This window comes from Monodelphis domestica, chromosome 1, assembly GCF_027887165.1.
Source record: "Monodelphis domestica isolate mMonDom1 chromosome 1, mMonDom1.pri, whole genome shotgun sequence".
Lineage (NCBI taxonomy): Eukaryota > Metazoa > Chordata > Mammalia > Didelphimorphia > Didelphidae > Monodelphis > Monodelphis domestica.
This window is the reverse complement of record NC_077227.1, coordinates 31391107-31526755: the sequence shown is the minus strand read 5'-3', so window position 1 is coordinate 31526755 and position 135649 is coordinate 31391107. Positions and strand designations below refer to the sequence as shown.

General features: G+C 40.7%; 2 protein-coding genes and 1 long non-coding RNA gene across 4 annotated transcripts; 2 read left to right on the top strand and 1 right to left on the bottom strand.

The window, feature by feature from the left end:
* The first annotated feature begins 37044 nt into the window (after window positions 1–37044).
* LOC103095893 (uncharacterized) lies at window positions 37045–54046 on the top strand. Of its 2 annotated transcripts, none has more exons than XR_001627082.2 (3): window positions 37045–39970; window positions 43746–43844; window positions 52579–52903. It is a non-coding gene; the product is annotated as an uncharacterized LOC103095893 (long non-coding RNA). The 2 variants fall into 2 exon arrangements; XR_008911669.1 differs by lacking the exon at window positions 52579–52903 and adding an exon at window positions 53759–54046 and having other exon boundaries at window positions 37046–39970.
* Window positions 54047–67274: 13228 nt separating this feature from the next.
* FAM241B (family with sequence similarity 241 member B) lies at window positions 67275–73845 on the bottom strand. The gene is made up of 3 exons (XM_007477955.3): window positions 73566–73845; window positions 71680–71793; window positions 67275–68789 (listed from the first exon to the last, which is right to left on the bottom strand). Exons 2-3 carry the CDS (start codon window positions 71770–71772, stop codon window positions 68520–68522), a joined length of 363 nt encoding a protein of 120 aa, XP_007478017.1. The 5' UTR covers window positions 71773–71793; window positions 73566–73845; the 3' UTR covers window positions 67275–68519.
* A 44088-nt stretch (window positions 73846–117933) lies between these two features.
* NEUROG3 (neurogenin 3) lies at window positions 117934–119423 on the top strand. The gene has a single exon (XM_001374485.3). It carries the CDS (start codon window positions 117934–117936, stop codon window positions 118594–118596), a length of 663 nt encoding a protein of 220 aa, XP_001374522.2. The 3' UTR covers window positions 118597–119423.
* Window positions 119424–135649: the final 16226 nt, after the last annotated feature.

Genomic DNA, 135649 nt, shown 5'->3' with positions numbered 1-135649 from the left:
GGTCCTTGGCCTTGTGGAGCGGACATTCTCCTGGGGAACACAACATACCAACCAGCCAATAAATCATGAGATCATTTGAGGAGATGGTGAGAGGACTAAAAACAAGGGAGATGAGTCTCCTTCTCTCTCTGGAATTCAGTTTCTCATGTGTAAAGTCAGAATTTATCATCTATAAGTTTTCTTTCCTAAATTTAGCTCCTAAATTCTATTAGTGTAAAGGCCACCATCTCTCCCCTGGAGAAATAAGCTTCTCATGGCTTTTCTGATTTTATTTTTGTATCCTCGGGACAGTTTCTGGAACAAAGTAGGCGCTTTACAATGCATATTTTTAGACCTCTTGCTTTCTGTCTTAGAGCAGTTACTAAATATTGATTCTAAGACAGAAGAGTGGTAAGGGTTGGGCAATGAGGGATAAGTGACTTGACCAGGGTCACACAGCTAGGAAGCATCTGAGGTCAGATTTGAACCCAGGCCCTCTCAACTCCAAGCCTTGTGCTCTATCCACTGTGTTACCTGGCTGACTCTCAAAATGCATCTTGATATGGACCAAACTGAATTTCGAGAATTCCCAGGGAAGGCAGGCCAGCTCCGCAGAAGAGATGAAAGCAATGAGACCCCAACAGCTGGTGCTCCCATTTTCCATGACAGCTTCCCACATAGAACTCGGGTTTGTTTTGAAGAATTCCATGGTTGACCCTCAGCTGTCTTTTCAAAGCTTTCCTCTGCAGGATTCCTGTTTGCCCTGGAGAGTCTCTCCTTCCCCCTGGGCTGCTTGGGTTTCTCCTAGCAACCAGCTGCCCCTCCACTCACCAGGACTCCAGACTGGGACAAGGGAAGAATGCAGCTCGAATTCCAGAAGAGACGGCGCTCTCCTTTGGCTTGGCCATACGTTGACTCTGGCAAGCTGGATCTGAGATCGCCGTGTGGATCCGGGCAGGAGGAGCAGTTCCTCTCCCAAACGAAAATTCTTCTACTTATTATGAACTGATTCGGTCCAGGAACTGGGCTGGGGAACGGTGGGCCATTGCCTCAGGCCATCACTGAGACTCTGAGGTCTCAGAGGTGGGGGCAGGAGAGGTCCCAGGACAGAGAGCAGCTTCAGACCCCCTAGCCGGAGGGATACTCATCACTTCTAGCCATTCCCTCACCACCTGCCAGAGGCAATATGGTGTAACAGAGAAAGGACTGGACATAAAGTCAGGAAAACCTGAGTTCGAATCTGAATCAGGCACTAGATGTGTGACTCTGGCTGGGCAAGTCACAATTTCTCCAAGACTTTCCTTATTTACAAAGAGGAAAAAAAATATATGACATCTACCTCAATGGGTTGTAGGGATGACCAAACGATAGGATATGTTTTTATTTTTATTTCAAGCCCATAAAATTCAAATAAATCTGAGAATGTAATTAATAATGATAAGACTTGGGGACAGCTGAGTAGCTCAGTGGATGGAGAACCAGGCCTAGAGACAGGAGGTCCTCAGTTCAAATCTGACCTCAGACACTTCCCAGCTGTGTGACCCTGGGCAAGTCACTTAACCTCCGCCTTAAAAAAATAGTGATAAGACTTATGTTAGTATTTGCATAGTACTTTATGATTTGCAAAAAGCTTCACAAATGTTATCCTCAAAATAATCCTAAATTGTAAAACCCAGTGGAATTGCTTGTTGGCTACAGGAGGAGGGTAGGAAGAGGGGAAGGAAAGAACATGATTCATGTAACCATGGAAAATATTCTAAATTAATTAAATAAATAAACTTTAAAAATAAAAATGATAACAATCCCATGAGCTTGGTATTAATATTATCCCCATTTCATAGATGAAGAAATGGAGGCAAGTCAGAGGTTAAGTAACTTGCCTAGGATCACACAGCTAGTAAATATCTGGATTTGAACTCAGTGCTTCCAGATTTCACTTACTATATGTAAAAAACTAGGAAAATTCTGATTCAAGAAAAAAAAGCTAGTCACTTCCTTCAAGAAACTTACATTCCACACTACTACGAGTTTAGTAACTCCATCAAAAAAAAGGAAATCAACTTATATTCTATTATCACCAATTCTTAGTGAAGCCATAATTTTCTAGATAATCGCTAGCTATCATTTTAATAATACAATCCAGTTTTTTTGCATTGTAATTACAGTAGAATTGGTTTCCTTTGTAATATTCTATTTTATTTTATGCATTTGGAGTTGTTCATCTGAGAAGGGGAGTCCAAGGCTTTTGCCAGATAACTGAAAGGTTCCAGGACATAAAAAAAAGTCAAGAATTTCTGTCCTAGAATTTTTCCAGGAATTGAGGTAAAGTTCACTGGCCTATTGTTATCTGATTCACTTCCTTTTTTCAAGACATTTGGCCTTCTTTGAATTGGATCTTTCTAAGACCGCCAATAGTAGCTCAGTCATCCTCTCTGCTTGTTCTTTCAATGCTCCAGTATGTATGTAGTTCACTGCCCTGGCAACTGGAGTTCAATCAGGACAGGGACAAGGTCTCTTACTACTTCCCTGCTCCTTGTGGATACCAGCTCTGTAATGAGTATTCAGGATCTGCCTTGCCCAAGCCACAGACCATACTCTATACAGAAAGAACAGAGGCAATATTGAGCAGCTCTACCTCCATTGTGAGCTATCATAATCCCATCTACTCCAACACAGTTCAGTGCCTTCTTTAATCTTCACCCCAATATGCCTTTTAAAAATACCTTTTTTGTTACCCTTAGCTTTCCTTCCAGGTCCAACTCATTCTGAACATTCTGGTAAAATCCAACCATGTTTTTTACTGTTCTGCCATTATCCCACCCTTGTTTGTTTCCTATATGTGTCTTTTATATTTTTTATTTTATTTTTATATATATATTTTATTGAATTCCATCAGTTCTTTCCCTAAAAGTGGATCGGATTTTCTGTAATGAGTCCCTGGGACTTCTCTTGGATCATTGTATTACTAAGAATAGCTAAGTCACTCATAGCTGATCATCGTACAATATTACTGTTCCTCTGATTCTGCTCGATTTACTTTGAATTAGTTTGTGTAACTCTTTCTAGGTTTTTCTGTAATCATCCTATTTCTTGTAGCACAATAGTATTCCATTACAATCATATACTACAACTTGTTCAGCTATTCTCCAATGGATGGATGTCACCCCAATTTGACACAAAAAGAGCTGCTATAAATATTTTTGCGCGAATAGATCTATTCTGGGATACAGACCTAGTCATGGTATTGATGGATCAAAGGGTATGCACAGTTTTAAAGTCTTTTAGACATATTTCCAAATGGCTCTCCAGAATGGTTAGATTAGTTCACAATTCCATCATCTGTATATGTCTTTTTTAAAAAATCCAAGTTGATTAGTAAGTTCTCTATGCATTCACATCAATATCTTTATGTAAATACCACCATCTCTGGGTGTCCTCTCAAGACTCCCTCAGCCTATACTCACACATTTAGATTTAAGTAACAATAATGCAGCTAAGCCATCTTCTCAGATTTCTGGTGGTAACCTTGAGGGGATGGGATTCTAATTACTGCCACTTACTTGCCCCTACAATGCGCTCCCCATTGTCAATCAACCAGTCCATATTTTGCTTTCACAACAGGGATTAACTGAAGAAATTATGGCAAAAATAGATTTGTTAATACATTTTCCAATTGCAAGATTGGAATTCACCTCCCTTTGTTTTAATTTAATCAATCAGGGACCTGGAGGTCCTTTGAGATTTTCAAGGATACAAACATCCACAGTGAAAGGAAATTGAAACCAAAGAGACAGGAAATTGATCCCACAATCACTGCCCTCCCCCCGAGGTGGTGCCAAGCAAATTAAGGAACTATGATTGGTTCCTGAGACATGATGTGGAAGAGCTAATGGGTGGAGAATACACCTTATAAAGATGAAACCAACAGTCTAGAAGTCATTCAGATTGAGATTTGGATTCTGGTGGAGGCTCTGAAGGGACATTTTCTCTCTCTGGCCCTGGTGCTGGTGGCTATTGCTGAAGGGACTCTCTGACTCTGGCGCCGGTGACCCTGACTGAAGAGACATTGCTCTGGTGACTCTTGCTGAAGAGACTCCCATGGATTTCTAGCTGGAGATTGGACCTAAAGATTGGACCCTGTCGGTGGTGATCTGGATTCCATCAGAACAGCACTTAGGGTGGTAGGCTAGGCACCTCCCTACCTCTTTCCTACATTTCCCTCTCATAACTATCTCTATTTTGAGGTAATAAAGCTACTAAAGCTACTAACAGCCTCATAATTTAATTTTTCAACTATCATTAATTTAATATTAATTATTACAATTTGGCAACCTTTTAACTATTACACAATTAACAAGCATTCATTTTCTCTCCCTCCCATTTCCTTCCCAATTGAAGAGTAAAAAAAGGAAAAATAAAACCCTCACAACAAATATGAAATGTAAAATGAAAGAAATTGCCAAAAAATGTGTCTTATTTTGCCTTTTAAGTCCATCAGCCCATGTTCAAGAGTTGGGTACCATGTTTCATCTTTAGTAGCAAGAATACTTGATAAAATATAATCTCCCCAATCCTGTGGGGCACACTTTCCTTTGGTCTCCATGGAGACTGGGTTCAGGCTAACATGTAGAGAGGATGGTTGGAAAAGGGGTACCTCCCAGCTCCTGACTCCGAAAGTCCTTCTCTCCCATTGCATACTTCTCTATTTAGTTCTGAGGATGGATGGCTTCTAGAGTCCATAACCAGTGATTTTGTCCATCAGTAGGAAACTCAGCCCCCCCTTCACTACTGCTCTCCTTGGGTGACTTTCCACATCCACCAGTAAGCATTTCTACTTTCATTGGTAGCTACTACTCTGGCAGCCACTGCTATAAATACTATCTTAGTTGGACTCTGCTACTGAATTTGGCCACTGGTGAGATTTCTGGCAGAATTTGCAAACTCATACAGTTTCCCAGGCACTCCTACCTTGGAATACCCATTCATCTAAGATTAGAAAGTAATACACACAAAGAGAGGTGCCACATACTCACAGACACATAGTGGCTAGATGGGTGGATCCCCCATCTAGCATTTCCAAGCAATCTCCCTTACTTAAAGCTACTAAAGAAAAAAATTGAGAGACCGATAGGTCTAGCACTTTGTATGCACACTCATTTCTGGCTCCCTATTCCTGATTCATCAGTTCTTCTAGTTCTGGTGACCAATTAGAAGATTTTTCATCATTATGGAGTAGCAACAAACCATCTCCTCAAGTCTCCATGTGTAGTTGGATTAGAATATGATAGAGAATATCTCAGCACACTTCAGGAACTGCTCTAACAGGGACCAGTAGTCTATTTCATTTATTTTTTTATATTTTTAAATAAACATTTTTCCCATGGTTACATGAATCATGTTGTCTCCCTCCCCTCTTCCCTTCCTTCTTCCAGAATTGACAAGCAATTCCACTGGGTTATACATGTATTATCACTCAAAACATATTTCCATATTATTCATTTTTATAAGAGAATAATCTTTTAAAACCAAAACCCCAAATCACATACCCAAATAAACAAGTGATAAATCATGCTTTCGTCTTCATTTCTACTCCAATACTTCTTTCTCTAGAGATGGATAGCATTCTTTCTCCTAAGTCTCTCAGAATTGTCCCATTTTTTAAACACAATTAAACAACAAAATGATCGTTTTATCCTTTAAAAGATAGACAAACCACAAAGGGAAAATTTGTGATAGAGGAGGAAAAAAATCTGGACATAGTAGGATGTATGGCTTAGTTTGGGGAGAGCAGCTTTCAAAAGGTTCAGAAAAAATGTAAACATGAATCATAGACTTAAATTGCACCAGGGCGAGTTAGTCTAGGAAGGATGGCAGCTCCCAAGAATTCCATTCAGAAGGCACAAAGAGAAACTATTTTGATAAGGAGAAAAATAGGGAGTTATCTAAATGAAATAGGCTAGAACTAAGTCAAATTTATAAGAAATCAAGTCATTCCTCAGTTGGTAAGTGGTCAAGGGACATGAATAGGCAATTTTCAGATGAAGCAATCAAAACTATCAATAATCATATAAAAATGTTCTAAATGCCTCTTGATTAGAGAAATGTACATTAAAACAATCCTGATTAAAACAAACCTTATACCTAGTAGACTGGCCACTATGACAGCAAAGGAAAATAAATGTTGGAGGGGATGTGGCAAAATTGAGACACTAATGCATATTGCAGGTGGAGTTGTGAATTGGTCCAACCATTCAGGAAGGCAATTTGGAATTATGTCTAAAAGAACTTTGAAAGAATTCATGCCCTTTGATCCAGCCATACCACTACTAGGTTTGTATCCTGAAGAGAAAAATAAATGGGGATGGACCTATTTGTACAAAAATATTTATAGCTGCACTTTTTGTGGTGGCAAAGATTTAGAAAATGAGGGGTTGTCCCTTGATTGGGAAATGGTTGAACAAATTGTAATCTATGATGGTGATGGAATACTACTATTGTGCTATAAGGAATGATGAACGGGTTGATTTCTTTAAGAACTGGAAAGACCTCCATGAACTGAAGCAGAGTGAAATAAGCAGAACCCAGAGAACATTATACACAGTAACTGAAACACTGTGGAACGATCAAATGTGATAGACTTTGCTACTAATAGCAATGTAATGATCGTGGGCAATTCTGAGAGACTTATGAGAAAGAATGCTATCCACCTCTGGAGAAAGAAGTAGAAATGCAGAAAAAAACATATGATTTATCACTCGTTTATTTGGGTACATATTATTTGGCATTTGGGTTTTAAAAGATTATTCTCTTACTAAAAAATGAATAATATGGAAATATGTTTTGAGTGATAATACATGTATAACCCAGTAGAATAGCTTGTCAACTCCAGGAGGGGGGGAGGGAAGAGGGGAGAGAGACAAAATGAATTGTGTAACTTTGGAAAACTCATGTACAAATTTGTTATTGGAATAAAATAAAGATACATTTTTTCCTTTAAAACTCTTACCTTACATCTTGGAATCAATACTATGTATTGATTGCTAGGCAGAAGAGCCGTAAGGGCTAGGCAATAGGCCCTACTGCCTATTGCCTAACCTTAACCCTATTGAATAGGGGTTAAATGACTTGCCCAGGGTCACACATCTAGGAAGGGTCCAAGGTCAGATTTGAATCTAGGACCTCCTGTCTATTGACTTGACTCTCAATCCACTAAGTCACCTAGCTGCTCCAGATAAAAATGCATTTTAAAATTTCTTCATGATCCCTTTTATGAGGGTTTTTTTTTTTTGGCAAAGACACTAGTGTGGTTTGCCATGTCCTTCTTCAGCTCACTTTACAGATGAGGAAACTGAGGCAAACAGGATTAAGTAACTTGCCAAGGGTCATCTAGCTAGTAGGTTGCTGAGACAATATTTGAACTCAGGTCCTCCTGACTCCAGTTCAGGCACTCTATCCACTGCATCACCCAGCTCCCCCCAAATTGCTTCTATGTTATTATTATAAGTCATAGATATATACTCAGAAATAATGTGATAACTTAAATATATTTTAAGTGGAATGTAGTATAGAATTATAAAATACATCATATAATATCTATTCACTTCTTTCAAATTTGTGGTCATTTGGACTATGGTTGGCCTTAAATTTATCTTTGCTCAGCCAATTCTTTCCTCTGTGGGAGCACCAGTTCAGGGTGTAAATAAGAATGAACAGAACCAATCAAAGGCTTCCAAGCTATCTAAGTACAGCCATTTACTTTCAAACAATTGACAAGTTAATTAAAAATCTTTTTTCCTGCTTATTAAAACTGGCTCACTAGGGACATCTCCTAGTCAATACATTGCTGTCCAATATCGACTAAGTAAATATTTGTTAAATGGCTCCTATTGACCAAGCATTATGTTGAACTCGGAGAAGTACATCCGTAAAGTTTAGAAGAAGATCAGAACTTCATGGAATTTGTAGTCTTGAGGGGGAATCGACTTATTTCTACGAAATAACATATCCATGCATTTTCCCCTCCAGGTGTGATTTATCAATGTGGGGAAATCCCAGTGTGGAAATTCTTCCTACTGTTATAGCTGTCTGTAATTTATATTCTTAGAGAGTTTCCCAGAATACTGAGAGATAAGGGACTCATTCATAAACCCAGGGCTGGCCCCTATCTGCAGTATCATATCACCTCAATGGAGGAAGATGGCTGGGGAGGGTGGGAAGAGAATCCTGGTTGGAATAGCAGGTGATTTGTGCTTTGAAAGGATCGACAGGAATTCCGAGCTAACCATCAGGGCATGGCTTGCTGTCTAATATTTCTTTCCTCATCAATCAGTCAAAAAGCATTTATTAAGTTGAGATGGGGAAAGAGTGGGACCTTCCTTGGAGCAGGGCAGGGATAAAGATGGCGGTCCCTGGTCCTGGGGAGTGCAGAGCCAAGCAGCCTAGCCCCTCTCAAGAGGTGGATCAGTGAGAAGAGGGTGTACTTCAGGCAGGAGGGATAGAGCCAGCACAAATGCACAGAAATGAGAGATGAGGGCCAGGTGTGAAGAGAAAGCCAGCTTGGCTGGATCACAGAATGTAAGAAGGGAAGTAATAGGCAGCAAGACTAGAAAGCGAGGGTGGATCCAGTTTGTAAAAGGTTTTAAAAGCCAACCAGGGGAATTGATGTTCTGACCTAGAGACAATAGAGAGCCACTGGAGTTTATGGAGTATGGGGTGGGGGGAACTTAATGAACATCACTTTGGCAGCTGTTTGCAAGATGGACTGAAGTGAGGAGAGACATAGTCAGGGAGACCAAATGGAAGGCAATAGTCTAGGCAAGAGGTCATGAGGGGCTGAAGCAGGGTGATGGATGGATCAGTAGAGAGAATGTAATGATGTGAGCGATGCTGTGCATGTAGAAACAGGAAGATTCCACAACAGCCTGAAGATGGGGTGTGAGGGAGGATGAGGAGGGTGACATAAGCCTGGGCTTGTGAACCTTGGACAGAAATAGGGCTGCTTGGAAGAGGGGGAAGTTCAGTGTGAAAGGTAATGAGTTCTATTTTGAACATGCTGAATTGATTTTCTCTCATTTACCCATTTGAAATCTTCTACAAGCAGTTGGGGATCCAAAAATGAAACTCAAGGGAAAGATTGGGGCTGGATATATAGATCTAAAAGTCAACTGCATAGAGATGATAATTAAATGTAGGGAAGGTGATGAGGTGTGTGTGAGAGAGAGACAGACAGATCCAGAGACTATGAAAGACAGAAAGACAGAGACAGGCAAAGCGATGGAGAGAGAGGAGGAGGGAGAAAGAAGACGGGCCACAGTTGAGGCTTGGTTTGGAATATCTATAGTTCGGAGCTATGAGGTAGATGATGAGTCAACAAGAAGACTGAGAAGGAACAGAGAGACAGGAGGAGAAGCAGGAGAGAGCAGTGCCACAAAAGCCCAGTCTTCAAGAGGAGTCAATGTGGTCCAATGCAGCAGGGAGGTCAAGAAGGATGAGAACTGAAAAAAATGATATGGTTGGTGATTGTGAGGTCATTGATAACTCAGTTGAGTGATGAGGTCAGAATCCGAATTGCAAAGGGTTTTGAGAAGTGAGTAAAAGTGGAAGAAGTAAAGGCAACAAGCTTTTTTTCTGGGATTTTGACTGAGAAAGGATAGAATGGTAACTTGAGAGTATGTTGGCCTTTTTTTTTTTTGAGGATAGGGAAGACTTGAGAATGTTTAAAGGCAAGGTGGGAAGAACCAAAGGATAGGGAAAGGTTGAAGATTAGAGAATGAGGAGAATTTAAGGATGGATTTTCTGGAAAAGACCAGAGGGGATGAGATCAAGGACACATAGAGAAGAGGTCTTGGTGAAGGGAAAAAACACCTCATTATCAGAGACCAGGCTACACGAAGAGAGGTAAATTGGGGAAGGGGAGAATAGAGTAATATCAAGGGGTAATGAAATGAAGAAAAGGGTAAAAGAGGGCACCTACAACAAATCCCTCATTTTTTTCATTAAAGGAAGAAATAAGATCCTCATCTGAGAGAGTAGGGGAGAGAAGGTATAGGAGACTTGAAGATAGAAGAGAAAATTCGAAAAAGCTTTGGGAGGGCCACAAGGAACCAGAGAGAAATTAAAGGATTGTCTTGCTGCAATGAGAGCCCAGGCAAAGTTGGATAACACAAATTAATGGGAGATCTAGCCAATAAGGATTGTGCCACTTCCTGAGACATGACTAGGAGGAGAGGAAGCTGATGATGGAAGTCATCCAGGAATGGAGTTTGTCAAGTGATGAGTGACAATAGGACAATATGTCAAGGAACTTGAAAGAAGAGATTGCTGTGGAGGTGAATTGGTTACTTATTGAAATTAGGAAGGAAGGAAAGTGAAGTCAAAGCAGGAAAGGTCTGAGGGGTGGAAAGAATGGAGGCTGCAATGGAAGAAAAAAAATGGGTTTAGAAGGGGTGATTCAAGGGAGAGATGGAATGATTGGAGGCTTTGATTAGATACAGAAATGTCAGAATTTGGACTCCCAGATAGCAGAGAGTAATGAGAAGGACTGAAATTGCCTCCACCTGCTCCTCACCAAGTCCATGGACTCAATAAAAGGAGCAAAATCAAACCTGTATGAAAACTATTCTACAAGCTATGCCTACATAGCTTCTCCCATGTCCAGGTCACCCATAGGCAGTCTATAGGTACACTCCAAATTCAGGAGTTAATAAAGAAATTATTTCAAGTGCCTAGACAGCCTCACATCAGTTGATTCCGTTGAATAAGCAAATGTCACACTCCTGCTCAGTAAACTCCATTAGCTCCCCATTACTTCTACAATCAAATACAAACTTTTCCACTTAGCACTGGAAGCTCTTAACTACCTGGTCTCATCCTACCTTTGCAGCCTCTTTATATACTACTCCTTTTTTGCACCTTATGGTCCAATCAAACTAGCCTTATTGTTCTCCCTTCCACACTAGATTTCATCTCTACTCTCCATGCCTCTGCTTCTTAGAATCCATAGTTTCCTTCTGGCTCAGCTCAGTTACCTTCTCCTACTTGAACCTCTCCTTATCCCCTTCCCCTCTCCAGCAGCTAGTGCTTTCCCCACTAAATTACTTTGTATTTATTTGTGTATTTTTTACATCTTGGTACATCAGTTAAATACTCCTTATCTTACTGCTTACTCCTTTGCTCTGACCATACCTCTGGACCCTCCTGTTTCCATGGTTTGTCTCATAGCACCTGATCCAACCCAGAGCCATAGATAACTCCCCATCCATTGTTTTATTCATCATGGGGAAATGACCAGAACAAATTCTGTCCCTTTCAATTACCATCTTGCCAGTCTTTTGCCTTCTCCCTCTTCCTTTCCTTGGTTCCTTCATCATTTGAGTATGTCTCTGTAGCCTCTACCCAGTTTGTACACTTACTCTTCTCCTCCTCCTTCTAACTCCTTGTCTCCCCAGTATCCTCCAGCAGAAGGGTCCTAAGTCCATACCACCTGAGGATAGGTTGAAAGAACTGGGCATGTTTAACCAGAAGAGAAGATTCAGGAGGACCAAGAGAGCTGTTGTCAGTACTTGAAGGGCTGTCAGCTAGCAGAGGGATGGGCTTATTCTTCTTGGTCCCAGAGGACAGCACTAAGAATAATTGGAAGGGATGAGGGGATTTACAGAGAGACTTAATGCCCAGAACTTCATAATTAGAGATGTCCAAAAGTGGAATCAGTTCCTGGGGAGGTAGTGATTCCCTTTCCCTGGAGGTCTTCAAGTGGAGGCCAGATAACCATTTGTCAGTTATGTTATAGTGAAGACTCTTGAGGTATGTAATGGACTAGCTGGCTCAGGTGTGTGGGAAAGCTTTGAATGCCAGGAAAGGAAGCCACCAAAGATTGTTGACTAGAAGACCAATGGAAAATTGGTCTGTAAATGGTCTGAAGGATGGATGATTTGGGGAAGAGAGTGAAGGGAGGAAAATTCTTCAATATGACTATTGCAATAATTCAAGTGAGTATCAGGGGGAGACTATACTTAGATGACAATCATGGGAAGAGATGATGGAAATGAAAGATGGGGCAAGGAAGAGGAAGACTCTATCCATTGTAGTGTGCAGTAAAACAACTATATGAGAATAGGGAGAGGAAAATATGAGAATAACATGGATAGTCCAACCATGGGAGCTTGGGATAGGGTCACAGAAAAAATTGTGAAAGAAAGAAGGAAAAACTGTTGGAGGGCTCAGTTTAGGACATGTCGAGTTCAAGCTTCCAATGGAACATCCAGGTGGAAATATCCTGTAGACAACTGGAAGGAAAGGGTTTTCTCTTTGTGAGTCTTAAAGCTCCATTAACGGTATCTGTAGTCTCCATTAAAGATATAATTGAAACAGGGTTTACATTTATTTAAAGTACACTAGAATTTGCACTGACCTTCCCTTCATTTCATTGGCTTTCTTGGGATTGGACTGGATCGAGGAGTGGTACATCCTTCCTAGGATTCTCCACAGTACTCCACTCTCCCTATTAGATGTGGAGGCCCCTAGGACACTCCAAGACCCCTGGGTATTGTTCACACTTCTAAGAGGACTTCCCTCTAAAGCCACCGTCTGGACCAAGCAGACATATTTGGTTCTGGGAGCCTCCCGGGCTTCCCTACATTCTGCTGGCTCTTTTTAAACTCCAGGATCCCAGTCCTCTAGCCAAGAGAGGCAGCTGGGTGAGCTTTTTAAGTGGCTTGCTGGGAATTTAATGGCTGTGCAACATAGACATCTATGAGGGGCAGGGAGTCAAAACATCAAGTGCCCCCTTCAGGTGTGAGTTCCTCCATTCCCTGCCCAGAGCATGGGCCCAAGATATGCTCTCTGGAGCCTGCTGCATCTCTGGAAGGTTTGCCTTCCACCTCTTTCCTCCCTGGCTTACTGTTCCCCTACTTGTCCACACATCCTTTCCTCCCTGGTGATCAGGTTGACTATGAACCTCCTCCCTTGACTGAAAAGCCCCCCTGTTCTCCTCCATCTCCACCCCAGGAAACTCCCCAGCAACTTCTTTCCAACCGAGACTTATCTCCATCTGAACTCCCCACTCCTGCCTGCACAGGGGCCCTGAGCTGAACCTATAGGAACCCTTGGGCTGCATCCCAGTCTCACATACTGGCTTGGAAATGGGAGTGAAGATCTGGAGTTTGTCCTCCCCATCTTCTGGAGCCAGTCAGTCATTCAGTTATTCAACAAATATGAGTGTGGCATATTAGAGAGTCAGAGGACTGAGGTTTGAGTCAGGGCTTTACCATGTATTTGCTGTGTGACCTTGGGCAAGTGCATTCAATTCTCTGGGCTTCAGATTCCTCCTATGTACAGTGGAGTAAGTTGAACCAGTAGTGAATCCTTTGAAGCCCATGCACAATGCACTCTGCTTTCAGATGAGACAGATGGAAAGACAACCAAGATACAGTCTCCATCGCCCCAATGAGTTTACAATCTAGTGGGGAGTATGATTGCATAGATAAATATGATACAAGGCAGAAAAAAATACATAAGTTCTAGGAGATCACAGGGTTTATAGGATATATAGATAAATAGGATTATAGATATATAGGATATAGATATGGATAGATAGGATCACAGATTTAAAGCAAGAAGAGGCTTAGAGATTAGCAAGTCTAACACACTTGATGGCTAAATAAGGGAAACTGAGAGATTCAATGACTTGTCCAGAGTCATACATAAAGAGCCTGTGAAGGATCCAAATGCTGATTTTCTCACTCCCTAAAATGTATGTAACCTGGCATTGTTCTAGGGGTGCTATGAAAAATGATTTAGATTGAAGAGAAGCTGGAGATGAAGAGCCATGATTAGGGAGCCATTGCCAGAGGACCCTGAACAAGGGTGGGGGAAGTGGAAATAGAGAATAGGAGGTAGATGGAAAAGGTATAAAGGTGGGTAGTTCAGATGTATTTATAGCCAGTGGTATATTTTATGGAACTGATTCCAAAAAGCATAAGCAAAGGAAGGAAAGCCAGTTGTAGAATGGTTTCATCAGGGCAGGCTTCATGAAAGAAGTGGGACATGGATGAGCTTTAAAGGATATGGAGGATCCCAGTTGGTGAAAAGAAGCCCTTGTTGAATTCCCCACTCCCTACTAATGAGCTTTGGTGCTGAAGAATTAATCATTAATAAGAACTCTCAAAGGAGGGGGGCAGGAATAAGTATCCTTATCCAATCATTGATATCGAACAATAAATAGGATGGCATTCCCCCATGTAAATAAATCAAAAGACCTGGCAAGCACAGGGAGCTTGAGGTCCAAACCCCATCATGAAGGATAGGAAATGGCAGGAGAGTAGGGAGCCAAAACAACTCAGAGCATTAGCAGTGGACAAGAGGGCTCACAAGATATGGTCAACTTGGTCTCAGGCAGCATCTCTGCCTAACTTGGCCCAGGCATTGGCTGACATGATACAGAGCTGACGCTAATATTCTAAGACTTGGACTCGGGTTTCAATTCACTAGGTCAACGCTGCAGTTGGGATGGGATCCGAGATCTGGGCTCCAGAGAAGTTTTTCCTGGAAGACCGTTCCCACTCACAAAGTTTTTACTACCCAAGATCCTCCCTGGGTTTTTTTTTTAAATAAGTTTTTACTGATGTCTTCTGTTTCTTACATCATTCGAGGTTTTTCCCAGTGTCCCTCCCTTCCCTCTTCCAAAGATTCATCCTATAGAATAAATAGCAATTTTTTAGAAAGGAAAAAAAATTCAGCATAACTGATCAATACATTAAAAAGGTCTAAAACTACATAGTAGTGTACAATACCTGTTAACCTCCCACCTCCTTGAAGGAGTAGATTGGTAGCATGCTCTCATATCTTTTCATTCTAGTCCTGTTGGATCTTTAGAATTTTGTCACATTTCATTTGATTTTTTGGTATGTGGTTGTTCTTTTCATTTACATTGTAGTTACTGTGTATATTGCTTTTTTGGCTCTGCCTTCTTTATTGATCATTAATGCATACAGATTTTTTTCAGACTTCTCTGTATTCATCACACATATCATTTCTTACAGCCCATTAAACTCCATTAAATGAATGTGCCATAATTTGTTTAGCCTTTCCCCAACTGATGGGCATCTACTTTGTTTCCAGTTCTTAATTTATCACCAAAAGTGCTGCTATAAACATTTTGGTGTACATGAAGAGTTTTCTTACCAATGGCTTCCCTTGGGTACAAACCAAGTAATGGAGTCTCTGGCTCAAAAGGTATGGATATTTTAGTCACTTTATTTGCATAATTTGCAAATTGCTTTCTAAAATGGTTGTACTATTTTATAGCTCCACCAATAATGTATAGTTATGCCCATCATTCCATAACCTCTTCAATTTTGACTATTACCACTTTTTTCATCTTTTTTTGGCCAATTTTCAGTGTCTGAGTTGAAACTTCATGATTGTTTTGATTTGAATTCCTCTTATCATTAGTGAATTGGAATATTCTTTCATGTGGTTATAAATAATTTGGTAAGAAATAATAAATAATCTGAGAAATGCTATTCATATTCTTTGACCATTTTTCTATTAGGGGAATAGCTATTAACATATATGTTTTTATATATACATACACACGCCTGTGTGCATTTATGGTTTATATATCTTGGATAGCAAACCTTTATCAGAAAAATTTGATACAAAGATCTTTTTCCCCACTTGACCACTTCCCCTTTCTTAGGTTCATTAATGTTGTTTGTATAGAGTCTCTTCATTATCAAATAATAAGCATCTATTTTATCTTTTATAATTGTCTCTGTGTCTTGGTGGATTGAGGATATATCTCCTGCCCCTGTTTGTGAGCGGTAGAGGACCTATTTCTTTTCTAAGTTTTTTAGAACATGATCTTTCATATTAGGGTCCCGTATTCATTTAGAATGTATTGTAAAGAATGTTATGCATAAACTGTTAGATTAATCCAAATTTCTGCTAGACTTCTTTCCAGTCTTCCCAGCAGTTCTTATCAAATTAGGGGGGGTTATCTAGGTAATTTACATTATCTACTTTATCTAAAACTGGGTTATTGAGTTCTATTGTTTAATAAATTCCCTTATCTGCCCCAGTGATCTATCACTCTATTTTCATTTTTGCCAAAGCAGATGGTTTACTTATATAGTCTGAGATCTGAAAGTACTATCCTCTTCCTCTCTCCTTTTTCCTATTATTTCCCTTGAACTTCTAGATCTTTTGCCTTTTCAAGTGAATTTTTATCTCATTTTATCAAATGCTATAAATTATTCCCCTTGGCAATTTGAGTAATATAATATTAAAGTGTGATGTAATTTGGGGAGTGATGTCCTTTTTAATGCATTGGCAGTGGCATAGTCTAGTCATGAGCAGTGGATATTCCACCTACTTAAGCTGGTCTTTATAGCTTTAAGAAATGGTATTGGCTCCAAAGTAGAAGTAGAAGAGCAGTAAGGACTAAACAATTGGGGCTAAGTGACTTGCTAGGGGTCCTAAACAAGGAAGTGCCTGAATCTAGATTTTAACTCAGAACCTATTATCTCTAGGTCTAGCTCTCTACCCACTAAGCCACCTAGCTGCCCCTAAGGAACATTTGTCATTGAATCTACCCAAGTCTTTTGTATGCTTTGGTAGGTCAATATCCAGATATTTTATGCATTTTGTAGTTATTTGGAATGAGATTTTTCTTTCTGTTATTGCGTCTCATGTTTTGTTATTATATAGAAATGCCATTTATTTGGGGGAGTTTATTTTGTAATTTGCAGCTTTGCTAAAACTGTTGTCTCATTTAGTATCTTTTCTGATTTCTGGGATTTTCCAAGTCATCAAATCATCAGCAAATAAGGATTATTTTATCTCTACTTATTTTTAGGATTTTCATTTCTCTTGTTTTATTACTGTTGCTAGCATTTCCACAACTGGAAACAGGAGTGTACTTTCTTTCTTCATTTCCATATTTATTATTTTTAAAAGTCCTGTAATTCCATTGCACATAGTGCTTATTTTAGGTTTTAGAAAGATGCTTTACATATTTTAAAAGCCCCCTTTGACTTATGAGAAAGAATGCTATCCACATCCAGAGAAAGAACTGGGGGAGCAGAAACACAGAAGAAAAACAGCAGCTTGATCACATGGGTCAATAGGGATATGATTGGGGATAGAGGATCTAAACAATCACCCTAGGTCAAATATTAATAATATGGAAATAGGTCTTGATCAATGACACATGTAAAACCCAGTGGATTTGCATGTTGGCTATGGGAGGGAGGGTAGGAGGAGGGGAGGGAAAGAACATGAATCATGTAACCATGGAAAAATGTTCTTAATTAATCAATAAAATTAAATTTAAATAAACAAATAAACAAACAAATAAATGAATAAGTAAAAGACCCCTTTGTGCCTATAGTTTGTAGGGTTTTTAGACCAAAAGAGCTATACTTTATCAAAGACTTTTCTATATCCATTGAGATGACCATGTAGTTTGGGATGTTTTAGGTTTTAATAAGATTAATTGTTGATTATTTTCCTAATATTGAACCAGATTTGAATTCCTGATATAAATCCTACATGGACATAATAAAAGATTTTTAAAAATAAATTGCTGTAATCTTTTTTACTACAAGAGTTTTGTCTTTGAGCCAACATTTTGAAGGACTTATAATAAAAATGCTATTCACCCTCAGAGAGATAAATAATGCACTCTGAATACAGATTGAAGCATACTGTTTTTTTACTTTATTTTCATGTGGTTTTTCTTTTGGACTGTTTTTTCTTTCACAACATGATTTTATAGAAATGTGTTTTCCATGGCTGCAGTTGTATAAAGTATATCAAAATTATTTGCCAGCTTAGGGAGGGATAAGAGAAGGGAGAAGTAAGGGAAAGGAAGGAAAGAGAGAATTTAGAACTCAAAATTTTTTAAATGTTAAAAATTATTTTTCATGTAATTGGAAAACGTATCAAAATAAATTTGAGTCAATGTCTATTAATGATATTGACCCATGGTTTTCTTTCTGTCTTTTATCTCCCCCAGGCTTAGGCATTAGGATTAGATTTTGCCTCATAAAAGAATTCTGATGACGTGCTTTCTATCTCTATGCTTACTAATTATTCATTAAAAGTCTATTAGAATTCTCTTGTGAATCCATGAAATCCAAAAGTTTTTATTCTTTGGTAGTTCCTTTACATCTGAATCTATTTCCTTTTCTGAGACTGAGTTATTTAAGATCTCTAACTTGTCTTTTGATAACATAAAATTATTTCTAAGGTATTATATTTATATTTTAAAGGTATTTTTTATGGTTCCCAGTCTTGTTATCATATAAATGTTCTGATTATTCCTTTTATTTCTTCCAGTTTTGCTGTGATATTTTTCTTATTCATTTTTTATTTTGTTAACTTGGTTTTCTTCTCCTTTTAATCATATTAACAAAGGGTTTATCAAGGTTATTGGCTTTTTAAAAGAACTAACTTTTAGTCTTATTTGTCATTTATTTTTATTTTTTGTTTCCAATTTATCTATTCCTTTTCAAAATTTAATATCTCTTCCTGTGTGCTCATTCTGAGTTTGTTAACTTTCTAATTTCAAAAATGCATAGCTAGTTCATTAATTATTTTTCTCTATTTTGTTACTTTATGTCTATACGGTTATGATTTTTTTTTTTGGTCTGAGGGCTGCTTTAGCTATATCCCAAAAATTTTGGTATGTTGTTTCATCATTATCTTTTTCATATAGTTATTGGTTGATTTTTTTCTTTTACTAACTCATCATTTAGCATTTCATTTTTAAGTCTCCATTTGAATCTATATCTTTTGTTTGTGGTCCCTGAACCAATCACTATTTTTATTGCATTGTGATCTAGAAAGAATGTATTAACTATATGTGAATCTTTATAATTGTTTGCAATATCTCTGTGCCCTAGAACATGGTCAATTCTTGTAAAAGTTTCAAATGATGCTGAGAAATGTGTATGTTCTTCTGCTGTCCCATTTAATAGATGCCATGAGTCTTTTAGCTCAATTTCCCTAGGAATTTGTACAGTTCTATATTTTCCTTCTTATTTATCTTTCTGTTAAGCTTATCCAAAACTGAGGAAGGGGATATTGAAATTTTTTGTCACTTCCATGTTACCATCTATGTCTTCTTGTAGCTCAGATGTTTCCTTTATGAATCTGTATGCTAAGGCATTTGGTGTTTATAAGATTATTAGTGATATTGGTTTGTTGTCTATGGCTCCTTTCAGTACAAAATAGTTCCCTTGTTTGTCCATTTTTATTTTTTGTATGTTTGGTTTTTCTTTGTCAGATGGCATGACAAAATAATGCGTGGGTTTTTTAAATCACCCCATGCATAGCAAAGGCCCTCCCTTGTTAATACCTTTAATCTCCACTTTAAATGCTTCAGGAGTTTGTGATTTTGGAATTCCCTCCATCCATGTAGATTGGGACTCTCTGTAACTCTTAGCACTCTAACCCTAAACTTGTTGGATCACACCTCATCCCAGCAATAAAAAATGTTGGACCATGTACCCCATTGTGTTCATTTACTTATTTGTAAAATAGATTCATGAACTACCATGCAAATGATTATGTATAAATTACTATACGAATGAAATTGAGACCCAGACAAGGTACAGTATAAGGTATAAGGTACAGTATACGTATATAAGTATAAGTACAGTATAAGGTATAAGTATATAAGTATAAGTATAAGTATATAAGGTATAAGTATATAAGTATAAGTATAGTATAAGTACAGTATAAGGTATAAGGTATAAGGTACAGTATAAGGTATAGTGATATAGCTAGTAAGTGACAAAGGTAGGATCTGAACATCTCCTGACCCACTAGCCCTTATTTCTTGATTTTTATGTTTGCTTATTTTACTGTCTATAAGGAAGTCAGCTCTGGTCATCAGATATTAAAGCTGAGATGTTCCCTAACAAGAGTTAATTCTCCTTTCATTCGTAATGTCACCCTGATGTCATTACCACTTCCAGAGACTAAAAATGTGAGAGCAGAAAGGCAGGGCTTGCTGCCAGAGCCCCTACAAGGCACCAATCTCTCTCCCTCTCTGAGACTGTCTCTGCTATATGAGCAAGGAAAACCCAAGCCTGGGCTGGTGGCTCTAGAATTAACGTGTTTCCCATAGGGACAACAAGATCTTAGAGGCAAAGTGATATGTGGGAAAGTGGTGCTGGATTTGGAGTCAGATGATCTGGGTTCAAATCATCAGTCTGTCACTTAATTTATTAATCCAAAAGCATTTATTAATGGAGCAGCTAGGTGATGAAATGGTTAGAGCACTTATCTTGGAGTCAGAAAGACCTGAGTTCAAATCCATATTTAGATACTAACTATATAATCTTCGGGCCACCTAAGCTCTATTTACTCAGTTCCTTATCTTTAAAATGTGTTAATAATTACAGTTACCTCCTGGAGTTGTTGTCAGTATCAAATAACATAATAACTGTAAAGTGCTTGGCACACAGTAAGACCTATATACATGTTAGCATTTGTTAGCTATTATTATTACTTACTTGTAGGATGCTGTGCTAAGCCCTAAGGCTACAAAGAAACCTTAAAATCCTTACTATTTTGTGACTTTGAAGTAATCTCTGTAGACCTCAGTTTCTTCATTTGTGAAATTAGAGAGTTGAAGTTAAATGACTTCTTAGGCTATTTCTAAGGCTATATTTAGTAACTGCTAACCCTCCTATGGAAGAACAGTGTAACTCTAAGAAACATGATTCGAACCTGTGTCTCTGGAATCCAATTTCCACCTTCTTTTCACTACATACATCATGAGTCCCTCAGCATAGTTGTCCCAAATAAATAACATATAATAATATATTATTATAATAACATATAATAAATAATATCTAATAAATAAATATCTAGGTGGCTTTCCCTGTGTGTCTTGCTTGTATTATGTGTGTCCCTGGGGAAAGTTTCTTATGTTGGGCTGTGGTCTTAGATACAGATACAGATACAGATACAGATACAGATACAGATACAGATACAGATACAGATACAGATACAGATACAGATACAGATACAGATACAGATACAGATACAGATACAGATAGATACAGATGCAGATGCAGATACAGATACAGATACAGATACAGATACAGATACAGATACAGATAGATACAGATACAGATACAGATACAGATACAGATAGATACAGATACAGATACAGATAGATACAGATACAGATACAGATACAGATACAGATACAGATACAGATACAGATACAGATACAGATACAGATACAGATACAGATACAGATACAGATACAGATACAGATACAGATACAGATACAGATACAGATACAGGTCAGTAATAGGGGAATCCTTAACAATATCTTCTGGGTCCCTTCCCCCTTATTGAAGCAGGTCCAGACTAGCAAGATGCTGCCACCTCAGACAGCTCTCAGAGGGGTAAGGAAGGGGCTTGGCCATCTGGAGAAGGCATCTTCACAGTCTGGACCCATCATGGATGCATTCCTCTGAGCCTCTGATTCCTCATCGTTCCAAAGGAGGGAACTTCTTTCCCTGATCTTCCCTCCCTTCTCCCAGACTCAATTAGATTATAGCTATAAAGCCCCTCTGAGCTAAGTACTCTGTAAATACAAGGTGTTATTATTAGATCCAGAGAGGGGAAACTGGAAGAAGACAATGCTGAGACAGGGGAATGGGCTCAAGGGGTCTGTGCCGCCTCAACCAAACAAGATTCCTTTATAGCCCAGATGCCATTAGTCAAAACCAATCCCTCTGCCGGCTCCTCAGAATTATGATCAACTGGAGAGAGAAAGGCTGGCCAGGTTTTGAGCTTGTTGAGTGTTTTGTACCATTCATCAAGCACTTGTGGCTGGAGGAAGCCCAGGAGACATTCCTCTGGGTCTTTTATCCCCTCCAGCTCTTGTGAATTTAAGAGTTGGAAATTTTCTCGGGTCCAAATCACTTCTATTTAATTCATGCAAATCTGTGTTATAATAACTGGTAATTCTATGGCTCCTCAAGGTTTACAAAGGGCTGCCACCAGGATAGTGCCAATGTTAGGATCTTCAATGATCTGGGACAATTCTTAGAGATTGATAGCATCCATCGCCAAAGAAAGAACTGTTGGGGTCAGGTGCGGATCACAACAGTCTCTCTTTCACACTAGTTTATTTATGGTTATATTCTGAGGTTGGGTTTTAGATGAGGATTCTCTTACAACAATGACCAATATGGAAGTATGTTTTATATGATAATATGTGTACAACCCAGATCAAATTGCTTATCATCTCTGAGAGGGGGGAGGAAGGGAGGGGCAGAGAGAGGGAGACAATTCAGATCTTATAATTTTGGAAAATGAAGGTTGAAAATTGTTATTACATGTAATTGAGAAAATACAATATCTTTGAATAAGTGGATGAATACAAGTTTTAAAAAATTACAATCCTCATTTTACAGATGAAGAAGTTGAGACCCTCTGATATGCTCAAGTTCACAATGTCAAAAAGTGTCAGAAATGAGATTTGAACCAGCATTTCTTTTTTTCCTTTTTTTAACCCCCTACTTTCCACTTTAGAATCAATACTGTGTATTGGTTCCAAGGCAGAAGAGTGGTAAGGGCTAGGCAATGGGGTTAAGTGACTTGCCCAGGGTCACACAGCTGGGAAGTGTCTGAGGCCAGATTTGAACCTAGGACCTCCCATCTCTAGTCTCTCAATCCACTTAGCTACCCAGCTGCCCAGTGAACCAGTGTTTCTTAAATCCAACCCAAATACTCTATTCTCTATATACCCCATGGGTACCTCAGCATTGCTGTCCCAGTAAATATTCTACTTGCCAATGCCTTGAAAACTTTGGATTGTTCTCAGGGATGATAGCTAATACCCCCCATTAGGGGTATTAGAGGTTCAGAACTGTGGGATCTAAACTCAGATATTCTGATTGATGATTCAGAGATATTTCCATTATCTCACAAAGAGGATAAAGTGGGTGATGAAAGCAGCAGAGGTCTGCTCTCTTCAATGCTTGTTTCATTTTGGTTTTTGTCCTCATTGGAGGAATCATTCAGTCTACAAACATTTTATTATAGAACACAAGAGATCTGGGGGAGGGGAAACTCAAGAATATGTTGTTCCTTTCTACCTAGCTGCCTTGCCCTCTCCAGGGAAGTGTTCCTGCATTCCTGCAACCTCAGTCACAAAGGGGTATGGAAGGGGCATGGCCAGCTAGAGTAGGGGTTTTCATAGTCTGGACACATCTGTATCTATTTCTCTGAGACTGATTTCTCATTGTTCCAAAGGAGGTAACTTCTTTTTTTTTCTCCTAACTCATTTAAGGGAAAACTCCCCAGGACACCCATATAGGACAGCTGCACCCTTCTGCACTAAAGTCTCTTTGGGTCAATGATCAATTCACCCAGAATCACAAATTTTCAGAATTAAAAGGAACCATAGCGGTTCTCTAGCTCAAACCAGAACCCAGAATAGAATCCCTTCTACAGCAAATGCTCATGTCATTTTTGCGTGAAGGTCTCAAATAAGCAGGAACCCGCCCTCCTCCATGACATCCCATTACCCTTTGGGCTAGTGTTCATTCAAGGGGCCGGTACTGGAATTCACCAGTCTCTGCCTCTCCTTCCCTTTGATTACCCCAACTAAATACTGCCTCCATCTTCCAAAACAGTGGTGTGATTAGTCACTATCCAAGTTCCCTAATCCCTGAGATTCTGCTCCATTCTTCAGATTATCATACAGGTAGGCTTCCTTAGCAAATCATTACAAGATCCAGAAGTTAGCGCTGGAAGGGGCCTCAGAGATCCTTTAGTCTGACTGACATTTGACAGATGAGGTAGGAGATGACTTACTTAACATCACACAGGGAAGCAAAATACAATGCCAAGATCTGAACCCAGGTCTTCTCCCTCCAAACCCAGGCTCTTTTCATGACATCATGCCGTCTTCCCTTTGAGAAATCAAATAAACTACCAAAGGAATCATAGAGGACTCTCGTGTTTCCCTAAGCCTTTGATAATTGCTGTGGGCTTTGGCTCAGGCTGATCTGTTTCCTCCCTCTGAGACACAAACTCTAGAAACCATCCAGCCCCATGAACTATTTGAAGATCTGGGTCAGGGGATCCCCTGCTGGTCAAGTACAATTTACAGCTCAATCTCAATTCATTCTACAAACTTAAGAGGCAACTTCTGTAGATTGTAGATTAAGAGTCAGAAAAACCCGAGTTTAAATACAATATCACATGCTTCTTAGTGGTGTGGTGCTGAGTAGGTCACTCAACCTCTGTCTGCCTTGGTTTCCCCATCTGTAAATTTAGGATAATAATAGCACCTCCCTACCAAAGTTGTTGCAAGGATCAAGTAGATGTTTATAAAGCACTTTGAAAACACAACGTAAATGCTAGCTATTATCAGTAGTAAATATTTATCTGATAGCTTTACCTAGTTACTGCCAAGACAAGTGCCCCACCTTCCCTGGTCAAGGCTCAACCATCAGAACCAACCTCTCCACCACAGACACATGTGCTGGTTAATAACTGGTGGAGTCAGCAACACCACTAGTCATATCACATTTGAACGCTCCAATACCATCCCAGAAAAATGGGGGAAACCTTAGAACATATAGTTCCACATTGGAACTATAGCCAGAGCTATGTGCTGATTGCCATGTCATCCTAGACTTCCCCTACACTGGGCAGGGATGGGGAAAGGTGATACCAAGATGAGGCAGAACCAAAACATGAGATGATGGAAAAAGCACCAAGTGTCTCAACAGCCAACCTGGGTTCTACCCTTGCTCTGCTACTGACTGCCCAGAAAAAAGGAGAGACAGACAGACAGACAAACAGACAGAGAGAGAGTGAGAGAGAGGCCGACAGATAGACAGTGAGAGAGAGACAGAGACAGAGAGAGACAGAGATAGAGAGACAGAGAGAGATAGAGACAGAGACAGAGATAGAGACAGAGAGAGACAGAGATAGAGAGACAGAGAGATAGAGACAGAGAGAGAGACAGAGAGAGACAGAGAGATAGAGACAGAGATAGAGACAGAGAGAGACAGAGAGATAGAGACAGAGACAGAGATAGAGACAGAGACAGAGAGAGACAGAGATAGAGAGACAGAGAGATAGAGACAGAGATAGAGACAGAGAGAGAGACAGAGAGATAGAGATAGAGACAGAGAGAGACAGAGATAGAGAGACAGAGAGATAGAGACAGAGACAGAGAGAAAGAGACAAAGAGAGAGGCAGAGACATACAGACAGACAGACAGATGGGGGGGAGGGGTAAAGCATTAGGAAGTAGAGGCCTTGGAAAAGGGAGGGAGAAGAGGGAATTGCTAGTGGTGCCTATCTCTCTGCTCCCAACAGCTCTAGGGCGCAGACAACTGGAGATATCAAACTGGGAGGCAGAGGATGAGGAGAGGCCCTAACCCTGATTCCCAGATGGGAGACAGGAAGGTGATAAAGGCCGATAGGATGACTGAAAGGCAGGGAATCTGAATGAGGGAGGAGGAGGGGCCCCAAGGTCTGGTCACACATTAAAAATAACTCCTGTCTATTGTTTGCTACAGTGACTGTATTTTTCAGTATTTCTCTCTTGAGAGATTGCCTAAGTAAAGAATTGGCCAAGCCAGAAGACTGCCTGGAAGTTTTAAGGATGCAATTGTTTTTATGATGAAAATTAAATTTGCCAAAAGAAAATGTTTTTAAGTAAAAAAAAAAAAAACAATCCAGCTGAGGCCAGTGGGTTGTTTCTTCTTCTCTGTACCCCATGTGCCTTGTACATAGCAGGCAATTAATAAATGTTTGTTGATTGCGTGTCCCTATGCCTTATATGATCTGTGCTCACCTATGCCACTCTAGCCCATAACCTTGGGTCAATAAAGAACAGGGGGCCTAGAGCTAACAGGGTCTTCTGAGTCATCTAGAACAACCCTGCATCTTACAAAAGAGAAGTCCAAAACCCAGCTACAGAAGGTAACTTGCACAAATCCAGATAAGACCATATAATCATAGGACTAGAGGCTGATCCTTTCATTTTACAGATGGGTAAATTGAGGCCAAGGGAAGTTAAATTACTTGCCAAAGGTCAGGTGATAATCCTCAGAGGGGTAAGTAAATTCACCACCACCCCATCCCACGCTAATCTTGGGACCTCCTTTCGTCTATAAAATGAAGAGATTGACCAAATTGCCCTCTAGCTCTAGACCCATAACCCTAAAACTATATCACATCCCAGGTCTCTCATAGCTCCACATCCCCCCATCTATTATCTCTTTTGATCTGCAGAACAAGCCTTCAAGGGATCTGGGGAGGTCTAAGTAGTCCCAGTTGAGAGATGCGGTAACTAGGGCCCACCCTAAGAACCACTGGGCCTTTCCTTCTGCCCTTCTGCTGGCCCCTCCTCTCTGGTTGCCTCCATCTGTAGAAGCTCCTTGAGAGCAATGACCACTTCACTTGTGAATTTGTACATCTAGCGCTCAGAACAGGAATTAGTACATGGTAAGCCCTTTAAAATTTTTTTTCCTTCCTTTCTGTCTTAGAACCAGAACTGTGTATTGGTTCCAAGGCAGAAGAGTGGTAAGGGCTAGGCAGTGGGGCTAAGTGACTTGCCCAGGATCACACAGCTGGGAAGTGGCTGAGGCCAGATTTGAACTCAGGATTTCCCTTCACTAGGCCTGGCTCTTTAGCCACTGAGCCACACAGCTGCCCACTACGGTAAGTGCTTAATCAATGTTCATTTGTTCATTCATTCCTGAATCCCAAGTTCTACACTCCTCCCACTAAAACACGCAAAACCACAAGTCGACCTGGGGTTCTGGGATGGGGATCAGGCCAGAAAAGACCACCCTGGCTGGGATGCAAGACACTTGTTGTCTAGCACATCCTCCCCTTACCCACAGCTCATTCCCCCCAGACCCCACTGAGTGGAAATAATCTTCCCTTGGCTGAACTCCCCCAGAACCCACTCCTTCTTCCCCTGCATGGGTCGCTGTCTGCCGATCTGCTTACCCAACCGACCCTTCTTCTAACAACCCTGGCAGTCTTCCCCCCACCTCGGTACCCAGGGGAGAACAGCTTAGTGGTCAGAGCATCAGGTTTACAATACCTAGCTTCCAGGCAACCACAACTATGTATTCCTGGCAGGAAGACTTTGGCTCCATCCTTCCTCCTTCCCACCAGACAGATGGAGTCTATTCTTCATGGGGATATGCCAAAGGTTGAGCTGGGAATTGGGGTCTCTCCAAGTCTTTGCCTTGGATCAAACTGGATCCAGGACTCTGGATCTAAGGGTCCTTGCTGCTCTCTCTGGAATAAAATGGGGAAATAGAGAACCCAGATTTTGATTGGGTCATCTGGGGCACAATTTCATCCATAAAATTCACTTCAATCCAACAAACATTTATTAGGCATCTACTGTGGAATAAAACAAGTCCGTGCCCTCAAGGCACTCATCAGTTATTGAATCATTGCAAGGCAGCAAGGTGACTCGGTGGAGAGACATTCAGGCTCATAGATAGAAGGTCCTGGGTTCCAATCTGGCCTCAGACACTTCCTATATGTGCAACTTAACCCCCATTGCCTAACCCTTACCACTCTTCTGCTTTGGAACCGATACACGAATATTGATTCGAAGATGGAAAGTAGAGGTTCAAAAAAGCAAAAGGGATGTTCAGAAGCAGATCAACCCCTTCCTCTCTTGCAACAAGGACAAAGGTAAGCAAATCAATGAACACATCTAATAACATAGACCACATTCCACAGCCATCGTCCCCCAACTCTTTACTGAGAGGTTTAGTTCATAGTTTCTTCTCCAACATCAAGATTCATCATGAAAACCAATCAGAATTTGGCTCTCCAAAGGATTAGAAATGCTTTCCATTTACTCCCTGTATTTCTGTGCCCCTCATTCAAATCCTGTCTTAAAATAATGATACCTCCTCCAAGGAGCTCGTCTAGATCTTCTCTAAGTTGATCTTGATCTCAGACCTCACAGAGGACCTTTATTTTGGCCCTGTCTAGTAAAATATCATGTTAGATTGTAGAATATTATTATTGTTGTGTCTTCCCCTTCTTTTGGACTTCAGCTGGGTTTGTGTTGCCACTTAACAGAACCAAGAAGAAAAAATAGACACCACAATCACAACAATGGAAACCAAGAGAAATCTAAAATGGAATGGAATTCTGGGTAATTTGCTCCTTTTATTTTTATTGTCTTTGTAGCCATAGTACCTGACACAGAGGCTTTCAGTAAAGGTTTGGTGATGGGTTGTTTGGTTGATTGAACAAGCTTAGCCACAGAGAGAAGATGGAAAAGTGCCAGAGAGAGGGGGAAGATTATGGGTACAGACTGTTGGATAGCCAATCAGACAAGATCAATATGTCAGTTGGTATTGATGAGTTTGGGGTTACTTCTCATTTTTAATATTAAAAGAGAGGACTTGCTCAGGAAAGAAGGAGGATATTTAGAAATGAACATAATATAAGAAACAAAAGCCAATGATAAAACTTTAAAAAATAAATATAGTGAATGCTTAAGATGATGGGTTGCCGGTTTGATGTAGTAGCTCAGGAATTGACTTGGGAGTCATAAGATCTGAGTTCAAATCCTGATCATTTGATCACTTTTTCCCCTCTGGGTTTCATTCTCTGGAGCTACCTCATGAGATCATTGAAAATAGTGCTTTGTACACTTTGAAGCTCTATAGAAATGAGAGCCATCACAGTCATCCTCAGGGAATGTGTTGTTAAATTAGCCCTCTCTGTCTGTGTCTCTGGGGTGAGGGGTACAGCCACAGCTCTGAGGTAGAGGAGCCTAACCCCCCCCCAGCCTGGGAGTACTGAAGCTAGGAGCCCGTGGCCTGACCTCCCCAGGCAGGAAATGGCCTTGAGCCCAGCCCCTCTCCCACGGCACCAGGGAGGCCAGCGCTTCCTGAGTTCTTCAGGATGCCGATACTCTCTGCCAGGCATATCATTTTCCCAGCATCTGAGTAGGTTGGGCGGCTAACTTGGGGCTAAGTCTGCCATTCCTAAGCCTGATTGCAGCCCAGTGGGAGTAGCCAATCATCCCCTGCTCCTGAGGCATCTTCATTTCCCATGTTCCCCATCCATACACTCACATACCTATCCATGCTCATACATACACACACATACATACTCACTCACACATGCTAGGGTCTCCTTTGGGCCATGACTCACCTTGGGATGGAGGAGGAATTGGCAAAGGGAGGCTGGATTCTGAGCCCACAGAGCCCCTAAAGGGATTGTCTTTTGTTGTCTTCTACATTGTGCTCAGAACCTTTGCTCAGAAAGACATAATAGGGTACACCCTCTCTGGCTTGAGAGTCAGTGTAGTGGATGAAAACTTGGATTTGGAATCATAGGGCCTTGGTTCAAAATTCAGCTTGGCAACTTACTGTGGGACCTTGGATGAGTTCCTTCCCCTCTCTGGGCCTCAGTTCCCTCTTCTGAAAAATATGAGAATGGCTGGTATCTATTAGCTTTCTAGCCCTTTGATCCTTTAAGAATTTACTACCAATGACAGCTAGGTGGCTCTGTGAATAGAGAGGTGGGTCTAGAGATGAAAGGTCCCAGGTTCAAATGTGATCCCAGATACTTCCTATCTGTGTAATCTGGGGAAATCTCTCTCTCTCTCTCTCTCTCTCTCTCTCTCTCTCTCTCTCTCTCTCTCTCTCTCTCTCTCTCAATTTCATTTTTATTGTCATGCAAAACATACTTCCATATGGGTCATTGTTATAAGAGCAAACTCATACATAACCAAAACCCCAAAAGAAAAATATAAATACACTGATGAAAATACACTGGTGAAAAACGACTCTAAGAGTTCTTTCTCTGGAGGTGGAGAGCATTCCCTGTCATAAGTCCTTCAGGATTGTCCCAGATCTATGCATTGCTGAGAGTAGCCAAGTTTTCACAGATAGGCATCATCCAATATGGCTGTTTCTGTATACAGTGTTCTCCTGGTTCTGCTTATTTCACTCTGCATCAGTTTATGGAGGTCTTTCCAGGTTTTTCTGAAATCATCCAGTTCATCACTTCTTATAGCACAGTGATACTCCATCACCAACATATACCACTTTTTGTTCAGCCATTCTCCAAATGATGGACATCCCCGTAATTTACAATTCTTTGCCACCACAAAGAGTGTGGCTATAAGTATTTTTGTACAACCAAGTCCTTTTCCCCTTTATCTTTTAATCTCTTTGGATTATAGTCCTAGTAGTGATATTAGGTGACCAAAGGGTTTGCACAGTTTTATAGCCCTTTGGGCATAGTTCCAAATTGCCCTCTGGAATGGTCAGATCAGTGGGGAAGTCATTTAACCCCCATTGCCTAGCCCTTACCGCTCTTCTGCCTTGGCACCAATACAGAATACTGATTCTAAGTTGGAAGGTAAGGGCTTAAAAAAAAGACCACTCCCACAGCAACAGAATCCTCTTGGCCCTTGCTAAAACTTGAGACTATACAAAGGAGTCAAGTTCTCCCTCCTCAAGGATGTGTCTTTCTATGTAGCCTAACCTCTGAGTATGCCCAACATATATAACCAAAGGGGACTTGGGAAGGTACCTCTCCAGCCTCCAAATGTCTCACTCACACATCTGCCTATCCCTGTCCCTCACAGTTTCCATCATTAGCTGGTTGGTTGGATTGACCAAAGTTCTGTCCACACTGTCATGTTGTCTAGTTTCAAGGACCCTGAATTTGGATTCACAAGAAGCAGGTTTGAATTCAACCTCTGCTATGGATCAGCAGAAAACCTGTACTCACTTCAGGATCCTTATCCTAAGATAAGGGTTGTAGACAAGATGATTCCAAGTCCCATCAAAGCTCTGAATCCTATGAATATTCTTTTAAAATCATGAGGAGAGAAGGTACTGGCATGAAAGGTCTGTGATTTTTACAGTGGAAGGTATTCCCGGTGAGGGATCTTCTTCCAACACAGATCTCAGATCCTCTATGACTTAGTAGATAAGGCACACAGGAGTTAAGTGACTTGGTCAAGGGCATGCAGATATTGAGGGTCAAATTCAGGATTTAAACCCTGATCTTATACAATTCAAACCTGTCATACTACTCACTCCATAATTGTAAGGGGAAATTTTAGGGTTGTGACTTAATCTAAATTTAATTGGTTGCCAGGGAAGGAATCCCAAATAAAATATCCAAGTCAGTTTGGAAATTTTATGGTGGTTTAATTAATATAGAGGGAAAAAATTAAGGAGAAGAGAAAGGGAAAGGGTATAGGATTTCTCCTGCCTGGCCTGTGCCAAGGGGAGTTCAAAGACCTCCTCCATGAGGTCTTTTCAGAAGATTAGAGGCTTTCATAAGAGTATAGTGTTTTGGAAGGTAAAGGAGAAAAGAATCAGCCAAAACTCCGAGAGAACTCAGAGAAGACACCTCACCTGAACTAGGTTACTAAGCTTCCCCAGTAGTGTATCAAGGATTCTCATCGCCAAACTGGGACAATAGCTGCCACCACGCCAAGATGCCAAGACGCTCAGCACACTGCCACCAGAACCACCTCTCTGTGAAAATATCCCAGAGAGAGGAAGTGATGCCAAATATATAGACTGTTTTTACATCACTTTCCTGCGTCTTACATGTACCAATGGTAGCTTAAACTTGACTTAGGACAGCCCAGGGGTCTGTCAGTTGTTTCTGATTTGTCATTTGCTAGCACATGTCTATCATAGGCCATCCTTCTCAATACTTAATCCTTAAGTAAGGGTGTAGACATTTCTGTTTTGTTAGACTAAGCAGGGTGTAGTAAATCTAAAATTCACATCATATCACCTCTAGCAGAGGGTTAACAACAGGAATATTTTAAAAGGTAGTTGAGTAGCTAAGAGATAAGAAGACCTAAGTTAAAATCTAGCCTCAGATACTTTCTAATTGTGTTGCCTTTGGTGGGTCATTTCACTGCTGTCTGCCTCAGTTTCCTCAATTGTAAAATGGGGATAAAAATAGAATAATAATACCACTAAGAGTAGTTGCGAGGATCAAATAAGACAATATTTCTAAAGGACTTAGCACAATGCCAAGGCACATTGTAGGTACTTAATAAATGCTTGTTCCTTTTCCCCCTTAATAGATTCTCTCCCTCCCTTTAAATTCCTGGATAACTAAAAGGAAAAAGGACAATGAACTAAAGAAACAATTTCAGAGGAGAAAGAGCTCCCAGGTAGCCTATTCCACTGTGATTTCATTGCAATAAGAGATTTTCTTAAATGGACAGTTTTCATAAATAAATTCTACCTACCGTGCACATTGACATTTGCTCTACTGTCTCAGAGAAAAAGAGGGGGAATTTTTTTTAAACCCTTACTTTCTATCCCGGAAACAACTCTAAGAGAGGAGGGCAAGAGCTAGGCAAATAGGGTTAATGACTTGCCCAAGGTCATATAAGAGGTTAAGATTTATAGTAGTTATGTATAAATTAGGTGGGATTTTAAAAGTTTTCAAAGAATTTTGCATACATTATCTCATTCAGGTCTCACAACCCTGAGCAGTAATTATTATTATTATTATTATTATTATTATTATTATTATTATTATTATAAGGAAACTGAAGCAAGCAGAGATGGAGTGACTTATCCAGATTCACACAGCCAGCAGGTATTTGAGGAAGGATTTCAACACTGGTCTTTCTGACTCTCAGCCCAATGCCCTGAGTACTGGAAGCCACGTCTTTCTGACTCAGAGATTGCTTTCCTGTCCCCTAAACCGTGTGGCCTCTCTAGGTTTCTCTCCATCCACTTATCCCTCCCAACATCCTTCGGTAGCTCTATGGTTGTGTTGGTTAAAGTTAAAACTTCCCCTTTGGACAGATCTCATGGCTAGGAAGTTTTTCTCTACTTCAATTTGCCTCTATGGGACTTCCATTCATTGTCCCTAGTTCTGCCCTCTGGGGCCAAGCAGAAAAAGACTATTCCTCTCTCCACATGAAAATCTGTCAAATTCGTTATCATGTCCTGTCCCAGGCTTCTGTTTTCAGGGCTAAAAATACCCAGTTCCTTCAGCCTACCCTCATAAGGCTTGGCCTGGGGGCTCTTCACCATCAGTCACCTTTGGACCCTCTTGAAGCAACCAGTGTCCTTCCTAAAATGGAAAAGGATGGCCAGGCCACGTCCTCTTTAGATAAAGAGGCCATCGGAACATCCTGTTTGTATCCCAACTCTAAAATAAGTCCAGTGAGTCTCCCTTTCGTGATTTCTCTTTTCATTTTTTTTCCATGCAGGCTTGATCAGAACCTGAAGCCTGGCACCAGTGACGTCAAGAACCAACATACCATCATCCCACACACTATCTGACTTCCTGTTCCAAGGAAAAGGACAGCAATTGCATCTATTTCCTTCAGCTGTCCATGTTCCCCCAACTCATGGGGAAGGGAGGTAAAATGGTGGACCTGGAGGGAAGAGACCTTGAAGGAGTCACAGGAAGCCCATCTGCCCTTGGATATTGGTGTGTCCCAGCCCCTGGATGGTAAAGACTAAAATTGGCTCAAGGAAAAGCCAGCCAACCAAGATGAAAGGCATTTTCCCTGATTTGGAGGAAACCCCACAATGGGTTATCTCATCCCCCAGGGGATTGTGGGAACTCCAGATGTGAGGAAGTGGGGTTGGCCAGTCAGCTGAGTCTCTCTGGCTGCAAAAATCTGGGGGTTTTATCCCCTGTGAGCTCATCAGCTGATGAAAGGAGGCATGCTGTGTAAGTACCTCGATAGCGAATTGCCTGAGGAGCATAGCGGCATGAGGTCTGTCTTCAGCTCCCACCTCTGATACTTCCTAGCTGGGTGACCGATGGAAGGTCATTTGAACTTTCTGAGCCTCGGTTTCTCTCTCTGTAAATTGAAATTGAAGACCCTCACACCCCCTAGCCACCTCCTTCATGGGACAATGCCTGCAAGCATTTAAGCACTCCAGAAATATGAGCTATAATTATTACTGCCAGCCCAGGGAGAGGAAGCAGTGAGTGAAGCTTCAAGGCCAGCTTCTCCCCCAAGCCAACGCCAAAGAAAAGAACAAAAAGCAGAGGCCTCAATGTCAACACAAGCCACCACTGGGTCAGGTGTCTAAGGAGGCCCAGAGTAGGGATTAGGGCATGGGGTGACACAGGAATCTCTTCCACTACCCCCATTCCTCTAAAGCAGCTGTGTAAATGAGCATCTACTAGTGTGGGGGATCCAAGAACTGAAAGGAATTAAGCCAAACCAGCAAAAATCCACTAAGAAGGTTGAAAATGATGTCCCAAGCTCCTCCTCATTTGGAATCTCCATGTGCCAGTGGGCCCCAAATTGCCTGGGTCCCTAGTTAGTGTGGGCGAGGCAGGAGCGATTAGGGTCAAGCTATAGGATGTGACATAGGTTTTAGACCGAAAAGAAGGTTGGACAGTGAATCTAATCTAACTTATCCATTTTACAGATGGAATAGCTGAGATCTCAGAGTTGAAGTAACTTACTTAAGAACACACAAGTCATGAGCCTTAATTTGAACCCAGTTCCACTTACTCCAGGTCTAACATATTTCATATTATTCCAAGTTCTCATATTTATGAAATATCTTGGGATCATTGAGCAACCCTAGAATGGAGCTTAGAGGCCCTGGGGACCAGCCACCTCATTTTTAAAATGAGGAATCTGAGGTCCATAGAGGTTGTAGTGACTTGGACCATGGTCACTCAAGTAGTATGCATCAGAGGTGAGGATTTGAACCCAGGTCTTCTGACTCAAAATCCAATACACTTTCCATTAAACCATACTGCCTCCCATTCATCTATGAGATAAATCCCAGATCTGGGTAGTATTTAGCAATGAACTTGGTAGAGCAAATGCTTTGTAACCATTGCTTTCAGCTTGAGCCCACTCTGCCCAAAACGGCACAGAGGTCAATGTGTCCCTGGTTGGAAAGGATGTATTTGTATTTGTTTGCTATAGCTTTTCGGTAAACTTCTTTTTGCTAAAGCTAATTGATATTAATTGGTTAAATGATACTAGTGAGCTAGTCACAATGTAAATCAATAGTATAATGGAAATACTAACTGAAACTGGCAACTGAAATCGAGGAAAATATGACAAAATGGAGGCTTGTGATGTCAGAAATCATTAGAGAGCCCGTAGAACTCTGAGGGGAAGATGCCATTTTTTATATGGGAAGCTGACTTGCCAGTGGCAGTGGGAAGTGGGCTAAGGACCTCCAAGAGCAGATGAAGGCTATATCCCAGGCATAAGAGTTACCAGATCATAGGCAAGGAGGACTCCAGTTTTGCCATAGCACAGAAAGCTTGAAGGGGAGCAACGTGCTTTAGGAATATCACTTTGGCAGTTGTGTGGAAGATGTATTGGAGAGGGAAGAAGGGTAAATCTAGAGAGCCTGGTCTCAATAAAGGAAGGGAATTCCATCCACCAATGCCACTTGTCAGCTTTTCTGAAATTTAGAATATAGGGAGCTGCCTAGAGCACTGATAGGGTAAGTGACTTGCTTCCATTAACACTTCCCACAGTGTTTCTTTCAAGCCTTTCCATTCCTCTTCAAATTTCCCATGGCTCCATGTCAGACCTGGAAAGACTCTGAGCAAGTGTTTTTATTTATTTATTTATTTTTAAACCCTTACCTTCCATCTTGGAGTCAATACTGTGCATTGGCTCCAAGGCAGAAGAGTGGTAAGGGCTAGGCAATGGGGGTCAAGTGACTTGCCCAGGGTCACACAGCTAGGAAGTGGCTGAGGTCAGATTTGAACCTAGGACCTCCCTTCTCTAGGCCTGGCTCTCAATCCACTGAGCCACCCAGTTGCCCCCTGAGCAAGTGTTTTTAGAGAAGAACTTGAATCCAGGTTTTCCTAGTTTTGAGGCCAGATCTTGGTCATCTATACTTCAGTTTGTAAACCCATAGAAAGATCTTAATAAATGTTTGTAGATTGATTGAGCCATTTACCTGTTGTCTCTCATTCTGGACACATAACTCACCCAAATCCTCTTCCAACATATTTGTCCCTGATGCCAGCTTTTACACCATTCCTAAAAATACAGCATTGTTAGTAATGTGCCTCATTCAGCCAGGTGGCATAATGGATAGAGTGGGGGCCATGAGTCAGGAAGACCTGAGTTCAAATGTGGCCTCAAATACTTACTAACAGTATGACACTAGGCAAGTCACTTAATTCAGTTTGCCTCAGTTTCCTTATTTATAAAAGGAGCTAGAGAAGGAGATGGGAGACCACTCCAGTATCTTTCCCAAGAAAACTCCCAGTTGGGTCACAAAGAATCAGATGCAACTGAAAATGAATGAAAATAATATGCTTCAGCCTGCTCACCCCCACCAAACTCCTTTCTGTTACCCTTTGGCTCACCTGCAGTGTTGAGTCTTCTGAGATCACATTGTTCCATGATTCATAGGTATATAGCCTCACTAGGAAAGTATGTGTTTGAAAGATGGGCTTTTGTGTCGGGGAGCAGCTTGGAATCACTCAGGTTCCTTAAATCTATCCAGCCCACTGTCCTCCTTCTGTTCGAATCTGTGTCCTGCTAATTATACATAGATTATGCCTAGTCAAGATCAACAGACTGAAGGATTAACTCAATGCATTGCCCATTCAACTTCCTCTTTCATTATGGATAACACATGTTTTTCATCCACTTGTTTTTTCTTGTGTGGATGGCTAGATTAAGCTCTTTCTACTGCTTGAGTCTCATTGAGGGGGGCCTATAATGTCCTTTGGTTCAATGCATTCAGTTCAAAATATCCTTCAAACCAGATAGCTGAAAGACCTCACCTTCTACAAGCAATCTATCTTCCTTTTAACCTCTGCATAGAAAACCCTTCAAAAGTTTTCTGATAGATTGCTTCCCTTGTCATAGAAGAAAGATACCCAAGGTTTGACTGATAGCAACCACCTGAGACATAAGCAGAGAGAAGGAGACCAAAGTGCTGTGGTGGTCAAAGCACCAAATTTTGAGACAGAGAACCTGGATTCAAATTCTACCTCTACCTGATCACCTATGTGACCTACTACTACTACTCCAAGCCTCAGTTTCCTCATCTGAATTGAATACAATGATCTCTGATCCCAATTCCAAATCATTGATCCTATAACTGTGAAAGTTCCTTCCAATTTTAAATCAATGCTCCTACGTTTGTTTAACTGAGGAATGTCACACATGGTAGAATCCAAATGCAAAAGGTTGTTTAGGGAAGAGGGGCTTTCCTGGTCCCATAAATCACAACAATATGGTTATCTGGATTCTCCCTAATTCTATTACTCAAAGGGGCACAGGATTTGTGGTCCCTAGAAATCTCTTTCCCCCACAATATAAAGGAGACCTGATATTAATCTGACACCAACAGTCTGAAAACCATGTGAGAAGTAGTCAGAAGGAAGCTTACCTTTGGTCCTCTATAAAACAAGAAGCTCAGACAAGATGATTCCTAAGGCTTAAATTTTATGATGGGAGGATTGGGGAAGAGTTGATCAGGTCACCCTTGATCATTCCATTCCCTGTTCTCAGCACAATTGAAAAATGTCAAAAATTAACAGAGATGATCAAGTTTAAACATATTAAATGGGATGCAAACAGATGCCCATGTCTTGTCAGCCATTATGAAGTGGAAAGTATTCCCCGTCAGATTTGGGGGCATTGCTCTGATCCGGCCCCAGGTGGCCTTGATGAAATCACTTAGGTGGTTCTGGAAGCCACAAGGGGTCGGAATAATTTCATGAAGTGTGAGCCCTGGCAGCTTGATAAAGAGCTAGTTATGGAGAAAGAAGCCAGCTCCTAAGAGATGATCCCCGCCTTTACCTCTCAGTGATTTCCACCAAAAGATCAGTAACAGCAATATTATAGAATGATCAATTGTGATAGACTCAGCTACTCTCAGCAATACAATGATCCAGGATAATTCTGGGGGACTTATGGCCAAGAATGCTATTTACCTCCAGGGAAAGGACTGCTAGATTTGGAATGTAGATGAAAGCATATGATTTTCCACTTGTTTTTTGTTTGTTTGTTTTGGGGTTTCGGTTTTATATGATTATTCATTTATAAAAATAGTTTGCCAGCTTCATGAGGGAGAAGGGAAGGGATGGAGGAAGATAAGTTCAAGCATATAACTTTGGAAAATTTATGTGGAAGTTTGTTATTAAATGTAATTGGTTAAAAAAATAAAAATAAGAACAGTTAACAGACCCAGAGACTTCAGAGGGGCAATGGAGGTGACTCCATGGAATAGAACCCCTGGAAACAGAGAAGAAATCTAACTGCAGATCCAAGACAGAATTAGTTTCAGAACTCAGGAGTTGATCTTCAAAGACGAGTGCATCCAAGGAGACCAAATGAGCAATCTGCCCAGAAGAAACTCTGCATCTTAAGGGGAGCAGCATGAGGACACCATGGGAAGAGGCAGGTAGGATAGAGCATGGAGCCTAGGATTAAGACTACCTGAGTTCAAATCCAGCCTCACACCCTTACTGGCCATATGGCCTTGGGCAAGTCACTTACCTTCTATTTGCCTCAGTTTCCTCATCTGTAAAATGACCATCAGAGTAGCATCTACCTCTTAATGTTGTTATAAGGATCAAAAGGGATGATAACACATTCTGATCTTGGAAGGCCCCTTGGTCTTCATGATTGATCCATTATGAAGAGGAAAGGAGAAACATGGATATAAGTTGCTTTTGCCATGTTCATTCCCTATTTATGTGCCTCACCATCAGATTACCTGAAGTATGTGCCCATTCTTCTCACTAAAACTGTGGGTAATTGTAGGCCTTATAAGGGGAATGTATTCTAGCTACTGCTTTTACCATGCCTTTTGCTTTGAGCTAATCATGTCCACTGGCTGATTGTTAAAGGTCGATGCATCAGAGTGGGCTCTTGAGGCACGGTTTTAGAAGTGCTGCAGACCCACAGAGTACCAGAGGTGGGTGTCCTCTAGGATTGAAAGAGGACGCTCTCTTCTCTCCTCTCCTGCCCCAGTGTTCTTTGTCTCAGCTTCTCTCTCAGCTCTGACATGCATACTCTCTCTTTCTCCTATCTCCCAACCCCCCATTGTCTCTTCCCTCTCTAGGACCCTCCCCTACCACCCACATCTTCAGTGGAACACATGTTGCCATCCTCATAAACACACTCTGATCTTGGAAGGCCCCCCTGGTCTTCATGATTGATCCATTATGAAGAGGAAAGGAGAAACACAGATCTTTCATTAATCCCCTGCTTTAATTAATTATTATATTGGCTTTCAACTTGGGTGGGGGAGAGGGCATCCCTTAAAACAGGGTGTTTTTTTTTAATTTTTAAAAACCTACCACATTCTCTCTTCCACAAAATATGAGGCACCTCTTTTAGGGCTTTGGGGGTTATTTATTGCAGGGGAGAGAAATATAATGGGGAGGGGGAGAGACTTAGGGGACAACTTTTACATTTCAATGGGATGCTGAAGGCATAGGATATGCTGACAAAGCATGCTGTGTGGCTTTTCTTCAGCCAGGACGGCATTATTTTTCCAAGATCATCATTTTAGGGTACTGAAAGACACCCCAGAAATTGTTTAGCCACTTCTCTGAATCCTCTTTTGCAAAGTAGGAAATCAAGACCCATACAGGTCCCCCAATTATTTGGGGGGGGCAAAGTCACGATTCAGACCTAGCTCCCTCAATGCCCAATCCAACACTTTCCTCTGGATGCTGAAGAGCATATTCTTTTTCAGACACAGGCTAATACTGGCTGAGGTCCTGTCTGTACTCTACATAATCCACAGAGACCTTCCTTAAAGGCACATCTGACCACATCACTCCCCACCTCAGCAAACTAGTGGCTCTTTCCTGCCTCTATGACAAGACAGAAACTCCTCTGTCCATCCTTGGAAAACTCTTCACCACCTGGTCCCAACCTAGCTTTCCAACTTCACTGATACTACTTCTCCTCGGTGGATGACTCTATGACTCAGCCAAACTGTCCTTCTCTTTATTCTTTGAACATGGTGAGCCATCCTTTTATCTTTGCACCAGATCATCTCCATATCCATCTCAGAAGCACCTCATAGAATCCCTTTCTTCCTTTAAAACATCGTTCAAGGGGGCAGCTGGGTGGCTCAGTGGATTGAGATCCAGGCCTAGAGATGGGAGGTCCTAGGTTCAAATCTGGCCTCAGACACTTCCTAGCTGTGTGACCCTGGGCAAGTCACTTGACCCCCATTGCCTAGCCCTTACCACTCTTCTGCCTTGGAACCAATACACAGTATTGACTCCAAGATGGAAGGTAAGGGTTTAAAAAAAAAAACATCGTTCAAGCACCAATTTCTATATAAAGCCTTTCCTGGACCCTGCTCCCTCTTAAACTACCTTGTATTTAACTGCTTTGTATTTATTTGTATTTATTCTGGATCTACTTCTAGAGATGTTTGTCTTTCTCCTTTGTATGTAACTCCTTGGGAGTAGAGATGATTTCCTTCTTTGTCTTTGATGGATTGTTTCTGAGGTTCCTTTCAGTTTTGAGATTCTTTGATTCTGTAAAAATCATATTTGATCCCGATCTCCTCCTCTGCTTCCCTCATTCTTCCTTTTCTTAAGTCCTTTCTCTCTCGATAGATTCAAATATTAATCCTGAAAAAAGCCTGGCCCCTCCATAATCCCTTGAAAAAATGTGTTTGTATAGGAGGGAAAAGTATGTCCCATGTCATCATGGTGTCATAATAGGAAGCACTATCTCTGAAATCAAAGGAACGGGGATTCATATGTCATCTCCAGTGCTTACTACCTCCATGACTTTAAACAATCATTTGACCTTGTTGGATCTCAGATTTTTCACCTGTAAAATAAGAGTATTAGGCTAGAGAGCATCTGGGATCACACCTATAACTGTGATTTTGCATTACGGCAAGAAGCCAAAATCTAAATCTACACCGTAGATGGGGGAAGGGTGAGGAATGGGGGACTGAGAGGAGGGCAATAGGGTATGGGCATCTGCCTGAGATCTCAGTCTGTGTTTTTATGTTTTGGTGTGACAGACACCTCAGCCATGCTGATTCAGAACTTGTCCCTCTAGCCATAAAGTAAGGGAGAAAAAGTTACCAAGGGGACATTATGTAAATAAAATGCTTTCCCATCCTTAGCGACCCTGTCTAGGAGTCCCCCAATTGAGGCAGAGGGGCAGTTTCCAAGCTTAACTAGTGTATGGAAGGACCATTTGTGCTGGGAGGAATTTCTGGAAAGAGGAAAGATGAGGAAGGAGGGGGAGTGAGGGGAGCAGCCCCACAAATCACTTTCAATGAGGTGAGAGTCGCCAAGGCAACCTGCCTAGTGCTGGAAAACACCACGGGGCCAAGAGATGCACCATTGCCATGGAAACCTCATCCTAGGAGCCCATAGGGAATTGTCCCTATTTGCTGTAGCAGCTGAGATAGTAGGGGGAGGTCCAGAACTTGAGGGTATAACAGGGGCTGTTATGGCAGGGAGGGAAGAGAAAGGGATAGACAAAGAACAGAAGAGAAGAGAGAAGGAGAGGGAGAGGCAAGGAAAGAGGGAGGAGGAAAAGAGAGAAAGGTATGGGGAGGAAAGGGGAAAAGAAGAGAAGTAAAAAGAGAGAATTCTAGAACAGGATGAGATTAGAGATTAGAACAGGTGGAAGAGAGGGAGGAAGAGAGATGTAAAGATAGGGAAAGGATGTACCAGAAGAAAGGAAGATAGAAGGGGAAAAAGAGGGAAGGATAGAGGGAGGGTAAGTAGTGGGAAGAGAGAAGGAAAATGGAGACAGGAAAGAGAGAGAAGAGTCTTATGTAGAAGAAATGGCAAAAAGGAAAGAAAAAACAGAGGAGGAAGGAGATAGAGCAAGTCAAAGAAGGAGAAATGATAGAGGAGAGAAGTAGAATAGGAAAGGAAAGGGGACAGACTGGAGTCTGATATTGGAGAACTGAGAGAAGGAAAGCAAGAAGACACAAAGGAATAGAGAGAGATGGAGGCAGACAGAAATGGAGAGGAAAGAGAAAGGGAGAGAGGTAAAGAGCAACGAATGTCTCAGATGACAGCAGGAGGGAGGAGAGAGAGAGGAAGAAATGGAAGCAAAGGCTCCCAGAAAAGGAGGAAGATGGGCTGAAAGATGCCAAGGGGAGAAAGATAGAAGCAAAAGGGGGCTCCTGGAAGTAGAAGAGTCTTATTCACATGGAAATTCATTTCTCTGGGTCTCTGCCAGTGTAGGAAGCTTGGGGCAAAACCACAGATACCAAAAATAGAAATATACTTAGAAGTCCCAGGATAAATTGGGGTGACCTGAAGGGCCCATTGGAGCAGGAGCACCCCATGCTCACTCCTTGAGTATTACCAATATTGCTTGTGCAATCCCTGGTAAACCAAACCTCCTGGGGGGTGGAGGGGTAGCAGCAGCTGATCTAGAAACTGATTCAGAGGGGGCTTGGGCCAGATGGAGCCCCATTCAGGGGAGGACGACTCTCAGGCCCCAAAGCACCCCTCCCCCACCTGAGCCCAGGGTCCCTAAAGACTTCCAGATCCCCATCTTCCTCCAGCATGCTATCTTTTCCTCCAGAGGCGCTGGAGCCCAGCGCCACCTGCTGGCCAACATTGGGAGCTGAGCACCAAGGTTAATGGTACTGGGGCATCTTTGGTTAATTTTGGTCAATGACCTTTTTCTAGTCAAATTCTGATTTTGAAGTGTTGGAAACTGGCCTATTTACCCAATTAATTCATTCTTCAAACATTTTTCCTACCTCTGCCCTGTGGGTTTCCTATGTGGCCAAGCAGGCATTTATGAATCACCTATTATGTGCCAGACAGTGCTGATCAATGGAAACACACACACACACACACACACACACACACACACACACACACACACAGAAAAGCAAAACAGTGTCTTGTCCTCATGGAGTAATTCCATCAGAGAAAATATATAGTACATAAATAGGTATATTTTTAAAATATATAGAAAGCAGATAAAATGTAATCTTGGCATGGAAGACATTAGGTCAAACCTAACCTGTTGTTTGTGAACTTGTTGTTCTAAAATATTTTGAAAACTCTATTTCAATATTCCCATTTTTTCCTCAGATAATGCCCTCATCAGCTGACCCCTGGACTACTGCAATAGCTGCTGGTGGGTCCAACCACCTCAAATCTCTTTCCACTTCAACAGATTTTTCATTTAGCCACCAAAGAGTTTTTTCCAAAGCACAGATGTTTTATGTTCTCAATAACTCCAGTGGCTCCCTATTGCCTCCAGAAGCACATATAAAATATTCTGGTTGGCATTCAAAGCCTTTCATAATTTGGGACCCTCCTAACTTTCCAGTCTTCTTATAACTTATTCCCCAATACCTGGTCTTCAATCCAGTGACACTGGCTTCCTGACTATTCCAGAAACAAGACCTTCTATATGGGCTTTTTATTGGACTGTCCTCCCATGCCTGGAATTCTCTCCTTCCTCAACTCTGACTCCTGACCTCCATGGCTTCCATTAAACCCTGTCTAAAATCCCACCTTCGCAGAAGCCTTTTCCCAATGATGCTTAATTCCAGTGCCTTCCTTCTTTTGATTATTTCCTATTTATCCTGTATATAACTTACTTTGTATATAATTGTTTATATGTCATCTTCCTCATTTGATTGGAAGCTCCTTGAGAGCAGGGACTATCTTTGCCTCCTTTTTATCCCTAGCATTTAGCACAGTTCCTGAAACACTAAATAAATGTTGATAGATTGATTCATTCATTCATTAATCCTATGTGTTTTCTTTCTGCATTAACAGCATCATTCAGAGAAGATGTCCAGAAGAGGTTCATAGGATTTTCTGGACTGCCATGGGGTCCACAATTCCATAAAGGTTAAGAACTCCATCACTAAAAAAGTTAAGTTGTAGGGAGGGAATGGAAGCAGGAAAGGCTGGGCAGGAAAAAAACATTTAAGCAGAGGTTTTTAAGGAAAGTAAGGACTCCCAGAGGCAGAGATGGAGAGGGAGAACATCACAGGCATGGGAAATAGCCAGTACAAAGGCAAGGAGGTAGGCAGTGGCTTCTAAGGTCCCTACTAATTCTAATCCTTTGATCATGTTAATCACCTACTTTGTATGTATTTGTGTATTTTATTTAAAATCAATACTGTGTATTAGTTCCAAGGTAGAGGAATGGTAAAGGCTAGGCAATGGGGGTTAAATGACTTGCCCAGGGTCACATAGCTAGGAAGTATCTGAGGCCAGATTTTAAACTAGCACCTCCCATCTCTAGGCCTGTCTCTCAATCCACTGAGCCACCTAGCCGTCCACCTACTATGTATTTATAAGAAAAGAAGTATGGCAGAAGAGAAAGAGGGGGCAGGCTTCAAAGTTAGTAAGATCTGGGTTCAAATCCCACCTCTGACCCATCTTGGCCATATGACCATGGTTAAGTCTTAATGTCATTGTTGGAGCATCTCTATAAAACTACAGGTTGCAGAACAGTAGCTAAATTTACAGTGGGAGGAAGTATTTCTTCACTGCATGTTCCCTGTACCAATGAAATTATAGGTCCAGAACAAAGTACTCTTGTATTTCCTAGGCTTTCTATTAGCTTAGGGTATGGGGTGGGTGGTCAATACTGGATACAATTTGATGGAGGAGTGGAGAGGAGAGGTGTAGCTCATGTAGTTCAGTGGAAGGGAGTGAGAAGACAGAACTAGAAGACTGGGAGTATTCAGGGTTTTTCCCAGTTGATGATTTCTTCCTTCCCACCTACCCCTCCCATTATACTAGCCTCAGGGTTCTATGGTTATCAATTTCTTCTCTTGGGTAGTCCTTTCCACAAGGGAAAATTTTCCCCAATGGGCTACCTGCCCTAGGGAATGAGAACACACAGGATGAGTGGTACAGTGGGAGGGAGAGATCTAGCATTAGTTGCCATGGTTCTTTCCCCACTCCTGGTCACTTGGTCCATCACACCCACTGCCTCTGCTTTTTTTTTTTTTAACCATTATTTTCTGACAACTCTAAGACAAAAAGGAAAGGACTAGACATACTGGGTTAAGTGACTCACCCAGGAAAACACAGCTAGGAAGTATCTGAGGTCAAAGTTGAACCCATGTCCTCCTGACTCCAGATCTAGAGCTCTATCCACTAAGCCACCCAGTTACTCCCACTCTTCCTTCACCATCATCAATCAGTGTCTTCCTCTTCTCATTTGAAGTTCTCTCCATCCTGTCTAGATTCTTGATACTTTCTTTCATCATGAGGAAGTCACTTGAACCTCCATGGGCCACAGTTTCTTCATTTGTCCGTTTGGGGGTTAGACTGTATGGTCACTGAAGTCATTTCTAAAGAAGTGATCTAGGATCTATGACCCTAGGACCTGGGTCATGGCTCCTTGCATTATTCAGTGCCCTGAGAATAAACCCTGGCTAAGCTTCTTACTTACTGGGTTATCTTGGACAAGTCACTTCTCTCTGAAATGATTTCTTCTTATATAAAAGAAAGGTGAACTAGATGACTTCTGAGGTTCTTGCTAGCTCTAACCCTGTGATCTAAGGATGCAATTCCCTGGAGGTTTGGGGAGCACTATAGGGACTCAAAGTTCACCATGCTTCTTGTGGTCTGGAGGAAAGGGACAGCTAGGAAAATCAATAGCAGTGGAAGAAAAAGAAAGGTGAGGGAAGACCTTTCACCTCAGAGATTAGGGGCCAAGAAAAGACCAGGAGATTACAGAATAATTCCAGGTAAGAACAAGTAAGGTAAGAATCCCAGGAGAGAAGTGCCACCCTCTATGGCAGAGGTCCTTAACCTTTTGGGCATCATGGTCCCCTTTGGCAATCTGGCAAAACTCTTCAGAGAACACTGCTTTTAGATATCCAAAATAAAATACAAAGGATTGAAAATGTAACAGGAGTCTGGAGTCTGTCCATACTTGTTCAAATGGTATTTCTCCAGGCAGAGGATGTCAATTATATAAAGGAAACCAATTATACTGAAATAAGGGTATAATTTTTCCTAATCAAAAACAGAAACCCTCTGAAATTTAGCCATTGATACCAGGGCGGTTGGGGGAATAGTCAATGGACCCTAGGTTAGAGCTTCTGACTCTGAAAGTAAGAACTGGGATTCTAGGATGCTGAAACTAGCCTGGTGTGTCAAAATCCTCAGTCTGGACCCTGACAGCTAGCTCTGGAGGGAAGGAGTTCCCAACCTTCACAGGGAAATCCAGAGATCCTACAGTCCTGTGACTTTCATCAGCTAAATGATCTCCAGACTACAGAAGGGTTTTTCCTCCTTCTGGTCTCTTGGTTTTCCTCTAATGAAGCCTTTTTCTACAATCTCACCATGCTGAGGAGTGGTCACAGGCTCTGGGAGACTGAACCCTCAGAGGACAAGTTTGGATAGGTCCTTCATGCCTAGAATCTTGACATCTCTCAGAAGACAGATGGTAGATTACAGATGCAGCCAGAAATTTCCCAAAACTTAAAAGACAGATAGTAGACTGTATAGATGCAGAATTTTCAGATATGGCAGGTGTGTTCATTTGTTTTCTTTAACTGTTCTTATTTTTATTTTTTTACTAATTACAAACTTCCACATAAATTTTCTAAAGTTATATGATTAAACTTGTCTCCCTCCCTCCCTTCTTTCCCCCTCATGAACTGGCAAATTATTTTATAAATGAATAATCATATAAAACCGAAACCCCAAAACAAACAAAAACAAACAAACAAACAAGTGAAAAAGTAGATACTTTCATCTGCATTCCAACTCCAACAGTTCTTTCTCTGGAGCTAGGCAGTATTCTTGGTCACAAGTCCCTCAGAATTATCCTAGATTGTTGTACGGCTGAGAGTACCTAAGTCTATAACAATAGATCATCCCACAATATTGCTATTACAGCATACAATGTTTTCCTGGTTCTGCTTATTTCACTGTGCATCAGTTCATGTAGGTCTTTCCAGCTTCTTCCAAAATCATCCTGTGCATCATTCCTTACAGCACAATAGTATTTTATCACTATCATATGCCATGATTTGTACTGACATTCCCCAATTGATGGACATTCCTTCAATTTCCAATTCTTTGCTACCACAAAAAAGAGCAGCTATAAATATTTTTATACAAGTAGGTCCTCTCCCCCCAACTTTTTTTTTATCTCTTTGAGATACAGACCTAGTAGTGGCATTACTGGATCAAAGATTATGCACTGTTTTATAGTCTTTGGGGCATAATTCCAAATTGCCCAACAGAATGATCAGATCAATTCACAATTCCACCAATAATGCATTAGAGCCCCAATTTTTCCAAATCCCCTTCAACATTTATGACTTTTCGTTACTGTCATATTGGTCAATTTGATAGATATGAGGTGGTATCTCAGCTTTAATTTGCATTTCTCTAATCAAGAGGGATTTAGAAGCTTTTTTATATGATTATTGATAGCTTTGATTTCTTCATCTGAAAACTGTCAATTCACATCCTTTGACCATAACTGTTCTTATTTTTTTTAATAAAGGAGAAGTTCTATGGGAGATGAAGGGAGTCATTCAAAATGACAGTGAGAGGCAGCTAGGTAACACAGTGAATAGAGCACCAGATCTGGAATTGGAAGAACCTGGATTCAAATCTTACCTCAGTTACTTCCTAGATGTGTGACCCTAGATAAGTTACTTAACCCCATTTGTCATAAATTTAGATTGGAGAAATACTAATTACTCATGGGGAGACTGTAATCAATTCTAACTAAATGTGTTTACTTATTCACAGTCATATTAATCAAACTACAAAAGAAACATCTTATACAACTAGGAAAAAAATTATAAAATTCATCTGGAAGAACAAAAGGTCAAGAATATTAAGGAAACTGATGGGGAAAATGTGAAGGAAAGCAGCCTATCAGTACCAGATTTAAATTATATTACAAAGTGGTAATCACGAAAACATTCTGGTACTCTCTAAGAAATAAGAGTGGTGGATCAGTGGGATAGATTAGGTACATAATATATAGTAATAAATTATCATAGTAACCTAATGTTTGATTAATCCTAATATCTGGGATTTGGAGAAAAGAATTTACTATTTGACAAATTTTGCTGGAAAAACTGGAAAGCAGTTTGGCAGAAACTAGGTATAGACCAACATCTTATACTACATACCAAGAAAAAGTCAAAATGGGTACATGATTTATACATATAGAATGATATCATCTGCAAATTAGTGAAGCATGGAAACTTTTACCTATCAGATATAGGATAAGGGAAGAATTTATGGCCAAACAAGAGACAGAGAGGATCATGGGAAATAAAATGGATAATTTTGATTATATTAAATTTAAAAGACTTTGTACCAACAAAATTGATATAACCAATATTAGAAAAAATGCAGGAAACTAGAAGGGAATTACCTAAAAAGTTTGTCTGATAAAGGCTTCATTTCTCAAAAATATAGGAAACTGAGTCATATTCCTTTCTTTTTTAAACCCTTACCTTCCATCTTGGAGTCAATACTGTGTATTGGCTCCAAGACAGAAGAGTGGTAAGGGCTAGACAATGGGGGTCAAGTGACTTGCCCAGGGTCACACATCTGGGAAGTGTCTGAGGCCAGATTTGAACCTAGGACCTCCCATCTCTAGGCCTGATGAGTCATATTTCTAAAAATATGAGTCATTCACCAATTGATAAGTGGTCAAAGGATATAGAAAGTTTTCAGAAAAAGAAATCAAATCTTTCTACGGTCATAAAAATGCTCTAAATCACTATAGATAAGAGAAATTCAAACTACCTCACACCTATCAGTTTGGCTAATATGTCAGAAAAAGAAAATGGCACATGTGGGGCAGTGGGGTGTGGACACAGAAAAATTGGGACACTAATGCACTGTTGGTAAAATTGTGAACTGGTCCAACCATTCTGGAGAACAATTTAGAACTCTGACCAAAGGGCTTATAAAACTGTGCTTCCTGACTTAGCAATACTATTACCAGGTCTGTACCCCAAAGAGTTCAAAGAAAACTAAAAAGGACCTTATATGTACAAAAATATTGATAACAACTCTTTGTGGTGGCAAAGAATTGGAAATTGAGGGAAATGTCTATCAGTTTGGGAATGGCTGAACAACTTGTGGTATATGATTGTAAAGGACTACTATTGTGCTGTAAGAAATTATGAACAGGAAAAACCTAGGAAGATTTGTGTGAACAGATGCAAAGTAGAGCAAGCAGAAGCAGGAGAATAGTGTTCATAGTAACAGCAATATTATGTGATAACCAACTGTGAATGACTTAGCTATTCTCAGCAATATAATACTAATAATGTTCTGAAATGATAAAAAAAAAGGCTGTCCTCCTCCAGAGAAAGAACTTATGGGGCCTGAAGTCAGATTGAAGCATGTTTTTTAAAACTTTATTATCATTAGGGTTTTTTAGTCTGTATTTTCTTTCACAACATGGCTAATACAAAACTGTTTTGCATGGTTGCATATGTATAATCTATATCAAATTACCTGCCTTCTCAAGGAAGGGGAAGGGCAGGAAAGAAGGGAGAGAATTCAAAACAAAAAAAAATTAATGAATGTTTTAAATAATTGTTTATATGTAATTGAGAAAAAATAAAATAAGAATTAAATGAAAAATTATAATGATCCAAGGCAATTCCAAAGGACTTATGATGAAAAATGCCATGAACCTGTAGAGAGAGAGCTATGCATATTGAAGCATAAACTTTTCACTTTCTTATTTTTGTGGGTTTTTACATGTCAAAGATGGAAATGTGGCCTGCATAATTTCACATATAAATTTGATATCACATTTCTTGCCTTCTCGGTGAGGGAGGGAGGAAGGGAGGGGCAGGACAGAAGGAGAAAATTCAGGACTCAAAAAACATTTTTTTTAATAAAGTGACATTGATGCATTTTTAAAGTGTTTTTTTTTAAGAACATTATTTGGTTCTAATAGAAGGGATGGAAATCACAAGGGTCTGGTCCCTTGAGCTACATGCTTTCCAAACTTTTGTCTGGGGACTTCTACTTACCTTTCTTATACCCAATCCATACAGTGTTTTCCCATATCTTCTCTCCCCTCCTCCTTGAACTAAGTAAGGTTCTTGTTATTTGTTTAAAGCAAAACCAGCACATCTAGAAGACCTCTGTTACAATGCTTTTACAAGAGGAGAGGGTGGGCCAGGGAACCTGTTCTCCAGGTAGCACAATCCAGTAGATGCATTTAGATTATCAAGACTCAAACTGCTGGCAAGCCAGGACTAGCGTATATTTCTTGTCTCCCCTGTAGAGCCTAGCGCAATGCTAGACAGCTCGATCACTAACTCTATGAGCTAGGCAATGATATGAAAATAGACCTCCACCCTAGCCTGGTGACGTGGTACACTCAAGAGAGTGGACGCATTTTCTGGCACAGTTGAGACAAATGTCTTTTTTGTGTCACTTTGGTTAGAGCTCTGGTTAGTTGCCACTCAACCAAAAGGCAAGAATGTAAGTGCCTATTCTGCACCAGGCACAATGCTACATGCAGCAGACACAAAAAGAAAAAGTCTGCCCTCAAGGAGCTTGCATTCTAACAGGGGAGACAATGTGTACACAGAATGACTTTTGGTAGTGAAATGCAAGGTGGGGAGTGAGGAAGAGGACCAGCAATAGAGAGGATGCTAAGGGGCACTGGGCCACAGAAGTTGGTGCCTGAGTGCAAGAATTCTTGAAAGAAGTGGGGGGTTCTGTGAGTATTCCAGGCATGGGGGGACAGCCAGGACAGGGGCAGCTGCTCTCTAGTGTAAACCTTAAAATTTCTCAGACTTATGAATGTTGGAAATTTCCCCATTGGGGAATCTTCTACTTAAAAAAATTCCCTAGCAGATGGTGAGAATTCTACTTGAATGTGAAGGCTCCTTGCCTTGGGAGTATCCCTGCTCCACCCTACTTAAGACTGCTTTAGGACAGAAAACTCCTTGCTGAACAATGAAAGTGCTTTGACCCATGCTTATGGAAAGGTCAGGAAGTTCTTTGAGTCATGCCTGTTTTTAAAATTGATACAATGGGATGCTAGGTACCCATATAGGTGGGGCAACTTGTAAACTACTTAAACCTAAAAGGGTGATAACTTATTCAGAGGTTTTTTCTTAATGAAATTTGTTGACCCCGCAGCATTTTTTTCTGACTTACTAAAGAGATTAAAACTACTCAGCTGTGAATTCAAAATGGGCGATCCTTTAGAAACATCTACAGTGATTGGTAGATGTAAGGACTTAGGGGAGGTGACAGAGAAAAATTTTGCCCTTAAAAATAAGAGCTTGGATCTCATTCAGGGATATCGATTTCTGATTCTCATTCTGGAGGATCTTATTCTGAGAGACTCATTTCCTTGAGGACTGATGCTTGAGGGCTCTTTCCTTGGAGATAGAGCTCTTGGAGGAGAAGTGCTCTTGGAGGAAATCTCATTCTGAAGGAGAGCTCCTTGAGGAGCTCCTCTGAGGGGCTCTGTCCCTCTGGGGTAGGAGCTCTGGAGGCTCTTGAGAGAGGCCCTTTGAAACAATCTCTCTCTGGAAGACTCTTTGAGGAAGGACACTGGCCTGGTGTCACTAGTATCCTTGTTTAGTCAGACCTTGTGGTAAGTGTTAAAAAACTGACTGATTTCTCTTTTAAGACTCAGGTCTAGGCCATATTGGCTTGAGGCCCTTCATATTTATTCCTTTCTTACTCTCTCTCTCTCTTTTCTTTGATTACTCATTGTATTGTTAATTAAAATCTCTATAAAACCCAATTGACTTGGGTATTTGAATAATTGGGAATATTTCCCTGGCGACCATCTTATATTTGATTTTAAAACCCAAGACACTGTAGTGAAACATATTTCTGTGGTCAAATTTACTCACCGTCTCTTATATCTATCACAATTTATATCTTCCACTATTTTAATCACTACAGTTTAAGACCTCAACCATTTTAAATCTCACACTAGGCTCTGGCTGCTCCTGTTGCTCTTCTCTCTTCCCAGGGCTTCCCTCAGGGAGCCCTTTCGTAAGGATCGGGGGAAAGGGGAATATGGATGAGTTATAACAGGCAATGGAGGAGTTGAAGGGACAGAGGGAATATGGAAGATGATCTGTGAAGTTCTTTCTTTCCCTCAAAGTCCTCCTGGAGTGAATTGTGGTGGAAGAGGGGGTTTGCTATGCCACAACTTTTTTCAGTCACACACAAGGGCAGCCTTCTATTCATAACAATTGCCTCCATCTTTTGTTCATCTTGTTCCCTGATCCATTAGAGGCCATGTGATGTCATGGAAGGACCTGGAGTCAACTCGGGGATGTTATCCCTGTTGGCCCTGACTGACAACGTCATCTGTGGGACTTTGGGCAAAAGGCTACACCTTTGAGAGCTTCAATTTCAACTTTAAAATATCATGAACATTCAAATCTGGCCTCAGACACTTCCCAGCTGTGTGACCCTGGGCAAGTCACTTCACTCCCATTGCCTAGCCCTTGCTTCTCTTCTGCCTTGGAACCAAGACACAGGATTGATTCCAAGAGGGAAGAGAAGACTTAAAATAATAATAATAATATAATAATAATAATAACGTGAGCACTAACTTCCCTTCCAACGACACAAATGCTGTGCTCCTCTTTTCGGTCTGCAGTTAGGCTGAAGGCTCATGAGCTCGATGGGGGCGATGGATGAGATCATCTCTCAGTTCTTGGGTGCTCTGACGCATTGTGTCTAAGGCAGAGTCCATGAGTCTAGGGAAGAGGCACTGACCCAAACCTTCCACCAGATGGCGCCATGAGGCAACATTCGCACCTGCAGCTCTCCTCAGCATCAGCATCCAATCCCTACACTGATGCCAGGTGGATCTGTCTCCCTGCCTTTGTCTTCTCAGGGTTGTTCAGAACCATCAAAGCCCAGAACTGTCACTTCAGAACACCCCACACTGTAGCCCTGTAATAAAACGGGTCTTAAAATCAGCAGTGAATAAGCAGTCTAGTGGTATATTGTAAAAAGTTGTGTGTGTGTGGTTGTACCCCAAAGGACCGGGGTTCAAATGCAGCCCAATCCCTTACTAGCTCTGTGATTTGAGGTAGACCCTTTCCTTTCCCTTGGGCTCACTTACATCTGATCTCTAGGGTCCCTTCTCTTTCTAAATCCTCTGGTCCTAAAAAGTCAGAATACCACATCCTGCCTTCTTCCTGGCATTTGGACCCAAATTCATATCAAAATCAATATCTCAGAGTGGGGAGAAACCTCAGAGGCTATCTCATACCTGCATGATAACTCCCTCTATGCGTCTCCCTGAAAGAGAGCTTTTTTTTTTTAACACCTTCTGCAAGGTGGGGAAAATAAGGCCATTCAAAGAGATCGCCAAAGGCCATTACTTCCTGACACAGAGGAGTCTCCTTCTGGACAGCTTTGACTGAAAGACAGCATTTGAGATTAGTGGACCAAGTCTGGCCTCAGAGTCATGAAAACCTGAGTTCTAGTCTTGCCTCTGACTGTGGGACCCTAAGCATGTCCCTCAGTGTCCTCAACAATTCCCTAAAAGTATAACTTACAGTTACCCATCTCTATCAATGGAGGAAGTTTCTATGAGAAGAGTTCTTCATGCTGATGGAATCATGGTCCTAAACACTCCCCACTCCCCCTCCCCCACCAAAAAAATGAGAGGTGGGGAGGGGGAGAGAGAAAGGGAAAGGGAAAGGGAAAGAAAGGGAAGACAGAGAGACAGAGAGCTACAAAGAGGAGGGAGAAAGTATTTTTCCTAGCATCAAACTTCAACTTGCCTCTTTGCAACACTAAATTTTTCTTTTGGTTCTCCCCTCTAGGGCCAAAATATTCCAAGTGCCAGTCCATATGATGCTTAAAGACAGCTTTTGTGACCTGCTCAGAGTCTTCTCTTCTCCAGGATATACAAGCTCAAGTTCTTCACCTGATCTGCACACAGAACAATGGATCACCCTTTTCTGTACCATCTCTAGCTTATGTCCTCTCTAAATTGTGGGGTACAGAACAAGAGGCACAGTATTCCAAGTGTGATCTGGCCAGGGCAGAGAACTGCCAATCTCCACTTCTGGATCTTATGCCTTTCTCAATGTAGCTTATAGTCATGTTAATCTTTTCATCTTATTATCAGAGCACTCTTCCACCCTTGAACATTTCATAACACAAGGAATATCAGAGCTAGGAAGGACTTTAGAGCAGAGAATGTCAGTAGTGAGAGGACCATAAGACACAGAATGTCAGAACTGAAAGAGATCTTAGAATATTGAAAGTTAGAGCTAAAAGGAACTTTAGAACAAAGAAGGCAAGAGCTGGAAAGAGCTTAGAACTCATCAAATACAATTCCTCTGACTTTCCAGAGCAACTCTTCCCATAGTTCTGAGATGTTTGAGGATTAGAAGTAATTTCCCTACAAATTGCACAGCAATTAGTACGAAATACTGGGCTTAAACCTAGTTATCTGAAATCCAAGCCCAAGGGCCCTTTCCTCCATACCCCATTGCTTCCCTGAGGGGAAGAGAGTCAGGGGAAAGTGATAAGGCAGTAGGGCAGGATCTAGAACTCCTGTTTGTGTGTGTGTGTCTTTTTCTCTGTCCATTTCTGTCTCTGTCTGTCTGTCTGTCTGTCTGTCTGTCTCTCTCTCCTGTCTCTGTCTCTTTACCTCTTTTTCTGCTGCACCTCATGGAAGGTTTGGGTTAGATTTCAAACCAACCTATTGGAGTCATTAGGAGGAATGAGAAGAGAAAGAAAAGGAGCAAGAGAGAAGGAAAGAGCAGTAGAGTGAAAGAAAAGAAAAGAAAAGAAAAGAGAGAAAAGGTAGAATAGGAAAGAGAGGAATAGAAGGAAGGAAGAAGAGAAGGAATGAAAGAGAGAGAAGCTTCTACTGAAAGAAGATATTGGGATGGAAGGAAAGGGGAGAAGGAAGTAAACAGGGAGGAAGGAAGAGGAAAGTTTGGAGACAATGAGTAAGGGAGAAGGAAATGACAGAGAGAAAGAAGGAAGGAAAGGAAAAAAGAGAGATTGTGATAGAAGTTCAGGAGGAGGAAAAGAGGGATTTTATTGAAAGGAGGTTTCTATTACCAAGGGAATCTTTAACTTCTCTGTATCTCTCCCAGAGAAGAGATACAGTACAGTTCAATGTATAGAATACTGAATTTTTTGAGTCAAGAAGAACTAGATTCAAATTTTGCCTCAGATACTTTGTAGCTGTGCAAATGTATGGTTTTATCTTTGAAATATATTATATCTTCCCTGGTAGGGTAAAAGTTTCTGGAGGTCAAGGATTGTGTCACTATTATATTTGTGTCCTCAATACTTAGTATTCAACCCGACACATAGTAGGCATTTAGAAAATGCATGCAGAGGCAGCTAGGTGGCTCAGTGCATTGAGAGTCAGGACCAGAGATGGGAGGTCCTGGGTTCAAATTTGACCTTGGACATTTCCTAGCTGTGTGACCCTGGGCAAGTCACTGAACCCCCATTGCCTAGCCCTTACCATTCTTCTGCCATAGAAGCAGTATACAGTATTGATTCTAAGATGGAAGATAAGGGTTTTTTAAACAATGCATGCTGATTAATTGGTCTTGAGCAACTCTTCCCATATTTCTGAGATTCCATTCCCTCATCTGTAAAATGGGAATGATAGCACTAACTTCCCAGGGTTATTGTGATATCAAATATATTTTCAAGTCATTGTTACTAAAGCTTGTGGGGAGAACCACCCTGGCCAAAAGCAAAAATATGCTTAGAGATCCAAAGCTGAACTAGGTGAACTAAAGTGGCTCCCCAGATTTCTCCTCCATGCATCTTGCCATGAGAGAGCAGGGTAGTGGCCCCCCTCTCCTTTACCCTGAGAAGTCTGACCATGCTTCAACCAAGAACATAGTTTTGGACAATGGAAGGGACCTCCTGGGCAAAGAACCCCTCATTTTACAGATGGGTAAACTGAGGTCCAGGAAGGAGGAATGACTTTTGACCAATGTCATATGGGTGGTGTGAGATAGGGGGAGCATTTCAACCCAATCCTGAGGCCAGTGTTCTTTCCAGGGGATCACCCAACATCCCTAACTTCCTTTCTATCTTCCTAACATCTCTGGAGAGGAGAACCACCAAGAATCACCAAGCCAGCAGGTCAAAGCTATCCCCCCTCCTCTATGAAAGCACACACACACACACACACACACACACACGCATACATGTACACGCACACATATGTACATACACACTCCCCTCCCGGGCCCTTGCTCTCTCTCCCTCGATGTCTCTTGAACCCTGCTGCTGCTCTTTTGGTTCCCGGGGGCCACACAAAGGGAGTATGAGTGTAGCTCTCCCGGGTTTTGTCCGGCTGATAGATGGGCTCTGGGGCTTCCCTCTACAACCCCTTTCTGCAGGGGCCCCACCGGGCACACACACGCTGAATGGTCTATTAGGGAGGCCCCTTTGTGATGTAATTGGATTTCTCCCCTTGTTAGTCTGCAATGAAAATGTCATCTGGGGGGGAGGAGGGGACAGAGAAGACGTGGGGGGAGGTGGGCACCCATTCAGCCTGAATGGAATTCAGCCGTCTCTTCTGTGAGCTGTGAAGCTATTCAGGCCTCCGCAGTGGGCAGCTGCTGTGGCCACAATGTCCTGTTGGCCCACTATCCTTGCCTCTGTGTGTGTGTATGTGCGTGTGTGTGTGTTGGGGAGGGGGTTGTCCGTCTGTGAGCCAAAGCCGCCTCTGAGGTGCAGCAGGGTGACTACTAGGACCCAAACATTTATGATCTTGGGAGAACCAGCCCATTTGTAAAGGGGCTGCTCACTGATCGGGATCTCTTTGAACCAATTGTGGGATGGGAATAAAATGGAATCAAACTGTGTTAGAACCAATTCGAACCAATGAGGAAGTCAGAAAGACACATGAAGAACCCAAATGAACTGCCTTAGAATGAACAGAACCAGGGATAGCTGGGTAGCTCAGTGGATTGAAAGCCAGGCCCAGAGATGGGAGGTCTTGGGTTCAAATCTGAATTTAGACACTTCCCAGCTGTGTGACCCTGGGCAAGTCACTTGACCCCCATTGCCTAGCCCTCATCACTCTTCTGCCTTATTGATTCCAAAATGGAAGGTGAGGGTTTAAAAAAAAAGACAAGAATGAAGAGAACAAGGAGGAAAATCTCTGCCCTGACTGCAACATATCCATTGTAATGCCTACCTTGTAGTAGTGCTGGTAGGCAGGCAGGCAGGTAGGAGAAGGAGGAATGAGAGTGATGATGCTGGTGGTGAGAGTAGAAGAGGAAGAAGACCTTTACTGAGCTTTGTGGGGATTACAAAATACTTTGCATAAACTCATTTGATCTCACAAGAGTGAGATCAGTACTATCATTATCCCCATTTTACAGATGAGGAAAGAGAGGCTAAGAGAGATTAAATGACTTGCCCAGGAACATATAGCTGGTATGTCTCTGAAGCAGTATTTGAACTCCCGTCTTCCTGATTCTAACATTCCATCCACTGTGGCTAATAGAAAGCACTCAGTAAAAGCTTTCTATCATGCAATGACCAGTCTTGATTCTTTAGGTCTGATGATGAATCCAACTGTCTCTCTCTTGGCAGAAAAGTAGATGATGAGTTGGAATGGAACATAAATAAAATGAGCCAAAAGAAAAATGGTCCAAGCCCTGAGTGCTCAGGCAGGTACTAGCACTTTTCCCTTCCCTTCCAAAGGGAATGAGCCATGGGACTTTAAAGTCTGTGCTGTCTTGCCATTCCTCTCCACCCTGGATCTGTGGCTCTGCATTGGGTGGTGGTCAACATAACTGTCAGATGGCACCTATTCCCACAGCCAGTGCTTGCTTAGGAATCCCTTGGCATCTCTCTCTGATGCCCTGTGTCAGGACTTGGGATGTTCCCTGTGGCTGCTGTGAACAATGTGACTTCTTGGCTTTCCCACTCAGAATCCAGTCTGGTGCATTCCCTAGCTCTTTGTCAAGGACACCCTGGAGGAGAGCTAGATTCAACTACTACTCACTCTGCTATATTGGCCCATACACTTTTAGTGTGCTGGAATAGTGGAATAAATATGAGAAGATGGAAAAAGAGGGATAAACATAAAAGGGCAGAGATAGGCAACCATCCACATCCTTAGAGGAAGTGCCCACATCCATCAGATCACAGGCACAAAGTATCCATTCCTGTGCTTGGTCCAAAAAAGCAATCATAGAAGTATGGAAGAAGGGAGGGAAGGCTATATCACAGCCTGTGTACAAAAGGACTTTAGGACCCCATAAGGTCAATATGAGCCAATAGTGACCAGAAGAAAAGGGAACAATCCCAATGTACTCAGATGGGGTCAGGAAATACATGGAGAACTATATTCAGTCCTGGTCATCCATCCACCATATTTTAAGAAGGGTATTAAGAAAATGTAGCCCCCCTAGGGAGGGGGAACCAGGATGGTGAGACATATTGAGATCATGTTATTTCAAGACCAAGTAAAGGAATTGGAGATACGTGGACTGGAGAAAGGAAGCCTTAGATAGGATAAGAAAGTTGTCTTAAATTATTTGAAGGGATATCTTGAGGGGAAAGGATTCATCTTGTTCTTCTTGGCCCCAAAGGCAGATCTAGGGGAAATTAGAGGAAGTCAAAAAAAGGGTGAGTTCTTAGAAACTATATTGCCTTGTGAAGTAATGAGTTCCCCATTAATGAAGGTGTTCACATAGCGGTCAGATGACAACTTGTTGAGGATGTCATAAAAGGGATGCTCTGGAGTCCCTGAGATTCTATGTTTATGTTGAATTCCAAGTATTTCTTCTAGGTGAGACAATGAATGAGCACACTAAACACAGAATCAGGAGACCCAAATTCTACTTCAGACATTGTGTGATCCTAGAGAAGTCACTTAAATTGCCTCAGTTTTCTCTTCTGTAAAATGGGGGTAAAATAAAAGTACCTTCCTCACAGGGTAGTTGTGGCTCTGTACAGTGATTGGTAAACATTAAAGTATTTTTAACCCTTACCTTCCATCTTAGAATCAATACTGTGTATTCTGGTATGTGGTTTTAAGACAGAAGAGCAGTAAGGGCTAGGCAATGGGCATTCAGTGACTTGTCCAGGGTCACCCAGCTAAGAAGTGTCCAAGGCCACATTTGAACCCAGGACTTCCTGTCTCTGGGCCTGGCTCAACATCCACTGAGTCACCCAGCAGTCCCCTAAAGTATTATTTTAAAGTAAAGGTGTACCTAATAGAAATTAAGAGTTTCATGTATCATCTTCTATTCTGTATGTTCATTGTATCTGTTTTTTGTTAAGTTTAGAATTGAAATTTTAAAAATTCAACATGAAAGAAGGGAGATGATGGCTCATTTTCTAGAGACCAAGTTTTATAGTGGCACAAATGGATCTAGATTATGTGATCGTAAGTTTAAAATTGGGAGGAACCTCAGGAGTCATTTAGTCCAACTCTCTCATCTTACAAATAAGATGAAAATCCATCTGGGGCAAGTGACTCACCCAAAGTAATCAGCTATCACAGGATTTGAACCTATATCCTCTGACTCCAAATCTAATGGGGAGGGGGTTCCCATTCAACCACACTATCTCCAAACAGAGGCCAAAAAGGATGTCCTATTTACAACTGGACTAGCTTAGTAGCCATTGCATTGAATGCTCCTCAATGAAATCCATTCTTATTTGAGAAGAATTAGCTTCCCCACTCATGACAAAGTGGTGAACAACTACTAGGGCTAAATTGTGTAGTTAAGAGAGTTTTTATTAATTTCTCCCTTTTATATTTAAGAAGAAAAGGAGCAATAATATTTTTCAGTAAGAGACCCCCTGCTATGTCTCATCAGTCAATGACAGTAAGAAGGGTGTGATTGAGGGGAGTGAGTCAGTTGAAGAGAGTTGCAAAGGGGATTTTTGTCTCTGGGTCTCCTGGGGAGAGGGTATGCTGCTAGCACTCTCTCTCGTTGGAGACAGAGAATGGAATTAAGACCTTAATAGTCTTATTGATTATTAACAACATGGTAGATAAGGTAGTTAGTTAGACAGTGATTATATGATTAGATAGTGAGAGTAGGAGAGTAGGTGAGGACTTCAGCCTTGCAGAAGATATTTCCCTCTGAAGCAGATAGATTTTGGGTTTTTTAGAGAAATTTAGTTAGGATTGGGATCTGGGGTATAGTTACAAGTATTGTAAGATTACTTTCACTTTCCTCCTTCCTATTTCCTATTCATATTTCCTAATAAACTAAGTGTTTTGCACTTAATAAACTGCACTGGCTTTTGTTCAAACTCCTACCCACCAAAATTTAACCCTTCACAGCCTGGCAAGCCAGGAAGGACTTTGATTAATCTATTGATATCTGTACTTTCCAATATTAGGAAAAGGAAAAGGAGTATAACCATGTTGGTCAGTATCATGGTATGGATAGTGAAGGAGGTAATGCCTCAATAACTCAGAGAACCCCCAACACCTAGGACTTTCATTGAGATTTTAAATCTCACAATTTTTTATTGTCTCCAGTTAGTACCACTTATAGGAATATTTGTTCTGTTCACATTTTTACAAGAGTACTATCCATATCAAGTATTTAGTTTAATTCTTGCTAAGGAAAAGAGGCATATGAAAGAGATTAATGAAGACTAGAGTTGTATATATTGAGTATTGAATCTTTAAATTAACTAACACTATTGCCTACCAAACTGAATCTATCTCCAAAATTGAAGATTATATCTCTCAAATGACTAAACCTATAAAGTAACAACATGAAAACTATCTCTAAAGTTGCTCAACTTAAAGATAGTATCTCTCAAAAGTACTAAAAGTATAATGCTTGAAAATGAAACTATCTCCAAAGAAAATGAGAGTTATGTTTAGTCTACTAAACCTGCCTCTCCTACTGTTTCTAATTCTCCTACTAAGGCACCTAAAATTAAAAGCCAAAAGAAAGAAGATACTAACCTTAGTCTACTCCCTTTAAGAGAAGTATCAGCCCTTAACCCTAAGAAGAACAAGTTAGTAACTATTAGGCACCAGAAATAATTTACTACACAGGATATGGAGGGATTTAAGCAAAGCATTCCTTCTTTTAGAAGAGGAGCCCATAGCTGTGATAAAAAAGCTAGATAAGATATTCAAGCAATTTGATCCAACCTGGATTGATTTTGAATATATTATAGATGTGTTACTAACTAAAAGGGAAAATAATAAAGCTATCAAGCTTAACAATGAGGAGGATGCAGTCCACTGGCCCGAGAATGACCCTCATTAGGACATTAATTATGAAATGAACTATGCAAGATTGTGCCAAACTAGGGAGGCAGTTCTTAATGCAATGAGAGCTTGTTCAGATAGACCTGGTACCTGGACAAAATTTGAAAAGCTCAAGAAGGAGATAGGAGAAAATCCTTCACAGTTCATGGACAAAGATATAGAACTGGGAGGAAGATACAATGACAATGACTTAACAAGAGAAAGAGATATTGGAAAACTGAGAAGGCAGTTTGTAAAGAATTGTTGCAAAGTAGTCAGGGACTATTTCAAAACCAGTTGTGGACCTTGATGAGTTAAGGAGAATGGCAGTTCATGTTTATAATGGGCATGAAATGAAATATTCCTATGATAGTGATTTAGTGGATGCATTAAGAAAGGAGATAAAAGCACTAAAGGGAAAAATTGAAAGGCTTGAAAAAGGTGATACTAATTTTGGGTTAGCTATGGATCCTGTGCAAGAATATACAATCCAAAGAGACTATACAAACCAGAGACCAACGTGCTACTTGTGCAGAAAAAGTGGACACCTGATTATGAATTGCAGATGCTGCAATTCATTTTCAGCAATTTTAGAAATAATGGTGGAAACTTTAGGAATAGCTATTCTAGAAACAATAACTATTCTAGAAATAATATCAACAGAAATAATTTCTGAAATAACAATTTTGGAAATTATGGGAATAATAGAAACAGTAACCTAACTGAGGCAAATCACTTGTTACATGAGGCATGTTCATGTACTAGACAAAATGTAAATCCTCCTCAAGGAGAGGAATCTCAGAGAAGTGCACATGTTCCTTTATGAAGATTTACCAGGGGAGAAAGGACTCTGGAATCAAATAGTGAAACATTTGATTTTCCAAACCCATAAATAATTTCCCCAGTTATCCCAATCCATTCTTCCCTAGATAGCTATAAACCACATTGTTCTTTGCTCTACATGATATAAAAAATGTTATTATTAATGTTGTATTTAACACTAATTTCCAGAGTTTTATTTTATGGTCTAGGAACTATAGGTGAAATGTAAAGACTCTTACAGGTGATATAGTTTATATAAAAAACCTTCAGTGGACAGAAGCAACTCAGCTGGACTAGGAAGATCCATTTCAGATACCTGCCATTGAAAATTATTAGCTGCATACATCAAGGACAAGACTACAGATACAACTGGACACTGGTTTTCAGGACATTGAAATTCAAGAAAAAGACAACAAATGGACAATATTTATAAGAACACTGGATTACTATAAGGACTACTACAAACAAACATTATTTTAAAGAACACTGGATTACTATAAGGACTACTACAAACAAACATTATTTTAAAGATAGTTAACTTGGTGTTTAAATAAAGTTTTCTTGTACGTAAAGGTTTGAAATGGAATGTAATGGGTAATGTATAATTTATGTTGTTATTTTATTATGTTATTTATTATATGTATTATGTTATAGGATGTATTAGTTCTATGTAGAAATAATTATAATAATAATACTTTTATAGGATTATAGAAAAAGTTATAGATATAACATACTTATGTAGAAAAAATTAAAATTAAATGATAAGTAAGTGGTAAAGTGTTATAAGTGTTGATCAAGATCCTCCTCAGGGGGGATATATTAGATGTATAATGTTAGACTATATATTAGATGGATAAATGTATATATTGTAATAAGATCCATCTCAGGGGGATATATTAGATGTATAGATATTAGATGTATATAATGTATCTATATGGTTCTTGTTTATGTTCTTGTTTTATTTTTGTGTGTGTATAGTAAGTATAAGATTATTTGAATAAACATCTTTAGGTTCTTATTTCTGTAAAGTATAATAAGAATAGGTTTTATTTCTGTAAAGTACAGTATGAATTTTGTGATTGTAATTTCTGTAACTAAATATTGGGAATTGTATATTATTTGAGACTTGCATATTGTAAGAATTGTTTTGCTTTTTACTTTCTTTCTGTACTTCTCCCTACATATAATATAGAGTATAGGATTATTTTATTTGAAAGATCCACTGGGGAGACAGGTCTCCCAATGGATCTCAGTGGGGATATGTTAAGAGAATGCTTATTAATTTCTCCCTTTTTATATTTAAGAGGAAAAGGAACAATAATATTTTTCAGTAAGAGACCCCCTGCTGTGCTGGTTGTCAGATAGAGACCTGCTTCTATGCCTCTTGTAAGTCAATGACAGTTAGAAGGGTGTAGCCAAGGGGAGTTAGTTGCAGAGTTGCAAAAGGGCTTTTTGTCTCTGGGTCTCCTAGGGAGAGGGTGAGCTGCTAGCACCCTCTCTCTGGTTGGAGACAGAGAATGAAATTGAGGTCTTAATAGCCTTATTGGTTATTAATAATTTAGGTAGATAAGATAGTTAGATAGTGGTTATATGATTAGATAGTGAGAGTAGGAGAGCAGGTAAGGACTTCATGTTTACAGAAGATACTTCCCTCTGAAGCAGATAGATTTAGGGTTTTTTAGAGAAATTTAGTTAGGATTGGGGATCTGGGGTATAGTTACAAGCTATTGTAAGATTACTTTCCCTTTCCTCCTTCCTATTTCCAATACATATTTCCTAATAATAAACTAAGTGTTTTGCATTTAATAAACTGCACACTGGCTTTTGTTCAAACTCCTACTCCCCCCAAAATTTAACCCTTCACAGTGTATATCAGCGACTTCACTCTATGCACTCTTTTTCCTTAAATTCTTCTTTGTCATAATGGATTTCCTGAAAATGATGTAAAACCCAAAGATGCTAGTAAAATGTATTTGGAAAAAAACCTACCTGACTATCCACCCTAGAAAAACAAAATGGATGAAGAAAATGTTTCCAAGTGCAATAAGTAGTTACCTACAGGAGATGATTTGAGCGGTCTTAAGAAACCCCTGATAACAGGGTGGCTCTCCTTGTGAATTTTTATCTTTAATGATTCATTCCTTTGTATTATACATAGCCATCTCACTTCTTTTGAAATGTAAACTCCTATGTAAAGGCAACAAGTTGCCTCTAACAACAATTGAGAATTATCTGTTTATCACTATTACCAACAAGCATTTATTAAGTACCTGCTATGTGCCAAAGCTAGCTCTAGGAATTCATAGTCTAATGGGGGGAGGCAGAAGAAAAATATTTCTGTACCAAAAAGATATATACAAGGTCAATGAAAAAGAATCTCAGAAGAAAGGCCCTTGTAGAAGATGGGATAACAGATGAATCTTGAAGACTGGGAACCCTGGGGGCAGCTGGGTAACTCAATGGATTGAGAGCCAGGCCTAGAGACAGGAGGTCCTAGGTTCAAATCTGGCCTCAGACACTTCCCAGCTGTGTGACCCTGGGCAAGTCACTTGACCCCCATTGCCTAGCCCTTACCACCCTTCTGCCTTGGAGTCAATACACAGTATTGATCCCAAGACTGAAGGCAAGGGTTTTTTAACAAATAAAAAAATATAAAAAGACTGGGAACCCTGAGGCAGAAGCAACATGGGAAAGTATTCCAGGCACTGGAGACAACCAGGGCAAAAGTCCAGTCAGGAGATGGACTATCCTTTTCTTTCTTTTTTCTTCCTTCTGTCTCCCTTACCTTCTGTCTTAGTATCAATTCCAAGACAGAAGAGCAGCAAAGGCTCAGCAATACAAGTTAAATGACTTGCCCAAGATCACACAGCTAGGATGCACATGAGGTCAGATTTGAACCTAAGTCTTGAATTGTCCTTTTTCAAGAAATAACAAGGGAACCAGTGTCACTGAATATATCAGAGTAAGAAAGAAGAGAATGAGCATTTATATCGAGCCTACTCTGTGTTAGGCACTGAGCTAAGTGCTTTACAAATATCTCATTTGTAAGAGTATATGGAGAGGAGAAAGATGGGAGAAGACTGAAAAGGTAGGAAGGAGAGCTAGATAAATATTTCTTCCCAAGAAGGACCAGGCATTATGGGATCTCCCTTATAAGGGGGTTAAGGTGGAAAGAAGGGCATAGAGAAGAGAAAAGGCAGTCCAAAGTCTCTTCTATATTAAGATGCAAAACCACCACCACCACCCATAGGGACTCCTTTTCTCCTTAGCTGAGCTGCTGAGAATCAATCCTGGTAGAAGACAGGATAGCCTAGTAAAGAGAGCCCCTGGCCTGATGTCAGAGAAAGTGGATTTGGTCCTAACTGGGATGCTAGTTGAGCGACCTTGGACAAATAGTAGACATTTCTAGGGTTAGTTTCCTCTAAAGGTCTGACCATATCATTCCTCTATTCAACAAACCCCAGTGGGTCTAGCCCTCCTGACCTACTTGCACACTGATGCACATTCCATCTCCCATCTGCACATTTATGATATCTCCCTTGACCAAAATGCTTTCCCTCTTCACCCCTGATTCTTGAAATACTAGCTTCTCCTCAAAATTTAGTGCAAATGACACCAGATTCTATACCAAGAATTCTTACCTTTCTCGTGTCCTGGACTCCTTGCGTCTTGAGTCTAGTGACGTGTCTAATGAAGACTAGGGACCTCTCCTCAGATTAATGGCTTTAAATGGTTAAAGGTTTAAAGACAAAATTTTATCCCATTCAAATTCACAGACCCCTTCATTCTATTCACAGACTCCATGGACCCCAAGTCAGGAAACCCTGCTCTCCATGAAGCTTTTCTCAACAAACCCCTTCCCCTCCCCCCAGCAACTAGTGTCTTCCTTCCCTAAATGACTGTGCCCTAATATTGGATATATTTCTATAACTACAGCTGTCTCCTCTGTTGTAATTTAGCCTCTGTAAAGCTATTTCATTTTTACTATTGAATTCCAAGTATCTAGCATGTATGTAGTAGGGCATTAATAAATGCTGGTTAATAGATTTCCTTCTCTATAATATTTGTGAACTGGACTAGTTATCTCCTTTCCAGACCCAGCCCTCAATAACACTTCAACTTGGGATTTTCCTTAGCAAAGACAGCCAAAAACACCCCCATCATCCCCTAACACTGATCAAGGAGCAAGCATTTAACTGGGGAATCCAATGACCTTAGGTGAATCTCTTTCCTTCCCTCTACCTGTCCTCTCAGTGATGGATTCTATCCCTCCTTCAAGGAGGTGGGTGGAGGAAAAGGAGGGAGGAGAAGTAAATACTTCAAGGTGACATCTAGGTGATGCTCTCAAAGGAACGATGGTACCATGAGAAAGCCTTGGGGTACCATTTGATTTGAAATTTCAGCTCATTGCTAGCTGTGTGGGCAAATCACTCAATCCTGGAGCTTCAGTTTTTCTCTCTGTAAAAGAAGGGCTCCATTCAGGGCTCCCTAAGGTCATTTCCAGCCCAAACTCTGGCGATGCCATTATCCCATTCATAAAGGTCATTCCTTCTTCCACAGATAAGCCAATCAGAAGTCTGGGGCAGGAGACTAAGATAGAGCAACCAGGGGTTAGCAAGCCCAAGTCAATCAAGGTTAATGACTCACTTGGAGGAGGGGGAGGCTTAATCCCAGAGCAGCCAGGCTGCAAATCCAAACTGACTTGGAAATGTAGCCACTTAGGGGATTAGTCAAAGGATTAACAGAAACCACCCAAAGCGGTCCTTATATGGCAGGATTAGCACCTCAAGCCCACCCTGAAAGACCCTGTCCTTGATGGGCAAGTCTGGCTACAGGGATCTCTCCTTCCTAGAGAGAAATAGTCCTAGAGGACCGCCACTGGGACCCAAGGGTCCTATCTGAATGTGGAGATGGAGACAAGTGGAAGAAAATGAAGCTCGACCATTTTTCTTCCTCCCAAACACAACCTAAGCTTTATAGTTTTGTTCCCATCAGACTAGGTTACCTGTAGGTTTCTAATTCAAGGTCAAGTTCACCGGTGTTTAAAGCCAGGGCCCCACCTCTGAGTTTTCACTTCATTCACCAGAGCCCCTAGATGTTGGGGGCACACCAATGATATGAGAGCTGAAAGAATTCTTAGAACCTAAAATGTCTGAGCCAAATGAGGCCTCCATCTAGTCCTGTCTCCCTCATTTTATAGGGGGAGTGAAGCTATCAGGAAGATGTCCCATTCCCAAGCTGTCCCCTCCCAGCCTGAAAAGAAGACACAGCAGAGACTTGCCTTGAGAAAGGAGTCATATTCTGACAGAGAGCTCCCCCAGCATCCCAGGAATGTCAATGATCAGCCCCAGTAGCTGGGGTCTCCCATTATCTGCCCTTCCCACAGCAGGTCCAGAATCCCTACCCCAAGGCTATAGGTGGGTACAAGGCCCCAGGGAAGCCCTTGGCCATGAAACTTGCCCAGAAGAAAAGGGGTTGTTGGGTTTGCATACACTCACACACACAGGTACCAGAGTTGCTTGGTCTCTAAGACCTAGACCAGCCTGCTAAGGCACTTCTAGACCTACCTCTGTTCTCTCCCCACTCCCACCCAAGCCCCTCCCCCCAAAAAAATCTTAGAAAAAGGTCTTTAGAGAGGGTGTGGTTTGGCCCCAAGGCAGTGACCTTAGGTTTATATACCTACCACCTCCCTCATAACACACACAGATATGACCCCCACTCTCATAGAGGTTTCATTCTGGCTGTACACTAAGCTTTGCCAGTTTTCAGGATAAGATCCCTGCAATTAATCTTTTTAAAAAGCATTCTCTCTTCTGAATTTAAGAGTTAGAAAGTCCTATAGCTTGGCGTTAGAGAGGGGAGGAAAAAAACCTAGAAGTCCCAGAAATTGACCATCCCCCCCCAATCCATCCCCATTCCCAGCCTCCCAGGAAGCTGAGCCCCTTCTTTGTCTGAGACATGCCAAGTAGAAATCATCTCTAAGACCATTGTCTTGTTTCAAGAGAACTTGGCCCGTAGCCAAGGTTTAGCACTGACTCTGTGATGGGGTCTTTCTCCTTGGAATTGCTGGAGCTGGAAAGAAAAGAGAAAATCCCCAGGGCTGGAAAGTTTTACAGGAAAGGCCTAGAGGACTGGGTACAGACCTAGCCTCCAACCTCCATCCCTGGGAGCCTCAGTCTGGTCTAATGGAGAGGCTAAGAGAGAACACTTCCATCTTCTCTAATGTAGTCTTCCAGCTCCAAGGATAAGAAAGGGAAGGGTCATTAGAAGCTGAAAGCCTCCTGGGTCAGAAGCCCTGCTGATGGCAAAGCCTCCTCCTGACAGATGCCAAGCAGGGCTGGGAGACAGCTATGGACACTTCCTTGTTTCCTCGGGGACCTTTCCCCAAAAGAGAAGAAGCCTTCAATGGAGGGGTCCAACCCTCACCCCCAACTAGTCATTCCTCACTCATTTATTCAAACACACACACACACACACACACACACATCTCTCAGGAGCTCCCTCTCCTTCCCTTGCCCTCCCCAGGGTCATCGAAGGCTCAGCTGGGAGACCATGTAGACAAGGCCAACCAGCAGCAGTCCTCGAACTCCCAGCATCATGACCAAGAACAGAAGAAGAATGGACATCACAGGCTCCACCACCTGGTCTCCCAAGTGCCACAGAGGGAAGCCCAGGTTCACCAGCTGCTGGTTGATGTCAGAGAATGGGGAGCGATGGGCACCTGGCCTGGGCCCCAGGTGATGGATGTTTGGGGCAGGCCCCCCATGAAGTTGGCCTTCTCCTCTGGTGAAAAAGTTCTGCAGAGGAAGAGAAAAAATTGGGGGGAGGAGGTAGACAGAACAAGAGAGAACCAGTGAGAAGACCTAAGTGGATTTGAGTACTGACTCTACTGTTCATTGTCTGGGCTGGACTTTAGTCCAGTCTCTGAACCGCTATGGGCTTCAGGCTGCTTATCTATAAAATGAGGGAACTGGTCTAGATGGCCTCTGAGGTCCCTTCCCATTCTGAGGGAATTCAGAAGAGTCTAGTGGAATCCTGAGCTACAAAAGGAAATGAAGCACCATGTGGAATAGATGTTATATGGAGTCTGCTCCCAAGAAGATTGTCTAAGGGGCTGAGTGATAGCCAGACCAATATGTACTTCCTATTACCAATATTTATCCAGAATAGTCAATCAGGCAAAAACAACTGTTACATCTATGGCTGTGTCAAGGCAAGGAAAGGCAGTATCATCTCCACCTCCCTCAGTCAAACTAGGTTAACACTCAGAATCCCAGGTAGAACACAAGTTCCTTGAAATAAATCATAAGATATGTTTAAAGCCAATAGAAACCTCAGGAGTAGTAATAATAATGATGCCTATACAATAGTCAGAAAAACATTAAACACAAAAAGAATAAGATAGGTATGATCCTTGGATAAATCACTAGCATCTCCATCAAAGAGAGGAATGAGGGGTGCTAGATAGAATCATGGAAAGAGCACTGACCTGAAGTCATGCAGACCTGGGTTCAAATCCCACCTTATATTTATTAGCTGTATGACCCTGAATAAGTCACTTACACTCTGTCAGGTCCAATTTCCTCATCTGCAAAAATGGGGGTAATAATAGAATCTACCTCCCTGGGTTGTTGTGAAGATCAAATGAGATAGTTGGGTTTTTTGGTTTTTTAAAACCTTTACTCCCATCTTAGAATCATACTATGTATTTATTGGTTCCAAGGCAGAAGAGCAGTAAAGTCTAGGCAATCAGGGTTACGTGACTTGCCCAGGGTCACCCGTCTATTAAGTGTCTGAGGTTCAGATTTGAACCCAGGACCCTTCATCTCCAGGCCTGGCTCTCTATCTACTGAGTCACCTAGATGTCCCCATGAGATAATATTTGTAAAGCACTTTGAAAACCTTAAAGAACTCTGTAAATAGTAGCTATTAATATTCTAACAAAAATCATAGCTGATAGCCACCATCTGAACCTTCAGCAAGTCCTTGTCTTTTTTGTTGGTGGAGGGTCTTGTCTCCACATTGATGGGTGCTAACTGATCAGGTTACTGGTCACTAAAGGTTAGGATGGCAGCAGCAAATTTCTTAAAATAAAACAAAAATGAAGTTTGCCACAAAAATAAAAAATAATGGCTGATATACTTTAAGCACTTTAGATATATTCTCTTATTTGATTCTTCCAACCACCCTATAAACAAGGCAATGGAAATATTATATCCATTTTAAAGATGGGATAACTAAGTCCACAGAGATTAAGTGATTTATCTAGCAACTAATAAGCATCAAAGGCAAGATTTGAATTCAGGTCAACCTGACTCGAAATCCAGCTCATCTCCCACTGTGCCATACTGCCTAAACAGAAGAAGAAATATTGGCCAGAGAGTAAAAGCATCTTGCCCAAAGGTCACACAGGAGCCCAAGTGGAATTGAAATCCAAGTTTCCCTCAGAGGAACAAATCTTTGCTTGTCTCTTTTAGAGAAATTAGCACAGGCCTGGGCACATGGGTGTTTATTAGAAGTTGCCAAACAGGAAAGGGATAGATTCAGGCTGAGAAAGGAGAAATGCATCTGACCACATTCCAAAGCCAAGCTCAAACAAATAGGTTTTTTACAAATGGTGATCTGTCCTCTTTCACTCCTCCCCTCCTTTGAAAGGGGGACATATGTATCATTTTACAGTTACTGATTAAATCTTTCTGTTCCTCCTCCTCTGGTTCTATTACTCTCCTCCACTTTCATTCTGCTTTAATTTAAAAAATATCTTCTCAAATCTAATTCTAGACATTTAATCTTTACGTAGAGAATTGTATTGTGGAAATGCCTTCCACATATGCAGATCAGCAACTTTTCTATAACTTAAGAGTCTAAAAGAATTGCACTAAAAAGTTAAATGATTTGTCCAGGATCCTACAGCCTGTGGATCTCAAATATAGAGATTCCGGACATCAAGACCAGACCTCTCTCCATGGTACCATGTTATCTCAAGGGAAAGAGCCCTCAGCCATGGGGGGGGGGGGGGGTGAGGTGGGTCTGAGAAGCCATACTTTGTGAAAACAGTTCCCTCTGTCTGGGAGTCAGGTCACCTGAGCCACCAAGATGTAGTGGACAGAACCCTGGTTTGAATCCAGTTCTGATTGTTTCTTGTTGGATAATCCTAGGCATGTCATGCTATCCCTATGAGCTTATATTCTTATCTCTAAAATGGAAATGTATTCATACTGCTTCCCTCCCAAGATTATTGTAGGAAAAGAGTTTTATAAAATAAAAAGAATAGCAGCTCACATTAATATAGTCCTGGGAGGTCTGCAAGGCATTTAACATAAACCTTTTCATAATCTGTGTCCAACTATTTACATCCCAATAAAATTCCTTGGAATTGATGAAAAAAAAAACATTTTTAACCTCATTTGAAACTTGTAACAACCCTGTGGCAGAGATACTAATTTTACAGGGAGGAAAAATGACTTGCACAGTTTCACACTACTAATATGTCTGAAGAGGGATTCAAACTCAGGTCGTCTTGATTCTAAGTTTATCTTTCTACCTACTATAAATAGGCATAACCAGATGATGTTTTTAAAATGAGATTGGTTTCCAAGTCTGGTATGTATACATGATGCTGCTAAAATCTGCAAGGAAAACTTAGGAGGAAAAGCTAAGATGGACCCCCTGGTTCCTGTACCATACCTGCCTAGAAGTGATGTTCCGAAAGGGGGCACTAGCCCGGGCTCGAGGGTCATCATCTTGTACAATGTCCCCATTGGCTAAGATCCGTACCATCTTCAGAGCCACTGAGGGAACCTGCAACAACAAATATAGCACTTTAAGGTTCATAAGGTTTTTTTTTCTTTACTACAGCCCTATGAAATAGATGTGCTATGGTTATTACTTCCATTTTACAGAGGGGAATACTGAGGTTGTACAAAGGGAAATGACTGACCCACAGTTAGACAGCTTTTAAGTATTGCAGTTGACCTTCAAATCCATCAATAGAAGTTAGGGGGAGAGAGAGGATGCTTTTTATCTAATCCTAGAAGAAGGAAGTGAGGGGAAATCAATCTGAATTAGTTAACTAGATAATTCCCAGTTGGGAAACAGGTACATCAAGAATGGGATACTATGACCTCTGTACCTCTTCTGGGCACTAAACAGGATGCTCTCAATCTGGCTGGGAGATAGAATGCCTGGGTCCCCTTCTAGCTCCACTTTGTTGCTTCTGTCTCACTCTGATGTAAGAAATAGGAAAGAAGGAAGGTCAGACATAATTCTTTAGAAAACCCAAAGTATGGTTACATTTAGAGGTAGAAAACAAAGCAATCAGGGCCTAAAGTATAATACACAACATGGCTATAATAATTAAGTCAGTTCAAAGAGGAAGAGCAATAAAACAGCTGACAATATCCTGCTGTCTTTATAAAACTAGAGGATCCAGCCTTCTTTTCTTAAGATCAAAAATCTGCCTGTAGGGAAGATGCTTTGGAAGGAGAGAGGGCAGTGTGGGCCAAGAAGCCTAGCCAGTGGTCAAAGACAAGAGAGAACAGAATACACATCCTGGAGGTATTTTTTATATTTTTGCTGTATCATCCTGGGTTCTAATCTGAGCTCTGCACCGTGTGACTTTAGACAAGTTCCTCTACATCTCTGGGTCCCAAATGTATCCCAAAATGCCAGGCTTCATTTTCCAAATCCCTGCTACCTGCTCCAGAGCAATGGGGCTGGGGGGGGGGAGGTGTTGCTGGGGGTGCCACTTCCTCGAGCTCGTACAACCTCTCGGTTGTGTAACATCATTAAGCAAAGGGGTGGGGAAGGATTGTAGCATTTACACGGCAGATCCTTGTAAAATTGTTGCCACTAGACAATCCCCCTGTAATGGCTATCAGAATTACTATTTTCATTTGGAAGAGATGGGGAGGAGGGAGGGAGAGAGAGAGAGAGAGAGAGAGAGAGAGAGAGAGAGAGAGAGAGAGAGAGAGAGAGAGAGAGAGAGAGAGATGGGGTTGGAGGAAAGACAGCAGTAAAGAGAAAGAAGCCAATGTCCATTCTTTAAAGAGATGCTGGAAAGGGAGACACTGACTGCTTGCAGGACAAATCTCCCAGAAACACCACTAGTAAAATCAATGGATTAAGACCTTGAAAGGACCCCGAAGCCCCTCATTTTACAGATGAGGAAACTGAGGCTTGCCCCTGCCCTCCCCCCCAAAAAAAAATTAGGTAAAGGGTCTGGCCCAAAGTCAATCAGGCAGCAGGAAAACCAGGTTCTCTGGCTCCCAGTCAGTAGAGGGCCCCGAGGCCCCTCCGAGACAAGGCTCTGTCCAGCACCCCATCACTTTGTCAGTCCCCAGGCAGTCATCCTCCCTCCTCCAAGCCGACTCCCGGGAGCAGGAAGCAGGTAGCGGAGCAGTGCCGGCTGCGAGGCAAAGGCCGAATGGTCCAGAGGGCAGGCGGGAGGGCGAGGGACAGAAGGAGGCAGCCTCTGCTTCCCAGGCCCCTCCCAGCTTTCCGCTGGAGCGCAGGGTCCGCAGAGTCCGCAGAGTCCTGGAGGAAACCTTAACCCCTGCGCCCTCCTTCCCTACCTGCAGGGATGCAGAACCCGGCCCGGTCGCTGTCCACTGCTGGCCGGCCTGGCTCCCAGTGGTTGAGGCGCGGCTGCTAGTGCTCCGGCCCCACCTCCCACTTCCTCCAGCCTGGCATGACAGGAAACAACAGAGAGAAGACGCAGGAGCTCAGCATTCCCCTCTTAAGGCCCCTGGGAGAAATTGCAGCTGCCCGGGCTCCACAAAGAGAAGGTGAGCCTGCAGCCCCCAGGTGCCTGAGATTGGCCTCACCTGAACAATCCCGAGGGCTCCCAGGGTCGCCTCTCCCTTTCTCCTGGCTGTCCTTCCAAGCATCCCGGGCAGGGTCAGGAGGTGAAGAGAGGATCTAAGAACCTGAGTTCCATTTCCCCTGGTCTGCTCCTTACTAGCTGTGTGATCTTGGGCAAGTGATTTCCCCTGGGCTTGGACTAGCCCTTTCCATCTCTAAATACTACACCCCCCCCCAAGCCAATGCCCCTCTCACTTCTGATCCCCTCAGACCCAATACCACCTCTTTCCTCCTCTGAACTCCAACTCACAGGCTCTTAACCTGGGGTAAAAGAGCTGATAATTCTACTTCACATGAATCATTTTCTCATAATCCACTGGGTTTTATTTTATGCATTTAAAAACCCACTATTCTGAGAAGGGCTCCACAGACTTCACCAGAGTGACATACAGAAAAAGGTGGAGAATCCTGGATCTGATTAATCCAGCATCTATCTTTCTCTCCCTGGCTGACAGCTATGCCGGCTAGCTATCAATCAATCAATCCACAATATTTAGTGAGTTAAGCCCTGCGGGAGACCTGAAGTTTTTCTTTTCAATGCAATTCAAAAGACATCAGTTAAGTGCCCAGAGTCCTGTGCTAATCAATGCAGGAGATGAAAATCTGCATAAGACAAAGTCCTTGCTTTTGAGGACGTTAAGGGGGCGGGGACTAAGAGAAATCTACAAATACCCCTAACATACAATAATCTGACAGAGAAGAAAAGTATGCATCATGATATAGTTTGCTATGTGAGATCTGAGAATGAAAATGCCATCACTGATTGGAGGGGATGGAATTTGAGATGGATTTTTAAAGTCATGAGCCTGATAACTTAGGGATTGGTTAAACACATTTTTGTGGGGGATCAGTGAACATAGAGCCAGGTCTGGAAATGGGAGGTCCTAGCTTCAAATTTGGTTTCAGCCTCTTCCTTAGCTGGGCTAATCTCTGAACTCCAATTGCTTAGCTCTTACCAGTCTTCTACCTTCAATCAGGATTTAGTATTGATGCAAAGATAGAAGGTAAAGGTATAAAAAGATAAATGAGTGGAATGAAATATTGTGCTTCAAAAATGGCAGAAGAATTGAAAGGATATGGGAAGAACTATATGAAATTATGCAAAATTAAGCAAATAGAAGCAGAAAACTTTATAGAACAATTTGTCATTCTTGTTAAAGTTAATTTCACTTAGGGTTACTTTGGGTTTTTTTCAATAAACAGTAGATCCTTCATTTAGAAGGGGAGAGTGTCTGTGGGTGTAGGATATTATACATACTGTCAGACAGATGTCAATATGTTGAGAAAGTTTAATTAACAGCTTTTTTCCACTTTAAATCTTAATTGGAAAGGCCATCTTGCTAGTTAAGATAAAGAGATGAAGGAAATGGATATATTTGTGCATTACACTCATATTTCTATATAGTCTTTTACAATTTAAAAAGATTAACTAAGTAGCTCTCAAAAAGCAAACATTCACAGGCTCACAGGCAAAATTTTAAAAACTACCTACCAAATGAGCATGGAAATATAAATTCTGGTATTTTATGAGTGTCAACTGTATACCTTGGAATCCCTAATTCCTTTCTTTAAAAAAAAATCTTAGAAACAACTCTAAGACAGAAGGGTTTGACAAATGAGGGTAAGTGACTTGTCCAAGGTTTTACAGTTAGGAGGTCAGAGTTAAACCCAGGTCCTCCTGACTCCAGGCCTGGAGCTCTATCCTCTGTACCATCTAGCTTGACCCTCTAATTTCTTTCTAGGATGACCTTGATGGCCACCTCCTATACAGTGCCTTTCATCATCATTCCTTGGTAGCATCCTTCCCCTATCACTTAATATTTATTCTATATAGATTTTATATTTATCTATATATAAATCTTGCTTCCCCCTTCCCCAACAGGATGTTACATGAGGGCAGGGGATGTTTCAGTTGGAATCTTTGTCTCTCTAGCACCTGGCACATAGTAGACAATTTCTCAGTAACTGAATAAATAAAGGTGAAAAAAGAACTAGGAGGGGAGTGTGGTATATCTAAAACTTTGAAAGGAACAGATAAGGTAGTAAGTCAGTAGACCTTTATTAAGCATCAACTACATGCCAGGCAGTGTGCTAAGTGCTAGGATGGAAAAGGGGTTAAATGGCAATTCCTGGCTTCAAGGAGCTCACAGTCTAATGGGAGAGATAGCAAAACAACAAATATGTACAAAAACTGCAAAATAGAATGGGATAGGCAACTGTGTGCTGTTTGGAGAGCCTGAGCCTGAAAATTAAGGGCATACCATTGGTTTTAGCAATTAGGAAGTCCCTGGCAATTTGGAAATCACTGGAGAGAGCAGTTTGACAAAGAAGAGCAGCTTGCAAAGGGTTGAGGAGAGAGTGGCTTTCAAAGAAGCAGAGGCATTCATCCACCTTTTATCTAAATTCAAAAAACAGCTCTTGCCTTCCAGGAACTCACAGTCTAGTTGAGAAGACATTGTATGCAAAGTGCCAGCATAGGACCCAGGAATTCAGAAGGGGACTTTAGAGGCCATCTTGTCCAACTCTCTCATTTTACAGAAGAGGAAACTGAGGCCTAAACTGGAAAAACAACTTGCCCAAGATCATAAAGGCAGTCAATGGGGAAACTTGGATTTAAACCTAGGTCTTTCAACCAATAATAGCAACAATAACTCACAACTGGAAGTTTATCAAGCCCATTCCTCACAATGATATTGTGCCTAGCTACACTGTCTTTAACCCCCTTTGGGTATATGCCTAAAAGTGGTAACTATGGGTCATAAACAAGGGTCTGATTCTTTAATAATACCTGTGGAAATGTGTACAGTACTTAATATATATGCACCAAATAGTATAGCCTCCAGATTTTTAAAGAAGAAACTAAAAGAACTTAAGGAGGAAATAAAGAGTAAAACTATACTAATGGAGGACCTCAACCTTCCCCTATCAGAACTAGATAAATCTAACAAAAAATAAACAAGAAAGAAGTAAAGAAAGTGAATGAAATTTTAGAAAAGTTATATTTAATAGATAACTAGAGAAAATTGAATGAGGATTAAACGGAATATATCTTCTTTCAGCAGCACATGGTACATATTCAATATTGACCTTATACAGGGGCATAAAAACTTCACAACCAAAGCAGAAAAGCATAACTAATAAATGCAACTTTTTCAGATCATAACACAATAAAATTATAATCAATAAGTGTTTGTAAAGGCAAATTAAAAATTAATTGGAAAGTAAATAATCTAATTCTTCAAAATGGCTGGGTCAAGGAACAAATCATAGAAACAATCACTGACTTATTTTTAAAAAATGGCAATGAGTAGACAACACATCAAAATTTATGGAATACAGCAAAAGCAGTACTTGAGGGGGGGGGTTGTATCCCAGAATTTGTATCCCTGAATGTTTATATCAATAAAAGAGAGAAATGAATTGAGCATGCAAATGGAAAAAAAAACTAAAAGAAAAGAACAAAGTGGTTTAAGGTAGAGACCTCCTTTGTGCTTCAACCAACTGGAAAGTAAATTTATCTAAAAATAAAAAAGGAAAAAAAAGAAAAGAACAAATTTTGAATTCTCAATTAAACACCAAATTAGAAATAATGAAAATCAAAGGAGAAATTAATGAAATTGAAAGTGAAATAACTACTGAACTAATAAATAATACCAGGAGTTGTTTTTATGGAGAAAAAAAAAACAAAATAGAGCAGTGGTTAATTTAATTTAAAAAAAGGAAAGAATAGAATCAAATTACCAGTATCAAAAATGAAAAGGGTGAATTGACCTCCAAGGAAGCTAATAACTGAGCATCATCATTGAATGGCACCCATTAAGTGAGTGAGAAGACTAGAGATTAAGATTTCAGCAAAGCTGGAACAAGAGGAAGGTGAGTTATCCACCAACTGGGGCCAGAGCAAGGAACTTGAAAGTAAGTGAGGTAGAGCAGGGGTAGGTGAGAAGAACAAACAAACCCACTCTGTAACACCTTCCTTACCCCTCCATCCCTGAAGGGAAAGAGTCCATTTCTGGAGAAATAGGAGGAAAATGGGGGAGAAAGAGTTATTTGTCCTCTCTGTGGAACAACTAAAGGAGCTAGAATTTGGAAGCTTTGTTTATTTAATTATATATTCTCATTTCTGTGCTATTTGAAGCTCTTATTTGAAAAACTTAGGAGAAACTGAGTGGCTTGGTGGATGGAGAGCCAGGCCTGAAGTTGAGAGGTCCTGGGTTCAAATCTTACCTCAGCTACTTCCTAACTAGTAACCTAGGCAAGTCATTTAACTCCTGTTGCCTAGTCCTTAGTGCTCTTCTGCTTTAGAACCAACACATAGTATTGATTCTAAGATGGAAGAGAAAGTTTTTATTAACTCAATGACCATCTAAAGTGAGTTCATCTGACTAAGAAAGTCAAATCCAATGAGAAAAGAAGTTTTTCTCCCCAGCATAGATGAGAGGGTGTGAAACTGATAAGAGAATTAATAATTTTCCTGAGGATGTGTTCAGATCATATCCTAGATATTCTCATTGAACACACAGAGACACTTAAAAGGAAAGGATCCTGAAAGCTAGAAGCTTAGAGAGTTGGTGCCTTTGCTGCCTGAGGGTGCCTTGACAGGAAAGCAGCTGAGGCTGCTCTGGTTGCTAGGCTTCCTTGTCATTCAGAATTCCTGGCACACATACCGCTACAGAGACCACGTTTTTCATGGGGCCCCTTCCTACTCAAGACATTCCTTCACCAGGAATTTAGAAAGCTAATATGTTACATCCTTCTAGTCAGGGTCTGGGTCTTATCGTTCTCCTACATTCCTTTAGAGCATAATACTGGACGAGGCATATAAAGACAACTCAATGCTTGAAGCTACCTTATGAAGTCGTTGCTCCTAAGTGTCCAGCCAACTTCAGGAAGTCAGTTGATCCTGGGGTGACCAGGAAAGGCTTCTTTAAGGTAACAAAGAATGGGAAATCTAAGGGGGTGTTCATAAACTGAGAAATAGGGAAACAAGTTATAGTATAGAAATGTCCTCAAATACTCCTGCCATAATGATCAACCAAGATTCCAGAAGATTAGTAATGAAGCATGCCACCCAAATCAGAGTGGAACGATGAAGGAGTCAAAATGTAGAATGAGACACGCTTTATTTTGTTTTCTGTTTTTTATTAGATGGTCAAAGTGGAGATTTGTTTTGATTGACTCTACATGTTTGTTATCAGTTTTGTATTCTTGTATTCTCAGTGAGGGGGGGGGAAGGTAAGAAGAAGGATGTTAGCTTTTCAAAACAAATAAAATCATTTTTAAACTTATTTCCCCCCCAAAAAAACCACCTTCTCTCTGCAAGACAAATACAAGCAAACTTTAGAGTAAAAAAGATCTAAGTTCTAGTCCTATCTCTGATATAAACCACTTCTGTGAAAATCACTTAAACACTCTCAATGGTTGGTCTTAGAGAATCAGATTCCCTGAGGCCATAAAAAAACATTTACTGATCTGGGAGTTCCTTATACTAATGAAATTGTAGCTCAAAAACAAAACAAAACAAAACCACATATGCTAGCTTCCAAAGATACAAAGATAAGAAAGGGTGAACTGGTGGGTGTCAGGAGAACAGAGGAGAGAGTGGTGAGAGTGTAGGTGAAGAGGATGCTCCTGGGAATTAGTCACATATTCCCCACTGGGAAGGAAACATCAGGGGCTGCATTGAAGAATGACAGAATTGAAAGAATGACAGAGATGGGAAGGGGGGAGGGGTACTGGCCAAGTGTTCAATACATTGCTTTAATGAAGTCTCAAGCCACAATTGGTCTTTTCAAGGTGGAACATATGTTCAGAACTCAGTGAGAGGAAAGGAAAGAGCTTTGCTTGGGAGACCTTGGGGTGTTGGTTCTCAGGGTCTATTCTGAGGAAGGGAGAGGATCCTCGAATCACTAAGTTAGTCTAGGGTTGCTCTGGAGCCTCTTCCATCATCACTTTGATCCACAAAGAAAGAGAAATGCATCATGATCACTGCCATCCCTATACTTCAGTCACAGGGGAAAGATGGAATAGAACATTGAGGTAAAACTAGACTTGGCTCCATGTTCATTTCTGCTTCTCTGGACAGCCTTAAATAGGCCTCCCTCTCTGCAATACTGTCTTTAGCATTCAAAGATTTATGGCTTAAAAGTTACCATTTATGGCTGAAAGAAGCATAGGATCTGTGAAAGACTTAGCTACTCTCATCAATACAATGGTCCAGGATAATTCTGAAAGACTTATGGCAAAGAATGCTATCCACTTCCAGAGAAGAAATTGTAATATAGATCAAAGCAAACTATTTTTCACTTTAGTTTACTTGTGTTTTTATTTTGGGGTCTGGGTTTTATATAACTATTCTCACAATAATATGGAAGGGAGAGTTTTGCATGGGAGAGCCCTATGATGTGGAAGGGATAACTATACTTACTAAGCTAGCAGTATGTGCCCATCTGTCTATTAGTTTCTTGAGCTACAAATATGAAAAGAAGAAAAGAAAAGAGAAAGAGAAACAGTATTCACCTTCAAGAATCTTGTAGTCTAGTACTTTCTCTCTTGAAATTATTTTGCATGAGGAAATGCATAGAGTAAAAGATACTCTGCTCCCCTAATTCCTCATCTCACTCTAAAAAAGAAAATAAATCACTTCAAAACAAAAGAAAGCTGGAGGAACACGTACCACTGGAGTGTTCGGATAGAGCAGCCCAGGCAACATAGCATCTGTGAGAACTACCAGATCCTGGAGCACCCCATGACTCTGCCAGAGACAACAAAGCAGAAGAATGGGAACAAACCCAGCCAGAGCCACTCCACACAGGTAGAGAAGCAGGAAACCTATAAACTCTTATATAGCATCAGCCCTGTGGCTACAAGATTGCAGAGAGGAGGAACTGGAACCTCAATGAAGTAACCTGCTCATTCCCACATAGTGGCAGGGAACCTGCCCAGGCCAGAATACTTGGCAGGGGCAGAGAATCAGTGGAGTGGGGATCAGCCAAGCCCAAAAAATAACATGGAAATGTAGCACAGGGTACTAAATATAGCTGGACAAAACAGCTGCAGACATCCCCAAAACAAACCAGCAGGGTCACCACTGTGACAGACACACCATGAAAACCAAGGGCAGCCAGTCCTACCCCAAGTACCAGAGGAGGGTACTCTGCAAGCTTGGAGCAGTGTGCCCTCTGTCTCAGGAACAGAGAAGAATCTTAACAGATAGTTGAAATAATGGGTGGGGGGAGGGGAGAGAACAACCAGAAAAATGAGCAAATAAACCCAAACCTTATGCCCATGAACTTAGAAAGTTAATTTAGTGACAAGGAAGACCAAAATATGAACTCAGAAGAGGACTACAAATGCCAAAAAGAAAACATGTGAAGCCTCAAAGGAAAGTGAGAAAGGATGTCAGGCCTCAAAAGAATCCCTGGAAGAACTAAAAAAGAAGTTTAAAAAAACAAATAATAAGAGAATTGACAGAAATATTCAATAGCTGGGGAAAATTTCACTAAAGAAAATAACTACTCAAGGAATAGAATCAACCAAATAGAAATGAAGGGGGAAAACACTGAAGAAAACAACTCTTTTAAAAGTAGGATTAGTCAAATGGAAAAAGAAATATGAAAACTCAAGGAAGAAAATGGCTTACTAAAAATTAGAAATTGACAAATAGAAGGTAATGAAACCATAAGATAACAGGCAACAATAAGACAAAATTTTTAAAATTTGAAAAAAATAGAAGAAAATCTAAAATATCTTATTAGGAAAATGACCAATATGGAAAATAGATCCAGAAGAGATAACCTAAGGATCACTGGAATACCTGAAAGCCATGATCAAAAAAATATCCTGGACCGCATATTACAAGAAATCATCAGGAGAAACTGCTGTGATATCTTTGAACAAGAGGGGAAAATAGAAATAGAGAAAATCCACCTATTACCTCCTGAAAGAGATCCCAAAATAATATGCACCAGGACTATTGTAGCTAAATTCCAGAATACTCAAGCCAAGGAAAAAGTCCTAGAAGCTGCCAGAAGGAAACAATTCAAAAATATTGAGGAGTCACAGTCAGGATCACACAGGACCTAGCAACTTCTACCCTAAAAGACCAGAAAGCATGGAATATGATATTTCAAAAGGCAAAGGATCTAAGACTACAACCCAAAATTCATACCCAGCAAAACAGCATAATCCTCCATGGGGGGAAATGATGTTTAATAAAATAAAGGAATTCCTGACTTTATTGATAAAAAAAACAGAGTTGAAAAGAAAATTTGATGAGCAAATATGACACTCTAGAGAAGCATAAAATGAAAACATAAGGGTTTTTGATAAGATTGAACTTAGTACATTCATACCTGAGAAGGTGATAATTGAAATAATAGGTAGTGTATTTAAAGTATGCAAAGTATCTAAAGTACCTAATATACTTAAGAACTTTATTGCTATTAGACCAATGAAATGGAGTATATGTAGAAAGAAGAATGGAAGCTAAATAAGATAGGCTGATATAAAAAAGGGATGTAAAAGAGGAGCACATGGGGGGAAGAGAAAAGGAATTAAGAAGTACATAAGTGGCAAATACAATGGAGGAGAAGATGGAGTGGGGTGGCTATAATTGAATCTTACTCTCATCAGAACTATCTCAAAGTGGGAATAACACCCACATTCAGCTACAGATACCCACCTTACCCTATAGGAACATAGGAGAATACAGAGAATAAAGGAGGGGAAGGGGGACAAAAAGGGGTGAACTGGGGGAGGCGGTAATTGAAAACAAAACATCTGAGAATAGGGAAATGCTAAAAGGAGAAAGAAGAACCAATACAGAAAATAAAGTGGAAGGAAACACATAATTAGTAATCATAACTTTGAATATAAATGCAATGAACTCACTCATAAAACATAAAAAGCTAGCAGAGTGGATTAAAAATCAGAACTTCACAGTATACTGTCCACAAGAAATACATTTAAAACAAGGAGACACATTCAGAGTAAAAGTAAGAGGCTAGAGCAGAATTTACTATACCTCAGCTAAAGTTAAAAAAAAAGGCATGTGTAGCAATCATGATTTCAGACAAAGCAAAAGTAAAAATTGACCTAATCAAGAGATAAGGGAGGAAATTACATCATGATAAAAGGCACCATAGATAATGAAACAATATCAATATTAAACATATGCATCAAATGACAAAGCATCCAAATTCCTAAAGGAAAAGTTATATGAGTTACAAAAGGAAATAGATAGTAAAATGTTACCAGTGATGGACATCAAAATTCTCCTCTCAGAAATAAATAAATCCAAGCAAAAAAATAAATGAGACAGAAATTAAGGAGGTAAATAGAATTTTAGAAAAACTGGAGACATAATAGATCTCTGGAGAGAACTGAATGAGAATAGAAAAGAATACACCTTTTTCTCAGTAGTATATGGCACCTTCACAAAAATCAATCACATAATTGGGCAAAAAAACTTTACATTCAAATGTAAGAAAGCAAAATATTAAATGCATGTTTTAGACCATAACACAATAAAAATTACATTCAACAAAGAGCAGCAGAAAAATTAAAAATTGAATGGAAACTAAAACACTCTTATCCTAAAGAAAAAAAAATCATAGAAACAATTAACAGTTTCATTAAGGAAAATGACAATGAGGAAACAACATATCAAAATTTATGGGATGCAGCCAAAGCAGTATTTATAGGGAAATTCCTATCTCTTAATGCTTATATCAATATAGAGAAAGAATAAATCAATGAATTTGGCATGCAACTACAAAAGTAGAAAAAGAACAAATTTTAAATCCCCAATTAAACAATGAATTTGAAATATTGAAAATAAAGGGAGAGACTAATAAAATTAAAAGTTAACAAGGAGTTGGTTTTATGAAAAAAATAAGATAGATAAACAATTAATTAACTTGATTTCAAAAAAGAAAGAAGAAATCCAAATTTCCAGTATCAAAAATCAAAAAGGCAAAATCACAACCAATGAAGAAGGAAATTAAAGCAATTATTGAAAGTTACTTTACTAAACTATATGCCAATAAATCTGACAAACTAAGTGAAATAATGAATACTTAGAAAAGTATAAACTACCTATGTTAACAAAAAAAAGAAATTGAATATTTAAACAATGCCATCCCAGAAGAAGAAATTGAATAAACCATCAAAAAACTAACTAAGAAAAAGGCCCCAGGGCTATATGGATTCACAAATGAATTTTACTAAACATTCAAAGAACAACTAACTCCAATACTATATGAACTATTTTTTTTAATTGCAGGAAGAGGGAATCCTTTCAAACTTCCTTTATGAAACAAATATGGTGTTGATACCTAAACCAGGAAGAGATAAAACAGAGAAAGGAAACTATAGACCATCTCTCTAATGAACATTAATGCAAAATTTTTAAATGAGATAGCAACATTTTATCATAAGAATAATATACCATAATCCGATGGGTTTTATGCAAGGTACTCTGGAATGGTTCAATATTAGGAAAACCATCAGCATAATTGACCATATCAATAATAAAATCTACAGAAATAACATGATTATTTCAATACATGCAGGAAAAGTTTTTGACAAAATACAATATCCTTTCTTTATAAAAATATTAGAAAACATTGGGGGGAAATAGAGAACCTTCCTTAATGTGATAAATCATATCTATCTAAAATGATCAGCAAACATTATCTATAATGGAGACAAACCAAGATCCTTTGCAATAAGACCAGGGGTAAAGAAAGGCTGCCCATTATTATCACTTATTTAATATTGTACTTGAAATGCTCACTATAGCAATAAGAACAGAAAAAGAAGTTGAAGGAATTAGAATAGGCAATGAAGAAACAAAGTTATCACTCTTTGCAAATAATATGATGGTGCACCTAGAGAACCCTAGAGAATTAACCAAAAGACAAATAGAAATAATCAACAACTTCAGCAAAGGCACAGGAAACAAAATAAATCCATGTAAATCATCAGCATTTTTATTTACCACTAATAAAATCTAACATCAAGAGATTGAAAGGGAAATGCCATTCAAAATAATTTTAGACAATATAAAATACCTGGAAGTATATCTACCAAAACAGACCTAGCCATTAAATGAACACAATTATAAAACACTCTTCACACAAATAGGCAGGCCTAAACAATTGGAAAAATATTAATTGCTCATGAATAGACCAAGACAATGTAGCAAAAATGACAATTTTACCTAAATTAATGTACCTATTCAGTGAAATACCAACCAAACTGCCCAAAAATTATTTCAAGGAACTAGAAAAAATAGCAGCAAAGTTTATCTGGAAGAACAAGAGACCAAAAATATCAAGGGAATTAATGAAATAAAAAATACAAAGGAAGGAGGCCTGGCTGTATTAGATAGTAAACTATACTATAATGCAGTAATCATCAAAATGATCTGGTACTGGCAAAGAAATAAAGTAGGGGATCAGTGGAATAAATTAGTCAGTTAATATCCATAGAAATTTAGTGTTCAATAAACCCAAAGATCCAAATTTTGGGGGAAAGAACTCAATATCTAGCCAAAAACTGCTGGGAAAACTGGAAATCTGTATGGCAGGAATTAGGGAGGGCTCTCAGCTCAGATATCTTCTCATTTCACTCCTGTCTGGATCACTTTGGAACTTCTCCCCCTTCACCACCTCCAGTTTCATTTTGTATATTGCTTCCCCCCCCCATTCTATTGTTATCTCTATGAGGGCAGGGAATATCTTTCTCTTTTCATATTTGTATCCCTAGCACTTAGCACAGTGACTGTCATATAGCTGGTTTTAATAAATGTTTATTGACTATAAACTAGTTTCTTGGCTCTTTTTCCCTCTCTGTAAAAATAGACTTGAATCCAGGACTTCAATCCCCAGAAATCCTTGCTCCACTTCCCCAGAGTGCTTTGTAATCTCACTGGGTTCTCACCTGGGCTGAGAGAAAAATCATTATTTAGAGGGTCTCCACCCACAGCAGGCCCTCTTCTCTTCCTGGCTCCGCTGGCAAACAGACGCTTCTCATGATGTGAGTGAAATTTGGGTGGGCCTCATGGCCCACCTAACATGTGCTTCTCTTGCTTGTATTTTCTTTAACCATTGATCTTTAATAAACCTCATAAAAATAATACTCTTTGCAGAGAGAAACTAATTTCTACCTGTATCACCTTCCCCTAAATTTTAATCTTTACAGTTTGGCATACCACTTCGGGAAAATGAAATATCTCAATCTTCTGATTCTTTTCTCTATCTTTAGTTCAGCCTTTAATAGCTACTGCCTAGAATTTTTTTTTAAGATGCTTTTTTTAGAAAACCATCTTGATCAGCTCCTGCCAGCAGCCATCCTCTTCGGACTTTCTTGAGCCCTTCCCTCCCACTGGGCCGCTTCTCCCTGCCTGCCTGAAGTCATCCACTCAAGACCGGTTTGCTGTTAGACCCTATTGCAGCTCACCTGCCCACCCCGGCTGCCCACTCCGGCTCCCGGCCCTGCTTGCCTGTGTTCCTGTCACTCCTGGCCTACCCTGGTGCTCTCTCTAGCTCACCCAGTCCTCATTCAACCCAGATCCTTGGAGCAGATCACTCAGGACTCATTTCTACCAGCTGATAACAAACGAGGGTATTGGCTCCACATAGGCAGATCGGAATGTAGGAGGGGAGAGAGAAAAGGGAAAGGAGAAGAAACAGGGACTTAAAAGCAATGGGCTATTTAAAAGGATACCTTTTGACTGTTCTAGTAATTTCATTGATTTCACCTGCGTGCCAGAAGAAAGATTCAGCCCAAAGATTCAACTCTAACTTTGAAGTTGTAAATGGGTGGCTCGGCGAACTGAGAGCCAGGCCTAAAGACATGCAGTCCTGGGTTAAAATCTGGCCTCAGATACTCCCCAGCTGTGGGGCCCTGGATGGGTCCCTTAACCCCCATTGCTTAGCCCTTACCACTCTGCATTCCGACAATAGACATTTAAATGGATAATTAATAATTTTTTAAAAACCACACCCAAGGAACTTTAAAGACTGGAGGTTATATATTTTAGGGCACTTCAAACTCCAATGGTTATAAAAATCTCTGTATTTCTATTGCATTTTCCTGATTGTTTTGTTTAAGATTTAACTTTGTGATTTTAAGTTCATATATTACTGGATTCAATATTATTCTGTTATACTGTTCATTTAATGTACTAAGTTTTAAAATTCTGTTGTTTTCCCCCTATAACCATATTGAGATCATTGTAATTAAGCCTATATTTTAAAAAAACAGCTTTTCTATTTTTGCCTTTGTAAATTGTCACATAGAGGATAGATGGACTTCAGAACTGGTTACAATTGCTATAACAACCTTTGGAAAATTTAATGTGCTAAATATCTCAACTGATTTTAAGGGTTTTGTTTTTTTTTAAACATGATTTTTGGAATTTTTTTTTACAATCTCTGGTCATTTTTGCCTGCCCCTAACATGAGGCGTAAGGCCAATTCTAGCTAAAGTGAAATGCATTTTATAACCCCCAACCTTCCCGCATTTCTAAATATGTGAATGGAAGTTGGGGCAGTTAATCTCAGGGCATTTGTACCCCCAAAAAGCCTCCAAAAAGAAGCACCCCTTTATTTATACTCTTCAGCTCACTACTTAACTTCCACCAGAATGATATATAGATTTCTTGATTATGTTCTTAACCCAAGATAAGTTTTAACTTGTTTAAAAAACATGTTTATTACCAAGGTTGAAAGATTTGCTATGATTGTAAAAACTTGTGACAAATATCCATCAGTACATAGAATTTTTTTTAATGCCATACAGCAACTTATGTGAAATATGATAGTGTGTTTGTTTGCTATTGTAATTAATTGGGCTATTGAGAATTTTGGGGATATTTGTACTACTGTTCTTTAAAAATGAAAAATGTTACCTTGTTCAATTCATTTGCTCATACTTATGAAGAGGAAATGGATCTCATTTTTGGTGAGATTCTTTGCAGAGAGAAACTAATTTCTACCTCTATCAGCTTCCCCTAAATTTTAATCTTTACACCTCTAAGACATTTTCTCTGGAAATGTTTAAATATAACTAATGTACCTGACTCTAAAGATGAGGATAAAAGGTCCCCCATTTCTTGCACAAGTCCTATAAGTAATATCGCAAAGGAAATAAAAAGATCTTCATTTTACTTCAGTCAAAATGTGGAAAACACAAAGGATTCACTGCAACAATTAAAAACTGATTCAACTCACCTCCCTTTCTATTGAGGCCAACCTTTCCCTTCAGTTATTTAGATCCATAGCACCACCTTCAGGTTTGGATTTGGAGTTGATGAGAGGCAATTCAAAAACATCCTTATATGGAGGGAAAAGAAAAAGAAACTATACATTCTAAAATATTTTAGCAGTTCTTTTTGTGGTCACAAAAACTGGAAATTGAAGGGATTTCCATCAACTGGAGAACAACTGAACAAGTTTCCATATCATTGTAATGGAATACCATTGTGCCGTAAGAAATGACAAACAAAATGACTATTAAAAAAAACCTAGAAAGATTTTTATGAAGTGATACAAAGTGAAGTGAGCAGAACCAAGAGAACATTGTACATAATAACAGTAATGATCAACTGTGAGTGACTTAACGATTACCAACAAGACAAAGATCCAGTACAACTCCAAGGGACTCATGACCAAAAAAAAAAAAAAGACTGTCCACATCCACAGAAGGAGCAGATGGAGTCCAAATACAGATTGAAACACACCATTCTTCACTTTATTTTCCCTATTAAATTTTCTCTAGAGTAAGCAATGTGTATCTTATTTCACAAATGACAAACAGGGAAATAGACAGTATTGGATCATATATGTACAACCTGTATCATATTATTTTCCTTCTTGGGGAGGAGGGCATGGTTTGCCTGGTTATATTATTACTAAGTGACAGAGGTGGGATTTGAACCCAAATCCTTAGACTCCAAATCCAATGTTCTTTCTCCTGCAATACAGTTTAAATAGAAGATTATTATGTCTACCATTGAAGTCTCCCTATGTCTTTCTCATCATGTTAGGAAGATGATCCTGGATTCTCAAAAGCCTGAACCAATGTAGCTCAAGTTCTTACAGTTCCTACCAACCTGAAAAGTCTTTAAGAAGAGCATTGGCAATGAACTAGAAAGAACCTTGGAGGCCATCAGGTTCAATTTTATTACTTTACAAATGAATAAATTGAGGCACAAGTGAGGCAGTTAGGTGGCACTGTGGATAGAGATTAAGATAGAGCACTAGATAGAACACTCTCAACCTTAGTTTCCTCACATGTAATATGAGGATATCGATGCCATGTATTTCACAGAGCTATTCACAGGATCAAATTAGGTAATATATATAATACATTTCCCAAGCGCTACATAATGTTAGCTTCTAACATCATTAAATGCCTTGCCCGGTGTCACACAATTAATAGTGCTGTGGTAAAGTTTGAACCCACCTCTTCCTGACTCAAAGTGCAGTGCCTTCTTTACTATACCACACTATTTTTCAAAACCATACATTCCATCAGAATTTGAACTCAGATCACTCTATCTCTTTGGGGAAATCTTAGATGTCAGCCAAAACCTAATCTTTAAATAAATTGTTCCAGGCAGTACCAAGGTAAGTGCTTAATGAATCAAAGAGTTTAAGAAAACAGAACACCCCCTCCCACTGGAGACTAATGTCCCCTAATATTGAATAACATGGTTAGCTCTGGAGCTGAGAGAGCTCTTGCATGGAGATAGAAAAGGGGCCAATGCCTCAGTCTCTTGGTCTCAATACAGGCTGGATGGCCATTTGTTTGGTTTATTATAATGGTATCCTTTTCATGTATGAACTGGGCTAGATCAATGCTGAGGCCCTTCATCACTCTCAAATTCTGTGATTCTATAATTTTGTGTCTTGCTCAAAGATCCAGGATTATAGTCCAAGTCTGCTGAAATCGAATCCAACACTTTCCATTAAGTCTATTGGAGGAAGATAAGAAAGGAAAGAAAACATGAAGTCAGGTCTTCAATGCCAAGCTAAAGAAACCTGTTGGGTACACATAGAAAGAAAGAAAAAACTCTCCCTTAAGCTATCCAAAAGTAAAATGGATTACCTCTGCTAGTCATAAATGACCGTTCTTCCTAACTCCTAGAGCACTCTTTTTCTGCTACTTACTAGATCTCCAACCTGGCTAGAAGACTACTTGGATCACATATTATTGAAAGTCTGGAAGGTCTGATTATACGAAGTTTGACTTTTCAGTCCTAATTGTATTTTTGAAGCAGGTAGGTGGTCCAGAGGCTAGAATGCTGTATCAGTGAACCTAAATTTAAATCTGCCTCAGATATTTACTGAATGACCCTGAACCAGTCACTTACTCTTTCTCAGTCTCAGTTTCCTCATCTGTAAAATGAGGATAATAACAGCATATATATCTCTACATCATTGGATGAGTCCAATGAGATAAAAGATATAAAGTGTTTTATAAACCTTAAAGCACTATGTAAGTCCTAGCTGCTATTGTTACTATTAATATTTTCACATTAATATGTCGTGGACCCCTTTGGCAATTTGGTAAACCCTATAGATCTTAAATGCATAAAATGGAATGCATAAGACTCAAAAAGAAAACCAAATATATTGAAATATAATTATCAAAAATGTTAAGGTAAGTTCACGAACTCTGATTAAAGCACTCCTGTTTGAATACATTTTCGCCAAAAGATGGGAAGCATACTTTACCACTGGCCTGTGGAAGTTTGAACTGTTTATAACACTGATCAGTTCACAAATCTTTTAAAGTTTGTTGCATGATTGCTCTAATTGTATAAATTGTTCTTCTGGTTTTGCTCACTTCATTAGGCATCAGTTCATACAAATCATCTCAGTTTTCTTGAAATCCATTAAAGTTTTTATTTTGGGGGCAAAAATAAATTCCAGAACATTCATCTAACATAAATCCTCCAGCCATCCTCCAATTGATAGATACCTACTTTCCTTCCATCTCTTTGCTATGAAAAAAGTGGGGAGGGGGGGTATGTGCATGTGTGTGTGTATATGTGTATGTGTGGATATATGAGTCCTTCAATTCTTTTTTTTAACCTCTTTGGGGTGAAGGTCTAATAGTGTATTACTGGGCCAAAGGGTATGTGTAGTTCAATGTCATTTTGGATATAATTCCAAATTACTTTCCCAAACGGTTGCATCAATCCACACAATGAATTGATGTACCTGATAGCTATTTCAACAGTTGACCTTTTCCCTTTTTGTCACCTTTGCCAATCTAATGTATATAAGCTGGTACCTCAGAGTCCTATTATTTTTGTTGTTACTGATTCAGAGCATCTTTTTAACATGGTTACTGTTAAAGTTTCCACTTCTTGCTTTGAAAACTGCCTATTCTTATCTTCTGACCCTTTATTTACCCATTGAGTAATGACTCGTTTCTTTATAGTTATATTAATAGACAATATGCAATTGTCAGAACCTTGCTGTGACTTTTGACCCAATGATACTGCTACTAGGTCTACACCGAAAAAAGAGAGAAGAGGAAAAGGACCCACAAATGCACAAAACATATAGCAGCCCTTTTTGTGGTGGCAAATAATTAAAAACTGAGAAGTCACTCATCAACGAAGGTCTGGCTAAACAAGTTTGGAATACTATAAGAAATGATGAAGGGACTTGGTTTCAGGAAAAACCTGAGAAGATGTATTAACTGATGCTGAATGAAGTAAGCAGAACCAGAAGAACAATGTACCCAGCAATATTGTAAAGACAATCAACTGTGGAAGACAGTAAATCTGATCAACACAATAAGAAACTATAATTCTGAAGGACATCTGATGAAGCATACTGTTTACTTCCATAGAGAGAGCCGATGGATTCAGAGTACAAACTGAAGCAAATTTCCTCCTCTTTCTTTTTCCTTCCTTTTGTTTTGCACATGGCTAATGCAGAATGGGTTTCGGATGGCTACATGTATTTGTAATGGGTTTTGCTTTTCCTGTCTTCTCAATGTGTGGAGAGAATTTAGGACTGAAAATAAAATAAAATTTCATTTTTATTTATTTTAGTAGCATGCAAAATTTCTCATAGTTTAATGGTATACAGTATTCCCATAGTCCCCCACTTGTGAAACAAAGGGACAAAGATATGATTTTTCAAATCTTCTATGGGGTCATTTTCTTTTTATAATTAGACACAATTTAGTTTTGTGTATAAAACTGATTTTTTAATGGTCCCCTTGGGTTTGGTATAGCTTTCTACTAGGCTCCTTGTAGGGACATGAAGGTACCTTTCCTCAGTGTGTTTAGTGTGTTCCCTGTTCCTGATTCAGCCATTGCCACCAGTCATTGCTTTCTCAGGGGATGTTGCTAGGATGCTGATGAGAATTCTATATCCTTTGACCTTCTGAAATTCATTAGGTCATGCTCTGGTCAATGTAGAGAAGAGATAGAGATACTTTCCTCCCCACTTCCGCACCCCAAATCAATAGCTTTTCAGGGATGGGCTAGGACTGCTTCCCTCATTTGTAGACAAGATACTATAATCCTAGGATCTGAAATGGGTTACTATTTCATGCCAAGCCCACAGAACATGACCAAATTTCTCTAGCCAATGTAAATATATCTCCTATGAAGCTCTACTCCATTCTCTCCAATGACTTTCAAGGTCTTTTAAAAACTATTCAAGTCCTTGTTTGACTGAATTGGTTGATTCAATAGAAATATTCCCCCTAGTTATGATAGTCACTTGAAGAGGGGAAGAGTCATTGATTCATTCATTCATTCATTTGAGGTGCCTAAGCCTTGCCCATACCTAGTCCATATCTCTGATTGATAAGTTCAGTTGAGACATCTAGCTGGCCCTTTCCTTTCTAATAATAATTATAGCAACTCTGCTATTTATAGCACTTTACATTTTCAGAACATTTTCCTCATGTCAACCTTGTGAGGTGGGTAGTATAAACATTATTGTGTCTGTTCTATAGATGAAGAAATTGAGTCCCAAAAGTTGTGATTTCTCCATTTCTCCATAGCTAGTGCCTGAGATGGGTTTTAAGCACAGATCTCCTCACTGTATACAAATTCAGCACTTTAGTTGCTAAGGGCAGCTGCATTTCTGGTAATTCGTTTCAATTCCAGCATTTATTAAGTACCGACTATATGCTCACACACACACACACACACACACACACACACACACACACACACACACATATATATATATGTATATATATATATATATATACATATATATATATATAAACTAAGCTTTGCAGGTAATTAAATAAAAATTCCTGCCCTCACAAAGTTTACATTCTACTGGAGGAACAGAACATTTAGACATACAGATAAATATAAAATAATCTGATGTAACCAACTGAGCCTGGGGGCATTTAAGGCACTGTTGTCAAGACATCACTTCCTTTTCTTTCTTTTTTTTTTAAACCCTTACCTTCCTCCTTGTAATCAATACTGTGTATTGGTTCCAAGGCAGAAGAGGGGTAAGGGCTAAGCAATGGGAGTTAAGGGACTTGCCCAGGGTCACACATCTAGGAAGTGTCTGAGGCCAGTTTTGAATCTAGAACTTCCCATCTCCAGGCCTAACTCTCAATCCACTGAGGCACCCAGCTTCCCCCCCCCTCCTTTTTTTCCAAGACATCACTTCTAATTGGTTAAGAGGAGCTAAGTGTCCCTAAGGACCTGGGCTCCAGACCCTGACCATTCGTGGGGACCCTTTATCTATCATCTGGGCTTGTACAGCCTGGGGTTGTTTCCTTACACTGAACTGAAATCCATCTTCTCATTTTCTACCCATCTTTCTGTGTTCTGTGCTCTGATGTCAAGTAGCCCTTTTTCATATTACAACCTTTTAAAACATTAACGGCAGGGATCCCATTTTCCTGAAGTTTTCTCTCTTCTAGGCTGAATATTCTCAGTTCCTTTGGGGTTTTCTCAAACACTGAGGTTTTCCAAGCTGGACACATCTACCTCACTATTGGCATCCAATCACTTATGCTCCTGGAAGGAAGCAGAGAACAGAAAGACAGCTGGAGGCCCCAAAGTCCAGACTCAGATGGCCTATAAAAGCCCCAGCTCGAGCTGACACAGGGGAGCAGTTGCTTTCCTGCCAACATAGAGAGGGACATCCCTCCTTCATCCATCCAGGGATGTCCCAGAGTCCCATGAGGCCACCTGGAGAGTCAAAGGAAAAGAGCAAGCCATCTGCTGTTTCCTTATTTACTGATGGATCCTTCTGCCTTCCTGCTACCATCACAGGGCAGGAAAAGGAACAAGAAATAGCCCAGAGTCTTCCTCATCATACTAAACAGCCAAGCCATTCAGCAAAATGAGCCCATCCCCAGATGTTACCTGGGGAAAGTGTATAAGATACTGTTGCTGTCACCACTGCCCCCACAGCATTATCCTCCATGGAGTTGACTACTAGTGACTTGCAAAGTCTTCAGAATCCCTGTTAGAGTATATGCAGGTAAAATATTAACACAGTAGTAAAGATGCCCCGAAGTGTTGGCCATTCCACTCCAGTAGGAAGTTGGGTCCAACATTTGCTGAATTAATAGCCAAGAAGCCATTTTTCCATGGAGATTCAGAAATTGATCAACTCTTTAAGAATTTTCTGGACTGTGGGGAGTCCTAATAAGAAAGTATGTTAAACCTACAACAGTTAAACCATTATGGGATTTTAAGAATACATTCCCCAAGGGGAGATGATGGTTGGGAAGCCTGCCACTGCCTGCCAAAAACCTGGATGAAACATGGCCAAGATTTTCTTCCTACAATGGGGGTCAATGATCCTTCCAGATGAATGTCTGGCAAAATGATGTTGAACCATCCATATTTTGATGAACTAGATAATCAGTTTAAGAAGCTCTTGTTCTCCAGCCAAATGTTTTCAGAGGATTTGTATGAATAAGGAACAGTCCTCTGATTATTAAAACTCCATCAACATTTCCCTTGTATGTGTGCTTCCTTTCTTTGTCATGGACCTAAAGCTTTCCTCTATTTTCAAAGGTGTTACTTAAAACTGTTCATATGCTTGGGTTTCGGGGGCAGTAATGAGGCTCTGTGTTCAAGTCCTGCCTCTGATACAGATTATACTCTGAGTGTTATAGAGAACTCTCTAAGACTGTAACCTGCAGATTAATTGCCAGGCAGCATGGGTAAAGGGATTTTCCATACTAATCTTCCCACACAATGATATCATAGGTTCAGGTAAAATCAAAATATATTGATCCTTGTTGTTTTATTTTTCAGTCACTTCAGTTGTGCCTGATTCTTCATGACTCCACTTGGGATTTTCTTGACAAAGATACTCCAGTAGTTAGCTGTCTCCTTCTCCAGCTCATTTAAAAGATGAAGAAACTAATGCAAACAGGGTTAAGTGACTTGCCCAAAATCACACAGCTAATAGGTGTTTGAAACTGGATTTTAATTCAGGAATTCTTGATTCTAGAGCAGCTAGATGGCACAGTGGATAGAATAACAGACCTGGAGTCAGCAAGACTCATCTTTCTGAATTCAATTCTGGCCTCAGACACTCCCTAGCTGAGTGGCCCTGAACAAATCACATAACCCTGTTTGCCTTGGTTCTTTATCTGTAAAATGAGCTAGAGAAGGAAATGGCAACTCATTCCAGTACCTTTGCCCAAAATAAGCCCCAAAAGGGATCCCAAAGAATGAGACATAACCGGAAAATGATGAAAAATAACAATAAAGGAAATGCATAATATATTGAAGTATTTATTCACTGGAAGCATGGTTAGTCATTGCATTGATCAGAATTCTTAATGTTGTTTTCTTGACATTGTTACTGTTTGTGTAAACTCTTCTCCTGGTTCTGCTTGCCCCACTCTGCTTTAGTTCATACTGGCTAGGATTTCTTGTAATCATCTTTCTCAATTTCAAAATATTCCATTATATTCAACTGCTGTAATTTTGTTCAGCATTCTCCAATTGATGGTCACCTACCCTAGATTCTAGTTCTTTGTTTCTCTTTGGTTTTCCTACTTACTTTCCCCCTTCAGGATCAGAAAGTTTGTTTTTCAGCTTTTCCCTAACTTGGGGTAGCTAGGTGGCACAATCAAGAAGAATCATCTTGCCAAATTCAAATCTGGCCTTACACTCTTACCTGTAAGACCCTGGGCAAATCACTGAACTCTGCTTAGTCAGATGTGGCTGAACAAAAAGTTCCTTCACTTTTATTAAATTTCCTTTCAACTATCTCCACCCCCCCCCTTTCCTGCTTGTATTCCGTTGGACTAGATGTAATTCTACACTAAACTGGACATATGTTAAAATCTCCTCTTTTTTCCGAAAATAAAAAGGTTCATCTGATGTTATGCACCCCAATTATGAAAACTTACAAATTTTTCTTCTTCCTTCATTCCACACTTGTATATTCCTTTCTCTTCCCCTCTTTAGACCCCTAGAATGGAACCAATTACTCTCATCAAGGATTATGTTCTTCTTATCTTACACCTTCAATGCCCTTTGAAAACATTTAGGTTCCAAAGGAAACATGTATTTCTTCTTCCAATTCTTACAATGTTAGCACTACATCATTTCATAGCACCTTCAAGTTGCTCAAATAAATTTACCTTTCTGGTTTTCTTTGCCATTTTATGTTTTTATTTCAAAGTTCTTACTTAGCTCTGGTCTTTTCATGGGAAATGAATAAATTCTCTATTCCATTAAAAAGCCCTAATTTTCCCCTTATAGTTATTTTTGGTCATAAGCCTTTATAGTTTACTTTGGCCAATATTTTTTCCAAGACAATAAAAGCTGCCAAAAAAATCCTTCCTTGTGAAAGCTTGCAGTATTTTTTTTTATGTAAAGAAGTTCTAGATTTTGGCTATGACATTGTTATGACTTCCTTTGGATTTTTTTTTTAGGTAGCAATTGGTGAATTATTCCAATCTTTACTTTACCCTCTGGTTCTAATTGATCTAGACAATTTAAATTTATAATTTCTTGAAATCCAGCTTTTTAAAAAAAAATCATGGTTTCCAAGTAGTTCAATGATTCAATTTATCTTTCCTTGACCACTTTCCCAGGTTGCATTGTTTTAATATCAGGTCTCTTACATTTTAAATATTTTCAATTTTATTTTAATACTTTTTATTACCTCCTGGTATCATCATTGTCTACTGGATCCATTCTAATTTTAATTTACCAGTCTTTCTAAACATTTCCTCTCTCACCCCCACCTCCCACCTCTAGAGCTTTCATTTCATTTATCTCTTGTTTTACTTCTTCTAGGTATTCATTTAATCCTTGTTCCTCAGAGTTTCTGCTTTCAGTTGTTACAATTACTTTCTCCTTTCCAGAGATCTCCAAATCTGTGAGTTGTGTTTTTACTATTATTCTGGGTTTTATTTGATTTACTTAACTCTTTAGCTTTTGTTCCTGAATTGAAGCTTCTCCCTAGGACTAGGCTCTGCTTCCTGTAGTGATTTTGGATGGGGTGGTTAGCTGTGCTTGATCTCACCAAGGAGTTTGGTCCTTAGATGTCTACCTGCCAGGCTTCTGCTTTAAGGGTCTTTAAGACTGAGTGCTAGATGTTCAAAACCCTTTGTGATATTTCTTTCTTTCTTCATTCCTTCCTTTTTTAAAAGGCAAACAGGGTTAAGTGACTTGCCCAGGATCACATGCCTAGGAAGTATCAGAGGCCAGATTTGAAATCAGGAAGATGCCTACTTGATTCCAAGCCCAGGGCTCTATCCACTGTACCACTAGCTGCCTCCCTTCCATTTTTTCCCCCTATGATATTTCAAGACAGAATGCCAAATGGACTAAATACTGTCTTGGCTCTGTGGTTACTGCTACTGTCCAGGGCTTCCAAGGTCCCCATCCTGTGACTTTTTCACTATCTTAGCATTTTCTGACCTCCCTAGAATCTTCTTGAGGAGTGAGGGAGATTTCCATTTTCTTGGACATGGAACCTTTACAATTATATCTACTGGGGCAGCTGGGTGGCTCAGTGGATTGAGAGTCAAGCCTAGAGACGGGAGGTCCTAGATTCAAATCTGGCCTCAGCCACTTCCCAGTTGTGTGACCCTGGGCAAGTCACTTAACCCCCATTGCCTAGCCCTTACCTCTCTTCTGCCTTAGAGCCAACACACAGTATTGACTCCAAGATGGAAGGTAAGGGTTTAAAAAAAAATTTTTAGTTAAAAAAAATTTTTTTTAATTATACCTACCTTTAACTGATCTTGGAAGGCTGGGCTTATTTGCCTCTGCCATTGCTAGCTTTGCTGATGGCCCTCATTCCTAATGTCTGTAGGCTCCTGGATAACTTTTTGTACATTTCTGGACTAGGTGGAAGAAGTCACTTAATAGTTTCTCATTAAATTTCCTGATCATTATTGAGTTCAGCATGAATTTCAGATTTCTTCTGGAGTTGCTGCAGGTGGGCAATTGACCTTCCATTCCCATCAGCCATCTTCAGGAACTTTTTTCCCTTTTCTTTCAGCCTTGTAATAAATGAAAGTAAAATAATTAAATGTAATAGTAATAAAATATTGTGTTTGCCCTTATAAAATCAATTCCCAAGTCAGGAGTCTGTCAGTAGCTCTTAACAATGTAATTTTAATTTTAAAAATTGGAGATATGGGGGGGGGGGAGAAAATTTAGGAAGAGGACCGAAAATCTCACCTATCTAGAAAAATACCCTAAATCAAAATCTGAAGTCAGCCAAATTGTTAATTCTGCAAAGGCTTGGGGGGGGGGGAGGAGAAGAGGGAAAAGAGACAGAGACAGAGACAGAGAGACAGAGAGAGAAAGGGAGAGAGAGTGCTCCACTCCACACCTTTTATCTTCTTTGTCCCTAAGTCCCATACACACACAAAAATGGGGTGTGGGATATCACAGCTTGTATCCACCATGGACTAATGCTTGTTAAATTAATTTGAATCCCAGACTACTGAAAAGACTGTAGCCTCCAAAAAGAATTCCCACCCCTCATTCTCCCACACACACTGTATGCTAAAAAGCCTCATATTATCATCATAAACTTCCCACCTCCCTTGCCTAGGATGCACTTTTCCCATCACTGAAGGGAATCTCCAGTTTTCTTTAAGATTCAATTCAAATAGATCCTTCAATATAAGCTTTTCTCCCAACAACTAGTGCCCCATTTCCTCCAATAACCTTGTGTTTATTGTATATCTATTCTGAATATCCATATATGTACATATTAGTGTATGTGTGAGCATATACACATACATAGGTAGGTATCTTATCTCTATTAGAATGGGGCTCCTTAAGAGCAGAGATTACATCTCCAATGTTTAGTAAAGTGCCTGGCCCATGGTCAGCATTTAGTAAAGCCTTGTTGGCAAATGAATTGATTGAAAACTGATGTTGGTTCTATCTAGCTGAAATCCCTGCAAATCCAATCAAAGTCAACTTCCTCTGGGTCTAACTCTGTGCTTCTGGAGAACAGCTGGCCACCATCCTCTATATAATTACCTTTCACAGATGCTTTCTGAAGGGCATCAAGGTGGTGCCCAGCTGGTACACATACCATCTTGTTACCTGGGCACAGGCAATTAGCAGAGTCAGAAATGGGATAGGTGTGCAAGGGTGGAGGTCCTTATGGACTTTAGAACTGAAAAAGAGATCAGGGCTTGGGCTTTGCTACTCAAATCATGTACCTCTCAAAAGAAAATAGACAAAACATTTATGAGATGGAAAGGAACATCTCCCTGAGGCTCAGTTGTGTTTCTGATCCTAAATCCTTACTTCCCTTCTCCAGAGGTTTTCCTCTTTGTCTCTTCTACTTCCATAAGCCTCAACCAGACACCCCAAAAGTCTGAACTGTGCTTACCAGATGGAAAGGACTAGGTTCCACGAAGGGAAAGAAATGTAGTTCTAAGAAGACACTTCCCCAGCCTTCACTGAGATTCTCATTTAGCAGGAGAATCAGGCATGAAGACAAATAATTGTGATCTACAATAGTGCAAGATAAGCACACGAGAGGTAGAAGAACAACGTGCTTTGTGAGGTCTAAGAGGAAAAGCCATTCCCATCAGGAGACATGGCTTTGGAGCTGCCTTTAGAAGAGGAGTAGAAATTCACTAGGCAGAGATAAGAGTTCTCTCTCAGGGATAGGGAAGAGCTAGAAGAAAGTCAGGGAGATGGAGAGCGCTGATTCTCCCCATAAGGCACAGAATAAAGGTGGTCACTTTGGCTGTAGACTAGATTGCATGAAGAGGAGGAATATGAAATAAGACTGGAAAGGTAGCACAGCATTAGATTTTGAAGAACCTTAAATGCCAAGCAAATGCCTCTTACTCTAATGGAAGGATATGCTGCATTCAACAAATATTTGATCACGTCTGATATGTGCAAGGTACCAAATTAGGTGCCAAATAGAGAAAAGAGTTACAATATAATGCTTTCCCCCCTGAGTAGGTAGTACTAAAACCTATAGTGATATAAGTATAATACATAGTGAATAATGATAAAGATTTATAATGTAATTGAATATCATTGTGCTATAAAAATGATGAAGAAGATGGTTTTGGGGGGAAAGGAAAGTTGTATGAACTAATGCAAAGTTGAGTGAGAAGAACCAGTAAAAACATTTTATAGAAAAATAAAAATATTTTAAAGATGATTTAAACAGGTCAAGTAAACATCATGATGGAAGATTAGGGGCAGCTGGTGGCTCAGTGGATAAAGAGTCAGGCCTGGAGATAGGATGCCCTCGGTTCAAATTTGCCCTCAGATACTTCCTATTGTGTGACCCTAGACAAGTCACTTAATTCCAATTATCTAGCCCTTACTGGTATCTTGCCTTGGAACTGAGAGTATCACTTCTTAGACAGAAGGAAAGGACTTTTTTTAAAAAATGGAGAACTAGACATTCTCTCTGATCCACCTTTCACACTTCTACAAACAGAAATTATGCATCAAAGATAAAGCAACTTCCACTATTGCTAGTCTAGGATACCCAGAATTGTGAAGAAAGTTTTTTAAAGAAACATAAGTTAATGCTTACTGATACAAGCTCATTCAGAAGCCCTTCCCCACCTCCCATGTTCCTAGCAGCAAGATGGTCATAGCAGATCCAAGGACAGGACATGGGCTCACAACAAAATCTGCCTCTTCATCCTAGTTCTCCCTCCCTCTTTGCACAACCATGGAGACCCCAGCCCCAGACTATGGAAGTTTGCTCAGATCCTTGACAAAAGCCTGCTAGAGGATGCAACCCAATAGCACCAGCACTGCAAAGCTCTGCACTACCAATGCTGAGCCAGAAAACTGAAGAACAGAGGGAGTGAGATAGGTCACCAAGACAGGATACCACATCAGCAAGGGAGGGACAGTGTAGTTCTCCACCAGGTCTGAGAGGAAATGTACAACATCCAGCTAGGGCCATTTCTGACCATCCAAATGTCTTTTGGAACAAAGACTTAGCCTGGAAGACTGTGAATTGTCCTGCATGGGAGGAGTCTGAGACACTGGGAGCTCTAGCCCCTAAGAAAACCTTAAAAGAGAGGGAATCGAGAAGTATAGTCATAAAAACTGAAATTACCAAAAATTTCATGAAGAAGAACATAAATCTATAAAGTAATGAGTTGAAAAGGAACAGCTGGTGGAAATGTAATCTCCATAGCTAGTAAATGAGTTCAGGACTCTATGAATAAATACTTCAAAACTAAGGAAAATGATCGACCACTTGAGACAGAGGATCCTGTAGAATTTGAGGAGAACATGGAATCACAACATGCTGTTCCTGATTGTTTCAAAAGAAACAGTATAAGAAAACAAAACAAAAAGAAAGTATAAGAGCAAAATTTATGTCCTGCCCAACAAAAAGAATGAGCAGAATAGAAAAATCACAATCTGCCATGGCAAGCCTCATTAAAAAAAAAGAGAGAGAGAGAGATGATGATGATAGAATGGAAATGTAAATACATAGAAGTAAAGGACAATCTAGAAGAAAAGAAGTAAAAAAATAAATAACATAAAAAACATTAAAAATACAATCACTATTAAAAGCAAAGCATACTTATCTCAAAAGACAGGACCAATAGAGACAACCCAAGAACCATTGGTCTCCCAGAAGGACATGACAGAACAAAAATCCTTAACACCATAATGAGGGAAATAATAGAAGAGAACTGATCAGAACTTCTGAACATGGAAAATGTAATTCTAATTGAGAAATTCACTGATCACCTCTGGAGGAAAAAAAAAAGCCCAAAGCTGCAAACTCCATGACATATGGTCATTAAATTTAACACTTTCAATTCAAAAATAAGTTCTATAATCTATGGGGAGAAATATGTTCAAATAAAAGGAAGAAGCATTTAAATAATGCAAAACCACTCTGTTCCCTATAGAAAACATAGGAAGAAATGGAATAATTCATTTGAAGAGCACTGGATCTCAGAACACAAATAGGAGTGATCTACCCTACAAATCTGAATTTAACCATACAGGAAAAGAGATATAAACTCAATAATAAAGAAGAGTTTGAAGCATTTAAAAAAATAAATCCAGAATTGAAGAGATTATTTGCTTCTTGAACACCTGCAAACAATGGAAATATATGAGGAATGAATAAATGAAGTAGACAAGACAGCAATAGCAACATTAAAACAGAGATTCATAAGAGATTTCTTTCTAAAAGTACGCAAGTAAACAGTAGTGAAGGTAAAATTTTGGTAGATGTAATAATGAAGAGGAAGACAGGGTACATTGTAAATAAAATCTGGCAACATCATGCCTACAGGTATATCATTTTTTTCTGACTACATTACAGTATAGGAAAATACTTGAAGGCAGGGGAACAAATGGATAGAGAAAAAAAGTACAATGTGCTGGGGTCAGATCAAAAGCTAGCAATGAGACTCTATAGTGTCAGAAAGATAATAGCCTAAAGTGGAGTAAATGAGGAGGAGGAGAGAAGATAGAAAGCTTGTAAAGAAGGGTGGGGAGAGAAGAGAACTTTTTTTAAGTAGAAGGAGTTTCTACTGATGGGTGAAGAGAGATGGTTAATGAAAGGGAATGAGGACTCTACACTGGATAAGGCCTGGGAGATTTAGTGCTTGGAAAGCCTATTTGTATTACAATAGGATGAGGGAATTAGAATCCCAGGGAATAATGGACACCTGGAAGAGTGGTTGAGTGTGGAAAAAGGGAGGAGATTTCTAGGCAAATGTGTAAGGGAGATATAAACAGGGGAAGGTAGATCAGTAGTGTGCTGCATAATCAAGGATGTGGTAAGGGAGGAAAATGAAGCATTGTCCTCTCTGAAATCCACAATAGTTGGATTGATTTGGGAGTGAAGGGAAAGGTAACGGCAAGAAGTAAGTGCCTAGAAGGAGGTGGGCAGAGCCAAGATGGAGTAGAAGCACAGAAACTCGACCCTCTTTGAGAATACTCGCCAGCCAACTTTAAAATAATGCTTCAAAATGAATACTGGTGTAGCAGACCCAACAAGGGGACAGAGTGAGGCAATTTTTCTGAAGAAAACAACTTGGAAGGTAAGCAGAAAGGTTCTGTTTCACTTGGGTGAGAGGGGAACACAGTCCACAGCAGGACTGCACCAAGGAGGGCCACTGTAACACATTGCCAAACCCCTACTCCACCCCCCACCACTCAAAGTTCTGAACCAATGCCCAACTCAACATCAAGACCCCAAGACACTGTCTAAGCCAACAGCAAAGCACCTTCATGACTACCTCCTGAGGTTCTAAACCCCAGCACAAGGTAATACTGTACAACTTAAAATTTTTAATCTCTAATAATAGAAATATTATATTTATGAGGTTTATTAAGGATCATATAAATCAAGGAATAAAGAGGATACAAAATAAAAACCATGTGCCTGTGGCTGGTTAGCCATTTTTAGCCATCCCCACTCTCCACCATCACTGCTGATTCTACATCAGAGAGCGAGAGCCTCAATGCCCACTCTCTTTATCCTCTCTCTATAAGAAGTACATAATGACAGAAAGTCAGTGGGCTCTTGGGATATGTAGTTCTTTTTTAGGGAAATAGATTTTCAATTATACAATACACAGTGTACCCGGCTGGTATAAGCCTACAGTGAGGCCTGGAGCGCCTGTCCAAGCCCAAGGTGAGGCCTCAAACTTAGCACAAGGTAGCTTACAGTGCACTGAGCCCTGCGAGCCATCAGCAAGCCCTGGGGGAGACTGAATCAGAAGTCGGAGGTGACTTCCAGAGCTCTCAGTCCTTAGGCCATCATATAACATTGGAAGAACTGAAACTTGTAGAAACCCAGAACTAGAGATGAGGGTAGCAGCAAGAAAAAAATACCTAAAGTTTAAAATAATACCCCCTCTACACTGAGAACAGAGTCCACTTTTAAGATAAAAATAAAAGGCAAGAAAAAGGCTGGGCAAATGAGCAAACATCAAAAAACCAAAAATCACCTAACCATAGAAAATTATTATGGTGACAAACAAAAGCAAGGCATGAACTCAAAAGGGGACAATGAGACCAAAGCAGTTACATATAAAACTTCAAAGAAAAATGGGAATTGATCTCAGACCCTGGAAGAGCTCAAAAAGGATTTCAAAAATCAAACAAGAGAGGATCAGGGAAACTGGGGGAAAGAAATGAAAGTAATTCAAGAAGGCACCAAGAGCTTAGAAAAGAAAGCACAAAAATATTGAAGAAAATAACATATTAAAAAGCAGAATTGGCCAAGTGCAAGAAAAGGTGCAAAAAATTCAATGTAGAAAAGACTGCCTTAAAATATAGATTTTGCCAAATGGAAAAAGAGGTTCAAATTCTCACTAAAGAAAATAATTTCTTAAAAATTATAAAAAGCTAATGACTTCATGAAATACCAAGAAACAATAAAACAAAATCAAAAGAATTAAAAATAGAAGAAAATGTGAAATATTTCATTGGTAAAACAACTGGGAAAATAGATCCAAGAGAGGGGTAGGGGGAAGGGAGGGAGGAAGAGAGGGAAGGGGGAGGAAAAAGGAGAGAAAGGAAGGAAGGAAGGAAGGAAGGAAGGAAGGAAGGAAGGAAGGAAGGAAGGAAGGAAGGAAGGGAGGAAGGAAGGAAGGAAGGAAGGAAGGGAGGGAGGGAGGAAGGAAGGGAGGAAGGGAGGAAGGGAGGAAGGAAGGAAGGAAGGGAGGAAGGGAGGAAGGAAGGAAGGAAGGGAGGAAGGGAGGAAGGGAGGAAGGGAGGAAGGAAGGAAGGAAGGAAGGAAGGAAGGAAGGAAGGAAGGAAGGAAGGAAGGAAGGAAGGAAGGAAGGAAGGAAGGAAGGAAGGAAGCCTGGAGGAGAGAACCTAAAATGGATGTCTTTGGAGCTTTGATTGTCTGAAGAATATGGAAAGATAAAGAGAGAGCAGATAGGTATAGAGGTCATGAATCAGAAAATGAAGGTCTAGAGTAGAGAGAAAGAAAGAGTGAATAATGAAGAAAATGAGATAAATCCTTTTAGGGAAGGGGTGTCAAAATGAACATTTTGAAAACTAATGGACAGAACTAGCTGAAGGGGAGAAGAGGAATGGAGAATGTATTTTACTGAGAGGGAAAAAAGAGGAGGAAGAAATATATAACCAGATAAAAGCAAGGGAGAAAAGGGAACTAATAAATAAAACCCTAAAGGGAAAGGAATAAGGAATGAGAAGAGAGGGTTGAAGATGAGAAGAAAAGTCAGCAGTGGAAACAGGGCTACCTTAAGTAGAAATTAAAATAAAATAACTGAAAGAATATCATATTGTGTTTACAACAGAAGGGAGAAATTATAACTTTAAAATTTAGGGATAGATAGTGGAAAATATAAATTTAGCTCTTATAATTTGAATGTGAATGGATTAAGCAGCACAATAAAAATGAAAAAGAAAGATTGGATAAGAAAACAAAACCCTACAATCTGTTGCTTGCAAAAACACATTTTAAAAACAAAGACATACATAAAGTCAAACTGAGGGGATAAAAAATATACAATGCATAAAATAAATTCCAAAAAAGCAAGCATTCTCATGATCTTAACAAAGCAAGAACATTTTAAAAAATAAAATATATAAACATAAACAAGGAAATTATATCATGATGAAAGAAACAATAAACAACGAATCAATATAAAAAATAAACCTATATGATCCAAATGTCTTAGCACCCAAAGCCATAAAGTAAATATAAACTGAACTTCTTGAAGACATAGTAACACAATAGTGATGGGGACTTAAGTATCCCTTTATCAATTTTAGATAAATTCAACAGAAGGTTAAACAAAAGCAAAAACATGAAACAACCCATTGCTGGAGAAACCATAGTTTAACATTTTTTAAGCATCTTCTAAATGGGACCATAAAGGAATACATATTTCTCAGCACCATCTGGAATGTTAAAAAAAATTTATCATGTTCTAGGGCACAGAAATATTGCAAACAAAAAAAAATAGAAATAGTTCATATATCTCTTAGAAACAATAACACAATAAAATTAGAAACTATATCAGGGACCACAAATAAAAATACAAACTCAAATGGAGACTTAATAAAACCTTAAATAATGAGTGAATCAAAGACAAATCATAGAAATAACTATGTAAAATAAAATTATAATGATGAAACAAGAAACCAAAATTTATTAGGTACCACTAAATCAGTTCTCAGGGGAAAATTGTATCCTTGCAAGTATATTAACAAAGTAGAGTGGATTAATGAACTAAATATGGATTTTCAAAAATAGAAAATAAACTTTAGATAAGCATGACAGAGAAGATATTACAAACTTGAGGAGAAATAAATAAATTAGAAGCATAAACTGATGAACCCTTACCAAATCTGATTAAAAAGGAAGAAAAAACATTAAATCAATAAAACAGCAAACAAGCAATGTTAAATCATGACAAAAATCAGAAGCAAAAGAAAGAATAATCAGAACATATTATGTAGATCTGTATGCTAACAAAACTGAGAACACAAAAGAAATAGAGGGATATTTTCAAGAATATAAACTATCCAGATTATCAAAAAACTAGATAGAGATCTTAAAAAATTAAACTTAAAAGGGAAATAGATCTGCCTGCAAAGGAACTCTCAAAGGAAAAAACTCCTGGTCCTAATGAACTCACATAGAAATTCTATCAACCTTTAAAAGAATAGTTAGTATCCACTAAATTATTCTCAAAAATTGTGAAAGAAAGCAACCCATCAGAATCCTTTTATAAGAAAAATATAGCCCTGATACCCAAACTAGGAAAAGACTTTAAAAATGTAGACCAATATCATTGATGAATATTGACTTTAAAATGTAAAAATAAACTGTTATCAAATGTTAAACAGTAATTTACCCCCAAAAAATCTTCCATTACAATAAAGTGGGATTTATACCAGGAATTCAAATATGGTTCAACATAATTAGGAAACAACATAATTAATCATTAAAAATGAAAACATCCAAAACTTCATGCCAATCTCAATAGATGCAGGAAAAAAAAGCCTTTGACAAACTGCAATGTTATAAAAAATACAATGTATAGGCATATAGGAATCTTTTTTTTAATATCACAAAAAACATCTATCTAAAACTAAAAACAAGCATTGGAAGCAATGGGAATACACTAGAATCTTTTCTAATAAATGTAGGAGTGAGGCTAGGATGCCCATTCTTCCCACTATTATTTAAGATAGAGCTGAAAATGCCAGCAATAGTAAGAAAACAAGAAAAGAAATTAAAGGAATAAAGATAGGCAAAAAGGAGACTAAAAATATTCTTGTTTTCTAATGACATGGTGATTATTTGGAAAATCCTAGGGAATCAGCAAAGGCATTAATTAAGATAATAGCTTCAGCAAAATTGCACAGAATAAATCCTCAAAAATCAACACCATTTCTACATAATAAAACACAAGAAACAATAATTGAAAGGGAAATCCCATTCCAAATAAATACAAAAATGCATAAAATATATAGGATTAACCTTCCAGTGTATACAAAAAACAGATATAGATTCAATTATAAAGTACTAGAACAATTTAAATAGAAGGAGGAATATTCAGTGTATATAGCTAGGCTGTGCCAACATAATAAAAATGACAATATTACCAAATTTAATTTACATTTTTAATGTTATATCAATCAAATTATCAAGGGAATATTTTTAGAACTTGCTAAAATAATAATTCATTTGGAAAAATAAAAGATTTAAAATATTAAAGGAAATCATAAAAATAGGTAGAGATGAAAGGGGAATAACAGATACCTCAAGCTATATTATAAAGCAGCAGTTATCATAACCACTTGGAATTAATTAAAGAATAAAGAAATTAAATCAAAACAGACTAGTCAAGGGAGATTCAGAAACAATAGAATTCAATAATCCAGTATTTGATAATGTGTGATACATAAACTATCTAAGGGAAAACTATTTGATAAATCTGCTACAAAAACTAGAAAGCCGTATTGCAGAAATAAAGCTTCAACCAACATCTTATACCATGTTTCCTAATGCATCCTAAATAGATATGTGATCTTAATATTAAAGATGACAATATTTTAAAAATTAGATGAGAAACAGATTATGTAGCTCTTACAAGAATATCGGTATACAGATAGATGTGTATGTGTATATACATGCTTTCTATATACAGATATTATATATATATGGTAGAAGATGTATTCTTAACCAAATGAGATATAGAGGCAATTATAAAAGATTAAATAACTTTTTTCTCTGAAAACTAAAAATCTTCTGCACAGACAACATTAATACATCTAGGATAAAAAAAAATCTTTGTATCCTATTTCTCAGTTAAAGATATGGTATCCAAGATACATAAAAAATATGCGTGCACGAGCGTGTGTGTGTGTGTGTGTGTGTGTGTGTGTGTGTGTGTGTGTGTGTGTGTGTGTGTGTGTGTGTGTTGATGAGATCCCCAAGAAGGGAAGTATAGAAAGGGAAGAGAACTTTAGGAGATATTCACACTTAGGGAAGAAAACTGAGAAAGAACAGTCAGACAGATGGGGGTACCAGAAGAAAGCATTGTCTCAGATGCCAAGGGAGAGAGCCATGTGGCAAGAAGAGGGAGTAGTCAGCAGTAACAGATTCTGGGGGAAGATCAGAGAGAATGAGGACTAAGAAAATGTCCCTGGATATTGCAATTAAGGGGTCTTGAATGTATTTTAAAAGAGAAGTTTCCTAGAATGGGGAGATAAGAAGTCAGATTGGTAGGGGTTGGGTGGTAAATGGGTAGTAAGAAAGTAGAGACAGGAGTGAACTACTCTTTTGAAGACAATCTATGAAAGAGAGAAGAGGTATAATATGTAGCTTGAGATGGCAAGGTCAAGTGAACAGTTTTGTGTTTTGTTTTGTTTTAAACTAGGGAATGACTCATTTTGTAGTACTTTGTAGGCAGTAGGAAAGATGAGAAGAAATTGAAGATGACAGAGATAGATGATCAATGGAAAATACTGGCAGAGAATGAGGGGAAGGGCTGGTCTTGACAAGAAGGACCTCATCATCTTCCATTAGGGCAAAGAATGAGAGAATGATTGGAAATAGAAAGATGTTGAAAAGTGGAGTGTGGGAGAAAATTCAATTCAATTTTAAAAAATATATAGTAAAGTTGAATGGTCTTAGTCTTCTCGGTAAGGAAGTAGGTTGGGTCATCCACTAAGGTATGTGGCTGGAAAGTTCCTAGAGATGGGTGTAGGGGCTTGACATGGAAGAAAATTTGGGGAAATTAATATTGGATTTCAATAAGAGATGAATAAAGGTTGATATGCTATGATGAGAGCCCATTATTGCATTATATGAATTTGTAGTGGACCTACTCATCATCTTAGTCAGGGTTTGTGATAGGGCAGAAGAAGCAGATATGGGGGTCACCCAAGTTGCAGAGGAAATATCCAAAGGGCTCTAAGAAAACTTGGGGAAGGAGAACTCACTTTAAGCTGTAGAGTAACAGTTACATCCTAATAGCCCAGCATACTCCCTAGGAATAGGCAAGGCCAGTTATTCCTATGATGAGTTCAACTCTGTCACCTCTAACTCATCTTAATTTAGGCTCCATCCAACTATGCAGTTTTAAGGCCTGAAGCCAGAATTTGACAGTGGTCAGAAAAGAGCATCTGTCCTTTCCAGTGCCAAAACTTGTATATTTTCCCTACCACCAAGTTCTCAAGAGGTTTCCAATGATCTTCAACTCACTCCATTTGAAGACCTGATAAGATTAACATGTGTCCCCAGTCTAGATTCAATTGGAAACCAGCTCCAACCAGCTATATCAAAGACTCAAGGAAATGAGCCATTTCTAGGTTGCCCCCTGCTTCTCCTCCCCTTGAGTTCTTCATTATAGGAATCCTATTTCAAGGATTATATAATTTAGAGCTGGAAGGAACCCTAAAGATTGTCTGATAGTCCAACTGAAATGAGACCAAGAGGAATGTCTTATCAAGGTCCCACAGATTTCATAAATAGCAGAACCAGAATTTAATTGCAGGTCCTCTGAGTAAATCCAGTGTGTTCTCTGCATTATAATATAGAGGCACAATGTCAAAGTGAAAAATATACTAAATTTGGAATCTGAAAACCTGGGTTTGAATCCTACCTCTGCTACTCTCTGTATAACCCTGTTAGTCATTTGATTTCTCTAGGGCTCCATTCACTTGATATATATTTAGAATATGACCTCTAAAGCCTTTCCAGATACAAATCTATATCCCCTTGAGCCTGTACTTTATCCTAAGGGTTCCAGAAAATTAATGGAGGCTGATGTGGAGAAGTCTACTAAAATTCTGCTTACTTTTCCTGTGTGACCTGGTACAAGTTATTTAACCACTCTGTGACTCAGTTTCCTCCTATGTAAATGAGACTTAAAGTCTCTGACTCTTTGATCATAAAATCCCTAGATTGAATGAAGAGTGGTATTTTTTTTCTTTCTCCAAGCAACGGAATGTTCCTTGGTTCAACTTGGTTATCCCTTCAATAACTAAATAAACTGTACTCAGTATCCAACAGAGAACCGAATACTCTACCTCCACTTCCCCACCCTATCTCCCAACACACAACAAAACAACCAGAAGGCAGAATTTTGATTCCTTGAAGCTGTCCCAGTCTCAGCAGACTTCTCATCAGGAGCTAGTAGCATGGGGCAGAGCCAATCTGCAAAGGCAGGTTATGATCACCACAACAGCATCCCCTAGAGGACAGGGATCCCTCCCCAATAAAGAAGGCCTCTGCTCTCTAAAATGAAGGACACTAAAAATTTTTAAAAAACAACCTTATCCAAGGTTGGTGATCAGGATTTGTTGGGATTAAGGTCAGGAAAAAAGGCAGGGAGTGAGAAGACTCCAGGAGGTCCTTCATTAAACATCTAAGGACTTTTAGGGACAAAAACAGAAGGTCTAGCTTAAAAGTGAGGAACTGGAGGCTCCACTTTCCCAGCTGTTCAGGCTCTCAGTCACACAGTGTTCCACCAGCCCTCCTGCTCAAGAGTTTGGGAGAAAAGCTTCTTCCTGTCCAAAGGTTCCACCTTCTAGACATCTAGGAATTTCAGGAACTGATCAAGTCCAACCCACTTTTTGTACTGTGTGGAAACTGAGGCCCAGAGGAATAGAAAGCCATGCTGAAATTCTAGGTGTGGACCTTGGAAGCAGTTCCTTCTCTCAACCTATGGCTCTTTTTACTGCTCCATGCTGCCTCTTGGGCTCTCTGTTGGCCAAGCTTAAGGCAGGTGCTTGTTGGAGCCTACCAGACTGGGACTAAGAGGAAAGGACAGAGCTCTGATAAAAGAATAGAGCCCTTTCCCTTCCCTCCACTCCCATTGATTCTAACCAGAACAGATCGTGTTTTCTGTAAAGGCAGCCCCCAAGAATGCCCTTGAAGATTGGCCCTCAGGGAACCAGCCTTGGTCTAGGATGAGATGAGAACAAAGCCTCCCTGGGGCTGGAGTTGTCTATCAACAGTCACAGGGTCTACAAGTAAGGATCTCGGACCATCCAGCCGAAGATGAACAATGGAAAAGGCATCAGGGGTTGGTGTCCAAACGCACGCGCCACCACAGGATTCCGGCCCAACCCCCCACCCCCAGCTTTGGGCTCTTGACCTATGGCTCCACCCAGCAGCTGGCTGACTCTCTCTGGGACTCTCTCCTGACCCTTCCTCCGAGTCCAGGCCTGGCCTTTTCTCTCCAAAACTGTACTGCACTCCTCAGAGCACTTGGAGAAACCAGTGACAACTGACTGCTAGAAACCCTCTCCCTCCTCTCTTCGCTTGGTTTCAGGGCACTTAAGTCCAGAGTTGCTTAATTCATCCCACAGAGGCTTGTGAAATTTTTGTTCTGATCCAAAACCTGTGGTGGCAGCGAGAGGAGACAAAAATAGACTGAACAGACTTTATCCCCCAGCAGTTTTCCTGCTTTGGGGGGAGATAGCAAGCATAGCGCAAAGCGACCTTCTAAAGAGCGCAGTGGCTAGGAGAAACCAGCCCTAAGTCCATTAGGAAAACCGAATAAGGGAAAGAGCACTGCAATTGGGACCAGGAGTGGCCACAGGAGATCTCCCCAGGGAGCTAAAATAAAATGGGATTCAGCAGTAGAGGGAGATAAGGCAGGAGGGCAGTCTAACTTAGCTCTTGGATGAATGAATTGAAGAGTAATTTGAAATAAGGTTGGGGAGGGGAGGGCATTGAGTCTGTAGGAAGTCAAGCAAAGAGAATTTTCATATTTTCTTAAAGAAAATGGGTTTTTCAGCATGGAAATAAGGCCAGTGCCTTAGTAAAATTATTTTGACAATCGTTTGAGGAATGGATAGGACGGGGGGAGAGCCTGAAAGAAGGGAGGACCTTTCAGGAGCTTGTTAGAATAGTCCAGGAGGAGAAGAGTTGAGGATCTGAACCAGGACAATTGTGAGTGGAGAATAGAGGATGGGTGGGAAAGAGATTGGAAGCAGAAAGGGTAAGAGTTGGACGGGGGAAGGGAAGAAGAGGGCGAATCTTATAGATGTTTGAATTGGCTGCGTTTGCTACAGAACTGGGCATATGGGCACCTTGCGCTCTGCATCTGTGTTCCCTGCCGCATTTTCTGTTGCGTGCCCGGTTCCGGACTCTGAGAACAAGTGTGCATTTGTTAAAGCTCTACAATGAAATCACAAAGCAAAGCTGCCAAGATTGGGCTGGGGAAGGGGGGTGGGGGTGGGGGGAGGAAACGTTGTCCTCTCAAGAGGCTGGGTACCAAAGCGCGAATCCCAGGTATTTATTATTCTCCAGGAAGGTGAGGGGAGCAGCTGCTGCTTCTCGCGCAGGGTGTCTTGCGTGCCTCCGTGTATTTGTGTGTGTGTCCCTCTGAAGAGTGCACACCGATCTGTTCAACATATGTCACCATAAATCATAGGATGGATCTCTGCCTCCCCCTTCCCTCAGCCATAAAGGGAGAGGAGAGAGCAGAGTCTGTAAGGGGCGCTTGAGAAGAGGCGCGGTTGCAACAGGTGTCTCTGTGCGCCCTGCACCTTTTCAAGCATTCACCAGCTCCTTAGTCCCCCAGTCGTGGAGAATTTTTTTTCCCAGGGGCCGAGCCAGGCTGTCAGGAGTGAAGGCGAAGGGGGAGGAAATCCTAGAGGGGGAGGGGAAACTAGGAATAAAGGGGCCTAAATCTCTTCCCCCCTACCCCAGGAGCTCTCCTCGCTTTGTGTGGAGGCTCCCTCCCCAGCCGCTCCCTTTGCGCCTCGGGGGTGGCATATGGTGCCCTCTCACCTACCCAAGGGAAAAACACACAGCGAAGATTGGAGCGCACAAGTCCCCTTGGGTGGGGGCAACCTCTCGAAAGCTAGCAGGGCAAGGGGGATTATGTGTGGCACTCTCCTTATCTCTCCTTCCAACAAACCCCCCCTAACCCCCCCCTCCTATAACTGGCACGCCAGCCGTTGGGTAAGCAGCGGCTGGACCAGCCAGCTCTAGCCTGAGGAACCTCCCCAGCGCCTGGCAGATGAAATATGGGGCTCCTGAGCCCCTGGTGACCATATGTTTTCAATAAAATAAGACAAATAGGGTTGAGATAGGACTTGCAGTCAACCTGTTATAAATGAGCCGTCAATTGGGGCAAAGTAAACGGCCCCTGGGCCCCCAGTGGGGAGGGAGACTCGATGCCAGGCCTGTAAGCTCTTAGGACAGGTGTGGCGAGAAGCTCCAGGCCAGGTCTCCCCTGGGGAGGGTTATCACAGCAAAGGTAATAGTGTGCTAAGTATGAGTAAACAGTCATTGTGAGAAACACGGAGAGTTTATCAGAGACGGACAAGTCTGGGGCGGGGGTGTGGGGGTGACTTAACAATAAAGTTGCCCGCCTTGGGAGCAGGTGACGGCTGGTTGCATGGGCTGCCGTGCGCGATGTTTTCCAAAGCCCTCCACTTTACAATCTCTTCCAATTATTTATTAAACGAAATCTATTTATTATTATTTTAGCAAACACTGGGGGCAGGTGGGGCTTTCTTCTCGTCTTCTCCTTTTGTTTGAAGGGCTGTTTGAAGTGGCCAGACTCGGCTCGGGAAGCTCGCTAGCCAGATTTTGGTCCGGCGGCCCTCTTTTAGTGCGGAGGCCAAGACGAGAGAAAAGGAGAATCCGGCTCCTTTGCCAGCTCCCTCGCTATTCAGCTCTCCCTGGCCCCCTGCCCCTCCCCCTTGAAGCAGCTCTCAAAGCGCCCCATCAGCTGAAAAGATCCCCCCAGTACACAAGAGAGCGGCAGGCCCCTTCTGCCGCTTCCTTTCCCATACAATCCATCCCTGGTCTCCAGGTGCCCCGGCTCCGCTCGGGGTCTCCTTTGCGCCTCTGGAGCCCCCAGGTGCGCAAAGGGGCCTGGGTGTCGGAGGGCTGGTGGTCCCGGGAGCCCTCCCAACTCAGCAGGCCAGCTGCAAGCTTCAGGACCCAGATCCACCAGCCAAGGCAGGAGCTGTTTCAGCACCAACGCTTGCGCACAGGACTTCTCCGGCACCGCTTGCGTCTCCACCCCGGCTCTTGGACTTTTTGGATTTGGAGAGGGAGCAACTGCGCCCCCTGAAGGGGGGAAAGAAGGGATTGGCCCCGATCCCTCAACCCAAGGGGCTTCCAGACCTCCAGCACCGCCCTCTGGATCATGGAGGAAAATTGTAATATCTAGCGCACTGGCGGCTTCCCCTTATGGCGCGTGTAGCCTGTGGCTCCTTTTTGCGCACCGAGGAAACAATCGCAATCAGGAGCTTTAAGGGTTAGCAGGACCTTGGCGACTTTGGGGAAGTTTGGAAAAGATTCTGGGGATGATTACCGAGATCCTCTCCCAAATATTAAAGTCCTCCCAAATCTCTGGGATCTACATCCCCTGGAAGAGATATGCATCTCATACAACCTGGAGAGAACTTACCTCTCTCCCCTTTTCTCCACTCCATTGTCACTACAGTTGCTCCGGCTGGCAAACAGCAACCAAGAAAGGTTCTCTCTCCCTGGCTTTCATTGTCCTAAGGGGAGAAAGGATAGCTCTGGCAATCAGGGACCTAAGGGTTGACATCTCTCATATTCTTCCTGGGTCTCAGGAGTCAATGTTTTCTTTCTCACAGATGTAGATCAGCATTGCACATTTGGGATTCTCAAACTCAGAAACTGCTAAGACTGAAATCATCACTCTCTCCAATTACAGATGAAGAAACTTAAGGTTCTGAGAAATCCATTGGCCTGCCTAAAAGTATATAACTAGCAGCTGGCAAAGCCAACATTCAAATTCAGGTCTTTGGATTCCAAATCAAAAGCTACTTATTCAGGTTGAGGCTATGTCACCAGGATGTGGAGAAAAGAAAATCCACTACTCTGGCTGACCTTCCAAGAACCAGGAGGGTGGTAACTTGGGGAAAGAAGGAGAATCTCTTCTTCACTGGCATTCTTGGAAACTAAGGACCTAATCTATTGTCTCAGGAGAGAAGAGGTCATCAGCCTTTGGCCCCATTCTCAGAATGTTGTAAGGTACACACTACTCTAAGGAAAGATTCTTCCAGGGAGTTCCATAAATGGGAGTGGGGAGCCCTCTATGGCAAGGCCTGTCCTGGGGGAGGGAGGTTAGATAATGGTTTAATGGCCAGTGTATGGATCTGGAGTCCAAAATCCCTGAGTTTGTCTCTGGGTTCCATAATTTCATGACTTGGGGAAAGTAATTTAATATTTCAGCCTTGGTTTCTTTATCTTTAAAGTCTGAGGGAGAGGCCTTGGAAATACCTTCCAATTTACACACTTTATGAGCTGGGGAAGGACACAAACTTGACTTCCTATGATACTCCAGGAAGAAAGACCTTAAGTGTCTGAGATAGGGGCAGAACAACCTAGAAGAGAAAACAAAGGTGATGGGGGAAAGTGTAGGCAAATCTTTTTGATAGTTTCAGTTATAAGACAAACCAGAGAAGTGAGGGAGCTGTGGAACTCCTTACCCAAAAGTACCTAAGCTCAGGAGAAATGCTATCTGCACTCCTAGGGCAAGGAGATGGACTGGATAAAACCTGGAGGTTCCTTCCAGAACAGAAATTAATAGAAGAGACAGGACAGGAAAGAGATCATCTGATTTCTACAGCAAATAGGCTGGGGGTAGAGGATGGAGAGAAGAGAGATTGCATTCATAAGTCCACAGGGAACTCGGACTCCCACAAGTTACTATGGTTAGGGCCTGGCAAAGACCTTAGAGATGATTTGGTCCAACCTTCATTTTAGGAAAAAGTAAAGGTGAGAGAGGAGAAGTGATTTACACAAGGTCATCCATGAAGGCCTGGGGTTTGAATCCCTGCCTTCTGACTTATAATTTGGTGATCTTTCAAACCACTCCTTAATTCTACAACCCCTTCCTTTTCCCTCCTCACCCCACTCCCAGTTTTCTGTTATTTTCCAGTGGGGGAAGTGAGGCTCAAAGAAATTAAGGGACCTATGGAGAACTCACTAATGCCATCCCAGGGAGGACAAAAGAGTTTCTCTAAAGGTCATTGGCCCAGGCTACTTTGAGACAGTCTTCAGCACCTTTGATCTTGTGCTCTCTAGCATGGTAAGTGAGACCCTTCAAAAGTGCTTTTGGTCCAGATAGTAGAGTGGGCAGAGAATGGGCACACTATTACTTGATGGCTTTCCTCCTTTCTTTGTTCCAGTGTCTCGTAGGACTCTCTCCCTTGTTTCCTTTCTCTCCACACACTTGGACTCGCCCAGGAAATTTAATGGGACTCAGCAGAGTCTGTGAGTAAATGGACAAGGTGGATAGAGGGAAGAGAAAGAAAGAGTGAGAAGAGGGGGCCGAGGAGTGGAGCAGGCCGGGAGGGAGCGAGAGGAAGTTCTGGTCCTCCAGTTTGTGAGGGTCTTTGATGATCCCAAAGTTGCTGGAAAGCAGCGGGTGGAGAGCAGTGAACTCCAAGGCGGACTGAATGATCCCCCCCCTTCCCACCCCGCCCCCAGGCCCTTTGTCCCTATCCAGCTGTGCCCTACGGAGGGAGGGAGAAAGGGAGGGAGGGTTCGCGTGGCGGGGCCCCGAAGGCTAGCTGTGCTGATTGGCCCGTTGGGCAGCCAGCAGTGGGGCAGGCACGCTCCCGGCCCGGGCCGATAAGATAAAGCGTTCTGAGGGGGGCACACGTCTGGTGGCTCCGGAAATCCCCCGCTGTCCCTGGGGCGGCGAGCAAATATAAGGAAGGGCCTTGGCGCCTGCCCGACGAGTCGTGTGCTGGACGTTCCGCTTGCAGAGCTTCTAGACTTCCCTCTACTCTCTGTCCTTCCTCCTCCTCAGTGCTCAACCAACCCGGCGCAGAGAGGCCCCAGGAGGCCAAAGCCAGCATTCTCTCTTGAGACAGGCAGGAGGACTGGAAGGGGACTCCCGGCTCCGCTCTGACTGTGTTCTGCCTATATCCCTCCGAGCTAGGTAAAACTTTCTCTGGGGACACCCCGAGGTCACCGGGTGAGGGTCGAGGGGCGGACGGGTGCTTTCTCACACCGAGGCAGGCTCCTGGGCGATGGATATCTGGACCCTTCCTCTCTCCCAGGGAGCCTGAGCCCCAGGGCTCTCAGCCAGGGCGGGGACAAGGGTGGGAGTCCCGCTGAGACTACTCTTACTGCCTACTACAGGATGTCCCCCAAACCCACCTGCGTGGTGACCAGCGAGCCGTCCTTCCCAACAGCTTCAGACGCTGACCCTGCCAACAACGCCGGCCTATGCTCTTCCTGTGCCCAGTCCCCTCCCGGCAGCCCCAACCCAGCGCCTCCACCGGCTGGCGCCGAAAGCGAACTGCGGGGCCTTCCCAAGAAGGGCAGGGCGCGGCGCGGGGGGCGCAGTCGCCCCAAAAGCGATGCAGCACTAAGCAGACAGCGGCGCAGCAGGCGCATGAAAGCCAACGACCGAGAGCGCAACCGGATGCACAACCTCAACTCCGCACTAGATGCGCTGCGAGGCGTTCTGCCCACGTTCCCAGACGACGCCAAGCTCACCAAGATTGAGACGCTGCGCTTTGCGCACAACTACATCTGGGCGCTGACCGAGACGCTGCGCATGGGGGAGCACGGCCTCCGGGGACTGGGGCTGGGCTTGGGGCTTGGCCTGGCTCCAACGCCTCTGCCCTCTGGGGAGCTTGGCAGCCCCCATAGTACCTCCTCCTCCGCAGGGGAGTGGGGCTCGCTCTACTCTCCGGCCTCGCAGGCGGGCAGCCTGAGCCCCACCACCTCGCTGGAAGAGGCTCCACTCTTACACGCATCCGGCTCCCCTGTCTGCCTGTCTTTCCCTGACTTTGTATAAAGAGGTCCAGGAGAGTCTGAGAGGAGAGCGGGTTCTTAGAGCCAACCCACTTGCCCGCGCACAGGCGCACGCTTCTGAGCACTTACTCTGCAGCCTTTGGGCAGTATTTCCATTTCAGATTCTTCTTCCGTCGTCCCCAGATTCTCCCAGGTTTGGTGGACTGAAGCATAAGTCTTCTCGAGTAAGCTAAGAGCCGGCATGCCGGGAAGTGTCTGTAATTTAGCCGTCAGGTCCCACCGAACTCCTACAAAGAGGAACAGATTAATAGTGCCAAATTTAGTTTCTCGTTCTCTTGGCCACATGGTCCTCTGCCTGACCTGCTCTCTGCTGCCTCCTGTCTCTCTCTGTCCAGCCTGGGCTGAGCCTTTTCTTCCCTCCCCTCGTTATCTCCTTGTGTCTGTGTCTCTGCAAGTTTCATCTCTGTCTCAATTTCTTTCAATGTCTCTCTTCCTGACTGCCTAGTTCTGCATATGCGTCCTTCCTCCGCTTGGGGCTGCTTTCTTTCCTACTTAAAGCGCCCGAATCCCCCAACCTCCACAGCTCCGCGATCACCAGCTCCTCTCTTATTCAATCGCGGGAGAAGACAGCCTTCTCCTCTAGCACTTTCCGGAGCTGCCGCTGGCGATGGGAACAGTGGTGAGGTCTGTGTCCGAAGGAGCTCTGGGTCCAAAAGGCTGCACTTGCGGCCACGGTTCTGACTTATCCTCTCCAGCCACCCGCTTCTGGGTGATGGAGGTCCGAACCCCTGCTCTGGAACTGGAGCGGACAGTCGCTCTTCTTAAAATCAGGTCGTGATTTTTATCTTTTGGAATTATTTTTTGGTACTCTGACACAGTAAATTATATTAATTTTCCGTTTTGTATTTATTAATATTTCATAGCTGGAAAGTATATATTTTGTAAATAAGATTATTTTGACCTTGGCGAAAGCCTTTTTGGTGCCAATAAAATAAAGGAAGAGGCTGTGTGGGAGCTAATTGACTCAGCGACGGTCAGGGGTGAGGGTGGGCACGATGCGAGGTTTCAGTCGCTAGGAGGATCCTTTGAAATCTAGAGGCAAGGATTCTTAATCTTTGCATATCAGAGCCCCTTTGGGTAGTCTGAAGAAGCCCAGGAACCCTTTCTCAAGACTATGTTTTTAAATACTCGAAGGCGAAAATGCTAGATTTCTGTTAAAGATTATAGAAAGTCAAAATAATTTTTTCCCCCACCAAGTTCACCCACCTCATTTGACATATGAAAAAAGGAGATCCACCCCCTCCAGGGCAAAGGATTTGTTCAAGGTCACACAGTAAGCAAAGTTGAGACTCGAACTAGGTTTTTTGGCATTTAGAGGATCCCACCCCTACCCAAAGTTAGGGGGAAGCAGAAATACGCTTAAACAAGGAGTCTCTGTAGTCAATTAGGACAGTAATTTATAGAAGAGTACCTTTAAAGTTGCAGAGGACCTTTTTACAGGGAAGGAAATCAAAGCCCATAGAAGTTAGGAGACTTGCTTACCATAACAGTAGTAAATGAGAAAGCTAAGATAGGAATTCCTTTCTTCGGAAGGTTTTTACACACACACACACACACACACACACACACACACACACACACACACACACACACCTCCCCTCCCCCCCAATCCAGGATACAAGGGTTTAGAATAACTGCAGGAGAAAGAGAGAAAGAGGGGAAGCTCTTGGAGTGGGCTGTGCCTCTGGGATAGTGCTCTGCCAGCGCTTTCCTAGAAGTTTTCCCAGCTTGTTTTGTAGAGAGAACCCAGGACCTTGAGGATACTTTTTACACAAATCATGGGCTTCTCAGGGCTACAGGATCTCTTGGGTTAAAGATGGGAAAAGAGCAAGGATACTTGGGAAGAGTTTCAATTCGCTCCAGAGATGGGTAGTACCCTCTCCTCAAAAGTCAGGCCCCCCACAGTTGGGGATTGCTATGGACTAGATCTAGGGGCTTACATCAAGGTTTGCTAATATCAAAGATGGACTCGGCTCTGGGAGACTATAATCTATAAGAAACGGGCGTAGTAAGAATTCTCTCAGTAAAACCCAAACCTCCTACTCTGACTTCCCGACTGATTTAGCCTCCTGTTTATTTCAGGTCTGAATCGGGAAGAATCACAAAATGTCAGAGCTTGAAGGACTGTAGGGGCCATCTAAGTCAACCCTTTCATTTTATAGATCAGGAAAGTAAGTCCCAGAGAGAGGAAATGACTTACCCATGGTCACATAGAGAAGGACGTGATGTGAGGGCAAGAGGAGGCAGTTTTGAATCTTGGATCCATTGATTACCTCTCATTACAGGATAAATCACCTCCTCACTCTAAACCTCATATTCACTTCCTGAAAAATTAAGGGGGTTGGACTGCATGAATTTTAGGACCCCTTCCAATTTCAAATCACATGGTCGTCCCTTGGGATTAATATCAGGAAAGAATCTAACTAGATGTTTGTTCTAATATTTCCAGATCCTTGGGTGCCAACGCCAGTGGTTCCTTTTACAACACACTCACAACCCCTCCCCTCCTTCTTAGATCTAAGAGGAGGAAGTTGGGGTTTCTGCCACAGTTTCCCTGACTGAAAAGCAATGGGAGAGACTGGACCATTCAGCTTGAACTACTAGAATGTCTTCAAAGAGGATAATAGATTTAGAATTAGATGGGACCTTTGCAGTCATCTATGCTATCACTTAGCACATTGCCTGACACAGAGTAGGCATTTAATAAATGTTTAGTTATTAACTGATTCATCCCCCTTATTTTACAGTTGAGGAAACTGAGGCTCAGAGTCACATTTTAAGTAACTTGCTCAAAGTGATTCAGGCTGTAAGTGATAGAGATGGGATTTAAATTAGGGGCTTCTGAATCTAAATTCAGCACTCTTTTCAGTGCACTAGCTTGCCTCAGGTCTAAAAAAGAAGGTCTCTCCCCTCCCCCTGTCCCTACCTACTTTCAAACCCCAAGGTCAGCTGATGGGGGAAGGGAAGGAGGAAGACCAAGAGGACTGAGAGGATTCCTACGATAAAGGTTCCCACAGTGTTCTGGGGTCTAATTTGGAATATTCCCATATGGTAGAGAGAGTAATCAAGGGAATATATTCTGTTTTTCTCTGTTTCTCTTCTCTGGTCTCTTCTCTCTCTCCCCACCTCCTCCTCCTTCTCCTCGAGTCACCTACTAACCAGAGAGAAGATAGATTGCCTTAATCAAGAGCTAGATTTGAGAGGGAAGAGGGGCTGGCAAACATGGGAATAAAGGGAAGTGTTGTTTTATTCCTCAGGATTTAATCAGGAAACAAGAGATTAATGACTTCTTGGTGGTGTCTGGCTGTGCTCAGGTGTGGTGTCAGGGCCACCTTTGCTTCCACCTGCAGCCCCAGGCCTGAAGGCAGGTGTGTGGCCTAGTTTCACTTGAAGGGGGGGAAAAGAAGAGCTCCTAAACACTGGCAGATCTGGAGAGAGAAGGCATTCTCTGACAGAATTCTTCAGAGTATCCTCTTCTAGCCTTCTGGAGTCTCTTAGAAACTGACTTGCTTGAAAGAGAGGAGTACTTTAAACTGGCAACCTACATGGAAGATGTGCGCACTTTACACTTTTCCCCCTGGTGAGTAGAAGCCATAGAGGAATCTTTCACCAAGGAATCATTATTCATCTGATAAAAACAAGTTGACCTTCTGTCCCTTCCCCCATTATTTAATTTATCTAACTAGGAGGATGCTTAACTGCTCAAATGCTGCAAGGCTACCACTTCTAGGAAGGGGCAGGGTAGAGGGGCAAGCAAAAGAATATAGTATATTTACAATGGTTGAAGACCCATAGGGGATCACCAGAACCCCCAGAGCAGAACATTTTACAACTATATGAAGATGTTTTTACTTCTAACTGCAGCAACTATCAATATATAAAACCAATGATAAACAAAGTTCTTTGGAGTGGATTCATTCCCACCTCTTCAAGAAAAACTCCAGTAGCTCCAACATCAAATATAAAATCCTTTGTTTGGCATTCAAAGACCTTCACAACCTGGTCCCTTACTACCTTTCCAGTCTTTTTAAACCTTGTACCCTCACCCCATGTATTTTTCAATCCATTGACACTGGCCTCCTTGCTGATCCTCACCCAAAGCACTCCATTGATTGACTAGTCATTTTCACTGCTGCCTCCCATGCTCCAAATGTTCTTCCTCTTGAAATTAGTCTTCTTGACTTCCTTCAAGTACCAGCTAAAATCCAACATTCCAAAGGAAGTTCTGGTTCCTCCTTAATTCTAGTGCCTTCCCTATGTTGATAATTTCTGGATTAATCCTTTATATGGCTTGTTTGTACATAGTTGCCCACTTGTCTTTCCATTAGATTCTGAGATTCTTGGGAGCAGGAACTGTCTTTTACCTTTCTTTGTATTCTGAGCACTTAGCAGGCATCTTACTTTTAAGTATTCCCTTTCCCCTAATAGGAATTGAATAAGTGTTTATTGAGTGATTGATTGTAAATGACTCCTGAGACCTGTTGTCAAACTCTTTGGTCTATTTGGTTTTAGTAGACCTTAAATAAATCTTCTGGAATTATATTAGATAGGTAGCAGAACTGGAATTGGAACTCAGGTGACCTATTATCAGGCCTCAGTTTTTGTGATTGTTGTTTTATCTGTACAATGATAGATTAGTTGATCTTTCAAAGTCTCTCCTAGATCTAAACAGATCTCATTACTCTTTCAACAGTCTAGAGATAAGATCCCTCTTTCCTTATTCCTTTGTGTGGAGAGTTCCAGTACAATACTGCTTCCAAGTTTAAAAGAAATTTCCCTCATAGGAAGTATGTAAATAAGGCAGTGCATGGATTTTTAGCCTTCATTTTATGGGCATAAAAAGTGAGTCTGAGAGAGATGATGAGCTTTACCCAAAGTCATGCAGTTGTGAGTGGGGAGTTAGGCCTGGGATGCAAGGATCCTGACTCCCAAGGCCAGTTTTCCACTCCTCCAGGCTGTCTATTATAAAAAGCTATTGAAAATAACCAGGGCTGAGATAATAGTTTGGAAATTCCCTTAATTTCTTCCCCAGGAGGTAGTGTCAGACCAAAGGCCCACAGGCATGGAAAATTTCTGAGCAGGCCAATCAGACCTGCCAACTCAAACTCCATCCAAGAAATGGGGGCTCCATAAGAATAGCCATCTCTTGTCTTCCTTGGGCCCTCTGGCCACCCCAGATGACAGCCACACACAGCAGCCCCACGTGCATGCCCCATCCTGGCTGGTTCCCAGTGATGTGACTGGGGAAAGTCCTTTCTTGGGCACCATTCTGGAGCAAGTGTCTCCCACATTGCATCAGGGCAGTGGAGTCCTGGGTTGGGTCATCACTCAGTCCCAGTTCCCAAACCTTTGAGTGTTCCCCTGACTAATTTTTAGAAAAGCAGAGCTTGAATGAGGTACGGCACCTCCTCCCCTTCTCTTCTCTTCATGAAACTGAGTTTTCTGCAGGTAGATTTATGGGGCTCTATCCCACCCACCCACCCCCCTTTCTCCTAGCCCAGCCTGGAGGACAAAGCAGCCACAGGCCCATTGGAATGCTAATGTATTGGCGCCAGGTCCGCCGGCGGCCAGCTAGAGGGGGAGGGGGGAATGATTCTGGAACAAAGAGGAGCTGGGCTCCAGGAGCCCCGGGGCGCACGCGACCCCACAAGCTAGCCTCCAACCCTTCTTGCAGCCACCCGGCAGTCAATCGCTCTGAGAGCAAGGGCAGGTCGCCCGGGTTCGTGAGCCTTAATCTTCTCATCTGGCTAATGGGGATGAATAAGCGTGAAATGAGACAATAGTGGGTCACGCTTCCATAGCGCTACAAGGTTAACTGCTCGCTTTTCTTCCCAAAATTCTACAAACTAGGTAGTGTGTTATTAACCTGAAGTCCCGAAAGATTAAGTGAATTGTTCAAGGTCACACAGATCCAGCATTTGCTAGCTATTGTATCCTACTGCCTCCTAATAAACGCTTCTCTGTTGAATGATTGATGATTTCGTGGAAGGGGGTTTTAGAGAGACTATGGCATCAAGCAAACTCTCGGGTTTATTAGACAGGTTCTAGGGACTACCTAGAAAGGAAGGGCTGTGGAGACATCGGGACTAGCCCTGAAGGCTACTTTCCTTCTGGAGGAGGGGGAAAGAGAATCATTGGAATGGTTGGAGTTGGGTCTGGAGACAAAACGAGCAATTTCACCTGGACCTAGAGCCCAATCCCTACAGCCCAGAGCGCTGTTTTCTTTACTCTTCCGAGAAGTCAGGGTAAATAACTGAGCTCCAAGGTCTCACGGTCCGGCCAAACCTATCGCCTGATGCCTGAGCTGGTTTAAAGCTAGAAACTGCCGTCGTGCCCTGGCCATGGTGCTGAAATGGCGGCTCAGAGGGCGAGCGGGAGGAGCAGATGGCTTACTTGGCCTTATCCCGGCAGCAGCAGACGGACCAGCAGGAGCAGCGACACTCCTTCACGCTTCCCACAGTCTCACAGACAGTTCCCCGTGACTTGCCCCACCTCCACTCCCGCCAGCATCCAAGGCAGAGAAGAAATGACTACTGGCTGCATTGAACTGAAGGCGGCATTGTAGAAAGAACCAAAGCTCAGGATTTGGGATCAGGAGAGATTTCAATATATTCTCTTGACCTCGGACCCCCAGCTCCCTCATCTGTAAAATGGGACAATAATATTTACACTATTTCACAATGAGTAGAAAGTACATTGTAAGCCTTGACTGGTTCTAGAAATATTAATTTTTAATGAAAAGAGATTCAAAGCACTTAGATTCTTGGTCCTGCTCTGCCAGTAATCCCTGTATGGCCCCATGGGCAAGTGTTTTGCCCTTTTTGGGCCTCAGTTTCCTCCTCTTTAAAATGAAGTTAGACTAGGTTGGCCTGAGGCATCTTCCAGTTGTCAGTGATTCTAGAAAAGACAATCAAGATTCTATTGGGGGGGGGGGGAGGCAGCAGCTAGGTGGTTCAGTGAATAGAGTTCAGGGACTGGATATAGGAGGTTATAGGTACACATCTTGCCTCAGACATTTCCAGGTGACTGTGTTATTCTGAGTAAGTTGCTTAACCTCAATTGCCTAACCCTTACCATTCTTCTACCTTGGAACTGGTACCTATCCAAAATGGAAGAAAAGGATTAAAAAAAAAAAAAAGATTGTGCTGGGTCCTCTCCTTGGCCCTGGTATCAGGATATATATGATATATTATTTATATATGATATTGTTGAATAGTATAGCTTTAGGATTAGGTTTATTTTTTTTTAACAAATGGAAACATAAAATAAAGAAATTTTTGTATAGTTAATCATCTTTAAAAAGTTTTGAAAAACTCTGAAACCCTGGATACTAATCCTGGTCATGCTATTTAACAGGAGTCTGACCTTCCTGGCACAGAAGAAAGAGCGCTGAACTTGAAGTACAAAAGAATCTGAGTTCAAGTCCTGACACATTTGCTACCTATATGACTTTGTATAAGTCATTTATGTCAGAAAGGCAAAATAAGAGAATTGAACTAAATGGACTTTAAGGTTTCTTTTGGTCCCAGATCTACTATATTGAATCTCTTATACTAGTTGCTGGACTCAAGATGTAGAATAAGAAATAAATATTTCCAACACAGGCAATGAATTTGCTTACATTGGCTATATATTTGTCACAAGGGCTTGGCTTTTCTTTTTTCTTTTTACAATGGTGGAAGGTGGAATGGGGAAGGGGATAGAGATAGAATTGCAAAAGTAAAGAGGAAGGTTGAGGCCTCTTTTTTGAAATGCAGAGGACAAATGGAAGACTAGGAAGAGTCACAGACAAGCTTATAGAAGTTGAACTTTTAAAATGTACATAAAAGAGGCCTTCAGTTTCATGTATAATCACTTTTCTGTTCTACTCTGTATAAGGAAATCCTCATTTTATTTGATGCTTGTTGAATTCAATTTTAAAAAACAACTAATTGCTTTCTCTTTTCTGAACCTCAGTTTCCTAATCAGTAATGTGTTAGGGGTCAAACTATGTGGTTGGTAGGGTCCCTTCTAGCTCTGAATCTTTATTCTCTGCCCTGTCATTTTGGACCCTCTACTATTCAAATTTTCAGCTTTCTCAACCCCTCCAACATACACATAAGTGCATAGATGATATGTCAGTGGAACATCTTTATAAGAAGCAGACCTAAGAGGAAAAAAGATCAAGAATATAAAAACAATTAATTTTTAAAATGTAAAGAAATAAAATAATGTTTAAAAGGGAAAAAATTAAAATTAAAATTAAAAATGTAAAGGAAGGAGTTCTAGCAGCACCAGATTTTAAATTGGATTATTATAAAACCATAATTATCAAAACTATCTGGTACTGACTAAGCAATAGAAAGGTAAATCAGTAGAACAGAACAGGCAGCAAACAGTAGCAAATGATTATAGTAACTTTGTATTTGACAAAAAAAAAAATAGATCCAGAAGATGGCGACTTAGAAGCAGCAAAAGTTCAGACCTCTGAAAACCCTTCGATCACAAACTGAATGCTCCTAGGGGAATGAAATTCAAACTTAACAACAGGACAGAGCCAGGGAACCCTCCTTCTGGACTCAAATCAAAAGGTATGCCCCCCAAAAGCCAAAATCCTAGAACACTCGGGTCTAAGGGGAAGGCAGAAGGAAGGTCCCAGGACCTCTCCCCCCCAACCCAGAGTGCTGAGCCCACAGCAGCAGCGGGAACTCCAGGGACAGCAAAAGTGCTGTAATGAAGGGCGCACCTTGAAAGCAACCTGGGCCAGTCTTAGGGCATCCAACACAGATGGCAGGGAAGCAACCTGAGAGAGATGGGGGGGGGGGGGCCTGTAGCCCCATGGCTGGGTCCTTCCATCGGAGTCACACAGGAGGTTTTGCTTTGGGGGCACATCCAGACCAACCCAGCTGAACCTAATCCCATCAGGAGCGCTCAGAGCTCAAGGAGGCCAGGACCCCTCCCTCCCTTAGAGTGCAGGGCCCTCTGAAAGCACATCAGCAGGCAGGGGAGGGCAGACCCTGGGCTTCCCTGGGAAGACAGCACAGCTGTTAATGGACAATTTGCCTGGGGCTAAAGCCTCAGACCATCAGACAGATACACTAAGAGCCAGTCCTCCTCACTCAGATTTCTGACTGGAAAGGGGAAGAAAAACCATAGAGATGGCAAATAGTACAGAAGTGCAAAAGCCTCCAAACACCAAGAAAAGCAAGAAGAAGGGGTTGACTTTGGACACATTTTATGGAGCAAAAATACAAAATACAGAGGAGATAGAAGAGGAAACACAAACAAAGGCTCCAAAACCTTCCAAAGGAAATGGAAATTCTCCACAAACTCTTGAAGAATTTAAATCAGAAATTATCAAAAAGATGGAAGTCTTCTGGCAGGAAAAATGGGAAACAATGCAAAAGGAACCCAGAAATCTGAGAGACCAAAATATGCAAAGGCAGAAACAGCTCAAAGCCTCAAAAAAACATGTCAGACCAAACTGAAAAGGAAAACCAGTCTTTAAAGGTCAGAATTAGGCAACTGGAAGACAATGATCTTGCAAAAGAGCAAGAATTAATAAAGCAAAGTCAAAAGCCTAAAGAATTAGGAGATAACATAAAATATCTCACTGACAAGGAGACAGACATGGAAAACAGAGGAAGGAGAGACAATCTGAGAATCATCGGCCTACCAGAAAAGTCAGAAATAAACAGTAATCTTGATATCATAATACATGATATCATCAAAGAAAACTGCCAAGAGATTCTAGAACAAGGGGACAAAATATGTATTGAAAGAAGTTCACAGAACACCCTCTACACTAAATCCCCAAAAGACAACTCCCAGGAATGTAATTGCCAAATTCCAAAGCTTCCAAGCAAAAGAAAAAATCTTACAAGAAGCCAGAAAAAGACAATTTAGATATAAAGGAACACCAATCAGGGTCACACAGGACCTACCAATTTCCACTCTGAACGACCATAAGGCATGGAACATGATAATCAGAAAAGCAAGAGAGCTGGGTCTTCAATCAGCAATCAGCTATCCATCAAAACTGACTATATACTTTCAGGGGAAAGTATGGGCATTCAACAAAATACAAAATTTCCAAGTGTTTGTAAAGAAAAGACCAGAGCTCTGTGGAAAGCTTGACATCCAAACACAAAGACCAAGAGAAACATGAAAAGGTAAATATGAAGGAAAGGGAAAAGGAGAAAAATGCTATCTTTTTCTTTTATTCAAACTCTCTCCTATAAGGACTACATTTATATCAAATTGTATATATTAATATGTGGGGGAAATGTAATGTGTAACTCTCAAAAATTGTATGCATCATTAAAGTAGTAAGAAGAATCACACATAGGGAAAGTTTGGGACATCAAGATGATATGGAGAAAGGGGGGATAGAAAAAAAGGGAGGGAGGGAATTGTTGATGGTACTAAGATATACTCTAAGAAATAGGAAAAAAACTAAATAGAATAATCTTTCTCACACAAAGATACACATGGGAAGGGGAGGGGAAGAATTCTCTTATAAGAAGGAGAGGAAGAGAATTTTTACTTAAACCTTACTCTCAGTGAAATCAACTCTGAGAGGGAAGAGCATCCAGATCCATTGGGATCTTGAATTTTATCTTATCCAACAGGGTAAGGGAGAAGGGAAAACCAAGGGGAAGGTTGGGGGGAGGGAGCACAAAAAGGGAGGGAAGGATATGGGGGAGGGGAAGGGAACAAAAAAGGAGGGGCTAGAAAGGGAAACATATCAAGGGAGGGGACTAGGGGGACTGATTTAAAGAAAATCACTGGCTTAAAAGGTTATAGCTAAAGAAGAAAGGTCAGAATCAGGGGAGGATATCAGAATGCCAGGGAGTCCACAAGTGACAATCATAACTTTGAACATGAATGGGATGAACTCACCCATAAAACTTAGACGAATAGCAGAATGGATTAGAATCCAAAACCCTACCATATGTTGTCTTCAAGAAACACATATGAGGTGGGTAGACACTCACAAGGTCAGAATTAAAGGATGGAGTAAGACCTTCTGGGCCACAACTGATAGAAAGAAGGCAGGAGTTGCAATCATGATATCTGACAAAGCCAAAGCAAAAAGAGACCTGATTAAAAGGGATAGGGAAGGAAAATATATTTTGTTAAAAGGGACTATAGATAATGAGTAAATATCACTAATCAACATGTATGCACCAAATAGTATAGCACCCAAATTTCTAATGGAGAAACTAGGAGAATTGAAGGAGGAAATAGACAGCAAAACCATATTAGAGGGAGATATGAACAAACCAATATCAAATTTAGATAAATCAAATCAAAAAATAAATAAGAAAGAGGTAAAAGAAGTGAATGAAATCTTAGAAAAATTAGAGTCAATAGATATATGGAGAAAAATAAATAGGAACAAAAAGGAATACACCTTCATTTCAGCACCACATGGCACATTCACAAAGATTGACCATACACTAGGTCACAGAAACATGGCACACAAATGCAGAAAAGCAGAAATAATAAATGCAGCCTTTTCAGATCATAAGGCAATAAAAATAATGATCAGTAAGGGTACGTGAAGAACCAAATCAAAAATTAATTGGAAATTAAATAATATGATAGGTTAGTTAGAGAACAAATCATAGAAACAGTTAATAATTTCATCGAGGAAAATGACAATGGCAAGACATCCTTTCAAACCTTATGGGATGCAGCCAAAGCAGTAATCAGAGGAAAATTCATATCCCTGAGTGCATATATTAACAAACTAGGGAGGGCAGAAATCAATGAATTGGAAATGCAAATAAAAAAACTTGAAAGCAAACAAATTAAAACCCCCCAGAAGAAAACCAAACTAGAAATCCTAAAAATTAAGGGAGAAATTAATAAAATTGAAAGTGATAGAACTATTAAACTAATAAATAAGACTAAAAACTGGTACTTTGAAAAAACAAACAAAATAGACAAAGTACTGGTCAATCTAATTTAAAAAAGGAAAGAAGAAAAGCAAATTAACAGCACCAAAGATGAAAAGGGGGATATCATCTCCAATGAAGAGGAAATTAAGGCAATCATTAAAAACTACTTTGCCTAATTATATGGCAATAAATATACCAATCTAGGCAATATGGATGAATATTTACAAAAATATAAACTGCCTAGACTAACAGAAGAAGAAATAGAATTCTTAAATAATCCCATATCAGAAAATGAAGTCCAACAGGCCATCAAAGAACTCCCTAAGAAAAAATCCCCAGGGCCTGATGGATTCACCAGTGAATTCTATCAAACATTCAAAGAACAGCTAATCCCAATACTATACAAACTATTTGACATAATAAGCAAAGAGGGAATTCTACCAAATTCTTTTTATGACACAAACATGGTACTGATTCCAAAGCCAGGCAGACCAAAAACAAAGAAAGAAAATTATAGACAAATCTCCCTAATGAATATAGATGCAAAAATCTTAAATAGGATACTAGCAAAAAGACTCCAGCAAGTGATCAGAAGGGTCATTCACCATGATCAAGTAGGATTTATACCAGGGATGCAAGTATGGTTCAATATTAGGAAAACCATCCACATAATTGACCATGTCAACAAGCAAACCAACCAAAATCACATGATTATTTCAATAGATGCAGAAATGCCTTTGATAAAATACAACACCCATTCCTATTAAAAACACTAGAAAGCATAGGAATAGAAGGGTCATTCCTAAAAATAATAAACAGTATATATCTAAAACCATCAACTAATATCATCTGCAATGGAGATAAACTAGATGCATTCTCAATAAGATGAGGAGTGAAACAAGGATGCCCATTATCACCTCTATTATTTGACATTGTACTAGAAACACTAGCAGTAGCAATTAAAGAAGAAAAAGAAATTGAAGGCATTAAAATTGGCAATGAGGAGACCAAGTTATTGCTCTTTGAAGATGACATAATGGTCTACTTAAAGAATCCTAGAGATTCAACCAAAAAGCTAATCGAAATAATCAACAACTTTAGCAAAGTTGCAGGATACAAAATAAACCCACATAAGTCATCAGCATTTCTATATATTTCCAACACAGCTGAGCAGCAAGAACTAGAAAGAGAAATTCCATTCAAAATCACCTTAGACAAAATAAAATACTTAGGAATCTATCTCCCGAGACAAACACAGGAACTATATGAACACAACTACAAAGCACTCTCCACACAACTAAAACTAGATTTGAGCAATCAGAAAAACATTAACTGCCCATGGGTAGAACGAGCCAATATAATAAAAATGACCATCCTACCCAAACTTATTTATCTATTTAGTGCTATACCCATTGAACTTCCAAAATTTTTTTTTACTGATTTAGAAAAAGCCATAACAAAGTTCATTTGGAAGAACAAAGGATCAAGGATATTCAGGGAAATAATGAAAAAAAATACAAAGGAAGCAGCAGTCATCAAAACAATTTGGTACTGGCTAAGAGACAGAAAGGAGGATCAGTGGAATAGACTTGGAGCAAGTGACCTTAGCAAGATAGTATATGATAAAGCCAAAGATCCCAGCTTTTGGGACAAAAATCCATTATTTGATAAAAACTGTTGGGAAAATTGGAAGACAGTGTGGGACAGATTAGGTTTGGGTCAACACCTCACACCCTACACCAAGATAAATTCAAAATGGGTTAATGACTTGAACATAAAGACGGAAACTATAAGTAAATTAGGCAAACACAGAATAGTATACATGTCAGACCTTTGGGAAGGGAAAGACTTTAAAACCAAGCAAGACTTAGAAAGAGTCACAAAATGTAAAATAAATAATTTTGACTACATCAAATTAAAAAGTTTTTGTACAAACAAAACCAATTTAACCAAAATCAGAAGGGAAGCAACAAATTGGGAAACAACCTTCATAAAAACCTCTGACAAAGGTTTAATTACTCAAATTTACAAAGAGCTAAATCAATTGTACAAAAAATCAAGACATTCTCCAATTGATAAATAGGCAAGGGACATGAATAGACAGTTTTCAGATAAAGAAATCAAAACTATTAATAAGTACATGAAGAAGTGTTCTAAATCTCTTATAATCAGAGAAATGCAAATCAAAACAACTCTGAGGTACCACCTCATACCTAGCAGATTGGCTAACATGACAGCTATGAAAAGTAATGAATGCTGGAGGGGATGTGGCAAAGTAGAGACATTAATTCATTGCTGGTGGAGTTGTGAATTGATCCAGCCATTCTGGAGGGCAATTTGGAACTATGCCCAAAGGGTGATAAAAGACTGTCTGCCCTTTGATCCAGCTATAACACTGCTGGGTTTGTACCCCAAAGAGATAATAAGGAAAAAGACTTGTACAAGAATATTCATAGCTGCACTCTTTGTGGTGGCCAAAAATTGGAAAACGAGGGGATGCCCATCAATTGGGGAATGGCTGAGCAAATTGTGGTATATGTTGGTGATGGAATACTTTTGTGCTAAAAGGAATAATAAAGTGGAGGAATTCCATGGAGACTGGAACAACCTCCAGGAAGTGATGCAGAGCGAGAGGAGCAGAACCAGGAGAACATTGTATACAGAGACTGATACACTGTGGTACAATCGAACGTAATGGAATTCTCCATTAGTGTCAATGCAATGTCCCTGAACAATCTGCAGTGATCTTGGAGAAAAAACACTATCCACAAGCAGAGGACAAACTGTGGGAGTAAAAACACCGAGGAAAAGCAACTGCTTGACTACAGGGGTTGAGGGGACATGTCTGAGGAGAGACTCTAAATGAACACTCTAATGCAAATACCAACAACATGGAAATGGGTTTGAATCAAGAACACATGTGATACCCAGTGGAATCATGTGTCGGCTAAGGGAGAGGTGGTGGGGGGAGGGGAGGAAAAGAAAATGCTCTTTGTCTCCAATGAATAGTGTTTGGAAATGACCAAATAAAATAATGTTTAAAAAATAGATCCAGACTATTAGGATAAGAAATCACTATTTGTTAAAAATTTCTAGGACAACTGTGTGTAAATTAAATATCTAGGAGACAACCAGATCCCAGAAGTCTTCCATTATAGGAGTCTCAGAGTCAGGTATCCTTATTTCCCATCATGGCAGGTGAGATTCCTGATGGGTTGAAGTCAAGAGAGATTACATTTAGGGACTAAAGTGAAACCCTGGGCAATTAGAAAATCTTAGAGAAGAGTTTAGGCTGAGCTTAAAATGCCAGTGCATGGAATCGAGCTGGCACTTTCTCTGCAACTTTTTGGTCTTGTGAAAGAATCTCTCAATGGTAAGGTCCAAACTTATCTTTGTAAGCCATCTTTGGTACAGTAGGCAACTGGCCCTGCAGAGACCACACTGGGCTGGTAATTGAGAAACTCATTCTCTTGGGCTTGGGTCCCTTCCTGAACTCAAGCCCACTTTTTGGCTGGCCTTAATTTGTTTATCCTGATCATGTACTTTGCTGGCCTATGGGAAATCTAGGACAAGATGAAGCACATGGCTGGAAGCTTTGAGTTAGGCTGGTAAATTTTTCTTCTTTCTCTATTTCTTTCTCTTTATGAATAAATATTTATAATTTAGTATAAAATCTATAATTTTTATTTGTAACAACTGGAAAGTAGTTTGGAAGAAACTAGGTGTAGACCATTATCATAAGCCATTCCCTAAGAAAAGATTAAAATGGATTCATGATTAGATATAAGAGAAGATATCATAAGCAAATTAAAAGGAAACACATTAGCTATCAGATTTATGGATAGGAGAGGAATTTATGAGTGAATAGGAGATAGAAAGCATTGTGAGATGTAAAATGGATAATTCTGAGTACAGTAAATTGAAAAGGTTTTGTACAAATAAAACAAATGTTGCCAAGATTAGAAAGAACACAGAAAATTGGGAGGAATTTCTTTTCATGGACAGTCTCTCAGATGGAAGTCTCATATATAATACAGAGAGTCAAATTTAAGGGAATAAGAGTGACCCCTCCTTTGAGAAATGAGCAAAAGATGTAACAGATGATTTTTGGATAAAGAAATCAAAGCTATATATAGGTAGATGAGAAAATACTCTAAATCACTACTAATTAGGAAAATGCAAACCAAAACAATTCTGAGGTATCATCTCAAACTCATCAAATTGGCTAAAATAACAAAAGGTCAAAATGACAAATGTTGGAGAGGATGTGGGAAAATGAGAAAACCAGTGCACTGTGGGTGGAACTTTGAACTGATCCAACCATTTTGGAGAGCAATTTGGAATTACACCCAGAGAGCTATAAAATTGTCTATACCCTTAGGCCCAGCAATACAATTGCTGGGACTACTTCCAAAGGAGATCAGGAAAAAGGGAAAAGAATCCATGTGTTCCAAAATATTTATAGGAATTCTCTTTGTGGTGGCAAAGAACTAGAAATCAAAGGGATGTCCATCAATTGGGGAATGGCTAAGCTATTGTGGTATATGATAGTGATAGAGTACTACTGTGAATTTTTTTAAATTTGGAAATAACTAAGAGACAGTGAAGAGTGAAATGAGTAGAACCAAGAGAACATTATATACTTCTACAGATTTGAAGAATAATTTGTGAATGGTTGCCTGTAGAGAATGAACTGAGGGATAGAAACATGAAAGATGTAATCTAATTATTTTGTTTGCTGGATGATGCCTCTATAGTGTGAGGATGGGAGGGAGGGTCTAAGACCCCTGGAAATAAATTCTATTAATTAAAAAAAGAGAAAAAATTATAATGTGTCTCTGGCAAAAGACTCATTTTTCAAATATATAAAGAACTCAGTCAAATTTACAAGAACACAAAGTATGCCTCAATTGAAAAATCTTCAAATGATAAGAGCAGGCAGTTTTCAGGGGGGAAATTATAAATATCAATAGTGTAAGAATTTAAATTTAAGTTTTATGCTAAATTGAAAGTTCTAAAATAATATTGTGGTCTCTGACTTAAAAATATTATAGCTCGTCAAAATTACTTTTAGCAGCTTTATTTACAAAGAGGTGGAAAGAGTGAAAGTGGAAAAATGTAGCTAAAGAGACAGATTTTTCACAAGCCTAT

Excerpts from the sequence above, each read along its gene's own strand:
- FAM241B (XM_007477955.3), bottom strand. The coding sequence starts at position 71,772 with ATGGTACGGATCTTAGCCAATGGGGACATTGTACAAGATGATGACCCT. Across the intron at positions 68,790-71,679 it reads GGAACATCACTTCTAGGCAG|AACTTTTTCACCAGAGGAGA; the intron begins GTATGGTACAGG and ends CTTCCTCTGCAG.
- NEUROG3 (XM_001374485.3), top strand. The coding sequence starts at position 117,934 with ATGTCCCCCAAACCCACCTGCGTGGTGACCAGCGAGCCGTCCTTCCCA.